Source organism: Notamacropus eugenii, chromosome 5, assembly GCF_028372415.1.
Source record: "Notamacropus eugenii isolate mMacEug1 chromosome 5, mMacEug1.pri_v2, whole genome shotgun sequence".
NCBI classification, from domain to species: Eukaryota; Metazoa; Chordata; class Mammalia; order Diprotodontia; family Macropodidae; genus Notamacropus; species Notamacropus eugenii.
Genome location: NC_092876.1, coordinates 236,492,614 through 236,614,509, shown reverse-complemented (window position 1 = coordinate 236,614,509; position 121,896 = coordinate 236,492,614). Strand labels below are relative to the sequence as shown.

Genomic DNA, 121,896 nt, shown 5'->3' with positions numbered 1-121,896 from the left:
CTTAATTTTCTGCTTTACCTAATCTTTTCCCCCTGGAAGAATGAATACAAGAGAGTGAAAAGACATGAGACAAAAAGGCAGCTAAGGCCTAGTTATCTCCACTTTTATGCTCCCAGACAAGGTTTCCTCCTACAAAACGAAATAAAGAAAAGAACACAAGTTAATAGAGGCGGGCAGGGCAAGTATAGGGTTTAGAAGCACAACAGATGCTGGGACTGCAGATACTCAGCTGAAATTAATTTAATAAGGCTAAAGTAACTTTTTCCCCCAAAAACTTCCCCCAAAATCAATTGTCAGAATTCACTGGTTAGTCACAGTCTTACAAACAACACACTTGTGTTACATAAAGTGCTTTGGCAGAATAAATACACTGAAATCGAGCAGAAGAGCAACATGCAAATCTTTAAAAAGCTTCTTGCTATGGGGCAGGTGGTGCATGCCTATGGTGGGTCACTTGAGCTCAAGAGCCCCGAGCTACAGGAGGCTTAAAGCTAATCAGGTGTTTACACTGTCTACACCAACATGGGGGGCCCTGGGAAGGGCAGGTAAAGATGGGACAAGCTGCCAAAGGGAGGAGGGGATCAGTCTTCCACACCAAGCCACAATGGGAGTAAGATGGCCACTGCACTTCCAGCCTTGGAGAGATAGGGAGACCTAGTCCCAAAAAAAAGAAAAAGTTTCTTCTTCTGGTAATTTCTTCCTAAGTCTCAGATGACTCTCTGTTTTAAAAAATAGTCTGCATCCCCAAAGAACAGTCTGTTTTGTTATTGTAATTAAAAGACATTTTAGGATGCTGTATAGTAACTATTATATATGAATCTGTATTTCACTGTATACATTTTATGCTTTCATACAGCATTAGAAAATCAGCTTGAAAGTCATAATTACTTTGGCAGTGACATAATACTTTAATCTGCTATTTTCAAGTAACATTTAACTGTTCTATGAAATGAATATATCAGTTAAAATTCATGTAAACCTTATTTTCTTCTTCAATATCCCAGAAAAATAATGGCTTGATGGTTTTACTATAATAGTCAAAATTAAATTTCAATTACCTGAATATAACCAAAGAATAATAAAGTCTACTGAATTCAGATTTACCAGATTTAATAAAGTTTGGACTGCCTTTGAGGAAGACCTCTGAACATGGTATGTTCAAAGAAAGCCAACATTTGACTCATAAATTTTCATTTCATTTTTCACACATTGAGAAAAAAGGTTAACAGTTCGGTTCACATCAAGACCCTTATTCTGGAGAACCAATTCCATCTCTTTGAGCATCTCTTTCTCCAGTATCCTCATTCTTTCCAGCATTTTTTTGCCTGTTTCCTAAAAGAATAATTTTCAAATAAAATATTAATACAGTACAATATTTCAAAAGATAAATAAATGCATTTATTCTAGCCTCTCACCTATCAACCTGTTCATGCAATATTCATTTTAATTTCTAAATAATTTTCATGCGGCTCTCTAACTCCCATCATTTGAAGGCAGAAATGATTAAGAAAAAAAACAAAACATTTTAAATTACTACCATTCAGACTTACAGAAAAAAAAAAACAAAAATAGCTCTGGAGGGAAATCTAGGATAGATTTTTAAGTTTATACATCTTTACCAATGTTGGGGAAAAGAAAGGAAAGAAAATTTCTTAACACAGTCCTTGAAAATGTCCATGGCTTCCCATTTCTGAAACCAGTTAAGTAAAATTTTCTAAAATTAATACAAAATGTTTTTCTTGGTAGAATATACTTAATGAGAAATTGGTGTTCAGACATTATAGAGCATTTAGGACTGCTCTTGTGCTCTTATTCTATTCTGCACAACAGCTAACTCTATAATACTTAGTATTTGATTTTGTGTTATATTCCCCCCTTGCCAGTGATATCAAGGACATGTCTTAATTATCTTTGTATGTCACTAAGGGCCCAGCATACTGAATTCCATGTCTAAGGTGCTTAAAAATAGTTGACAAATGCATAATGAGTGAATGAAAGAAATATACAAGGAAGAAACTAATTTTCAAATTCTCCAACTGGAAGTAACCTAATTAGGAATAAAGCCCAACACCATTACTGCGTACTTCAAAAAAGTAACCTGCCCCAAATCCCACAGCCAGTAAATGCCAAAGCTGAGGTTAGGCCCCATACATGCATCTTTTCCATATACCACATTGCTGTTCTATAATTAACACACACTACTTGTAGCCTGAAGTAGTAATAATTTTTAAAATATTCATACTTTTTAAAGGCATTTCAACACTTGACAAAAAAAGAACATATTAGTCAGTGAACTCTTTTAAAGTCTACCAAGACTACCCTTGGAGTAGGACTCCTATACCTTTCAATACTTCCAGTGAATGAATATGAATTATATATAAAATGGATCACCTTCCAATGATATAATTCTAATTTTTGCCTCACATATTAAGGTTGTTTCAGTAAATTCCCATTCCATTTCTTAAATACTTCAGACTTCTTCTGGGGTACTGAACCCAGCTCTGGGTACCACATTTTGAAGAGGATACCAAAAAGCTAGAAAGTATCCACAGTGGGCCTTGAACTCATGCCAAGTGAGAATCAAATTAAGGAATGGGCTGTTTAACCTGGAGAAGAGAAGACTTCAGTGAAAGATGACAGCTGCCAAACCTTCTGCTTGATTCCAGAAAGTAGAACTTGAAGCAATGCATGGGAAAATTCTTAACACTGAGAGCTATCTAAACGTAGCTGAAACGCCTTGGTGGTTTTCTCCTCAAGCAGAGGCTGAGTGACCACCTGTTAGGTGTTTTATAGAGTGAATTCTGCTCTGAGTACAGGTTAGTCTAAATGGATCTGAAGTCCTATCCAACTCTGAAATAATGTGATTCTAGAAAGACGTTTTCAAAATTGAATTAAAATGGGAGAAAGGGGAACTAGTGATAAAGAAAAATAGGTAGAGTCAACACATAACTACGAATCAACTTTTCTGACCGAAACTGGTTTCTGAATTGTTTTCCCCACCTAACTCACCAACCTGTTTTCACAAGATCTCAAGATTCTGAAGGGGATCTCAAAAACGATCTAGTCTAACTTGTATCTGAGTGAGAATCCTATCTACAGTGTACCTACCAGTCATAGAGTTTTTGTTTAAAGCCTCATGAGGGACCTATCACCTCATGCAGCATCTCATTTCCTTTAGGAGAGGGTTAGTTATGGTAAGAAGCTTTTCCTAATGTCAAGCCCCAATTTGCTTCTCTGCAACTTCTCTATACAATGAGTCTTTTATGTGCTTTAGGAGAGCAATCGTAACCCCATAAGTCTTCTTTTCTCCAGGCTAAACATTTTCATTTCCTCCCACCAATCCTTTTACAGCATACTATTAAGGCCCTTTATCATCTTGGTTGCCTTTCACTGGATACCTTAAAGCTAAGCAATGTCCTTCTAAAATGTGCTGCCCTAACTAAATGAAAAACTTCAGATGCCCTCGGAGCAGGGCATAGTACAGAGGAACTTTTATCTACCTACTCCTGGACACTATCTCTCTCTCATGAGACTTTGAGACTAATGAAGGCTTTTTGGTTGTTGTATCACACTGTTAAAATCCTTATTAAGCCTAACTTTAAAGCATTAAAGTCTCTTTCAGACAAACTGTTATCCAGCCATCCTTCTTGCAACTTATATTTGTGAAGTGGATTTCTGAACCCAAGTATAAGAGACTGTGCAGCCCAATTCTTATCACCACTGTTTTCTAATTAAAAAATAAATGCTACGTCAGAAAGAAACATAAAGAACATGCTAGAATGTTTATATGTTCAGAAAAAGAAAATAAATGTCACATTGGAATGCTAATTGATCCTGCCCAGTATTACCTTTTACTATGACAACAAGGGATACTACACTAGATAACAGACTGAACCATCTGCCCTTCAAGGACTTTAAGAGGCATATCCTAAAAAATGTTTACTGAATAATAGAATATCACAAATATCCCATTTTCCTCAAAGATGTATTAGAAAAATGAATATCTGGGATTTCACCAAAGTTTTTCTTTCAAGAAGTTGAAACTCAAATTGGTGACTAGAGATTAAACTCAGATTAATTGATTCTTGATGACCCTGAAATAGATCATAAGCTCCATTAAGACAGATCCTTTGCCTTATATAAATTTTGCATCCCATCATGACCACACATGACCTATCACAGGTTTTGAATATAGTAGATATTTAATAAATGTTTATTAAATTAAACTGAATTTTCATACCTCATCAGCCTCTATTATTGCCAATGCCTGTTCATGTTTGAGATAAAGAGAATGCCTTCTGTCAGGTTTACTTTGAAAACGTGGCTTCTTTTTAACTGGATCTTCATGTCCAAATGTTGGTGAGTTAGTTTCTAGTAACTGAGTTATATTTGGTACAAAAATGAATGGCTTAAAAACAGATCTAGAGGCAAAAAAGGATGAAGTCTTTATTACTATAGGGGCAATCAAGATGTAGAGAATATTTAACATACTCATTTTCTTCTATTACTCCCTCTAGGAAAAGTTTTCATTAATGAAGTTATGTTTAGATTATATAACTGAAATATATTAAAAGGTATTAATTAACATTCTCTTCTTATAGAAACAAAGCATTCACTACTGGTAATTATATATTCACAGAGGTGAGACACTAAATATTTACAAGAAAATATATCCAGTATTTTGAACCTTTTTAAAAATTAGTTATCTCATTAAAATTAGAATATTAATTTAACTAAAATGTTAAGATTTTTTTCCCTACCCACTAATTACCCATCTCTGACTTCACCTTTCAGGATTAGGGGTTCCTGTAAAGAAATGAATACAGGGAAGGCTGGGATCTGTAGGGAGAATAGAAACCATGCTGCCAGTAGTCTGAAATTCTCCCTCCATGTTAATGCCACTTTCTTTATCTCGGAGAATTTCCATCATTGTTTCAGAAGTCATATTTCCTATTGAAAAATTTGAAAATCAAATTAGCTATGCAACTATGTTAACAAGTACTAACTCCAATTAATTTACAGACCCATATAAGACTCTTTTTTCCCAAGTCCTCCTATCAGAATAGAAGCTACAACAAAAATGTATTAGAATTAGGTCTGTAATTAACTCCAATCACACCCTCTAACACTTTTGCATGAGAATGCCCTCTTACGTATAAGATGTTTTCTCTGCTCGTAACGAATAATATGAAATATTGGTTCTAGCATAAATACTACCTAAGATACTAACAAAATATAAGCCGTGTTATCAAATCAACTACATTAAACTCATCAGGCTTATCACCAGTTAGGAATAAGTTTAAGAGAACATTAGCTACATAAGTTATTATAGCTAAGACAGAACTCCCAAAGAAATAAAAAGCAAAAAGGGAACAATGCAAAAACATATGCAACCAATTCTATTTCCCACACAGACTAGGAAGAAAGTAATTTAAGTAACAATAATTTTAAGATTACTACTTAGTTATTTTCCAGGTGAAAACAGTTTAGAGACAGCTGAGAGTCAAGGACAGCTTTGGGAGGCTTCCACAGTTAGTGATCATGACATGGATGAAGATGCAATCAACAGACAAGTGATCAGACAGGTAGAGCTGGTAGAGAGCAGTGTCTTCAAATTCCCAAGAGAAAAGATGATCAATAGTGTCAAAGGCTGCAGAAAGGTCAAAAGGATTAGAACTGAGAAAAAGCCATTACATTTAGCAATTAAGAAATCATTGGTAACTTTGGGAAGAGTAGTTTGGGTTGAACAATGAGATCAGAAGCCAGACTGCAGAGCGAAAGAAAGGACAGGAAGTGGAGGCACCCAAAGGGGAAGACAGATATAGGATAACAGTTAGCAGGGATGAATGGATCGAGTGAGGGTTTCATGAGAATGGGAGAGAGAGACATGGTACATCCAGTAGACAGGAAGTGATTGAAAATGAATGAGAGAGTAGGGATGATAGAGGGGGCAACCTTCTGGAGAAGATGCATGGAGAGGAGTTTACCTTGGCAAAGAGAAGGGCTACTTTTTCATATGAACAAGTGAAGGAGGAGATAGTGGCAGAAGGCATCTGGGAGATGTGAGATGAGGAGGAGAGGAGAAGAGGGAGCTCCCACTGAATGGTCTCAATTTTTTCAGTGAAATATAAGGCAAAGTTCTCAGCAGAGAGGGTGAGGGTAGAAAAGAACTCTAGGAGGTTTAAAGAAGGAAGAAAAGGTCTGGAAAAGTCACTCTGATGAGTGGAATAGTGAATCAATTAGAGAGGTACAAAGGAATCCCACTGAGGGCCAGTTGGGATTATGTGACATAAACTTGTAGTGGCCCTACACAACACAGTTTCATGATTTTCTCCAGCTTTGTACAACAACGTGTATGCAGAGGCAAAGGCAGGAGATGGTGGCAGTAATCCAAGGCTGTGGATTGGCAGGGCAAGACATTCAACAGGATAAAGAGGTATGGGCTTCCAGTGAAGAGGACAGTATAAAGTTGAACTGGCTCATCAAGAAGTCAAAATGGGGAAGGAAAGAAAGTGTAGCCTGTGCAGGGGTGATGGCCTGGGAAAGAAGCGGGGTGGAGGGATAGGATGCCAGAGTAGGATGAAAAGCAAGGTTTGGAGTCATGAGGGAGAGCTACATGACAACAGATTACGATCAGATAAAAGAATTTCAGAGTTCATCAACATGAATGTGCAACACTTGTAGGTGGTGGCAAAATCAAGGGTATGGACAACCCTTGATGATGGAATAAAGACCAGGAGTCTCACATATTGAATACATTTTCTGAATAACTTCATTACAGCAATATTTGTCACTGTTTTTCCACTACAAAAATCTCTACTTTAAAATCTACATATATAACCAAATAAGTAAATTTAAAGAATTTGAAGTTCTTAAAATTTCTTCCTTTCTGTGCCACATTATTTTTCTTATATTTCACTAAACACGTACACAGTTAGCCATCAGTGACTTTAAAATGAAGAGAAATAGTTAATTGTTCTCCATAAATGACCCTATCAGAATTCAAATGATCTTTTTACTCAGTTTTGTAATAAACTGAAAACAAAAAGAAAAAAAAAGATAGGGCAGCTTCTAAAAGCAGCTCTTAATATTTTATTTTCAAAGAAAAAGGTCAAACAACTACCAAAACACCAAACAAAACCTATGAATCAGGAAGATAACAGGAACACCCAGTGTGATTTTAAAATGGTTAAGATCTAAATTCTTGAAAATAAGGATTTATAATGAAAACAGTGACAGAAACATAACACTGCTATAATACAGGTATTATGAAAATGTCTTCTCTATTCAAAACCTACAATTCTCGAAATGAGGGAAGGATTTACATGATCATAAGAGTAGGATAGCTATAAGTAATCCACTAGCAACCACTGAATAAGTACTAAGACTGTAGTGGTAGGGTTCAGTAAAATGAATAAAAAACACAGGGGTGCAATTTCGTTGCAATTTAAACTAGTTATTTCAAATGCATGAGTGAATGTATTTGCAATTTGGATATACATGCAGCACAGTTAATAGCTACCATGAAGGAACAGTTGAAGAGAGACATAGCAATGTTGGTCTATAGAAATCTAAAGAAAAGTTACGACTACAGGATAACTGAATGTTACTGTGAGAAAAAGGCCTTTCCTCTTTTGAGGATTCACAGTGAGCTAAACGGATTGCCCTTTCCACATAGAAAAAAAATTTAGGTCCCACCTTTTTCATTACAACTACCTATGAATTAAAAAGAAATTCACTTTCCAATTAATTTGTAATTAAACAATTTAATTTTAACATGTTACAAAGTAGATGGTGAATTCAAAGCCCTTTTCTTTCCTCCTCTAATTGCCCTAATAACTTAAGATCCTCTACATTTCCTCTTCTTTCACACTTCAACAATGACCTTTTTGTAATAGTATCTGATACTGTAATTTCTAAGCCAGAGAAGATTACTGTCATAAATAAGAATGCCCAGTCCCTTAACACATCAAGAATTCCAAGTGATTAGTCTATCCAAATTCCTAGAAACATATACAAACTCACAAAAACAAGTAATAAAAAAAAAAAAAATTGAAACCTTTCTAAACGTAATCCACATCTAATAGGTTAAAAAGAATATAACCTGAGAGTTGATTTTCTAATTAAAGTGTTGACATCATTTGAAAACATTTTCATTAACGAAAAATGTACAAATCTTACTCCAGTAAAACTGAAAACTAAATAGTCAATCTGTATTTTTTAGGCACCTGTTGATATTGTAGAAAAGCCCAAGTCATCAGTCCATCACTGGAGAGACCACTAACTTAATAAAGTGAAATAAAGGTGATCTCAGCTTATACTCACATATTTACAGGGGTCACAGAAACGGAAAAAAAGGGAAGACTAATCACTTCCCCAATAATGTCCTAAACTATTTTTTTCCCTTAATACCTCTTTCTTAATGTTACTAGAGCAACACCCCTATCTTCTTCCTTCAGATGTGACCATTTTTTCCCCAAAGAGATCTATTACTATTTCAGTAATAAATCCAGTGAGATAGAAATGAAACAATACTGAGGTACCAGATGTAGTAACTAAGAAATGCATTTTAAGACATTCTCTAAAAGTCCTACTCTTCAAATGGGAAAAAAAAATTAATGAATTTCATTTATGCAGCATATTTATAAAATAAGTTGTTCATAGAATGTTTCTGTGCTAAAGTCAAAAACATTTATTGATAACATTAGCAAAGATATAATATCTCTTTTCAAAACAGCAGAAAATATGAAAATATTGTAGAACATTAAAATATTCCATCATAAGGTTTTTTCTTTCATACTTAATACTAATTAACACATAAACACTAGTGAAGAAAATTATAGCCCTGAACTACCTCTTTTATGAAAAGCTGGATTTTGACTGACTTTCAGACTCAATTTATATTTCAGCCAGTGAAGCAACATGTTGGTCACAGAAAGCATGGTTTTGATTATCTAAACAAAACAGACTCATTCTGGTGAAACTGGCTTTTTTTAAAGAAAATATCTCCCATTTAGCAATCTGCTAAAGGTAATATTTCTGGAATAATTTTGGAGTTCAGTATATCAGAAATTATTACTGTATCAAAAGCAGTGATTAGCCTAGAGCATAATAATGAAGTTTTAATAAATTCCTTAAGAAGCATAAGACCTAATAATGACTGATTATTTTATCATTACTACTCAGGAATATATAAAAGCTTACAAATTTCTTTCAGATAGTACTATTTAAATAAAAAAGATTACCTTTGAATTTGTTTAGAAGCTTACAACCCTCATAGTATCTGCCTGATGAAGTAGTCCAGGTATTATTAGGATAGGCATACACAGCAGCAAAATTAAATTCCTTTTCCCCATCCCACCAGCCTTTGTCCTTAGCATATTCCCTCATTTTTGGGTGCTCTCGGTCAATCTTCGTTGCTATAGAGAGTTGATTGGAAATATTACGAACTCCTTCTGTTATCAAAGAGAAAGAACAAAAATTACATATAGCCAGATTGATCAACAAGCATTTATTAAGCAGCTACTACGTGCACTTTGCTAGGCACTGGGGATATAAAGATATAAAAGGAACGGTTCCTGTCCTCAAGGACTTTACACACTATATAGGGAGGAACAGCACATATATAAAAAAATATATAAAGTAAATACAAGAAATTTTCATTCAGAGGCACTAGCAGCTGGACATCATGAAAGAAAGGCCTCATGGTAGAAGGTGGCACAAGGTAACCAATGAGGAGATATCGTGCATTCCAGACAGGGGGAGACAACCTGTGCAAAGACACAGAGAAGGAGGGTGAGGTTCCTATGTGAGCAGCAGCAGGCAGGCCAGTCTTACTGGACCCAAGAGTGAATGAAGGGGAATAGTCAGGCTGTGAAGAGCATTCAATGCCAAACAGCAGTTTGTATTTGAACCTAGAGAGTTTTTGGAGCAGAGGAGCATGGTCAAGCTTATGCTTTAAGAATCTTGCATTGGCATCTGTGTAGAGGATGCACCAAAGAAAAGAGATACTTTACACAAGAAAGCCAATTAGGAGCTTCTGCAAGAGGTGATGAAGGCCTGAATAAATGTGTGCTACACTCAACTGAATTTTGTGAAATGTGTCTTAATTATGATTTACTTTTATTCACAAATATGTAGAGCCTGAAAAAAAATGTTCAAGTAGATAATTTAAAGAACAAAATCTTCTACTGAAACTGATTATTGGAAAGGACAGCAAAAATTTTACCTACAGAGATAAAAATGATAATGGCTAGCATTTATACAGCACTTTCAGGTTTGTAAAATGCTTTACATACATTACCTCACTTGATTCTCTATCCTATGATGTAGATGTTATTATTATTCCCATTTTCCTGATGAAGAAAATGAGATACAGAGAAATTAAGTGATTTGCCCAGGGTCACAGAGATAATAAGCATCTGAGGCAAGATTTGAACTCATCTTCGCTCCCAGTCCTGTGTTTTTTACCTCTGAGTCACCGAGCTGACTGACTTCCTAACTGTGACTCTGGGCAGGTCACTTTGGCCTCTCTGGCCTCATTTTCTTTATGTATAAAGTAAGGGGATCTGATGTGATGATCTCTAAGATCCTTTTAAAAATCTAAACCCATGATCCTAGACTCTTACAATGTAATGTTTCTACCACTAATTGCGGAACAGTTATAGATAGCACTGTACTGTTTTGTATTATTATTTAACTTTGTCCTGTGTGTTTGCCTTGTCTTCCCAGTGAGACTAAAAGCTCTTTGAGAGAAGCAACCATGTCTTATAGTTCTTTTCCATCATCCAGACAACCTGCTAAGCACACAGCAGAAATGTATTTAACTCAACATTCATCTATCAAGTTACATGGAATAAAACTAATGCAAAGCATTTTCAAAAACTTGAATTGGATTTTTTTAAAATAATGACTAGATTTTATATATTTTTTAAATTAATTAATTTATTTTTAGTTTTCAACATTCATTTTCACAAGATTTTGAGTTTCAAATTTTCTCCCTATCTCTCCCCTCTCCCCACCCCAAAACATCCCTTCTATCACACCCCTCCCTTCCCTTATCCCCATTGTTCTTGTAGGGCAAGATAGGTTTCTATATCTCATTACCTGTATTTCTTATTTCCCAGTTACATGCAAAAACAATTCTCAACATTCATTCCTAAATCTTTTGAGTTCCAACTTCTCTCCCTTCCCACCCATCCCCACTGAGACAGCAAGCAATTCAATATAGGCTATGTATATGTGTATGTGTGTGTACATATACATATATGTGTGTGTGTGTGTGTGTGTGTATATACATATGTATATGTGTGTGTGTGTATATATGTAGTTTTACAAAAGACTTCCATAATAATCATGCTGTAAGACTAACTATATTTCCCTCCATCCCATCCTGTCCCCCATTTATTCTATTCTCTCTTTTGACCTTGTCCCTCCCCAAAAGTGTTTACTCCCTCCTCTCATTTGCCCTCCCTTCTATCATCCCCCCCACACCCGACTTCTCCCCTTCTTTCTGGTACTGTAAGATAGATTTTCATACCAAATTGAGTGAGCATGTTATTCCCTCCTTAAGCCAAATGTGAAAAGAGTAACCTTCACTTTTTCCCTCTCACCTGCTCCCTTTTCTCCTCCATTGAAAAAACTTTTTCTTGCCTCTTTTATGAGAGATAATTTGCCCCATTCCATTTCTCCCTTTCTCCTCCCAATATATTTCTCTCTCGCCTCTTAATGTTATTTTTTTAGATATCATCCCTTCCAATTCACCTCACCCTGTACCCTCTGCGTGTGTGTGTGCGTGTGTGTGTGCATGTCTATAATTCCTCCAACTACCCAAATACTGACAGAAGTCTCAAGAGTTACAAATATTATCTTTCCAAGTAGGAATCTAAACAGTTCAGCTTTAGAAAGTCCCTTATGATTTCTCTTTGCTGTTCACCTTTTCATGCTTCTCTTCATTCTTGTGTTTGAAAGTCAGATTTTCTTTTCAGCTCTGGTCTTTTCATCAAGAATGCTTGAAAGTCCTCTATTTCACTGAATGACCATTTTTTCCCCTGAAGTATTATACTCAGTTTTGCTAGGTAGGTGATTCTTGGTTTTAATCCTAGTTCCTTTGACTTCTGGAATATCATATTCCAAGCCCTTTGATCCCTTAATGTAGAAGGTGCTAGATTTTGTGTTATCCTGATTGTATTCCCACAACACTCAAATTGTTTCTTTCTGGTAGCTTGCAATATTTTCTCCTTGACCTGGGAACTCTGGAATTTGGCTACAACATACCTAGGAGTTTTTCTCTTTGAATCTCTTTCAGGAGGTGATCGGTGGATTCTGATTCTAGAATATCAGGGCAGTTTTCATTGGTAATTTCATTAAAGATATTGTCTAGGGTCTTTCTTTCATCATGGCTTTCAGGTAGCCCCATAATTTTTAAATTGTCTCTCCTGAATCTATTTTCCAGGTCAGTTGTTTTTCCAATGAGATATTTCACACTATCTTCTATTTTTTCATTCTTTTGGTTTTGTTTTGTAATTTCTTGGTTTCTCACAAAATCATTAGCTTCCATCTGCTCCATTCTAATTTTTAAAGTGAGCTTTTGAACCTCCTTTTTCATTTGGCTAATTCTGCTTTTCAAAGCATTCTTCTCACTAGTTTTTTTGGACCTCTTTTGCCACTTAGGTTAGTCTATTTTTAAAGGTGTTATTGTCTTCAGCATTTTTTTGGGGGGTCTCCTTTAGGAAGCTGCTGACTCGCTTTTTATGATTTTACTGCATCACTCTCATTTGTCTTCTCAATTTTTCCTCCACCTCTCTTATTTCATTTTCAAAATTCTTTTTGAGCTATTCCATGCTCATTCCACTGCATATTTATTTTGGAGGTTTTGGACATAGAAGTCTTGAGTTTTATGGCTTCTTCAGATGGTATGCTTCGTTCTTCTTCATCCAAAAGAATGGAAGAAAATGCCTGTTCACCAAGAAAGTAACCTTCTATAGTCTTATTTATTTTTTCCCTTTTTTGGGCATTTTCCCAGATGGTTATTTGACTTCTGAGTCTTTAGTCAAGAGGAGGGTATACGCTAGGGGCTTGTAAGTTCTCAGCTCAACCACAAGCTTTTCTGCCCAGCATCTGTGAGTAGGGTTCCCTCTCCACAGCCACCTGCAACTCCACTGTGCCAGGCTAGCGCTCCTCCTCACCCCAGGGCCAGGGCCACCACTTGGGGCTGAGATCCACAGCAGATGCTTGATTTCCCCCAGGGTCTTTAGGCCAAGGGCTCCGAAAGGAGACACTGCCCCAGTGGCTTCTGCTGCCTGGGGCTAAGGCCAGATCCTGATTCCTTCTCACCCAGGTGAAAGAGCTTTCTCACTGACCTCTGAAGCTGTCTTTGGCATTTGTGGGTTGAGGAATCTGAGAATTGCAACTGTTGAAGCCTGCTCCAGTCCTGTCTGAGCCGTGCAGTGCTGCCAAGGCTGGGCTGTGCTCTGCTCTGAGTCAGGCTCAACAGACCCTTCCCGTCAACCCCTCAGGCTGCCCTGGGCTAGAAATCTCCTCCTTTCCTTAGTTTTGTGGCCTCTGCTGCTCCAGAATTTGTTCAGAGTCATTTTTCACATATATTTTATGGGCTTTGGATGTAGAGCTACAGCAGACCCATCCTTCTACTCTGCCATCTTGGCTCTGCCCCTTAGATTTTATATTTTAATGTACATATATAAAAGCCTTTCATCTAATCTGATTACCTAGGATGGTCAAATGCTCAAACAATTCCTCTCCAAGCCCATACTTCGGTATTTCAGCCCTGAGTGATAGATGGGAAGAACAATAAAATATAATAAACAAATAATGAAAAAGGGCTATTTACTAAAATAATGATATTTCACATTGGCCAAGTAAGGAGAAACAACCAGAGAGAATTCATTTCTCTGTCTTCTCCAAATCATCCTCATGTTACATTAGATTTATATCTTAGATAAATGAATACCTTTCAGCCCTGAGGAGTAATCTGGTAAAGTGTGAGAAACTAGGGATATTTAATGTATCATAAAATGAATTCAATAATATGTTGTCCATACCTTCTACTTTTTCTGCTGCCCAATATTGTCCTGCAGTCTCGAGAATCCATGCTTCATGCCTATCAGCTATCAGAAAACTATTGTGATAGCTAAATACCATACTCTCCGAACAATTTCCACCCTGTCCATATTTTTCTAGTAATTCAACAATGGTATTGACTGCTTTTTCAGCTGTATCAGCTCTTTCAAGTCCAAGCCTAAAATAAAATTTAATAAGTTCTTATAAAATATTTGCATTTTTAAAAGTGTTGTTTGTAAGATATCATATATTAATTTCAACATAAAATTCCTTTAAAAATAAAAACCATGCTGACAAGTATTCTTAAACTTATCCTCCATGACATTTGGAATTCCTAGCATTTCATCTTTCTGTTCTGTGGTATTTTAGCCAAAAAATTATGTTTTTACTCTCTAAGGGTAATATAACAAATATTGGAACATTTTAAAACAGGCTGGCATCACAATTTAAAAAATAAAATTAAGTTCTACAAAATGTGGTTTGTCTTCTTTCCTACAAACCCCACAAGTATATCTGATAACCTGACAAGGTCCATGCCAAGTAATGCCTCTTCTTCTTGTACTGCTTCTCTTCCCCATACAGCTTCATTACCAATGCAAACTCCATGTTCATTGGCTCCCATTTCTGCACCCCATAACCAAGATGGCCGACTCAATATAACAGCGTATGTTTCTGTTGCTTGTTCAATTTCTATATAGGTGCACTATAAATTCATAGTTGAAAAAAAAAGAATCTGTTAATAATTCGGTGAAAGTTGTAATTCAATAGTTTTACAGTCAAAACTATTATAAAAACTATAACAAAAAATACTGAACAGAGGTCAACAATAACTAAAATATTACTATATTCAAAACTGCCCTAAAAATGAACCAACGTACCAAATAAGAACAATTTAAAATACAGTATTCTTTTTAAATGAACCAATAAAAAAACAAGTTTGCAACATATAACCAAAAGGAAAAAACCTACAAAAAGCCTACAATTAAGCATACGTTCCATATAAAAACATGTAGCATGAAATGTTAAGGTTCCATAAATTACTCTACATATTATATCACATAAGATCACAATACTCATATTTATTACATCTCAATGGTTAGGAAATAACTAGTTACTGACATGGACATAAGTTTTGAATCAGCTATGTATATCGTCAAAGAATTGGCTTATCAGAGAAAAAATCAAATTCAATACCAAGAAGAAATTAAAATCAGAAGATATACCAACTAAACCAAAATGATTCAAATTTGTCCTATTTAAATAAACTACTGATAAAGAAAAAAATGATTTAAAAGGATGGGCACTATTTCCCAAGAAAGTTTAACTTATATAAACAAATTACCATAACAAGGAGACCAAAAGTGCCTCAAAACTGTCTCCTTGTATAAATATTTACTCTCCCTTTCAAAATGAAACAAGTGAGAGCCAAGGCAACAGCAACTTTAGAATATTAATTCATTTGTAAAATCTTAATGAAGAGGAAGGTAGAAGATTATAAGCCATATTGTCTCATAACACAGCAAAAAGCAGTAGAGATAAAAAACAAGCTTATGGAAAAATTGGTAAGAGACCCAATTAAATCAGATCACATCTTCAAGGATGAAAATGGAAGATAATAAACAAATGAACAACAGAAACGATCTGTTAATATCACTGTTAAAAACTATTTTTTCCCATTAAGGACAATACTGCCACAACATCTGGACATTATAATCCCTAATATGTTTTGTAAAATATTAGAAATGGCACTACAGAAAAGAAAGGCATGAATCAGGCTAGAATAAATATACACAGAGGAGATCTACATGAAGATGTTACAACTATGAGAAAGTTGAAAGACAAAGTCTCAAAATATCTGAAAGAAGAAGATACCAAAACATTGTGGGGGGAAAACCACAGATTTTACTACTAAAAAAAAAAGGCAAAAAACACCAAAAGAAAAAAAAGAGAAAACATCAATAACTATTAATTCATATGCCTACATTCCCATTGCTATATTTTTTTTTTTTACAAGAATAAACTATCAAGGGCACACTTAACCAAGGAATTAGAAGAGAACATTAGAAAGGCAGAACTAGAAAGAAGGCTTTCACAAATTGTTTCATATAGCAGCCCACATTTTATAGTTACTTGATTGACTTAAAGATTCAGAGAATATAAAATGTTACTTTGCTTAATGTTTATTGACTACCAAAAAAATGTGATTCAGTTCATTAAAATGATATCTCTTTCAACAACAGGTCTCTCATAGGTATGTAAAAATCATACAAGATTTCTTAAAAGATGCAACAGTATGCAATGAACTTTAGTTGATTACTCACTGATTATAATTATGAAAGAAGGCATGAAACTAACTAGTCATGGAGATTGTCCAGGGCTGAGTTGAAATGAAAGAGGTACTCTTTACAGGTCCTCTAGATGGGCCTATTTGGGGATGACATTATGCTGCTTGTATCAAATCTGTAACACTACTGTATCTCCTAAATAAAATCAATAATAACAAAGATTTTAGTCTAAATATCCACATAGGAAAAGCCAAGTGGAAAAAAGTAATCCTGCAGTCCAAACTATGACAGACAGAACTACAGCCATTATGTACTGACAATTATGTACAGACAGATATATAGTTGTTCCATCAGCATACATATACCTTCATCAGACAATGAACTGGGCCCAAAACTATATGGGAGGTGAGCAGGTTAGATTGTATTTTAAAAACTATATGTTGTTTTATTTATGTCAAGCTTCTCCCTGAAACAAAAGTCCATCTTTTTAATACCCATATTTTTTCTGGTGATGTCATATAAATACAAATCATATAGTACTGGTTTCCTAAGCTTTCAAACTGCGGGTCACTCAAAGGACAATGGAAAGACACATGGTAAGTATGAAAATGTTTTATTGCATCATATTATCAATAAAACACACAAAAGAAGTAGCTCTTCTACCTACCCCATTTGGTTTGCCATTGAAATAGGCTATCAGAGAGACAGATAACCAAAAAAGAGTAAGTCACTCAGAAAGCGCAAGGGATAATCAATGAATAGTCCATGTGGACTCAGTGGAACTCATACATTGTCAAGAGATCTCGAAAGAGGCTATAAAAGATAGTGGGCAACCTTTCAGGGAAGATTTACTAGACATGGACAGAACAATCTAGACCTTTGGAGGGGACACCCATATTGATGAGACAACAGATTCATTGAAACACTAAAGTATTTTTCAACTAATTCCATATGCGTAGATGCAATGAGAAGCACTGTACATTGTAATAATCCCCACATTTGGAAATAAAGAACCCCGGGCTCAAATAGTGGCTTGGGCACTTACTCTCTGTGTGACTTAGGGAGGTCATTTAACTTTTCTGGGTCTGTTTCCTCATCTGTAAAATGAGGGGGTTGGGTGAGAATGTCTCCACTAGATGACTTCTAAGGTCCCTTCTAGATCTATGATACTATGATAGTGCCATCATTAGGTCTATTTACCTTTCTTTGAAAAAGAAAAAGCAAGATTGGAAAAGCAAGATTATACTATAAAATTTTTCAATCCTTACCTTTCTTTACTCAATTCAATTTGACACACAATTTACTAAGTTCCTAATAGCTATAGAGCACTATGCTAGACACTATAGGAGATTAAAGAAAAATTTTTTTTAATGATCCTTGCCCTCATGTAGCTTATAATCTATAAAGAAAAAAGCAACATGTACATAAAAGCTATAATCCAAACAGAACATAAATTAATTTTCCAATTAAAAAAATGTTTTTGCTATTATGAAGTTGATAAACATCACCAAATATAAACATTCCCATAACAAAGAATAACCTATTGTCTATAAACTGTAAATCTCTGTTATAACTTCTATTTTTTAAAGGAACCTAATAAATTCAACAAGAATAAATGAATTTTTTGAAATTATTTTGCAAGGACAGAGACAGGAAAGGTCATATCTAGCTGGGTGAGCTCCAAGAAGACATCATGAAGAATACAGCATTTGGGCTTAAAGTATAGAAAAGACTTCAACAACTTGAGGAGGAGGGAGAACACTGTAAGAATACGGAACAATGGGGATGGAGGTAGGAAAATGCAAGACTTGGATAGGATAATGTGTATCCCAATTTGGCTAGAATAGAAAGTTTACATAGTAAAGAGTAATGTGAGACAAAGTTTGAAAAATAAGAACATAACAGATCATGGTAGGTCTTGAATGCAAAGATAAAGTGGATAGAGCACCAGATCTGGATTCAAGAAGACCTGAGTTCAAATATGACCTCACACACTTACTAACTGTGTGACCTTGGGCAAGTCACTTAACCCTGTTTGCCTCAGTTTACTCATCTGTAAAACGATCTAGGGAAGGAAATGGCAAACCAAATGGGGTCAAGAAGAGTCAAACACAACTGAAAATAACTAAACAACAATAAGATATAGACACTGAAGAATAGAATACAAACTCCCAGAGGGCAGCGACTATCTCATTTTCTGTCTTTGTATCCCTAATCTCTTGTGCAATACTTTGTAAAAAGAGAGTTACTGATAAAGACTTATTGAATTGATGTGAACAAAAAATTACAAAAGGCTATCTATTTTTATTGGAATTTTTCATACTCAATTTCCTGAATTTTTAACTTAACTATCCCCTGGAATAATATCTCACTCATAAAAAAGCTAATCACAGTTCTTAAAAATGGCATATTAAACAAAACATTTGACTTTACCTCAAGTTTTCTTCCAGGGCCATGAAATGCAGCAGGAAAATAAATTATCTCTTGCACTTCATCAAAAACTCTATCTGAATTTTTTCCAAAAATAACCCTATTGCCAATTGTTGCGGGAGGTAAGGCCACAAATGTGTCACAAGAAGTAAGTTCCATGTTTCTCCTTGAAAAAAAAATGCAAATAATTATTAAAGGAAGGAAAGTAATTTGGAAAATAAATCAATCAAGGACTTTTATTTGAGAATCAAGAGTTATTATTACTTTGTGTAAAGTTCAAAATTTCTGCAAATTTGAAGGGTGTGTGATTGTGTTAGTGTCCCATATGCAAATTGTGGCTATTCTATAACTTGAAGGAGCCTTTAAGGGTTTCTGTAGCCAAAAACTGAAGCTGCCCCGAAGTCAACCTGGAGAAAAGCCACTCTATACTTCAGCTGACCATCAGGTGACAGATCGGCAGTTTGCCTACACTTTAAATCTTTGTGGTCCAATAATAGTCTTTGGGAATTCACCTTCAATGCATCCCATAATCAGGCAGTGGGACAGAATTTTAGTGGAACATAAAAAGTACCTAAGAACTTTTAAATTTCATATACTGTATCACACCCTCTCCTGTGTGAATACTTCACTATGGAGACAGCTGTGGGCTCCCAAAGGCTATGCCAATGGAATAAAAGCTCCAAGGGTCCCACAAGTTTGAAAGACTTCACATACAAAGAGTGATGATAAGACTCCACAGTGGTGGTCCAAAAGTCAGCCTAGTTAAGTCTTGAAAAGTCAACCCCAAAGAACTCACAGGCTTCATGAAGGTCCTTTCCTATGGTGGGGAGCAAATAATTATATGCATTAGTGGAGGGAGTACCTATACTAATGAAGTATGACCTATGTGAATCAAAGAAAATAGGATAGGAGAGGCACCATTTTTATTTGTAACAATACTTTAAAATACATATATGTCCATCAAATATATGTGCATATATAAAACTTACAAATCTTAAGTAAATCTTATGTATTTGATTTGGAAAGTAATTTTGGATAGCAACACAAAGCAGACTAGATTTAAATTTTATACCAGAGTCATGTATCCCAATCAAAATAGATACCTGTAAAGTACTTTGCAGTAAATGCTAGCTATTATTATTATTATTATACAAGCAAATTCAAAAAATGTCAAAGTTTATGAAAATTCTAAATTATTGAAATTCTCTGTTGTCCAAAACTGTCCCTTGCATTTCAAACTGGATGTGTCATCAAATTCATCATATCCAAAAGAAAATTCATTATCTTTTTCCAAAAAAGTATGAATTTGGAAAATTTCTATCTCTTAACAGTCTTGTGGGTCTGGACTCCACATGTGAAACCAGAAGTTTAAGAAGTGCTGAAGGGGTCCAGACTGAAAAAAGTTTAATAAGTCCTTTAATTTCTGATTTTCCTTCTAGCAGCTATGTTATTTCTATAATTCATCATTACTTTCAAATATCCTGTATTTTCCTCACTTTGTAACCCTGTAAATGCCACAAAGGTAATGTGCATTTGATAAATAATAATCTACACCCAGAAGTCCCTAGCACACTGGGGGGACCTCCCGTAGCGAACCTAGGGGAAGACACTGACAAGTCCCACAGCGGCTGGGCAAGCAGATAGCTGCCGATGTGCAGATCCCCAAAACAGTGGGAATATCACACATCTATTTGAGTGGATTTCTAAAAGCCTGAACAAGGACCGTAAGGTTCGGGACTATGGCTGTAGAAAAAAGAACATGGGAAATTCTAGGCTCACCACCCGCGATGTGACGTTCAGGAAGCTCCTTTTCTAGACCTCAGCTGGAGCATTGTAAGAGTGATGTCCGAAGGCCTTTTTACCTCTAAATTCTGCGCATTTAGCTTTTCTCCTTCTCCCTTTATGATCCACCAACGCCCCTCTCTTAAACCTCACTCCTGCTCCCCACCTTGACTCTGGCCTAGGCGTTCTCACTCCTTCTACCTTCCGCACTCACGGATGACACCGCTTACTTCCCCCGTCACCTTCCCAGTCCTCGCCGTCCTTTTTCTTCATCCCCAACTCACTGACCTTACCTTCCACGGACACTACCACCATCACTTAGCACCCTCTACTCCCTGATAGTCCTATGATCCAAACGCCTCGCCCCATCAGACCCATGCCCCGTTTTCCTCCTCTCTCAATGGGTGCCTTCTTTGCGCCCCAACTCCTGCCTGGTGCCCGCAGACTGTTACATACTGATACTCCCTCGAATGCACTACTGTTCACTCCCTCAAGTCCTCATTTCCGAGGGCCGTCTTCCGCTCGACCTCTGCGACACATAGATGGTCACCCCTAGGTCGCCTGCCTCCTCCAATGCTCCTTCCCCGTGGATCGCATCCCTCCCCTTTCGCTACGCCTTAGCACCCCGACGCCCGTTCTCCGCACTCTCCAGGGCCTCCAGCCCCCTCAGCATTCCCCCAAGCCCCCAGCCCTCCGATGTGCCCTACCCAGCTCTCCTCTTAAATCCCTCGCCCTGCCTTACAGCCTCAAACCTCGCACAACCCCGACTCTACGCGCCTCCCCACCATCTTCATCCTCATCCTTTCATCCTCACTCCGCCCCACAGCAGGCAGGTCAGGATTCCCACGGACCGGAGCCAGGCAGGGCCCTCGGAGGCGCGCTTCCGCCCACGCTGCCCGGGCACCGTGCCACCCGGGTCAGGCACTGAACAATGAGTAAGCGCCGCTGTGCCCGGAGGGCACAAACCAGCCACGAGCGGCCGAGGAAGGGCCGGAGCGAGCACCCGTGGGGCAGAGCAGCCCTAGCCCCCGGGCAAGGAAGATCTGCGGGGCCCGCCGTCCGACCCGAGAACGAGTCTTACCGGCTACCGAGGAGATTGCGGAAGGGTTCTAAATGTCTGGCGACCACGAGGAAAGGGAAGGGGGGTAGGGGAAGGAGACGCAAGCACTTAGTATGCACCTACAGCGTTCCAGTCCTACCTCCAGTTAAGTCTCCCAACCTTAAGGGGGGGGCGCTATTACTATCAGCATTTGACGGACAACAGACCGAGGTGAAGGGACTCGCCCGAGGTCACACCGCTAGAGCGTGGCCGAGGCTGAATCTGAACTCAGTTCTTCTAGACTAGAGGCCCACGACAGGACGCTGTCCTCAAGGTTACCCTCCGCCCTCGCTTTGGGGGCCGGGAGGATCCCTCCCTCAGCCCCGCCCCTCACCTGGGCCAGGGGGCGCACCCGCGGCTGTGACGAGGGGCTGGGGCGCCACAAACTCCGACGGGGAGCGACGGCGGGTGGAGAAAGAGCTTGTGGGGTGTCAGTTACCGAGCTCCGTAGGGCGGAAGCCGTGCCCTCTGACCCCGGAAGTCACCTCGGTGCGCCGGAGCAGTTCCGGTTCGGTAGTGGAAGGTTGTTGACGTTGGGGGCTGCTCCGTGTCCGAGTCGGGCTCCAACATGGGGAAATCATTCGCCAACTTCATGTGCAAGAAGGACTTCCATCCGGCGTCCAAGTCCAACATCAAGAAAGTAAGAGGGCCGGTGCAGGGGAAGGGCCGCGGGGTGGGCCGGCCGAGGGCGCCCCGCGATGCCGCACGTCGGGGTGGCCATCCCCGGGGGCCCGTACATCCAGGGGATGCTTTTCTCCTCCCTGTGATCAGGACCCTCCCTTCAGAGTGGTTAGTGACAGCCCAGGATGTCAGGAAGGATCCTGAGCTACTCACATGGAATGGAAGGGGTGGGATCCGCGGGGCTTGGCGGGTGGTGAGGCGTGTAGGAGGAGGCAGGTGGTCGGTGCCGACCGGGATCCGGGCCCGGATGATGGGGAGGCTTGTTAGGGCCTCCCAGTCTTGGCCGGAAGGGGAGCGGTATTGAGTGATTATAGGACGTAATAGGGCCTGTTGGGATACCTTTTTATTTCCTTTTATTTTTATTACTAATGCTTGATGCTTTTATGATTTCTTTATTATTTAGGGGAGTTGTTATTCATCATGCGCTTATTTGTTTGTTTACTGGCTATTGAGGGCTGCCTCTCCGATTTAGGAGTTTGCTTGAATGGCAGAAGCCTTTTCCCTCGGAATGTTAACATGAACTAAAGGGCCTCCGACATTCCCGAGATTGGAAGCCTGGAGAGAGCTGAGAAATTTGACTTTATGTACTCAGGGAAGGGTCCCACCCCGCGCTGACTCTGTGACCACTCTCTGTTACGCGGCTGTACATGTGGCGCTGTAAGAATCAGTCGTGTGAGGCATAGCTCTGAGGTGCAGTCCACCTTTGTTTAGAGGCACGTTGAAGTGAAGGGGTGCGGGGACCCCCAAGTAGCGACAGGTAGGGCCTGCCCGAATGGATTCTTTCAGCCAAAGAAAGCTAAGGTTTATGAGAACACCTATAAAAAGGGGAGCGTGAGTCTAAAAATCCGATGTATTGGCTAGACTCTCTCCGGGTATGTGAGGCTTGTATTGACCAGCGGGCCAGATTGGATCAGAGCGCCGTAATGGAAGCAAGGTGGATTTTATGTACATCAAGACTGTGGGAGGGATGTAGGGTGACCAGGTAGTCTGGGGTGACTAGAGGTCTAACACCTGGACCAGGAGAATTCTGGGCTCTGTACAGGATCAAGGATGGGAAGTAGTTGGGGTTGGGGTTGGAGTTAACAGACATTGAAGAGCTAGGCCAGGTTAGGGTTAACCGAGAATTGGGAGATCGGGCATCCACAATGAAAGGCCAGTTGGGAGGATTGTAGCCTCAGGGGAACACCAGAGACTTGATGTAGTAGGAAAATTCTTGGGGGTTTCCAGAGTCTGTACCCCATCAGGTAGACCCCTAACTTGTTCTTGTGGTGTCTGTGGGAGGGGGGGAGGGGGGAGAATTCTCAAGAGATTGCCTCCAATTCTTCACAGGTGTTTGATCAGAATTTATTCCACTATCTCTCTGATGCAATTGAAAATTACATAAACTTTGTTAGAATCCTAATCAGCGTTCAGAGTTATTTTTCTCATCTCTGGACCTAAGCTAAAATCTAATGAAGACCTAGATTTAACCTTTTGGATCTCTGAATGGTGATAATGTCATTCTTTGCCGGTAGTTACCCATCATTAGAACTCAGTGGAAATATTTTTCCCAAAATCTGGGCTTTGAGTGTTCCAGACTTGTGATTTTATTGCCAAAGGAAACTCCTGGTGAGGAAATTTCCTCAACCAAGATCAGAATCTCCTTGTCAACTTAAAAAAATCTTAGAGAACTGCCTGGGACCACGAAAAGGTTAAGTGGTTTCCCCTGGGTCAAAGCCGTTTTCTGTCTGTGACCTGTACCTGAACCTATGTCTTTGTGACTGGAGCCAGCCTTTTATCCATTACGAAAAGTTTCCTGTTATGACACACAAATCTGTTGTAGAATAAGGAGTTTTTTTTTCCCATTATTCCAAAAGATTGATAATTTCATCAGTGTGGATGCTCCCCCCCAGCAGGGGGGATCACAGCCCGTCTCTGTCTTGGAATGAGTTTATGAAGTACTGAAGAAAAGCAGTAGGACTTCTAATATGTCACTATTGCATATTTTATAATAAGTAGAACTGAGTTCAGTTTATGCAGTTATTAAACGCCTTCTCTGTATAAAGCAGCATGCTAGATTGAATAATGCTACCACACTTCATTACTCACTATGTTTTCCCTCTACCAAAAAATATTTACTCTTTGGTAGCCAGCTCTGGTAAGATCTTCTCCAGATTTTGAAAGGCTCATTCTCAAACAAATAAATAGTTCATTGCCAGGGGCATACTCTTTCTGCTGTTATAGAACCTGCCAGAGTCTGCACTCACTTGGAGTAATCTTCTGGGGCTGCAATGGGAAGAGACATCTGGTTATGTCTTTATTTGAGGAAACTGATATAAATAATAGAATTTAATTTTTTTTTTTTTTGGTAAAAACAGAACTTTAAATACTAAGTTTAATGTTTTACTTTATTAATAAGGTATGGATGGCTGAACAGAAAATATCATATGATAAGAAGAAACAAGAAGAATTAATGCAACAATACCTTAAGGAACAAGAATCATATGATAATAGGTGAGAAATGGCATGATGTCTCTTCTTTAAGTTAGCAAAGAGCTAAAGTGCTTAAGTAACAGAAGTCACCTGCCAATCCACTGTATGTACAGCTTGTGAGAGATCTGTTCTTTTGGAGTCAGGAACCTACTAACTCTATTCAAGCAGTATTGTAAACCATAATCCCAATGCATTCAGCATCTTGACTCATTCAGAACTTGGAATTAGGAAAATATTGCTGTGTTCCAGAAAATATTTTCTGAATGGTCCAGTAATTCTTTTTGAACAAATCATTTCTAGACAATCTTTACACTAAGAATGAATGTTTTTGATCTTGTGGAGTTATTACACAACAGTGCTCAAATCATAATTTGTCTTTAGAACTGTAATTTTTAAATGTTTTACAATTGTATCTTTCCTGTTATAACTTCTCAGTTTTACCTAATTATCCATATTAGACAGTGTGAGAGAAGTGTGGTGTAGTAACAGAAAGCTATTTCAGAATCTGGATGATGTGGGTTTAGGTCCTATCTCAGACATATACTTGCTCTCTTGCTTTAGGAAAGTCCCTTAACCCCAGGCAAGTAAGTCCATAAGTTGCAGAACTGTTGCTTATCTGAATGGGTAGGAGTTTCCTTGCTGCTGAGTACTCTTTACTGGAGGGGGTGAGAAATCTGCTGCCTCGAGGCCAGATGTGGCCCTCTAGATTCTCAGGGTCTGTGACTGATTCCAGACTTCACAGAATAAATCCCCAGCGACCTAGAGGGCCACATCTGACTTCCAAGAGTGAAGGTTCCCCACCCCTGCTGTACACATATGAAATCAATGCAGGCTCATACCCCAAAACAACCAAAAAACCCAGTCCTATAATGGGCATTGGTGGGTGGGTGGAGGGTGTGTGTGTGTGTGTGTGTGTGTGTGTGTGTGTGTGTGTGTGTGTGTGTGATATATATGACTGTTACAAAAACTCTGTGAGATAGGTACTACAGGTTTATCATCCCCATTTTACAGATGAGAATCTGAGGCTCTGAGAGGCTTAGTGGCTTATCTGTGTTCACTCAACTAGTAAGTATCAGAGGCGGGATTCAACTTAGGTCTTGAGTGACTCTTAAGTCCAGTGCTCTTTACACTATACCAGGCTAATGTATAAAAATTATTTTACATACACTTCAAGCCAGACTAACAGCCTCTTTACATGGCATACATTGACATATGCATGTAGGGTAGACTCTAGGCCAATAAGGAACCATTCTTTACCAGTTTCACTCAGTTTTAGATTATTTTCCACATTGAATAAAGGTGTACATTGTGAATAACATATAAACGGTAAAGTGGATAGTTTTGCTATGAGTGCCTATACTCTGTTAGGACATTTTCTTCATGGAACTTTTTGGATCCCTAGGTTTCCACAGAACACAATTTGAAAAACACAGATTTAGACCACAGCTTAAATTTTTTCCTCATCTTTGTAGCATAGCTGATGTGGATGAAGTCCACCAAGCTCTTTAACTTGACAGTTAGGTCTCAAAGTTTTTTAATACCATTATTTTGGCTTTAACTCTTAAAACTGTTGCTCATTTTTAACTGAATAGAGATACTAAAAAAATATTTTGTATCAATATCTACTGGTTTTGCTTTTAGGGAGAATTATTCTTTAGAATGTATTGTTCTTGTATAATTTTCAGACCTATGTCTTCTTTCACTTAGGTTACTTATGGGTGATGAACGTGTAAAGAATGGCCTTAATTTTATGTATGAGGCCCCACCAGGAGCTAAAAAAGGTAAAAAGCATGGTTGCTTTATTTTTGAAAAGTCTTTGGAAGGGGAGGGGTCCAACTAATCATTGAGGAGTGTTATAACAAGTATTAAGGAAAATTGCTTTTTTAAATAGTAATGCACTTCTTTGAAGATAAATAACTAATAGATAAGTGAAGATTTAAAAAAATATAAATATTTGTGTTGCCTAATAGTGCTTAATTTTGTCTTTCTTAAAAAAAAATTCAGTGTGAACACAGATTTAATATTTCCATTTTTGCAAATATCTTTATAACTGAATACAACCCATAAAGAAATTGGAAACATAATATTCCCATTTCAGTATGATGAATATGCTGAAAGTTTAAAACTGAGGAATTTAACATGCTTATCAATAGTCTTATTTTAAATTGCTTTCAATTCTTTATTGTTCCAAAACTTAACTCTGTGAGAGGAAGAAGCAAGGAAAAAAGAAATTGAGTTCTTTATGAATTGCAATATGATGCTGTTATAAATGACTATTTAGAGAATTAATATAGTATATAATTTATATTAATGTTCTTAAACCTGTCTTTTTCATGTGTTTGATATTCAATCAAGAAAACAAAGAGGTAAAATACTATTTTCTGTTTTTTCATTTACTTTAAAGTCAATAAAATGTGTCATTGATTGTAATACATATATTTTATGGAGATTTTTTAAAGAATCATATTTATATATTTAGCAAGAAGATGCAAAAGGAGAGACTGAATACAAATTTGAATGGCAGAAAGGTGCCCCACGAGAAAAGTAAGAGCTGTTACCTTTTCAAAATAAAATTTGTAAATGATAAAATTTATTTGTTATTTTCCCCTTTTTTTCTTTTTTTTGTTGCTCTTCCCTTCATTTAAAGAAAAAGGTGATTAAAAAAATGCTTTCATTGCAAGATCTGCTTGATCTTGGCAATTTTTTATTTAATATTACTTGCTTATTCTGTAAATTCTGAATTGACAGACTCAATACTAGGCATAACTATGACATGCTTTTTGAAAATTACGTCTCATTGAGAGTTGTTGCTTATTGTGGATTTTATAGTTCTTTGTTAGTTAAAATGAAATAATGTGATAACCTATGAATTATAAATCTTTTTCAGATTAACTGTAACTGATGACTGAATTCTTTCAAGGTTTTGTAATATGTACATTTTCTGTGCTTAATAGATACGCAAAGGATGACATGAATATCAGAGACCAGCCATTTGGTATTCAGGTAAAGGATGTCTATTTTATTTTGTCAGAATACTATTTATATTATAAATTGTTCTTTAATTATGCCATTCAGCAAAAGTGTACAGTATGATCAGTTTTACAGTGTTCACAGTGTTCTGTTAACATCAGATAACAAAAGAAAATTCAAAGGTTAAAAAAACAACATGAATACATTTTTAAAACATGGGTAAGACAGTTACATGTATGCAGTAGGTGCTGCTTCAAGCTTTTGGTCTCTTGAGAGTTGTGGAGATTTTTTGGTCAGGGTCTAGAAACAGGCTTGTCAAGTCTGGTTCACTAAGTCACCAGGATATCTAAGATTTTGTCATGTTTAATATTTTGAGTGCAGCCTTACTCAAAGCTACAGAAGTGTGCTTTGGTTTTTTGTTTATCTGTGCTCATGTTTTTCTGTCACAGTAACTAAAAGAAGTCTAGAGCTTCATTCATTATGGGGAACAAGAGGAGCCACACCTACACCAGCTCCAACTTGGACTCTGATCCCTGATATTTAAGAAAGGGGAAAGAATTAATACAACCTGTATAGAACCCTGGAAATAATCTGACAGTTGTGCTCCCTCCTTCTTTGAGACTTTCTCCAGAGTTCTTTCAGAGCCTTCTGTAGACATTCCATGAGCCTGTTTTGGCTCTTGATCTGAGTTTGAAAACTAATTTTTTAAAATATGAAAACTCTTGGCTCACAAACCATAGAGAAACAGGGAGCAAATCAGATTTGGCCTGTGGACCGTAGTCTTCCAGTCCCTGCCTTAAAATAGCATAATGTTTTTGTTTTTTTCCGTTGACTTGAGAACTAAAAAAATTAATCTGTCCTCTACTTGGGAGCTGATTTCTAGATCCAAAATGAGCCATTGCATATAATACAGAAAAGCTGTAAAGAATTTAATCTAGATAATTCAAGGCTGAGGGGGTAACTTAAGAATTGCCATATTAAAGAGGCAGTCATTCTATTACCACTTAAGATGGTAAAAGGAAATAGGCTGGGGGGGCGGAGCCAAGATGGCGGAGTAGAAAGACGCACATACACATAGCTCCGAACCCACAGAATGGCTAGAGGGGACCAACTCACGGTGAATTCTGCACCCAGAGGCCACGGAATATTGGAGCGAGGGAGATTTCTGTTATGGAGAGACCTGCAAACCTCTCGCGGGGGGTCCTTCGCGCTGTGGACTGGGCGCCGGGACTGGGAGCTGAGTGCAGCCCTGCAGCGGCCGCGACACCGTGAGGAAAAGATCCGAGCGGGCTACAGGGACGAGATCTCCAGCGGCCACGCGGATCCCTCCACCCACAGAGGGACCTGCAAACCTCTCGCAAAAGGTCCGTCGCGCTGCAGACGCGGAGCCCAGCCCAGACCTGCGGCGGCCGCGGCTCCAAGAGGTACAGATCCAAGCAGGCTTCAGGGACGGCATCTCCAGCGGCGGCACAAGCCCCTCCACCCACAGGTGACGGGGGTAGGTGAGAGAGTCTCTTTGGCGGGTCGAGAGGGGAGTAGGGTGCCCCCATGTCTCGGGCCCCCCCGGGAGATAAAAGCTGAGAGGCGGTTGCAGACAGGGGCTCCTCAAGCGGGCGGGAGCCTGGATCCATTGTGGAAGGTCTGTACATAAACCCCCTGAGGGAACTGAGCCTGAGAGGTGGCCCTGCCCCGACCTGACCATCTGAACTTAATTCTCACACTGAATAGCAGCCCTGCCCCCACCAAAAGCCCTAAGGCGGGAAGCAGCATTTGAATCCCAGTCCCCAAACGCTGGCTGGGAGGACCAGGAGGCGAGGTGGGTGTGAGGAGAATATTCAGAGGTCAAGTCACTGGCTGGGGAGAATGCCCAGAAAAGGGAAAAGAAATAAAACTATTGATGGCTACTTTCTTGGAGAACAGACATTTCCTCCCTTCCTTTCTGATGAGGAAGAACAATGCTTACCATCAGACAAAGACACAGAAATCAAGGATTCTGTGTCCCAGCCCACCCAATGGGCTTAGGCCATGGAAGAGCTCAAAAAGAATTTTGAAAATCAAGTTAGAGAGGTGGAGGAAAAACTGGGAAGAGAAATGAGAGGGATGAAAGAGAAGCATGAAAAGCAGATCAGCTCCCTGCTAAAGGAGAACCAAAAAAATGTTGAAGAAATTAACACCTTGAAAACTAGCCTAACTCAATTGACAAAAGAGGTTCAAAAAGCCAATGAGGAGAAGAATGCTTTCAAAAGCAGAATTAGCCAAATGGAAAAGGAGATTCAAAAGCTCACTGAAGAAAATAGTTCTTTCAAAACTAGAATGGCACAGATGGACGCTAAGGACTTTATGAGAAAGACAGATATCACAGAACATAGCGAGAAGATTGGAAAAATGGATGATAATGTGAAATATCTTATTGGAAAAATAACTGACCTGGAAAATAGATTCAGGAGAGACAATGTAAAAATTCTGGGACTACCTGAAAACCATGATCAAAAGAAGAGCCTAGACATCATCTTCCATGAAATTATCAAGGAAAACTGCCCTGAGATTCTAGAACCAGAGGGCAAAATAAATATTCAAGGAATCCACAGAACACCGCATGAAAGAGATCCAAAAAGAGAAACTCCTAGGAACATTGTGGCCAAATTCCGGAATTCCCAGGTGAAAGAGAAAATATTGCAAGCAGCTAGAAAGAAACAATTCAAGTATTGTGGAAATACAATCAGGATAACACAAGATCTAGCACCCTCTACATTAAGGGATCGAAGGGAATGGAATAGGATATTCCAGAAGTCAAAGGAACTAGGACTAAAACCAAGAATCACCTACCCAGCAAAACTGAGTATAATACTTCAGGAGAAAAAATGGTCTTTCAATGAAATGGAGGATTTTCAGGTTTTCTTGATGAAAAGACCAGAGCTGAAAAGAAAATTTGACTTTCAAACACAAGAATGAAGAGAACCATGAAAAGGTGAACAGCAAAGAGAAGTCATAAGGGACTTACTAAAGTTGAACTGTTTACATTCCTACATGGAAAGACAATATTTGTAACTCTTGAAACATTTCAATATATGGGTACTGGGTGGAAATACACACACACACATGCACACACGCACACATACATAGAGACAGAGTGCACAGAGTGAATTGAAGAGGATGGGATCATATCTCAAAAAAAAAAATGAAATCAAGCAGTGAGAGAGAAATATTGGGAGGAGAAAGGGAGAAATTGAATGGGGCAAATTATCTCTCATAAAAGAGGCAAGCAAAAGACTTATTAGTGGAGGGATAAAGAGGGGAGGCGAGAGAAAATCATGAGGTCTACTCTCATCACGTTCCACTAAAGGAAAGAACAAAATGCACACTCATTTTGATAGGAAAACCTATCTCACAATACAGGAGAGTGGGGGACAAGGGCACAAGCAGGGTGGGGGGGAGGATAGAGGGGAGGGCATGGGGAGGAGAATGCAATCCGAGGTCAACACTCATGGGGAGGGAAAGGATCATAAGAGAATAGAAGTAATGGGGGACAGGATAGGATGGAGGGAAATATAGTTAGTCCTATACAATACAACTAGTATGGAAATCATTTGCAAAACTACACAGATTTGGCCTATATTGAATTGCTTGTCCTCCAAAGGGAAGGGGTGGAGAGGGTGGGATCTAAAGAAGTTGGAACTCAAAGTATTAGGATCAACTGTAATGTTCTTACCACTAGGAAATAAGAAATACAGGTTAAGGGGTAAAGAAAGCTATCTGGCCCTACAGGACAAAAGAGAAGACGGAGACAAGGGCAGAGAGGGAAGATAGAAGAGAGAGCAGATTGGTCACAGGGGCAGTTAGAATGCTTGGGTTTGGGGGGGAGGGGATAAAAGGGGAGAAAATTTGTAACCCAAAACTTTGTGAAAATAAATGTTAAAAGTTAAATAAAAAAAAAAAAGAAAAGGAAATAGGCTTAAATTTCACCTTTAGAAATTTAGGCTAGATCACAGAATTTCCTTACGTTTAAAGTTGTTGATCACTGGATTGGAGTTGCTAAAGGAGGGTATAACATCTCTTTTCCTGGAAATCTTTTGAAAAAGATTAAAATATGTCATTTCAAAATAATTTAAATTCAGTGCTTCTTAGGAATAAATGAGTTAAGATATCAAGAAAATCTGCAAAATATCCAATAATCATAACAATACTTTTGGTTCCTTAGGTTCGGAATGTGAGGTGCATTAAATGTCACAAATGGGGTCACGTCAACACTGATAGAGAGTGTCCTTTGTTTGGTCTTTCTGGAATCAATGCAAGTTCAGTTTCCAGTGATGGCTCAGGTAGGCAATGGACAAAGATTTATTTTACTTTTTTTATTTGGGTTCCCCTCCAGAGCACAGGAAAAGAAGATAAAATATTTTTTTTTGGTTGCCTTGCTGTATTTGGATTGGTTTATCATTTGTCCAAGAATAAAATTAAGGCTGTATCAGAAATGTTTTGTCAAAACTGTTTATCAGATATCATTTGATAAAATTAAATTTTATTTCTCTGGACCAAGAATCATTGACCATTGTTCTAATCCTTAAGCACACTTACAACATTGTTAGGTTTATTTAAAATGGGGGGAAGGGAGAGGCACACACCCAAGAGATTGAAATAGTTGTTTTTCATGTTCTGACTCTTTCCTGAAGGTAGGTGGAAATGAGAGCCATTATGGCAGGTAGGTTGGTGAAGTGGATAGAATACTAAAACTGAGATCAGGAAAACTAGAGCTCAAATTCTACCCCAGACACTTAGTAGTTGTGTGACCCTGTAACCTTAAAGTGCTATCTAAGTGCTAGCTATTCTTATTACAATCTTTTATCCCTTTTACTGCTGTGTATGTAAAACTGTCATATTAAATTGGAGAGGGGGACACACAGTGGGCATTTAATAAATGCTTGTTGATTGAAACATAATTTACTTTCAGAGCTAGTCTCTGCAGCCTATCCAGAATAGTCTGAATTACATTTAGGTTGTTCAGAGTCAGGTTAGAATTGGGCAATCACCAAAAAATTATTTCTGTTCAGTCGAGACACAATCTAAAAGTATCACTAGATTTTGTTTTGCCTTCTCCCCTTCCTCCCAAGCATAATGCTTGTCTTTTTATTAAATTTAATTTTCTGTGCTTTGGTATATTTTACCAAAAAAAGTGTTAAAACTGGGAACACTTGACCTGAGTACGTCTGTGTCTTACTAGCAGTGAGAGGCAGCAGCACACATAAGGTTGTGAATGTAGAGCTAAAAGGGATATTAGAAGTCATCTAGCCTACCTCTTTTCATTTTACAGAGCCCAGAAAAGTTACATAACACTGTCATGGTCACACAGAGAGACAGAATGTAAACTCAAGGCATTCTGATGCTGGCTTCACAAGCTGCCCTAGCTGAGGACTAAACTATGTTCTGGACCTGAGGCTCAGAACAGAAGTTCAGGGCCAGGATGCAGTTCCATCCCCCAAATTAAGCCAAAACACAGATAATGCCAATCTAGCCTGTATAGGGGGCCCTCTCTCTAGAGTTCCTTACTCTTTAAGCAAGACAGATTCAACCTGAGGGGCACAGAATGCTTGTTTCTGACATGAGGGATTTGAATTTAAAATGTTAGTCCTTCAGGATCAGGTTTGGTACAGTCCATAGGAGTAGAAATTGAATTCCTAATTTTCTAGTGACCTTTATGCTCCTCATGTAGTAGAAGAGCAGTAGAGAGCGTTGGTCTTTTGGTGTAGATGTTCCTTCCATGAGACTGACCACAGTCCTTCCTGCCTTTAAGTCTGGATATTTGGCTTCAGATCTTGTCTCAAAGCACTTACTTTAGCTGTATTTCCATGGACAAGTCATCTAACTTCTCTGTGCCTTGGTTTCCTCATTTGTAAATTGGAGATAATTCACGTAGTGCTTACTTACAAGTGCTGTGAGGACCAACCAAATGAGATGATGTATATGGAATATTTTATAAACTTGAAAGAACTATGTAAAATGAGCTATTTCTGTTACATCATTGCTCCTTCTCTAATTTTTAAATATTTCAAACCATTGTAATTTGGTTAGTTATCTTCCTCTACCTACCTTCCAATTTTGAGGAAGAAACAAATTTTGTATTTTTTCCTTTTCTCCCCCATAATTTCCCCTGTATTGGACCAATATAGAAGAGGCATTGAGTCCTCTGAAAGTGTGGTAAGATAAGTAAATGACTTTTTTCTGTAATTTAAAAAACGTTTTCAGCCACTCTTCATTTCATGTGTTTTTGTGTGCCTTCTAAAGCTTTACCATCAATCAGAAGATCAGAGTTAAATCTTGAAGCAACCTCGGAGGTCATTCAGTCCAACTCTATAATTTTACTGAGGAGGGAGTCAAGGCTCAGGAGAGCTGAGTAACTCACTCTCACCCAATAGTGTCAGAGATGTCCTCTGACTCCAGGGCCATTCTGCTTTTTACTGTCTTATGCTCACAGAGATACACCTACTTCCTCCTGTAAAATGTTCTCTGCTTCTGACAGGATGAACGAAAGGCACTCTCAAGATTGTTGGTAGACTTTTGAAGTAGAGATGCGTCCTTCATTGAGGTAGATATTTAGATCAATGTCACCAGTAGCTACTGTAGCCAGAATTGAAAGTTCTCCCCCAGAAGAGCCTCTGAAGGCTTAGTAAGAACAGTTGAAGATATATGAATGTTGGTTAAGGGCTCTGTCTCTTACTTTCAGTAAAAAAAATTTCAGTAGAGTTATTTCAGTTTCTCTTCGCAAACGTTCACAGGTATCCTGTTGCCAATCAGAAACAATCTTACTCTTAGATTATTTTTAAAGAAAAAAATTTCCTTTTTAGAATGGTGAGAAGAAGCTCAAGTAAATATGATAATCCTCTCTATTTAACAAGGACCTGCTGATAGGATTTAACTGTGAGGAACAGTAGAAATAGGTAATGTGTTTATTCATCTTTCACTTTTCTCTAAGAGTGAAGAAAATTCTCTGCAAGGTCTCCCAAATTTATATGCTTCTGTTCCATATCCTCATGGGCCTTTCTATAAACTGAGAGAACAAGAGACTCTGTCTTTTGCAGAGTGTCAAAACTCTGATGAGTTAGTCCTTAATTTAAAATTTTTAATTTTCAAAAAATATAACTCCTTATTATGATGACAAAGTTTTTTTTTTATGTTTTGTGAAGTATTTTTATATGTATAATGTCATTTTTTACTCTTAACCCTGGTAAAAGTACTCACCTGGTACATAGCTAATGCTTTTAGAACAGTCAGAAGAAAATAGAACTTTGGCATACAAGACTAAAACGTGAAACAGTAATGACTAAGAAACTTACTTTAGGACAGTCCAGTAAGTATAATCTCTTCTAACTGGTTCTTAGTAAGATTTTTCAAATGCCCATTTAAAATTTCTTCTGCATTTTATGAGACAACGGCTGATGATAATGATGGTAGTAATAGCTGGCATTTAAATAACACTCTAAGGTTTGTACTGTATACATGTTAACTCATTTGATCCTAACAACCTTTGAGGTAGGTGATAGTGTTCCCATTTTATAATTGAAGAAACTGAGGAACAGAGAGGTCAAGTGACTTGGCCAGTATCACATAGCTAAGGAGCATTTGAGGCAGAATTTGAATCCAAGTTTTCCTGACTCTAAGGTCATTCCATCCCCCACACTACCTAGCCAGTTGTCATTTTGGTCTAATATTATCCAAAATTTTATCTGATAAAAATTAGAAGAAATGCCCTTGATTGATCATCTTGATCAGATGGCCTCAGTAGGTCACATTTGTGTTTAATGCATCCCCAAAATAGGGGGTCAGTCCCAGTTATATTCCATAAAAACAATTAGTTGCCTTTCAGAAAAATCAGCACAAGTGACCATGTTATTTGCCATATCACTCAGTTCATTTGGGGTTCTGGAAAAATCTTCAAATAGCCCTGTGTCTGTCTCACAAAATGAAAAGAAATAGAAGAAAAACAGTAATTCCTTAATAATATACTGTGATTTTTATCATTGTTGTATTATAAATTCTTTGAGAGCAGAAACATCTTTATTAACCTCCACCATACACACACACACCTTTTAGTAGAGTGAGTAGAATTAGAGCTCAGTAAGTATTTGTTGAATGAATTAATGAATAACAAAAAAGGTTTACCTCATGTCCCAGTCTTAGCACAGATGCACAATGTATGATGATGTCATCATTACTATATTTTTAGTGATTCTAAATTTGGACTGTATAAGGCTCTTTTTAGATTATGCCACTAAATAAAGCTTAATGTCTGAACTCAGCCTTAACTTTATCTTGTGATTAAAAGCTTATGAAAGAAAAATGAGCAAATGCTCTGGATTTATTCTTTAGCTAGCAATTAAAGTTGGTAAATCCTTCTGCCTTAAGGTAGATGAACTATTGTTAAATTGTTAAGATTTAAAAAAAAAAAAACAAAAGCCCGGTGTCCTGTTGTATATGCTGGAAAGATGATTTCGCTAGGTGAGCCTTGTATCTGAAACAAATTTCTTAGTTAAATTTTAGTACTTTTGCTGAATCTTTCACTTTAAATTGTGTTTAGAGACTATGCATTTGACAAACTACATATCGTCAGTCAAGTATTAAACTCTACACATAACCTGCTATAAAGTTGACGGTATTTGAAACAAGTATGCTGAGTTACGTATTATAGACTTTTTTGATTATAGTAAAAGGGTTAGAGTAGTTGGAGATAATTTCATGGAAAGGGGGGGCAGATGATTTTGGACTTGATGTGATAAGACAATAAAAAGCCAATAATAGGTTGATAAGCAGGTGAGTGACATGGGAGAAGTGGTATTTTCTCAGACATTGAACAACCTGATGCTGTTCATGAGATCATACGTTTTCCTTAGAACATTTGTCCAAATTCTGAATAACTAGAGCCAGCTAGAGAATTAGGTCTGTTTATTTGTTGTGGTCTAGTAGATAACTTTCAGAGGAGGATAAAGCAGGTTTCTTTGCCTTTCTTCTTTATATAGAAAGATATTAAGAAAGCATAGGCCCATTCCCAAACTATCCTTTAAGAGTAGTAAGCTGTAGGTACTACACCAAGTGGGTATATGTGCACAAATATATGGGAGAGAGTGGAAGAAACTCATGGGTGAAATTATGGGACTGTTGATTAAAGTATGTTACCTAATGGCTGCTGTGCTGGAGAACTGACAGAATGTTGGTTTAAGGAGTTCCAGAATATAGCGAGGGCAAACTCATTGAAATACTATAGAATTACCAGTGACTTAAATACACACAATATATCTGTAAATTCATGATTAAGCACTTTTTTAATTTAATTGAACAGAGTAGGTAGCAACCACCAGTTCATGTTTATGTTTAAAGTTTAAAAGGCAGCAACTTATGTAGCCTATCCTCTTTTTTAAAAATATCTTATCACATAAAAACTGCCAGGGACCAGACTTCCATTTCTTATTCAACTCAAGTGTCTGTCCCTGAAAGGGGCAAGAAGGCAAGTATTGTAGGAAAATGTGGCTGTTTTTCTTCGATGTCACCCTTAAAAGTTAGAGACACATTATAAACATCCTTATTTTTCTTAGTAACCTGTTATAAATGTTATATCTGTAAATGTGTCTAAGCCTTTTCTCAGTCTCTTTATGTTTTCAGTATGTGCCACTTTTTTTAGTGGTAATGTAATGAGCTTCCAAAATACTACCCACTGTGTAAAGTACTTAAAATTTTTGTTTTCAATTTACCTCTATCAAAGTTCCAGGGGCAACGGGTTCAATTTAATTTATTCTGGACTCTGATGAAGGAAGCTGTGTTCCATTTACAAACTGTTCTAATTTTATAGGCTTTGATTTTATTCCCTCTTGGTCTTCTCCATCTTTCCAGATTAAAGAAGCCTAATTTTTAGCCTATAGAACAGCTATCTTGATCACTTCAAATGCCCTACTAAATCTTCTTAGTTCCATCCTCTCTTTGGTCATTCACAAATTTAGTTTCATTGTTGGTCCTTACCCTTGAAGAACTATTATACTTTGGGTTACCTGACACTTAACTTATTCTGAGCTTAAGATGTTCCAAGAATACCCTAAAGTGGGAGGGATCACACAAAGAATCAGATAGGGCTGAATGGAATGCAGAGTCTAGAATCTGAGTATTCCCTAACTTGCTTCTCAAGTACATTTTCCATTTCTTCATGAAAATATCAAGCAAATATACCTACAATTATTAAACTTTATGCTTTATTCTATATGCCATTTATGTCTGTTCCACCATAGGGTGCTAGTTGATGATTCATAATTACTTTGCAAAAGAAACTTACAAATCCAGAATGAAAGAAATAGATTGTGGATTTATATGCTTTTTCAAAAGATCTGTGTTTTTGTTATTAGGTTCTTCTTCCAGTCATGCACATAAAAGACACTTTGGTACCTTACACCATCTTGAGGAGTCACTGTGGCTGAAATAAGCTATTGTTTTGTAGCCACCCTTCTGGTGAGCAATCCCTCGAAACTGAACTGGTCAGCTCCCGAGACGAGGGGCATGGTCCAGGCTCTGTGCTCAGAACCTGTACAGCTTAGTTATTTAAAAACCCAGAGTGATTCTGGTGAACTTTAGTGAAAGAAGAAGTGCTTACTATAAAATGTAACAAATCTCACAATAGAAAAGGCATTCACAAAATGCATTTTTATCTACTCTAAGCTTGAGTTTAATGCTTGATTGTGTTTCCTTTACCTTGCATTTAAATTCTTAGCTCTTTGCAATGCAGATTCAGAAAATTAGAAGAGATATCAGACTGTATCCTTGAATGGATGTTAGCTCAAATACTGGCAATAATACAAAGTAAATGATCCAAATTTAAATGAATAGTCAGTAAATTGTTAAAAAAAGTTCTTAGGGGATTTGAACTTGCTTGCATTCAGTGTTGTCAATTTATATAATATTCCCTTGAGAGGAAGATTAGACTAAGACTGGTCTTGAAATCAGGAAGACCTGCCATCACATCATGCCTTCAACATATACTAACACTGTGATGGGGGCAAGTCACATAATTTTTCAGTGACCCGGGCAGCACTCTGTTATCTGGAGCTCTAGGGGGGGAGTTCTTTACAATGTTGAAATCATAAGTCTTAACCCCCCAAAAGAGTCCCTTATCATTCAGCACTTTTATACTTTTCAGAGCAATTTCATATGCATTATCTCTACAGAAATAAATAACAAATAGTTATCAGAGAAATAGCACCAAAATTCTTCAGAAGAAAGGTATTTTACAAAAAGCAAGATATACATCATCAAGATTCTTGAAAAGGATGCAGCCATCCTTTTCTATTCTACTTTGTATGTGAAATGCTTCTTTTTTGGTCCTATGTGCAGAATTTTTCAAAGTTTAGAGAAATATACTTTATGAATCCAAATTATACACTTAAACTAAGACATTTTGTGGTGTTAATTTACTTTAATTGCATTTTGTATATAAAGCTACATATATGACACAGAGTTTGCCTTAATTATGAATCATAAATACCAATGGGAGAACATGTCATGACATGACTTTTTTAATTTATAGGGTTAGAGTTTAGGTTATTTTATTATTATTTAGAGTATTAGGTTAAAATCCATTGAAATAACTTTGTTTTTTGTTATAGAAATATGGTCTTGATACCTAAATCAAGGAGAGACAAAACAGAAGAAGATTACTATAGACCAGTATCTGTACTAAACATCATCTCAAAATATTGAAATATTAGAACTGGGAGTATTTAGCCTAGGGAGGAGAAGACTGGGGGAGGGGTGCTGTGATAGCTCTCTTCAAATATCTGAAGGGCCTGTGTAAGAAGGGTTATACTTGTATCATTTGGTCTCAGAGGGCAAAAGGATGATCAGTGGGTGAAAATTGCAAAGAGGCAATGTCAGGAAAAATTTTTTAGTAGTTAGAGTACTCCAGAAGTGGAATGAACTGCCTAAAGAATTGGTAGGTTTCCCCTTCTTGGAGACCTTCAAGCAGATATGTTAGAATAAGGATTCCTTTGATATGTGGGTTGGACTACATGACCTTTCACCTCTCAGATTATGTGATTGCCAGCTTATTTTTCTTGTTGTAACGAAAAGACACAAATGGGGAAGAGTTGGAAATGTAGAATTTGGAAGAATTAGAAATGTAAGTTACTATAAGACATGCACATACTGCCTGTATATATGAAAAAAGCATGGTCAAAATAGCTAAAAAGTTGGTCATTTCTAAGAGTTGGAGAACTACTAGTGATATTTTTAACAGTATTTTAAGCATTTAATCTCTCTAAGACATGTCCTCATTATGACCCAGTCATCTGGTAAAAAAAAGTTTTTTAAGTTGTGATTAAATTTTGTCTGTGGTAATCTTCAAACAGTATTTTTAAATTGCAAGCCAGTAAACAAATTGTAATTTATAAATGGAGTGGAATGCTATTGTACTGTAAGAAATGACAAATATGAGGAATTCAGAAGAGTGTGGAAAGATTTATACAAACAGTCACATGGAAAAGCAAAATGAGAGAGCTGTGTAATATGCACTCAGTCACACATAATGACCATAATAACGTAAATAAACAGGTCACTGAAAGACAGCCGAATTCAGATCACCGGGTGAGTAGCTGATGAAATGCACCTTCCTCTTCTCAGAGACGTTGGAGTTTTGCATGCAGAATGTTGTATACATTGCCAGTTACAGCCACTGTGCTACATGGTTGGTTTTACTTAGCTGTTTTTCTTTGTTCAGTTGAGAGAGCAAGAGAGAGATTGGGAAATGACTGGGATGTAAAAACAAAAGGCATCATTAAAACTTTTTTAAAAATCAATAAAATTATAAACCAACAGTTTTCCTCCAAACTAGAAGAAATTTTCATTTGAAATTCATAAGAAACACATTTGAACACTGGAAGTTCTGTTGGTTGGTTGGTTGGGACTTTTTTGTATGAAAACAAGTATGCGTAGAGAGCTTTAAAAAATGTTGTTTTACTTCTTTAGACAACTAAGAGTATGACAGCGTTATAGACTACAACAACAACTAATAGTATTGTCATAGAAACTTATCTTTAACTTTCACCATCTGATTTCTTAGAGCAATTCAGTGGAGGCAGATACACTTAACTGTAGAATGTCAATCATTACATTGCATTTAGTACCACACAGTTGTAGACCTGGAATCAGAAGGCCTGGGTTTGAATCCCAGCTCTGTCACTTCCTGGATGTGTGATATTGGACAAGTCACTTACTAAGGTAACAGATTTAGAGCTACATTATCTAGGTCATTTTCCCTCATTTAAAAAATGAAGACCTGTAAAGGATCTTGGTGATGTGGTTCTAAGCCCAACACTTTGTTAAATATAAACTACCTTATGGGATTCTAACTCTTTATAAATCTTTAAAACACTACATAAACGTGAGCTCTGGTGAACATGCTTCTTTGTAAATATGGATATAAATGGACAATTGTCTTTAAAATCTCTTCTTCATATGCTTAATATCATGAATTTAGGTCTTTAATTCATTTGTGAATTTAGGTAGTTTCAGTCTTTATGGCTAAGTAGATGCTCCATTGAATTGCCCACCTTTAAGGCTGGCCTGAACAACTTAGCTTTAACCTTTAGAAATACTTGTCTGATGATAATAGAAACTCTAAGAGCTTCTCAGAAACAAAATCAAAGCTATACTGTATCAAACAGGAAAGCAAGTAATAACAATCCTGTATTCAGAGTTTGAATGCCAAGAAAAATAAACTGACCAATTTCCTAATCCACTTGCTGATTTGAGCTAAAAAATACAGTCTTTTCATTTTAAAAAAATCACCTATTGAATAATGCCTCACCAGTGAATAGAGATTATTTTTGCAATAAGGCAATTTCAGTGGATGTGGTTATCATGGGATAATCACACCCCTGGGGTACAGCCTTGTGTCTGTAATCTCCCAGGAGTGTAATTATTTCATGATAACCGCACCCCCTGGTGTTGCATTATTTCTATTATGAAATTCTTAGTTTAGTATATAAAGTAACTTACTTTGATCACTTAAAACTGTAAGGTAGTGTTAGAATGTTCCAGCTGTGAGGTTTACAGAGACCAACTATAAGATTTACTACTCCTTTACAAAGTTAAATTAGGCAATCAAAATGCTTCTTTGTACTAAGCTGGTTTAGAATATGTTTTCCACTGATAAGATCTTAACTTTCCGTTTTCATCATCAAGATAACAGCAGAAATTATATATGAAATGTGTAAGTTTCAGCAATAAATTGAATCCACATAAAATGTTTATATTAAAATATACTTCATTAAATGACCACTAAGACTGCCTTATGACTGTGTACACTACAGCTCTTATTTTCCCCCATAACTGTTGGCTTCTCTTATTTATATTCTTATTGTTCATAGCAGCTTAACTGTTTTTTATTTTTAAATCTATTGTTCTCAGTACAGCAGTTCCTTTTAATAATTATTCCCTTTTAATTTTACTGTTTAAATACAGCTGAAATTTGTTTTTCCTTTTGGTACATTTTTCTAATATACCAAAAAGCTCTAAATAGGTTAATCTCATAAACTATGCACTTTTCTTGAGAGCATAGGACATGAATATAGCTATCCTACTTTAAATGACAGTTGAATTCCACTCAAGTTGACCAGTTACTGAAGCTTACTTTTTCTTTGGAAGTTAGTGATATCTCACCCTTCCATGTGCAATTACTTTATTAAGTATGTGGTGCAGGGTGGAAGGAAAGCAGGATTTGGCACCACAGAAGCTGAGTTCAAATCCTGACTGAGCTGCCTGTATGACTTGAGGTGTCACTTAAATTCCCTGAGTCGAAGTTTCTTTATATGTAAAATAAGAGGATTGGACTGGATGACCTCTAGGTCTTAAAGTCTATAATGAGAGGGGTAGTGGGGGAGGGACAAAACAAAGCAAATTGCCCTGATGAGACACACAGTACAAAGAATGTTGGATTTGGAGCCAGCAGGCTTGGATTTGAATTCTGGTTCACTGTTTAGTATGTGCTCTTAGGCAGCACTCAACTTCTCTGGGCCTTAATTCCTTTATTGATAAAGTGAGAGAGGGCTGACAAGGTGATCTCTGACACCCCCCTCTAGCTCTCAATCATCTATGGCCTGTGAACTCTATTTCTGTGGTTATGGGAGTACTAATAAGGTATACACGTCTAGTTACTCTAGACCACTAATTTAGCGCCACCATTCAATCCTTCCAGAAAAGTAAGACTGCATGTCCATTAATACTGCCCACCTAAACCAGGTCATTATTTTCCTCCATTTAATACTTACTTACCATGTGACCCCAAGCAAATGATGTCTCTGAGCCTTCATTTTTCTCATCTTTAAAAGTTGGCATCATTGACTTGACAGTATTGTTGTGAAGAAACTTTTGTAAACCTTAAAGCATTGTATAAATGTGAGTTATTAATATTGTTTTCCCTCTTTTCTACCAACCCAGCATTTACCCCCAAAATACAGTACTATTATAGTATGCTTCCCCAAGTGATTGTAAACTCCTCAGGGGTGATGACCATTTTTCATTTGTCTTTCTTCCACCCTACCCTTAGGCTAGCACAGTGCTTTATTCATAGTGCACTTAAAAGTGCTTGTTTAATTGGATTAGATTATCAAGAAAAACCAACCACACACTACTGGGTCACTTGCTGGCTAGATCATGTTGTTACGAAAGTGAGATTAAAAAAAATACAATACTTGTATACTTCAGGAATTCATTATTTCATTCGTGTGGGTATCACCTCCACTGATAGATGTTATAGAGTAAGCTATTATCAAAAAAATGAATCACTTGATGAACAGCTTTCTGGTGCTGTCTCAGATGATAGATAAGCAGTTTGTTGTTTGACCCATATTTTAAAAAAAAAACTTTATTGGTTGGTGGGCCCTCCCAAAGTTGTGCTTCACTGGTAAAGCCTTCCACAACCCAGGTTCGCCTGTGTGCTACAGTGAGCACTAACAGAGTAAAACTTGAAACTCCTAGAATTTCATTAATTTGAATCTCATGGGCAAATATATTGAATTCATTTGCTTGATTTTAGTTTGAGTTTGAAATTCCAGACTCAAGTTGCCATATATTACAATGCCTATGTAATTTTAAAATAATACCACAAAATGTTTTTATAAGATTCAGATGTCCATTGAATTACACAGAATTGACTGTAGTTTAAATTTTAATAATGTATAAAGAGTATCTTAATGTCAACCATGGATACTAAACAAGATGTTGGTTTTGTTGTCTGTAGCTAGCATTTGGTGAGATTTTCACATTTTGATATTCAAGGTATCTGAAAATGTTGAAACAATCACATTCTGTTTGGAGAGGAGTGTTACAGATTTGGGGCATCATTCTAAAAGTAGTCCTTTTTCTGGATGGAATAGGTTCATATTTAGCAAATTGTTAGTGAAGAAGGGTTTACTCCACTGATGAAGAATTGTGTATGGAATTTTCCATTGAATGAACCCCGTTGCTTCTGGGGGAGATGATTGGCCAAGAAATTTTACAGACTTTATCTGGTCGTAAGTTTTAATAGGCATAGACAGACATCTTGAAAAGTGCCTTAGCAACCCTCTATGCTCACAGAGGCTCTGGTGTAGGCAGAGAAGCAACTCTGAAAATTCTACCTCACTCTGCCATAGAGTTATCTAATGGTCACTCTCTCAAGAGTTGGAAATCTTACTGGGATAGCTACTAAGACAGATCAAAATCTGACAGAATTTCATAATAGAAATATTCTTTATGCAAACCAACTAAGCAGCAGAAAGATGATTCTGAAAACTAATAAAGAAATGAATGCATGATTTGTCTTTAGCTGAAACAAATTGAGGATGATACAGTTTCTATCTCTTGTCTTCATTTTCCTGTGTAGTCGACCAGTCAGAGAACCAGCTGTATTTTTTGTCTTTAAGGAAGTTTAATGGAAAATGAATTAGTGTACACAGAGAAAACTATATAAAAAACTGTTAAATCAGAGAGAGTACAAAGTCAAACTAGTAATGCCACAATGCTCCAAAGGTCTGAACACTAGTTATGATGATTAATACTTTGTAAAATCTTTGACCATTTTACTTTAAGCCATTACCAGTAATTAAATCATTTGAAACTTTTTAAACATTATCATAATTCAGCATGATTAGATTTGTTATTAAAGTGGTTGTAACATGAAATTCCATTGTGATCTACTATTTTATTGTAGTACTATTATATCAGAGTTAATCTCAACTCTGTTTTAAAGAAATTTGGGGGGTAGTAGAAGCTACATATTTAATAATCTCAGAAGGATATCGTGTACACCCACCCATGATATAAGCCTTCAAATTATTCTCTCATATTTTTTGTGTAACCTGTTTTGTATATCCTGTTAAAATCATACTACCTACTCAGAATCTGCTGGCTCCATATCAAGAGTAAGCTTGTGACTTAAGTGGAAGAAGAATAACTTAGTACAACTAGCGAGCTAATTGACTTTCATCGAAATCACCTGTGAATTTTGAAGAACACTATTCCTTTTGCTCTGTAAAGCAGCTTAAGTTTTTACTATTCATAATCTAACTGGCATTCATTTAATACTTTATAGAGAGATAGCTCTACATGCACGCATGCGCACGCATGCACACACACACACACACACACACACACACACACACGGCACAAGATACTGGATAGAGTGCTAAACTTGAAGTCAGAAAGACTCAAATTGACGTTCTTATTCTCTCTCTGACACTAGCCGGGACCGTAGGCGTACCTCTTATCTCTTCTGAGCTTCTAGCAACTATCTGATGGGTCTTGGGTGCCGTGTATATATTTGTTTTTAAGATAAGCTCTATTTGAAGTCTTCTTTTAGTTTGCTAGGACATACCAGAACTCTTGGATTCTGCTTTAATGAAGTGATCACACATTCCTAGCCCTGGGCTAGGTAAAGAAAAGTTCTCTCTGGCTTCGAGGAATCTAATCTAAATTATAGGGTAGATCCAATCATCAAGGCCACAAACTTACCGCTTTGAACCACATTAACAACAACAAAGTAGCATGACATAAATACTATATTTGTTACTGTTAGGACTGCAAAGAAAAATCATTTGGCATATCCCAGACAGTGTAGAGAGAATGAAAACAGTTAAGAGGAAAGGGTTGGCGCAGAACTGTAAATCTGAGAGAGTTTTCCAGACAGTGCCTAACCACCTAAAATAAGTTCAAAGCTAGAAGACAGAAACAATATATAGATGTATATACCCACGCCTCTGATGTAAAACAAGTGCTGCAGAGCTCATCGTTTTGTCTCTGTCCTCTCCTAGCAGGTGGTGGTCAATTCTGTTGATTTTTTTTTTTCTCCATCATAAAGCATTAACACTGGAATTGATTTAGAAGATAATTTAGTACAGTTAATTCATTTTTAAAATGATATAGCTAAGGACCTGAGAAAATGAGTGGCTTTCCAAAGATCATACAGCTAGTTGGTAATTGGGACTAAAACCTAAGTCTTCAGAGTACAAAAACAAAACACCTTATATTGCTGGGAAAATGCTGACTGCCAACTACTTTACTGAATGTTTTAGTTGGATGTTTGCTGTCACCTCAAATTCAGCATATCTCAGAGTAAACTTATAACCTCTCCCAGCTTCCCTGGCTTACCAGTGATACCCTAATTCTTCCCATCACATAGGTAAAAAATGTCAGAGATTCTTTGATTCATCCCTGAAGTCCAATGACACTGGCCTCTGTGCTGTTGTTCTCACATGACACTCCCATCTCCTGACCTGATTGCATTTTCAGTGACTCTTCCTCATGATTGGGACTCTGTCCTTCATCCTCTCCACCTCCTGAATTTCCTGATTTCATTCAAGTCACTGCTAAAATCCCACCTTCTACAAGAAGTCTTTTTTGATTCCTTTTAGAAAGCTAAGATTTTAATTGTATCTTGTTCCCATAGTTCTCTCCAGTATTCCTTTCCCTACCCTTCCCAGAAACCCATCTCAAATAACATATAGTTATTTTTAAAGACAAAAAGAAGGGAAAAAAAATCAACATAACTGATCAAAAAAGTCTGGAAATATGTGCAATGTACAACATTTGTTGATCTCCCACCTCTGCAAAGGGGTGGAGTTGGAGAGTCTTCTCACATCTCTTCTTTCAAGTGAAGCTTGCTCTCTGTAATTTTGTAATATTCTCTTTTGTGTGTGTGTTTCTGTTTACATTGTTGTAGTCTCGCATTTTGTACTCTTGGCTGTGTTTACTTCATTCTTTATCAGTTCGTGTAGATCTTTCCATGCTTCCCTGTATTGATCATATTCTTCATTTCTTACAATGAAGTAATGCCTTTATGTTGATATACCCAAAATTTGGCCGTTTTCTGATCATACTTTCACAAAAAGTACTGCTATAAACATTTTGTTGTATATAGGGATCCTGATTCCTTTGAAGGGTAAGGCCTTCCCTTTTCTGTTGTCTCCAGTTTGCCCTGTAGATTTCTTTTTTGTATACAGTTGTTAACATGTTGTCTCCCCCATTAGACTGTGAACTAACTGCTTGAGAGCAGGGATTGTTTTTTTACCTTCTTTGTATCCCTAGCATTTAGTAGCACAGTGCCTGACACTTGTAAGTTATTAATAAATGCTCATTAACTTACTCAGTGATACAGCTCCTTTATAACATAATGTTCTTCTTTCCAAATGTCTTTGAAATTTATCCCTTCCTTGTGATAATTCCAGTGCCATCACACAGATTCAGACTAAAGTCAATAAGGAGGTATTAAATACCTACTCTGTGCCAGGAACTGTGCTGGGCGCCTGAGTAAAAACTAAGAATGAAACAGTCACTATTCTAATGCAGCTTACAGCCTAAATAGGAAGACACACATGAATATGAGGTTAATACAAATATGTACAAAGTAGTTAAATGCAGATTAATTTTAGAGGGAAGGCACTAACTATTGGAGAAATATTAAGAACTGTTGGGAAAAGAACTTGAAGTTTGAAGATACTTGAACTGCTTCTTGAAGGAAGAGATGGAGTTAAAGAGGAAATAAATTCCTGGCATATTCCTTCTGTCAATTACTTCTCAAGTTCACCCAGCCAGTATGTGGCAGAGGCAATACCTGAACTCATTTCTTAGTGACTCCCAGGCTGGCACATAATCCATAATGCTGCACTACCTTTCAAACCCTAGTTTGTCTACATTCAGTTCAGTAGTAGAATTTTAGTAAGCACCACCAATTTTAGATTGGAGAACAAAATGGCAAACCACTCCAGTATGCCAAGAAAACCCCAAGTGGGGTCATGAAGAGTCAGACACAACTGAACAACAATAAAAAGTAGATACAAATATGAATAAGACATGGTCCTTAACCTCAAAAAACCTTTCATCTTAGCTTTTTAAAGTCTAGTGATCTAACAGTAATCTAACAAGGGGCTGATTAATATATGTCATAAATTGCTTCCTTTCCATGTCAGTACCTTTTTTACATGTGTTGTCTTGTATCTTTTCACAAGGACACTACATAACTGATACATTCAGTTTGTGACACTATTCCATACTTTTCTTCCCTATTTGTGTGTAGTAAATCTCTGTCCATCCTATTTGCAAGGGGGCAGAAAGTAGTTGTCTCTAAGTGCACTTGTAACTATTAAATTTAATTCTGTTTTGAGGGACCAATTTGCCATTTTGTCAGTTATCTAGCCTTAACTTAAGCACAGCTGATCCCATCTCTACAGTTCCACTCACACTTTAACTGTTTTCCTTTGTCACAGGAGAGAGTTCCATTGTAGATAGATTATATTGGGAAATGACTAATATAATATATATCATCAATGAGGACATAGAAATAAAATAGAATAGGAATGGAAGGAATAAATAAAATTTTTAAAAATTGAGTGATATTGAATGAATAAGACAATGAAATGTAATTCACTCACCTCTGACTACAGAGGCTCCTTAAGATGGACAATAATAAAATCATCAGAGCTTTTCTAGCATATGTTGATGTTAACAATTATAACATGGCAGTTTTGTCCGGGAATAGAGTTTCACATTTCCTTGCCTTTTGTGTATCTTTCAGAAGACATTTAAAGATAAATTAAATGTTGGATTTCTTCTTAACATTGAATGTTTTAATAACGATTAAATTGACTTTCTTCCCTATGAACTCAGATAAGGACAATAAGAGGCCCTGTTGTTCTCAGCATCCATGAAGATGAACTGGCAATGTGTCAGGAAAATTCCCAGGATGAAAGAGTTTTTATTACAGTCTAGTACAATTGGTTCTTGCATAACTCTTAGAAAATCATACATAAAACATTTTCATTTATATAAATAAAAATCACCCACACACTCTATTAATAACCAGTTCACTTTTTATTTGGGAGTTATGTTGCTTGTTCTTACTGTGAAATTTTTAAAAGAACTATTCACTTAGGCTTTCTTAAAAGCAAAAATTCTGTGATCACGTTAGGGAATGAATATGACTCCTAACAATTCCTCCTAGTCATAAATCCCATTCCTGAGCTTCTACACATAAGTGACACACCTAAAACATCCTTTTACAAGTCAGTGACAGGGATGGCATGCAAACTCAATAATGTGTCATATCAGATTTTATTTTTAGTAATGTTAAGGTCTTTGAAGGATTTTTGTAACAAACAAAATTTTTTTAAACCTATAACTTTGTACATGTCAACTCTACTGAACAAATGGACAGATATAGGTCCTTGAGTAACTGAAAATTTAAATCATCTGTTTCCTTATTCTGTTCCATCAGCTTGCAGTAGGTTTGTGCTCAATGTCAGTGGTGGCCTATTTAAAAGAACTACCAGCTTGCAAATGTTACTCATAGTATCAGGGATGGAGGAAGGATTTCCTCACAGGCAGTCAGCAACAATACAGCACCCTTCCTCCTACCAGTCAGCAGCTCCATCTTCCCAAGTCAGCATCACAAAGACAGGGGAGAAGAAATGGTCAGCTGGAAGGTCTTTTTAGTTTAAATAATGAAACAGATATTTGACCTTGAGAAGAGTAGGTGTACTTCTTCCTAGTAGTGAAATCAAGAAAAGTAGACTAGAGCCTTCACTGCAGAAAATCTCTATGTGACAGAGGAGCCAAGATGGTGGAGTAGAAAGATACACATATGCTAGCTCCTAACCCACAGCCCATAAAATACCTGTAAAGAACTCCCAACAAATTCTGGATCAGCAGAAGCCACAGAACAGTGGAGTGGAGGAGATATCTGTTCCAGAGAGACCTGAAAAACTGACACGAAAGATCTGTCGCACACCAGACCTGGAGCAGAGCCCAGCCCTGCCTTGACCGCGCGGCACTGAGAGGAGCAGATCCGAGCAGGCTTCAGGGGCAGAATCTCCAGCAGCAGCTCAGGTCCCTCCACCCACAGGCACCAGAGGTCAGTGAGAGGGTCTTTTCAGCTTGCCAGGAGGGGAGTGGAGTGTCTCCATAACTCAGGCCCCCTGTGGAGGCAGCAGCCAACGCAGCAGCTGACGCAGCAGCAGACAGGAGCTCCCAAAGCAGTCAGGAACTTGGATCCATTGTTAAAGGTCTCCACATAAACCCCCTGAGGGAACTGAACCCCGTGTGGTGGCCCTGTGCCCACCTGAGCACCTGAACTTAATCTCACACTGAATAGCAGCCCCGCCCCCTCCGAAAGCCCTGAGGCTAGGAAGCAGCATTTGAATCTCAGCCCCCAAGCACTAGCTGGGTGGATCTGGAGGCGAGGTGGGGTGGAGAGGAAACTCAGAAGTCAAGTCACTGGATGGGAAAATGCCCAGAAAAGGGAAAAAAAATAAGACCATAGAACGTTACTTTCTTGGTGAACAGATAATCTCCTCCCATCCTTTCTGATGAGGAAGAACAATGCTTACCATCAGGGAAAGACATAAAAGTCAAGGCTTCTGTATCCCAAACATCCAAAATAAATATTCAGTGGGCTCAGGCCATGGAAGAGCTCAAAAAGGATTTTGAAAATCAAGTTAGAGAGGTGGAGGAAAAACTGGGAAGAGAAATGAGAGAGATGCAAGAAAAGCATGAAAAGCAGATCAGCACCTTGCTAAAGGAGACCCAAAAAAATGCTGAAGAAAATAACACCTTGAAAAATAGGTTAACTCAATTGGCAAAAGAGGTTCAAAAAGCCAATGAGGAGAAGAATGCTTTCAAAAGCAGAATTAGCCAAATGGAAAAGGAGGTTCAAAAGCTCACTGAAGAAAATAGTTCTTTCAAAATGAGAATGGGACAGATGGAGGCTAATGACTTTATAAGAAACCAAGAAATCACAACACAAAACCAAAAGAATGAAAAAATGGAAGATAATGTGAAATATCTCATTGGAAAAACAACAGACCTGGAAAATAGATCCAGGAGAGACAATTTAAAAATTATGGGACTACCTGAAAGCCATGATCAAAAAAAGAGCCTAGACATCATCTTTCATGAAATTATCAAGGAAAACTGCCCTGAGATTCTAGAACCAGAGGGCAAAATAAGTATTCAGAGAATCCACCAATCACCACCTGAAAGAGACCCAAAAAGAGAAACTCCTAGGAACGTTGTAGCCAAATTCCAGAGTTCTCTGGTCCAGGAGAAAATATTGCAAGCAGCTAGAAAGAAACAATTCAAGTATTGTGGAAATACAATCAGGATAACACAAGATCTAGCAGCTTCTACATTAAGGGATAGAAGGGAATGGAATAGGATATTCCAGAAGTCAAAGGAACTAGGACTAAAACCAAGAATCACCTACCCAGCAAAACTGAGTATACTGCTTCAGGGGAAAAAATGGTCTTTCAATGAAATACAGGACTTTCAAGCATTCTTAATGAAAAGACCAGAGCTGAAAAGAAAATTTGACTTTCAAACACAAGAATGAAGAGAAGCATGAAAAGGTAAACAGCAAAGAGAAGTCATAAGGGACTTACTAAAGTTGAACTGTTTACATTCCTACATGGAAAGACAATATTTGTAACTCTTGAAACTTTCCAGTATCTGGGTAGTTGGTGGGATTACACACACACACACACAGAGCACAGAGTGAATTGAAGAGGATGGGATCATATCTTAAAAAAATGAAATTAAGCAATGAGAGAGAAATACGTTAGGAGGAGAAAGGGAAAAATGGAATGGGGCAAATTATCTCTCATAAAAGAGGCAAGCAAAAGACTTTTTTAGTGGAGGGAAAAAGAGGAGGTGAGAGAAAAACATGAAGTTTATTCTCATCACATTTGACTAAAGGAAGGAATAAAATGCACACTCATTTTGGTATGAAAGCCTATCTTACAATATAGGAAAGTGGGGGAGAAGGGGATAAGCAGGGTGGGGGGGGATGATGGAAGGGAGTGGGCAGTGGGAGGAGGGAGCAATTTGAAGTCAACACTCCTGGGGAGGGGCAGGATCAAAAGAGAGAATAGAAGCAATGGTGGTCAGGATAGGATGGAGGGAAATATAGTTAGTCTTACACAACACGACTATTATGGAAGTCATTTGCAAAACTACACAGATATGGCCTATATTGAATTGCTTGCCTTCCCAAAGGGAATGGGTGGGGAAGGAGGGATGAAGAGAAGTTGGAACTCAAAGTGTTAGGAACAACTGTCGAGTAATGTTCTTGCCACTAGGAAATAAGAAATACAGGTAATGGGGTATAGAAAGTTATCTGGCCCTACAGGACAAAAGAGAAGATGGGGACAAGGGAAGGGAGGGATGATAGAAGAGAGGACAGATTGGTGATAGGGGCAATTAGAATGCTCAGTGTTTTGGGGTGGGGGGAGGGGACAAATGGGGAGAAAATTTGGAACCCAAAATTTTGTGAAAATGAATGTTAAAAGTTAAATAAATTAAAAAAAAAATCTCTGCATATCGTAATAATTATAATAATTGTAGCTCACATTTAAATGATGCTTTCCTTACAAAGTTACAAGGTAACTGAGGCCCAGAAAGATAAAGCAGTTTGCCCACACTTAACACTGTTCTCTGTCAGTCACGTGTACTGTGTAGCACTTGGAATTTTATAGACTATTATGCATCTTATGACCAAAAGTTTTTCTAAATCTTGTGAAATATTTCTTTTGTGGTAGAATTTCATTTATTTTACGTGAAGGGTTTGTACTTTGGAGCAAGAATTTATAATGTGGAAATCATTTATGATCAAATTTACATTTTGCTACTGAATATATTTAATTGAGAGACACCCAGCATGGTGGATGAAGAGCTGGCTTTAAGGCAGGTAAACTTGGGTTCAAGTCCTGCCCCTGAAACATGCTAGCTTTATGGACTCTAGGCATGTGATTCAATCTCTTGAATACCCTAGGCAAGCCTCTAAGAAGGTATTGCAGACTATCGCTGATCTACACTGGAAAATGGAATTTTCTTGCTAAGCATTCCATATACAGGTGAAATTACACATCTGGAAAAAAAATTATCTGTCAGTGACCATTCCTCTGTTTTGTCCTTTTTCATGGTTAGTTTAACCTGGAGTCTGTGAACTCGTTTTGTTTTTATTAATTTAATAACTGTGTCAGTACGATTGGTGTCCTTTGTAATTTTCAGGATTTTATTTTATACACTTCAGCTGTTATTCTTAGAAAGTGTCTTTGGTTTTGCTGGACTGCCAGAGGGGTCATTAACACAAACCTCTACTCTTGTTCTTTATATAATAGAGTTTGAATTTCAAGTGCTACCTAATTCTGCTTCTGATTACAAATTACAACAAATTTAAACAAAAGTCAGATCACATCAACATTCTTAGAGTAATTTGCACATTGAATATATAGGTTATTTATTGATTTAGCTTTCTGAGTATGCCATGTGTGTGATCTAGAATACTGAGACTAAACCCATAGCTGGTACTGTGTTCCACAGTAGCCTGCTAGGGTTGATCTCCCGGCTGGGAACTTGTTAAGTTCCCACCAGGTTGCTTTCTGTAATGGCCCAGTGGGATCAGCAGGAAAGTGAACTCGGTGAAATTGTTCTCAAAAGTGATCCAACAATAGATCCCTCGATAGGAGTTCAAGCCAATTAAAGTATCCGGAGAGCAAGTAAGTGTTCTCACTAGGGGCTTTTTCTGCAAACTCCAGTTGCCTCTAGAGTGATTCTACCAAGTTCCATCTGGAAGCAAGACAGATGCCTGTCAGTTATCTTTATCTATGAACTATGTAAGCAGCTTAGATAACAGAAAAACAGTCACACCAGCTGCACTGTCTAAGAAGGCTAAGGCCTTTCCATTTGAGTTGTAAGAAGTGCATGGAATTAGGAGATGTGTGCAAAGGTGACAAATGATTTCACCAGCACCAGAACTTTAAATATGGTCAATGCAGGAATTTGTTTTGCTTCCCAATGAATATTTGCTATAAGGTTTTGCTTTTACTTTTTCAATAGGAGTTTGAGAAGTTCAAAGAGAAAACATTTTTGTTAATTGAAAAAACAAATTTAATGTAACTACTGCATGAAAAACAACCATTTCTGTTTCCAAGCTAGAGGCAGTTTTCATCTGTATTTGTCTTAATCTGTTTTGTATCCTAGATTGTAGATTATAAGGAGCAGAGATTGTTTTTCAGTTAATGTGTAACCACATTTTGACATGCTAGTAAGTGTTTCATAAATATAATTTAACCCGTATTCCAGTCTTCAAACAGAACATTTGATGGTGCTAGTGACATAGTATCTTTTAAGAATTCATGTTTGTTTACATCTCTTTTCTTGTTCAGAAATAAGCATGATATAGTGGAAAGCCTATTAGACTTCGTGTTAAGGAGGCCTTATTTCCAGTCCCATCTGATGCTGTTGTATTCATGGTCAAGTCACTAATCTGTTTGATCCTCAGTTTTCTGATTTGTAAGGGGGATCTTACAGGGTTATAATAAGCAAAGAACTTTAAAAACAAAATGCTTATATATAAATGACACCATTTTCTTTGGAAAATTGTGAAGAAAATATCATTAACCAATTCACAGCAGCTTTTCTACTACTGCTACTTGCTAAATAGAAAATCATCATTGGTTCTACTAGTAGATTACAGTTACACATGGAGTATAGAAATGAGGTCTTACTAGAAATAGTAGAGTCTCTCCAAGAAATCCCAGGGACATAGATATCATGTCGAGTAAAAATTGTTAAATGAACACAAGTGATTGTATTTTTCCTGTAATTCATATGTATGGGAACAAAGCTAAATATTGTCGCATTCTTTTCTCTTCCCTTTCTTCATGATCCTGATTCTTCGTTGCTTTTGTCACCTGCCATTGGTCAGACCTTTTGTTTGGGTGATAGAATTTTGAATATTGATGGAGCTTTTTGTTTTGCTTTTAGCAGAACCCTTTATGTTACAGTGGACTAAACTATAATGTTTAAGGCTGTTCAAGAGAAGTATTCATGTATAATTTTATCACAGATGCTCTTCTCTGAGCAAAGAATTTTTTTTAACTGCTTAAGGCAGTTAATGAGACCCACAAGGAACAGTTTTGTAGAAGTGGGTTATAACCACTATTGTGGTGGTAAAAGAAAAAAAGTTATTTTATATGTGTGTTAAAAATTATTTATAATATATCCAAAACAATATCAGAATCATTTTATTCCATTCCAGTTCTAACCCATTTTATTCAATTCATTATTATCAAAATTATATCTCATTTTGTGTTTATTATCTTAAGTGTACCAAAAGCCACAATGAAGGTCTCAAATAGCCCATGCTTCCCATTCTTGATTCTGCCAAAAAAGTTTAGTTGGGATGATAAAGAAGTATCAATTTTAAGGGGAAAAAGTGGGATCAAAGGGTTTTTGTATTAGAAGGGTCTTTAGAGACCATGTATTCCAAATCCTTCATTTTGCAGATGAGGGAACTGAGGCCTAGGGAAGTTAAGCGTTGGTCTGAGTCAAGATTAAAATTCAGGTTTTTGAACTCCAAATTCTTTCCCCAGATGATGTTTATTGACATTTGTCTAAATTGTAGCTAGATCATACTAATAATTAATCTAACAAGTTTTTTAAAAGCACTTTCACTTCCTTGGAGTAGTTATGAGTATTGCAATAAAGTTGATGTGAAAACCATGTTTTCTAAAACATGTTATAAAAATTACTCATCTTTTGATGAAAACTGATGAAATTAATACCCTCTCATCATAATGGAAATGTTCTTTGGTCCTGTATAAGTAATAGTTCACTGAGTGGTTTTTTGAGCTGAATTCCTAATATATTAACTTGCTCGATTCATCTGTTGTTTAATGAAGTTGTTGACAAGTAAATGTGATTTTGCAATTTTTAGTACAGAAATTTTCTGCTTTGTAAATTATACTCTTCAATATGAAGTACAGATAGCCACCTAAATGAAAGCATCATAGAATGTTTAAATCCGTTAAAAATGAATGCATACAGTGAGAATAGCAATAAAAATTCTGTTTTTATTTAGGAATTTATCATTTTTGGTTCCTAACTATTAGACTCTATATAAACACATTGGATTAGTTGAAATAATTTAAAATAATTACTAATACTTAAATTTCATGAGTAGGAAAAAATAATATTGTTAGCAACCCAGAAATCCCTATATTAAAAAGACTCTCTCCTCAATAAATAATTAGGATGAAGTGTAAATGTTTGTTACTGTATTTAATAGGTATTAATTTTGTTACTTTTTCCAGTAGATTAGGTATCATTATCTTTATTTAGTACCACCACCACCCCCCAGTAAACTCCCCTGTCTTTCCAACAAGTCAACTCTAAATTATTCACAGTAACAGAGTTAGTAAAATCTTTACCTCCGTTGTGTGATAATTACACCTGGTTCCAACTTGACCACAAAAACATTTTCCAAGAGAAACAACCAAGGGTCAAAGTAGACAAATTCTAATTTCATTACCTTTCTTTTCCCCATAATCACCCTCTTGTGAACATGGCAAAAGAAGTCAGATGTCTTTAACATATACTGCTTTTGCATTCAGAACTGGATCCATGAAGATTCTCAGGCCAAAAATGTTTTTAACAAGTTTCAAATGTCCACATTTTATTACTGTTTGCTTTCAAAACACAACAGAGTAGATAAGGGATGAGGAAAATAAATGAGGAAAGGAAGGAGGTATACTCTCATTTCCTGGGAGATCGGATGTAGGGAGCAAGAGGACATACTCAGAAATCTGTTCAGGATTGTTCAAGATTGGTATGTTTTCCTCTTTTTTTCCTGGCCCATTCTTGCCATTACTACTTATGCCATACTTACATGACCAGAAAAAAATCTTGGATTGAGTTTCTGCTCATGTTAAAATGGCAATTTCAGCAGTAAACAGGAGCCACCCCCACTCTCAATCCCCCCTCCAACAACAACAAAGATTTATGTTCCTTTATCCTACCTCAAGTTCCTTTTCCCCAAACCCACACTCACAATTAACAATTTCTAGGTCTAGGTATACTATATATGTAATATTTGGTTATTTGACTTAATTTTGTTTTATATCAGTATCCACATAAGGAGAAATTATTTTTGTGCCTTTAAAATACCCATTTTTAATTGACTTTTTGTAGAAAGTGACCACTGGAAATTTGATTATGATCTTTTCCTCATCCTTCTTAGGTTTCAAAATCTCAAATCCAGCAATAACAAAATGTATTTTTTCAATACGACAAAGTTACATAAGAAGAGAATCCCCTTGCACGTAAAGAAAAATGCAATTATTTTCTATTCTGAATCTCCAGACTGCTGTTTTAGAAAATCATATCTGATTATTTGCTCAGCAGAAGATTATTGAGTTGATTTAGCTGTGATTTTACTTAACAAAGCTTCAACTGCATTCCTACTGTGGAGTCCAAAAAAGGTAGAGAGATATAAATGATACATTCAAACTGTGATTTTTGTGAACAGGGCCATCAATGCACCCCTCGGAGCTAATAGCGGAGATGAGAAACAGTGGGTTTGCACTAAAACGAAATGTACTGGGGAGAAACTTGACCGCAAATGATCCATCACAGGTAATGATCTTTTTATCAGTAAGCTGAAAATGTCTATAAATCTAAATGTGATTGCTTGTGAATTGCTACTTAATGTTTTCCAATATGCATGTCCATAGGAAAGCAAGAGAAAGCAGTGGAAAATGTCTAAGATCTATTGTAGTTTTGCTTCTTTACCAAGATGGCAAATAAGAACTTATTTTTAAACCTCTCTTTTAATAAATGAAACCTCCTCCGGTTAGTGTAAATGGACCATCCACTGGCACCACTGGTTAGGGTTCTGAGTGTGCTTTGATGCTACCTCGATCATAAGGAATCTGGATGACTGAAACCAGTAGGGGAAAGAAAGAAGTATGTTAAAGCAACCCCCCTCCAAAAAAATTACAATACAGTATTTTAAACTGTTATTTATTGACTTAATCTTTTTTAAGTTGTCCACATATGGAAACACAATGCTTCTGAGCTTTGAGAGGGATTGTACAAATTAAGAAGGCAGCTAGCTCATGGAATGTAAGACTGTATTCTATTGAAAATTTGAAACCAAAAATTGGAGTAGCTTTAAGGTTCCTTTAAAGGCCATGATCTTATTCATTATGTAAATTTCTTAAATTCGAAATAAATCTCAAAGGTTTGACTTGATTCAGCCTGAGGGAAGAAGGTGGGGAGGAAAGCTATGATATGTGATGATTTGTAGCTCTGGCATCCCGCCTTAAAACACCCTGATGCTGGCTCAGATGTTCATCTCTGCCCCAGTTCATCATATCCCCCTTGGGTGTTTTTTCCACCGCTCACCTACAAGTATTTGTCAGGCAATTTTATAACTTGTTAGGAAATTTAGCATTTTATATCATTCTCTTGTTGGTACAGGAATATGTCGCAAGTGAGGGTGAAGAAGACCCAGAAGTTGAATTCTTAAAATCACTATCAACTAAACAAAAACAGAAACTACTCAGGTAATTATACCAAAGTATATACTTGATGACTTGAGCTATAATTTTCTTTATGTTGAATTTTAATGTACATATTTAACTACATGTGAGCCAAAGGATTTACAGGAGATACTTTGTACTCCAATTCTCCTCATCACATTAATTGGTTTTTAAAGTACAACTAGAGTGATGAAATTTATTAAGAAAGAAATGTGAATGTACTATTTTATATTTATTTTTTAATACTATAAATTTATGGGAGGGGGGGTTCCAGTATATTTAAGATATATATTTATAGATTGGGCTTTTCAGAAGAAATTTTAAATTTCTTTGTTTCTAATTTCCCTTAGAAAACATTTCCAATTTCTAAAATTTTTGATATTTTTATTTTAATTTTTTTGTCACTTGAATTAAGCGAGTTTTGGGTTTCTAATGGATATTTAAGTTTTCTATATCTGTATATCAATGTACCCCTGAAACCAAGAAAATTCTTCTAGAGTACCAACAGAGGGAGCTTATATTTCATAGGCACCACAGAAGTGTTAGAAATTTTTAGAGACTAATAAATTTGACTTTCCATTTTATGGAGACAGAGGCTAGTGAAAACATAGATAATTTAGAGTATGATCAGATGTATCTAATAATAGTAAACAGTCTAGAAAATTAAATTCCAAATTACTTGGTAATAGAACTAACATGTATCTTTATTTAGAAAAATATAGAAATTTTTTTTAAAGTGGCATCCTACATTAATCAAAAAGGTATCAATTTTAAAAGAAAGGTAAATCCACTGAGATTCAGGTTGCCTTTTTTAATTTAAAAAATATTAAGTAATATTTTCATCATCCTTTAAAATAGCTGTACATGTATAATATTTAACTTTTTAGCCTAAATATCCCTACATCTCCAAGTTCCGAGGCATCCCATGTAGTGTTGTTTTATATACCCATTAGACTAGGCTTTCTTTAGCTTGGAATGACCATTTTAACATCTTGTAGTGTCAAATTCTGACTCAGTACTATGGGCAAAAGAGAAAAAAAAAATAAAGTGAAATTAAAGAATTGACCTGAATTTGATTGGTTTAGATACATTGTAGGTTTCAAATAATTTTATAGTTTGAAACATTGTTCTTTAGTTTTTTAAAAATTAACTCTGCATGAGAAAGGTGTGTGTGTGTGTGTGTGTGTGTGTGTGTGTGTGTGTGTGTGTGTGTGTGAAGATTTAGGTTATTTGAACAGGTACATGAGCTGTATAATGCCTAACATTCTTTCCCCTTCTAAATTTATTTAGAGGCCCCCAAGCTATTTTTGCCACTTGACCCCATCCCCTTAGGAAAGAATAAGTATTGCAGAAATGGGAAGTAATATTGAATTTAAATAATTTAAAAGAACAATTTCTCATTTAATAAAATACAAAAATCGTTACAGTCAGGATCAACACCTCTTTTTAAAAAAAAAAATCATTGTACAGTCTTGAGCCACTGAACTGAAATCAGGGAGCTATATTTAGCATACTGATTACTCTTTTATCTCCAAATAAAGGAAATTGGATCGCCTTGAGAAGAAAAAGAAGAAAAAGAAAAAAGATAGAAAGAAGCAGCAGCTGCAAAAGAAGAAAAGCAGAAGTAAACACAGAAAACATAAGAAGTCCTCCTCCTCTAGTTCTACCACCTCTTCCTCTTCATCTTCGTCTTCCTCCTCCTCCTCTACCTCCTCCTCCTCCTCCTCCACCTCCTCCTCCTCCTCCTCCAGTGAAACTTCAGAAAGCAGCAGTGAGAGTGACGGCAAAGAGAGAAAAACACGAAAGAAGATGACTTCTAAGAAGAAAAAAGCCAAGTCTTCAGAATGTGACAGCAGTGACTCTGAAGGAAAGGGGGGAAAGTCAGGGAAGGCCAAACTTGATGAAGAGCCCTCCAGTTGTCACAGTCACAAGGAAAAGGCAAAGGAGAAGTCGAGGTTTTCAAAGCAAGAGAGTTTTGGGGAGAATCACAAATGGAGCCACTATGGTTCTGAAAGAAAGTCCAAAAGGCAGACTCACAGCCCAGGCAAGAGAGAATCTGAGGGCAAGAAGAGAAATAGTGAGAGCCAGAGCCGGGAAGACAGGGACCACAGAAGCTCCAGCAGAAGTCACAGCTGTTCCAGGCCAAGACAGACAAGAAAGAGACCAGGCCGGAGCCCCAGCCAAGAGCACAGCAGAAAGGAGTCCCGAAACTCCAGCACATACATATATAGAAGTGAAAAGAAACACAGAGAGGACTCCAGGGATGAGTGTGGTAGGGCGACACACAGACAGCGAAGCAGGAGTGGAGACCGAATAAAGAGAGAGAGAGAGTATCTGTGACAGGTACCTGAAAATGGAAATAGCTCCACTCTTTTATTGACTACCTTCCCCAAGGGCTAAATTATGTACTATTGTCTTTCTAATAAAAAGCTCTATTTTCATTTTCCACTCCTGTAAACTGTCATTTCCCTGCACAAAACTCCATCAGTACCATGAGAATGAATCTTGTGAATATTTGTAAGTAACCTATTTTTTGTCTGTAGAAATATTTTCTTTTGGTGTTTTTTGTTTTCCTATGCTAAATGAACACTCATATAACTTTGTAAATGACATTTTCTTTGTTTTGAAATATCTTTTTTAAAAAAAAGCAACAGTTCATTGAATGGGTATAATTTAATTTGAATTTCTTGTTGTTTTTAAGGTTTAGATTTACCTTGAGCAAAGCATAATCTTTGTAAAATCCTCTTTAGAATGGTTAAACACTAGAATAATATTTCCAACTCCTTCTGGGGTAAGGGATGGCCTGAATATAATATTTTGGACAATACTTGAGGATTTTTTTTTATTCTTAAACTTCTACCTTAGAGGGCAGTTTTCATGAGCTAAATAATGGTTTTAAAAGTTCTGCAGAAATGTATAACATGTTTTGGCCTCCTGCAGTGTATAATGGGGTGAGGACTATTTTAACATCATGAACCCCTGTTGGTCTTTGTCACTGTGGAGTCAAGTTATTGTTCGATAATTTTTCAAGACATGAAAAGAATACTGTTTGTGGCGTTAACTGTTTCCAGGTATTTCATTCTAGGCAGTAGGATATTAACTTGGATGCCTTTTTTCTGTTGGCATGCAGCTGTTAAGCTTTTATTTTTCTAAAGGCTTAAATTTTCACTTCATGTCATAAAGATGAATCATTTTAATAAATTCTATTATTTTTTAGAAGTAGTGAGAAACGTTGCTTTTTGATGTTGTATCTGATTTCAGAGGAACAAGGTACTAAAATCAAACACTTTGTGTTTCAGAACACACTTAAATTCAAATGTGGGGGGAAAATAAAATAAAGGATAGTCAAAGAAATATTTTAGTATGAATTGCAGAAGAGACATGCCAGAACCAAGTACCTACAAGACTTGATAGGTATACAAGTATTTTTATCATGTTTTCACATTTTGAGGGTATGTTTAAATTGAGTTGTGTAGATTTTGAGGTTCTTACCTACCCCCAACAAAAAAGGAAAAGCAATTGAGTGCCTTCAGATACTTGAAACAAATATTATTGTATCAGGTTTTCCCTTTAATTACTTTCCTTAGATTTTAAAGCTCAGTAAGACCATGATGAATCGCTAAATTGAAGCATTACAGGTAAAGCCATGTTATGTATTCCCACACCTGAGAAATCTATTAAAAAAATCTTAATTCTATTACATTTAATTGCCATCATACTGAGTTTTTTCTCTTTCTCATGCCTCTTTGGTAATAATTGTGTAATTTGTTAAAACAGGGCACTATTAACACCTGAAAGAGTTTCTTGGCTAAAGTAGTTTAATAGAGGTCTTTGAATGAAAAATAAACCAGTCTACAGCAGTTCTCAACTATCCTTTAGCCTCTTGACACTTGTCTTTCTGTAAACCAGTGGTCTAAACACTGAAGAGGCAAAGGCCGCTTTTGTGCTTAGGAAGCACAATAATTTAGCTTATTTTCTTGATGTTTTAAGAGTCAGTGTAAAGTGCAAACAAAAGGCAAGATATAACTTGTCTGGCTATAAGAAAGACTGCTACCAGACAAAACCTTCCTTGTACACACAGTATATAGGTATAGGGGCTTAGAATTTTCAATGCAGTTTTTGGTATGAAGCACCTAAGGTGACTTTGGGTAAAGATCAGAGTAGGACTTGGATGGCTTTCATCTCAACTTGATACACTTAAAAATCAAAAGGAAAGGTATCACACACACACACACACACACACACACACACACACACACACCCTACCTACTTTGTTTTACATGCCTTAATGTAAATAAGGAAAATGGCTTCAAAGTAAATGGGAACGTAAATTACAGGAGAACATAAGGAAATGAACTAACTAGATAATTCTGCAAGGTCTTTTTCTCTGGTATCGCTTTCCTTTTCCAGTTTTCTAATGAAGGATTTGGGAGAGAGCTGAAACCATTCATAAAATAGATTCTCTACGTTCTCCGATGCCAAAGAAGCGCTATATGGTTTTAATGGACCTCAGCTCAAAAACTTAAAATATCTTCTACTGTGACATTGCCTTAGAAATGGCTGAACATGTATCCATTTTGTTTAAGTATGAGTGTTCCATCCTCATTTTTTCCTGCAACATATTAACAACAAATCTGGGGATTAGTTGCTAGCAATCTTCGTGACAGGCTTTCCATTTCCTGTTTGTTTGTCTTTGGAAAGGGTTAGGTACATACCTTCTTATGGTTCTGACTAATTCACTAGTACCTGGTGATAGTGGATTTGGCTTAATTTAACATGAGCAAATTAATTCCTGTAGGAGGTGCTGTTGATTTACAAATGGCTAGGAAAGAATAGATTTCTGTGGTGAGACTTGATTGTCGCAATATCTGTGTATGGGAATATGCCCTTAGGCAGAATTGCATTTAGTAAATCTGTGCCAAGACGGACAGATGTAGCACATCATTTAGCAGCCGGTTGGATTACCTTGCAACGTTAAATGCAGATTTTTTTGTTTTTAAGGTGACAAGTTGATCCCACCTGAGAAAATCTCTTCTCTGGAAAGCTTTGGAAAACTTTTATTGTTGCTTTTCCAGAGAACCCATACTGGTAGTAAATCAGATCAGTCTTATGTTCTTCAAGCCTGATGTTTCCAATTTTAATCATTGAACATTTAGTATAACTTACTGTTGACCTGCAGGTGTCTAAAAAAATCTACCTGGGCCACAGGACTATCTATCTGTATCATCCAATGACCCCTTAGTCCCAACACTGTCAGAGAATGCTAAGCAATGCATTTTGCCAGTCCCTGGGCTCCATTACTTTCTGCAACCTGCTGTCTAGACCTCAGAGAGAACTTTGCCTTAGCTAAATGATCCCTTGCATTTAATCCTATTGAGAGAAATGAAGTTTGTCCTTATCACCAATTAAAAGCCCTGAGGAAAGTTTTTTTTTTTTAAATTCAAGAGATAGTTCAGCATTTTCAATCTTTCAGTGCATCTCAAGCAAGAAAAGAAGTGACAACAGGGATTGGTAAGACTGGGCCCTAATGTGTAAATCTTAACACTGACAGATGAAGGGAGCTCATCTTTGCAAAGTCCCAGAAGAGAACTTACTCTCTCATTCAGAGACTGAAGAGCCTAAAGGAATGTAGCCTTGACTCCTCTCCTTTTGCTTCTTTACACAGAATCATGCCTCACCTCCAGAATTAGGAGGGGGAAACATAGGTGAGAGAAAGGAGCTGATGAGAGCGAACGGAAAGGGAATTAGCTACAGTGTAAATTGAAATCCTCCATTCCCCGTGGAGAGAATCAAAAGAAGTTGATCTTGCTCTCACAAGGGCCCAAAGCAGTTGATGATGAGAAAGATGCATTACATTGTAAGGAGCAGACAGACTCAGAGGAGATGAGAGTCCAGGGCTCTTAGCTGCTGCCTACATGCTGTGGTTTCATCTGCCTTAGGACTAGCCAAGTGGCATTTTTTCCCAGTGACTAGACCCAAGGGCAAACAGTGAGTGCCTGCCTGACTTGGGGGGTAAGTCCCAGTGAGGAATCAGAGGCTGGAATCACTGGACTTAGGTTACTTCTAGGGACTTAGAGGCTTAGACAGAGGGCAGCTGGTCACCCCCTAGGTGTCCTTGTGCTTTCCTTTCCCAGGAACCTCAAGCAAAATGCAGAGCACACCAAACTCAAACTAAAGTGTATAGGGGAAGAGGAGAGCGGCTATTTAACAAACAAGATTTCAAATCCTGGCCAGAAAAGTCCAAGGTAAAAGAGCCCCTGGTTTGCTCCTTCCCTCACTTTACAGCATTTTCCTTGGGTTGGCCTCTCCTCTCGCTCAAATAGAAGAAAATCCCTCCACCCCATCCCCCTTTTTCAGAAACACTGGACAAACTTTGGGGAGCCATTGCATGACTGTAGCTACTAAAGCTGAGGTTCTCCTTAAATGAATCTTCTTCCCTGCCTGGCAGGTTCACAGCAGTCCACATTTGTCTTTCTGATTTTCTCCCTCTCCACCATAGTTTATGGTGAGGGGACAGAACCTGAAGAACACAATCCTGGTCCCCACCCAGACCCCCACTCTGTTTAGGAGCAGGGGCAAATAGAAGAGGAAGCTAGTGAATATATCACTCAGCCTCTCCTTCCTGCTTTCAAGGCCTTCAATGCTGACTCTACAGGTGAATCAGTCACATTTTTTTAGCTTCAGTTTCTGTTTCTCTTTTTTCTTCTATCCCGGGCAATAATAAAATGCCCGAAAAATCTCATGGAGACTTGATAGTCACTATGTCAGTGATCATTAAGGAGGAAAGAGGATAGAGAGGGAGGCTGAAGGGGGAGTGGAATCAATTTATAGCTTTATCATAAGCAAAAAACAATTCTCAAGAGGAGGATTCAAAATGAAGAGAGGGCTTTCAGCAAAGTGAAAGGGTCCCTGAGAGCCAGGTGACCCTGAGAAGTCACATCATCAAGGACGCTCCCAGATATTTCACCTAAAGTGGATATGTACACACAACGTATATACAGACATGTATTTGAATATATTTGCCTCCTATGTATTTCTGTAAACTTCCTAGTCTGGAGGGAATGGGGGGGGGGGGGGGTAAATAACACTGAATGGTTAAAATTATGGAGAAGGGATAATAACTGATTACTAATTTGAAAGTAAATAAACAGGTGACTTTTTCAGATCAAATTCCTCCTTGGATCGTTACAATAAATATCTCTGAAGGAAGCTCTCTATTTATGTTGTCATTGATTAATTCTTCACTACCTCATTTGATTTCGATTTAGAACGATTTGATTCTAATTTAATTAGCATGTAATTTGGATGTACATAATTACTGTAATTATGACATTCAGGTAAGGCAGCTTTAGGCTGAAAGGCAATTTCAAATTTTCTAGCAACCTACTTTGTACTGGGAAATGGACAAGGACTTTGCGCCCTGGTACCCAAGTAGTAATTAGCACATCTTTGAAATAGGCAGTGCAGTGGGGTTTGTGTTAAAACAGCAAATACAAATCCAGCCGAATTACCCACTGCAAAGGTGGCTAGCGTATTCCCCCGGAAACGCTCCATTTTACTCAGTGCCAGTTCGTGGGAGACTCTCCTTGGAGCGGGCGCTGAGGCTGCAGAGTCCTGCTCGCCGCTGGGCTGCCAACAGCTCCGCCGCAGGAGCGCGCTTGGGGTGGGCATGTAGGTTGCTGCTTTTAAAATAAAAATAAACTAAGGCGGGTGGGGGAGGGGAGCTGTCGGAGAAGGAGAGGGTACTGGAGGAGAGAACAATCCACACAGTGGAAAGGAAATTATCAAACCGCCCCCGACTGCTATCCGATTTTAGAATTTGATTTAAAAGGGAAAAGGTGGGGGCGAAAAGGGGTCTGTTTGCGCTGCAAGAGAGCTTTGATCCTCAGGGAGGACCTGTGGGCGAGGGGCTTAGGAACTTCTCACCTCCCCCTTCCTCCATTTCCGACACACAGACACGCAGACACACAGACACACACGCTGCAGCCTCCCAGTCATTCCCAGCAGTCTGGATCTTCAGTCTCAAGCAGGGGTAGGGACCATAGGTGTGTCAACTGCAGGGAGGGTAGGGAGATGGCGAATGTGAAAGACAACTACCCCTACCTCCCCATCCCTGTGCCCTCTCTCCCCACTCTTCCTCCGAGGACTACGTAAATCTTCTAGTCTAGGGGTTGACTTGGGGGCTTTTCCCTTGTTCTGGTTTCATCAACTTGGTTTCCCATTCGTCATGGAAACTTTTGGCCGACGTCACCCGCCACAGAGGACAGGTTTCCCAAACCAACCAGAGATTCTTACCAGCACCAAAGAAGGGACCACGGACCTTGGGCTGGCCCGGTGGGTGGCCTGAATGCTGGCCTTCACGAAGCCTGCCAATCCGGGCCCAGCGTTCTAGAGCCAAGAGTTCTAGAACAGCGAAGTTCCATGTTCAAAAGGCACGTTCAGCAGCAGCAATTCCGAGTCTGCGATCAGGCTGGCGTTGATTTTTCGTTTTACTTTGATTCTGAGTTGGCACGCTTCAGGAGCCATGCCGTTTTCTCGCTCTCCAGCCGTGCTAGCCAGGGCAGTAACGCGGTGCGCACTGTTCTCAGTAACACCTCTCTATCATCCCTCGTCTCCTCTTTCCCTCCGGAACACCAAACCTCGGTCTTTCTCCCCGAACTCCCTAGCTCTCCAGCGCTTGGCCCATTCTCTTTCCTGCCAGGTTTCGCCGGGACGAGACAAGCGCTGCCATGCCTATCCTAGAGCTCGAGATGGCGCCAGAGAGCCACAATTCCCAACACCCTCTCCAAGGAATCAAGAGCTGCTGTCAAACATAAAAGCAAATCAGAGTTTTCAGTTTTTTTAATGTGTTAAGAATGTTATTCCTTAAGAAAATTTGTAGCTAAATTATTCTCACTTAAAATAAACACTTAGTATACCAATTACACAAATGGGCGGGATTTATGTAAGATTTACTTCATCTGCATTTTTGTAGTGGAAGAGAGCCTTGGTGAATACAGATAATAGATGCAAATAAGATTAGAGTTAAAATAAATAAAGTTTTCATCTGAATAGAAGAAAATCATTTTTACATGACTTTTAACGATTTAACGAAAAGTCCACACAAGCATTCAGGTGCACGAATCTAATCTCAAAATAATAATCTTTTAAAGGAAATGTGTAATTCTCAATCCTCTCCCTCCCACCCCCCAGCCCCCTCCACTCATCAGGTAGGAAAGCTGCCGAGGGAAAAAGAACAGGGACAACAGCAGAGGAAAATAGAACTCCTAGTGGATCAGAAGCTTAGACCACGAGCTCTGCCGGGGCAGAAGTCAGCCCCCGAAGCCTTGCTCCAAACCTGTTTGGATTGGGGCTGGGAGGTGACAGGGATGGGCGAAAACTTAGCCGAGCTCCTGGCACTGAAGGTGAAACTCGCAAAACAGAGAGCATCTGACATGGCACCGAATAAAGCGAAATTAAATTTTCAAAACGTGGGGCCAATCGCGCTTTCTAAACCAGCCTCGCTGGACTAACTCCCCGGGCCAAGAAAGGACACTTCGATTCTCTCAGCTTTGTCCTGGGCTCCCTCTCGCCCTGAGGGACGCCGAGGCCCATCTTCCCGAGCCGAACCAGGAGAGCCCCGGATTGCGGCAGCTTCTCCATTTAGCAGTCTCCCTAAGGAAATGTTATAGTTTCGAGAGGAAAATTAAGGAGTTTTTATATGATCGGTTTTCTTTTCTTTCCTCACGCATCCCCAGACCTTTCCTCCAAAACTTATCATCATTCACAGATCCCTTTCCAAGCACTTGGGTAAAAAACGTTCCGAACCCAAATCCATTCACCCTTATGGGTTTATCTACTGATGTCCCACCACGTCTTGGGAGTGAGGGATTTGGGTTTTATTGGGAGAGGTGTTGCCTTGGGGGAGGGGGTGCCTTTTTCTTTGTTGTTGTTGGGGGTTTTTTAACGGAGAAGGAAGGGAATGTGTTCCCCCACCACCACCGCCTTCTCTCTTTTCTTTTCAGGTTACACGCTCTCTATTTTTCTCGCTGAAGGAACAGGCTCTGCAGCCCCTCAGCGGTTTCCCCATCTCGGTTTCTGGGGAGTCTGCAGATGATGGACGTTTTTTGACCTGCAGGGGCAAAAGCAACGCAAAAAGGTCCTTGATCACTGAGCTGAGAAGTGTAGCCCTAGCCGGAGAGAAATCGGACCTGGATGGTCAGGTCCTTTGATCTGTTTTTATTATACATGGGAAACAAAGCTGACTTCTGCCCAACACCCAGGGTGCATCGCATTCCTCTGAAAACCCAACAACATTAACAACCAGCTAGGAGGGGAAATCCCAGCCCAGCAGCCCCGGCGACCTCACTTGTTTATTTTACCCTGGCGCGACAGTGTCATGCTCTCCAAGCTCTACTCCGCTCCCATCCTCCCCCCACCAATTCTCATCCTTACACACACACACCCCCAAAAAAAGATGCACCTTCCACCAGCTTTTCCAGGTACCCACCCGCCTGCTCTGGATGGGAACACGGAGAGAAAACACCCAAGGGAAACTTCAGATCACAACAGCTCGAAGTGTCAGAAAATAGCCAAAAGAAAGAAGGAAAGATGCGGGGAAAGCAGTACGATGTAGGAAAGCTGTAGGAAAGGCAAGCAAGGGAAGGCGAGGGGGGTGCTGGGGCACAATGGTATCACGTTGCTAAATGACGCCAAAGCTGCGATGAATGCCCCTGAAAAAATGCTGCTGGCAGGATGGATCCCTTTCTGTCCCGCGTGCCTGGCGACCTGCACTGTACTTATCATCCTTAAGAGTCTGATTGATACTTGGCTGTGCTTTCCAGAGCGGTATTTTGAGGGAGGATGTTTGGTTAAAAATTAACAACGGGTTATGGGGGATTTTTTTTTTTAAGATTCAAAATCCTCATTCGAGTTTATATGACCGGCAGTAATAAAACAGAATTTCCGTGGGGGGCTGGCTTAGCTTGCGGTTTGCTATTGTGTAGGGAACGCTTAGAAATATTTTTATTCTTTGAACACGGACTTTATTTTCTAAATTAACATTTTTTGAATTGCGAAATTATCTCATTTAACCATTTTCTTTTGCTTTTCTCCCTTCTCTCTTTTAAACTGTGACTGTTAAGTTGGTGGTCAGAAGACAAAGGGAGTGAAAATAATTTTCATTTCAATAATTGCCTTCTGGTCAATTTAACTGTGCCTTATTTTGAAAGAGACTGTCTAAATGAGATTCCTGTCCCAAATGTGTTCCCAGGCCTTATCCCAGCCTTTAATTATTCCTGAGTTTTTTTTCTTCAGAATAAGACGCTGCGCTGAGTAATCACAAAGAAGTCCGAGAGCATCCTTGAACCTTTTCAATAGCAGAGCCACTGATATTCAAATAACCTGCGAGGGCCATTTGACTGCATGGGGACATAAGCATTTCCAATTCACTATTTGCATAGATCAACTGTCTTTGAAAAGGGAAGGAGCAGTTGTCTTCCATAACATTAAAAAGCCTAGTTATCAAATCAAGTGCTTAGTTTGGGGGCTTTTAAAACGTTTACACTTTATCTCAGGTTGCCCTTTACCGTTTGACATGCAAATTTGGTGCAGTTAATTTAGACAATTAAAAAGATCTTCAAGGGAGCTTTGTCACGGAGAATATTCCGAGTTTTCCCCGTGGACCAGCTGAGATAAAGTTGGCCAGAACAAATGATGTCTAGGAGATTAATTAGATATTTGATAAGACATGAATCCCTAATAAGGGAATACAAGGCACAGGGGGCTGCTGTGTGCTCTAAGTCAAAATTAATAACATTTAACAAGATTTTCATTTAGGCATGAAATGTCTTTTCCGGAGTATGACTAGCGATTTATCCCCCTGAGATCACCTCGCAATCTACGCAGCCTTGGGAGGCGAAAGACATTTTTGTAATGTTTTATTTTTTTTTTTTACTCGCTTAAAAAACAAACAAAAAAAACCCCCACAGTTTTACTATGACCTAGGAGTGTTCCCTCCAACTGGATGAGTTTTCATATTTAAAAAATGCAAACTGCCTCTCTTTTAACAGATCTCCAGGAATTTAAAAATATTACCTTTTGAAAGAGTTCGCATTAAGAAGGGGCAGCTAACATTTTTGAGAAACTAATTTAGCTACTGAAATATAGACTATATTGCCTTTTCAGACATTTCTATATAATATGGTTTGTTTTTTAATGAGCCAGATATGCCCTAAATCGACTACGGCAGTCATTGATGGGATTTTCTCTCCCATACCAGGGGGAAAAAAAAGTCTACCCATGGAAGGGTTGTTTGGGGAGAGGGAGGGAGGAGAAACAGGGAAAAGGAAGTGTATTGTTCAGAGTCCTTTAATAATAGCAAAAGGAAAATATTACGATGCCAAGATTTTCTTCATACAGATAAACGCATTTAATTTCTTTAGATGACCTTAACTTACGTGTTTGTGAGTGAAATGATAACTCAACATTTTAAATATCTTTACATATATACTGACTTCCACAAAGTGCATCAGAAAATTAAAAAAAAAAACCTCCCTGAATTTCAGGAATTCACAAAAAAAAAAACCCTATTTGAATAAACATTTACAAGAAAATAAAAGAGAACACAATCTTTTGAACCCTATTTATACAGATGTTATGAAATACAGAGAAATTGTCTTTAGACTTCCAGTTTAATTTCTCACCTTAAGCCTCTTTTTTGACGCTTCCTTTTTAAAAAGTCTCATTGTAAATAGTATCATCAAGCAGGACTTGGAGTATTTTATAGATAATATAATCCACACAAAGGGTCTGTTTTTATAGGTCCCATTTGTTTTCAAATGTTCTGACAGTCTCTGCTGGGTGGTGGGTTTTGTTTGTTTTTTTGAGATGGGAAAAAGAGGTGGGTTGAGGGAGGGAGGTTGGGCTGAGATAGAGGAGGGAGAGTTTGTGTATTGCTCTTCACTCAAGAAGTTTGTATAGCGGGGGTGTGTGTGCATGTGCGTGTGTATGTTTTTCTGTGTCTCTGTGTGCTAAAAAACCTGTTTTGAATTTTTCAGGGCTGTTACTAGCTGCTGTCCCGGGACCAAGCGTGGTGTTCCAGTCTCCGCTGCAGTCCAGAAGGGAGAGATTCGCCCAGAGCGGGGCGGGTCCCACCTCCCGCTCCCAGCTCGGGCGCTGGAGCTCCCCAGAGGCTCCGGCTCCGGCTCCGGCTCCAAAGGCGGGGCGCAGAGGAGGACTAGGGAGACGGGAGGGAGCCTCTCTCGCGCTCGCTCGTGCTCTCCGCACCTCTCGCTCCCGGTCGCTCTGTGTCTGTCTCTCTCGCTCGCTCTGTCTGTCTCTCTCGCTCTCGCTCTCCTCGCTCTCCCCACCTCTAGGAGTCGTTGGGCCCCGAAGCGGCTTCCTTGGCTCCCGCTGAAGCGGCCGCCGCCGCCGCCGCCGCCGCCCGGGCCGCGCTCACCCCGGGGTCGTGAAGGATGAGGTCCGGGGACTCGGAGCGGGGCGTCTCCAGGTTGCTGGCGTCCGTGTCACTGTCGCTGCCCTTTTTGCCCCCGCCGCCCCCGTTGTGCGTTTTAATGTGTTTGCTCAGGTGGTCGCTGCGCATGAAGCGCTTGTTGCACACCGGGCAGGCGAAGCGCTTCTCGCCCGTGTGAGTCCGCAGGTGCCGCTGCAGCTCGTCCGAGCGCGTGAACCTCTTGCCGCAGAAAAGCCAGTTGCAGACGAAGGGCCGCTCGCCCGTGTGCCAGCGCAGGTGCGCCTTCAGGTGCGACGTCTTGCCGTACACCTTGCCGCAGCCGGGGATGTGGCAGCTGTGCAAGCCCTTGCGCCGCAGGCTCGCCCCGGCGGGCCCCAGCCGCTCCGCCTCCTGGCAGTTGGGGCAATCGCAGGTGGCCCGGCCCGAGTAGCGGCGGGCAGAGCGCGCCGAGCTCCCCCCGGCGGCGGCGGCCGCGGCGCCTGTGATCATGGCGCTGGCGGCGGCCGCCACGGCGGCGCTGGAGTCCGTGTAGGAAGGCAGCACCGGCTTGAAGCCCTCCTGGGTCAGCAGGTGCTGGCTGGTGGAGAGCAGGTGCGAGGCGGCGGCGGCCGAGGAGCCGAGGCCGGTGGAGCTGAAGGCCGAGTGCGTGAGCGAGCTGAAGTCGGGGTTGTAAGTGCCCAGCTGCGAGTGCAGCGAGGCCTGGGGGGCGCCCGAGTGCAGCGAGCTCTGGAGCCCCCCCGCCGGGTTCTGCACCTCCAGCCACGAGCCCGGGTTGGTGTGCACGTCCCACCACGAGGAGGCCGCCCCGTTGGTCACCTCGCCGGCCGCCAGGGTGGAGTGGAAGCCGGACTTGTACCAGGACTCGTAGGGGTGCGCCATGCCCACGCGGGGGTACAAGCTGTCCGCCGCCGACGTGTGCACTTTGGAGATGAAGGCCGACTGGCCCCCGGCCTCCTGCGGGGACACTCCGGCCGCCGCCGCCGCCGCCGCCGCCGAGTTGGAGAAGAGGCCTCCGTAGTCGCTGCTGAAGGCGGACGACGTGGGCGACGTGGAAGCCAAGCAGAAAGCGCTGTTGGCGGCGCCCGAGCCGCCGGCCAGTCCGCTGGAACCTCGGCTGCTGGTGGCCACCGCGAAGCCCGAGAGGCTGGAGCCGAGGTTGCAGCTGGAGGTGGAGCGCTTCCAGGGGTGGAAGCCCCCCTTGGCGAAGGCGCTGGACTCCGGCAGCGTCGTCAGGGGGCTGGTGTTGCCGATCTTGTTGCAGGTCGCGGCCAGCATGGCCAAGGGGGTCGTTCCAAATCTTGGCTCTTCCTAGATGGGGTGGGGTAGGGGGAGTATAGAGCGGGATAGAGGGAGGAGAAGGGGAGGAGGAGAGGGTGGGGGAGGGAGAGGGCGGGAGGAGGTGGGGGGAAAGACACAAAAGTGCACCCGTGAGCAGCCTCATCACCCCCGTGCTAGACAGTCAAGGAGGGGGGGCGGCCCCCCATTTCACACCTCCTCCCAACCCCCTCCCATAACACTCCACTTGGCTTCCGCACACCCCCTTCTTTGCACACCCAGAGGGCAGCCAGCGCACCAGGCTAGGGCAGAGGAAATCAAAAGGAATGCTCTCTGGGATCCAAAAAGTTGTTCTTCTTTGGGGAGGTTAACAAATAAAAGATGCATCCATTTATCCAGCGACACTCGCAGCAGCAACTCCTACCCAGAAATGGGGCGCGGGTTTGCTTCACTTTTTAGCCTGTCGTGTGCAGAACCAGACCCCTTTTTACAGAATCGACCCAAATCGCCTTTTAGGGATAGCGGGAGAAGGTAAATAAAACAATAATAAATAGAAGGGGTGGGAAAGCGGTAGGATCAACAGCGGCACAGAGACCAAACCGAATGCTAATCGCTGAATTAGCCATTAACTCCCAAATCTTCCTGTAATTTTGATCTCTTTTAATTTTAAAATTTTCCCTTTTACAAAACAAAAAACAAAAAAACAACCCGATTCTGAATGCAACAATAATCCGAGGTGAAACGACATACGGCGACGGATTCCAAAGTCACAGAGAGGTTGGGCAAACCGGGATAAAAGCACAAACGTAAACGTTTGTTTACGCGACTAAACAGACTTCCATACAAATAAAGCTGCTTTCTGGAAACCCCACGGTAGCGTAATTGCAACATTTCCCAAAGTGGGGGGAAGGGAACGAGGGGGAGGGGAAAATAAGGCACGAGAAAGAACGAACCCCCCCCCTTTAAACCAAATCAAAGGGAGCTTGCACACAAATTGTTTTATTGCAAAGGCGTTTCCAGAGCTCCCCAAACTTGAACAGAATCTGCTCAGAAAATGCAGCAAGAGTCTTTAAAGAACCAGAAACTGCATTACAGCAGCAACAGTTTCTCAAGCGAAAACCGTCCCCGAGAATCTATAACAAAAAAAATGTCCCAATATAGATCTGCGCCTCGGACTTACCCCAAGTATAGACGTAGCCATAGCACGTCCCGTAGCTGAGTGCTGGGGCCGAATCGGGGGCTCTGCCAGTCGCGGCGGAGAGGAGGAGAGTTTGCTCAGTTCCCTCCTTCTCTCCCCGCTTTACACCGCTTGCACTAAGTATACTCCTGGCTGCTGTGGGCAAAACTCAGCCTAAGTGTGGGGAGCGCCTGCTTTGAAGTACCGCTGGTTAGGACTCTCGCCCAATGAGGGCGCAGAGAGAGCAGACAGGAGTTGCCCCGTAGCCAATCAGACACTCCGAGGTGCCAGAACCAGGGCTCCGGGCGCGTGCCACTCAAAGGCAGAAGGGGAGGGGGGGGGGCAAAGCAACGCTTTGGACTGAAGAAATTATACTGCAATTAAAATTTTAAAAACACGCACAACAACAACCTAGGTTTAAATAACACTAAGATTGTGACACAAAACAGCAAAACCCAAGAAATGCAAAGTTAGAGGTGACTCTTCACTCACCACTTGTGGGAAAATGGGGTGGGATGGAGGAGGGGGGAGGAGGCACCAACCAGGGCAGGAAGAAAATGGGAAAATGTCAGTTGTTCAGTTTGCGTTTCCTGACTTTTTTCCAGTCTATGTGATAATTTTATCATTTTAAATCCCCCCCTCTTTCTCTCCTCCACTCACTTTTTACGGATTGCTGTATTACTGTCTGTGAATCTATTTACCAAGTCACTTACTACTCCTATATCTAATTTCTATATGCTCTGTTGTCCTGGAAAGAGGTACACTGGGTAGCAAAGCAGAACAGAAAAGACAGAATCTTATTTAAGAGTCCTCAGTTCTCTTTACAGCGGTAAAGAGTAAAAAAAAATATACACTAACCCAAGCGAGACCTGAGCATTATTTACCCAACAGTTTAAAAATGTCTCCCTAAATTGACACGTTAGTCTATCAGGCCTTTACCTTAGTTCCCAAGACCCACTTTGCCCTAAAAACAACACCCTCAGAAAAAGCTTCACTGAGTCTTTTGAAAAGTTTCTTTCAGCTCTTTATATACCAGACAGTTATCAAATTTGATCAAACAGTAGGAGGTACTGATTATTTTCCAGATTCCATTTTGGAGAGATGGGAGAAGAGGGAGATAGGAAAAAGTATCTCTCAACATACCTTATCTTAAATTATTTTTATTTGTTGTGGCGACTTCCAAACTCTACGTGAGAATTGCTGTCTTCTCCCCCTCACCTCTCCTAACCTATTTTGTCCGAAGGGAAGTTTTTGTTGTCGTTTATTTGCTCATTTCCCCGAGTTAAGGTTTAAGTGTTTGAGTGCAGCCTGGCATCTGGTTTTCATGCCACAACTCTAACATCTCACCATTTGTGAAGCCTCCTAGCTGATGGCGGAGAGGCTGCTTGCTCCTGTCTCACAGCGCAGCAGCGCGAGGGCGCCGTTGTTAGCCTCATCTTTGCCCACCCTCGGCTGTGGCCTGTCTGTACTGTGTACACTCTGCACTCCCCAGCAAACCCCAGACACTTTACCTGCTCTCTGCCATCGCTGAAACAGATATAAGTCCAAGTCGTGAGTCCTGGGTGCATTGCAAACTAGTTTCTGTTATTTGTAATTTTCAGAAGCTTCTCGCGTTCCTTCGTTACTTCACCCCACTAGTGGGTGGGCAGATAGATAGGCAAGTTTAGATATTGAGTTTGGATGTAGTTATTTCTGTGGGGACATTTACAAATGCTCATATCGTTATGTTTCTTCCTTTTGGTGTCGCTCCCTTCTTTCTGATCTCCAGGACAGCAAGCTGCCCACAATTTTTGAACCAGATATACGAATACATGCATACATTCAGGATACTAGCTTAAAATCCATTCTTTGTCCCCCAACTTTCCAGTCTAAGTCATCTTCAGGTACCCAACCCAAACTTGATGTACAAAAAATGTAGAGGGGGAGGGAGAAAGGAGGGAGAAGAAGAGAGAGAGAGAGAAAATTTGTGTCCCCAGTGTTCTTTTGCCGTTGCTGAATTTCTTTAGTTTAAAAGTGCGACCATCATAATATTATGCTTTGCCTTGAGACTGATCCAATCTGTAGTCAGTGTAGCCCAGTGGGCAAGAATATTCCTGTAGGTAGGTCTCTTTATAATCTTCAATAAACTACTTTGGCAAGGAGTGTTTTTAAGGGTGAGAGAGGATAAAGGAAAATTATATTCTATTTCAAAACGCCCTCCCAAATAGGGACGGGAGGAGGGGAGGAGAGAGACAGAGAGACAGAGAGACAGAGAGAGAGAGAGAGAGAGAGAGCCCTGAGCCCAGCTTTAGCAGTAGCTTGCTTACCCAGGGGAGCTGTAGTGATAATCGGGTAGAGGCGTTTGAAGAGCTCCCCTGGGGGTGGGGGTGGAGGGAGCCAAACAGCCCGGACAAGCCAGAGAGCCCGGTAGGGGCACCGGGGAGTCATTCCCCAACAGGTGACTGTTTCCCATAGGGGGAGGGCTGGCACTCCTGTTTATTTAGAGACTCGGCGTTGATTTACTAATAGAGGTGATTGTTAAGTGGCAGCGAGGCGTTTCAGACCCACCCCGGAGCAGCCCAGGGAGGAGAAATGGCGAAGGTTTCCCCCCACCACCATCCACCCACTACCCCCCTCCTCTCTCCTTAAGGAAACCTGACAAAGTAATAAATATGAGGATCCGAAAAGCCACTTAGCGCCGGTGACATTTTAAAGTCAACCATTTAAAACAGTTCACGCCAGCACCTCATACTCTTGGTTCCCTCGTTCCTTTCCTTCCTTCCTCTCCTCCCCCTCCCCCCATTCCCGTTTCATGTTTTCAAACGTATTTCCAGCTGTCAGCATCTATCTATACGGGCACATAGTTATTTCTACAGATATCCACGTCCTGATCACAATAAAAGTTAGTGAAATCTCCCTACCTAAAGAAGACAGCTCTCCATGTTCCATATACCGCTGCCACTTAAGAGGGGTGGGGGTTAGTCGGAAATCTTTAGGGGGAGGTCCAGCCTTTTTTTCCCCTTTCCTCTGACAGATTTTTTCATACTCTAAAAATCTAGTTTTTAAACAAAGATCAATGTGTTATGCTAAAGTGTTGAGCTGACTGTTAAAACATTTGGGGAAATAATGACAATGTAACAAAGGCCTGGTTTGGAGTGAATCATCACCCTTTTAAAAGTTAAAGCAATTTTCAGGAGAATAGCTTTCAGCAAACGCTTTACATTATTCAAAACGGCCAAATAATGCTCTATTATAGCGCCTGAATGCTGCCAGTCAGCCCATAAGTGCAATTTGTGCAAAGGCTCGGTGCCTTATCTCCACTTCTTTATAAAGAGGTGAATATAAAACAATTTCTTCCAAACCCAGACAGAGAGCACGAAAATTGCTTCCCTTTCTGCAATCAGGGCAATTTAACTGGAGTGCAATTAGCACTATTAAATGTCGATTCTGCATAAACAAATCTGACTAAGAAGCGAAAGTGGGGTGAGAACCTCATATACACTGAAACTGATTTTTTAAAATTATGTATCCGGGTCCTTTACAATTGATCCGTGACGTTTTCTCCTTGGAATATATTTACATTGTAAATACACTATCGTTCGATACACTTTTTTTTATTTGTTAAAAAGAAACACCCAACAACTCAATGAGAATCCTAATAAAGAAGAATGGGGTAATTAAAGGGAGCAGTTCACTTCCTTTGAACAAATATTGTTTCCCCCATCTTGCCTCTCCATTGAGCTTTGATCTGAGCCAGTGCTAAAGTTGCAGTGTTTAGAAGGCAAAGCTGAGGAACAATTCCTTCATTAGAGCTGATTGGAAGGATCCGGGGTTCGTGAGCCACGGATGAAATGATTCTCCCTCGCGTTCAAGGAAGCAAGCTTCTGAGAGAGAAGCGCTAAATAGGTTCTGAATAAATCGATATAATAGCTGGTTAAATGTAAGGTGGCAGCACAATTTCCTAGAAATCTCAGAAAGTCGCAGACTTTACCCACGGATGTTACAGGGATGCGATGGGATGACATGGAATGGGACAGAGTTGGGTGGGGATGGGGGGGGGGGAAGTAAGAGGATCCAGGAAGGGAGGAGGGAGGAGGGAGGTACAGACCTTTTCCCGTTCAGCTGCGGTCAGATCTTCTGCCACACGGAATGGATGTGCGGGGGAGACCTGCAAAATCACCTTTCTGACAATTCATCGCACCCTGCCATGTTTTTTTAAGCTACCTTGGCTCCCTTTCTGAGTCCTTCTCCCAGTTTTGCTCTTTTCATGTACATTTCTTATACTCCAGCAATGATTTTCGGGTAAACAAGATGTGGGAGTTGGGGAGATAAATGATATAACTTTAGTTAAGAGTGGGCTTTCCTTCTATACTTATCAAAGACTGGTTATGAAAAGGGGAACAAGGAGACGATGTTAAAATACAGATCTTGGTGCCTGTTGAGTCCAGAGAGTTCTCCTCTTCTCCCAACTGCTCCCCCCTTCCCCAGTAGAGTTTTTAATTTGTGGGCAAAGATGTAGTCACGCTTTTGATTAGAAGAGACTCTTTAATAGTTGATAATAATACTAGTATTAATAAAAGAGAGAGGGGGGGAGTTAGCACTGTGATCAAATGGATCAAGGAAATTAATTGAAAAAAATTATGGAACTCTCCCACAATTTCCAAGAGGCTTTCATTTCATATTTGTTACATAACGCCCTCTTACTGTCCCCCTCTCTGTCAATGAAAGGAACAGGAAGGATCAATTGACGAGTGGATTTTAATCTTTCTCTGGTCTTGAAGGTGCCACTGTTATTTAGAGGTTACAGGGAGATGCAGATTTCCCTTCATGTGTGAGGAGGAGGAGGAGGAGGAGGAGGAGGAGGAGGAGGAGGAGGAGGAGGAGGAGGAGGAGGAGGAGGAGGAGGCTGCTGGAGGAATTGAAAAGCCCTCGTCTATTAAATGCTTTCCAAAGGTTTGCCTACATAACTAATTTTCCACCTCGAAATGTATTTGGACCATCCATATATTTTAAGCCTTCCTTGTTCTGTTGATCTGAGCCAAAAACACATGAACAATTAAAGGAAAGACTGGTGTGTCAAAGGAAGGAAGGTGACTGTAGACTGTATGATGATTTTAATTACTGCAATTATTGGAAGATTATTCAACAAGCATCATAGATTTGTTTACTGCATTAGGAGGAAACTATGGGGAGCGTTTTGCTGAGAATTTTACCCTCTCACTTCACATTCCCCACTAGCACGTTCAGGTAGGTATAAAGGAGTCATGACAGGTTTAGACCGAAGCAGGTTTGAAACTCAAATCAATGGGAGAATTCATCTTCAGGCCCCCTCTGCTAAAATGGATACATTTTCAAGTAGGGAGTTGCATAATTAAACTCCACTGGAACTATCTTTAGAGAGACTGAAGCTTCCTTTTCATAGAAATCCTGCGAGATGGTGAAAGAAAGCTCTGATGACTTTAGCAATTAACGAGCATTTCCAAGCGAGAGCCCATGCTTGTTAGTTTTCCGCTTTCTTCACGTGTAAGCTAACATCCCGAAGGCATCATAGATGGAGGCTTTCGTAACTTCTCTCCTTCCACCCTCCCTCTTCCTCTGGGTCCTTGGAAAAGCCATAGAAGTTAGTCGTGAGAGGAAGTGTATTGGCACCCACTCTGTACCTGAGGAAAAAAGGCAGGCTTTTTTCTTTCTCTTAACCTTTGATTTTTTTCCACTGCGCACTACTCCCGAGACTACCTTGCTTATTTTTTCTTTCCTTTTCTTTTTTAATAAACAAGATACTTAACAAAATCCGATGGTAGGTGTGCGGATCTGTGACTAAAGAAATTCGAACTTGGTGCAGATATAGACATGAGTGAATGTTAACAGGAGAGGTGGTTGATGTGGCCAAGTGCTTTTTGGTCCACGATGACCAATAAATCCTAGCACAGGTTTTGCTCATTAATGAATTACTGATTTGGAAGAGAGAGGGAAAAAATTCTATGAATCTCCCCAGTGCAAGCTACCCCACAAGTCACCTCCCTCCTGTCTCCTCCCCCTCCCCCTTCCCGAACGGGTGCGAGGACTGGGAAGCGAAAGAAGGGGTGCCTCTCATTGTCCTCCTTATAATTATTGGATCTCGAGCTTAAGGTGAATTTCTGCTCAGATCATGAACCATTTCACGTTCAAATGCAAGCTTGCAGTACTTTGCTAGTGGCAATTAGGAGCCTATTACAAGCCATTAGATTGATCAATGTACCTTAAACAATGTGAATGATTTATGCGGCCAAGAAGAAGAAAAAAGGAAGGGGGAGTAAGGCGCGAGGGGGTGGGGGGGGGGGGGGAAATAAGAGACCTCCAAACCCTTTGCCTTTACTGCGCTACTCCAGAACCCAGCCTAGCCTGGAGACTATCCATCTTTTTTGAACAGAAGAGATTTATTTAGAAAACGTAACACGCCAAAACAGGCCGGCTTTGGTTGTATGGTAGGTGTGGGAGATCCCCAGCCTCTTTGCCTTTCTCCCTCTCCCTTTCCTTGCGAATAGTTCCCTTCCCCCCAAGAGTAGTATTTAAAAGGACCCAGAAAGGCCATACACTTGGAACACACCTTATACCTGAAGAGAAGAAACAGACTCCAGAGGACTTTAGAGTCCTAAAGCTGTTCCATACCCCAGCCCTCTCCACACACACACACCCCCATCTGTACTGCATCTGAAAAAGACCGGGTGGGGGGCGAGGGCGGGGAGACGGTGCTGGGACTTACGTATTTGTTTAACGAAGTGCAAGGGAAGCTTTGTTGCCTTTTAATTACCACAGGAATACAAAAACCATTAGTCCTTGAAGTTTCAGACTGGGCTGGAAGAGCTGCGACCCAGCTCCCGAAGTGCCAGATGACTTGGGGGATGGGAAGGGAGGGGAATCCGACCCACATAACTTCTCGCTATGGCTAAATATTTCAGCTCAACTATATAGCGAAGGAGAAATTACAACAGAACTGAGGCGATCAAAGGAAGCCAAATCCATCCCTTTCCCCTCCACCCCGGTCGCCTCCTCCCACCCTGGGGCCGTGAATCTGTTTGCAGTTGTCTCCTTTTCAATAGACACACATTGATCTTCTCACGACAAGGAAATTCCTTCCAGTTTTTCGAGAGCCTGCAAGGAGAGGACAGACACACTTCACACTTGCCAGAGAAAGAGAGAGTTCCCATTGGTTCTCCCCATTCTCTCTCTCCTCTCCCCCCCCCACCCCGCCATCTGAAAAGAAAAGAGGTGGAGGGATTCTGGGGTGGGGGTGGGGAGGAATTGAGGAATACTCCCAACTCAAAACTTCCCTTTTATTTTTCTTTCCACGTTCCTCCTCCAATTCCTCTTCCTTCTGTCTTTTTGCTTTCCCTCCTTTCAGTATCTTCTGCTTCCTTGTTTCTCCCTCTTCTTCCATCACCTTTCTCTTTTTTTCCTCCTCTTCCTCCTTCCTTTGGTTTCCTCCTTTCTCCCTCTCCTTTATTCTCTTTTTTCACCCAAACTTGGAGCTACCTAACCTCATCTCCTGCAACCCCTCCTTCTTTCCTTTTCCCTCGTTCATTGAAGTGCCTGGGCATGCGCTCTGGGGTTCCCAGTGGCCCTACAGGCGGGAAAGGGCTTCGTCCTGGCTTGTTCATAGACTTACAAAACTAATCCTTGTGTTTGTATCCAAATGTAGAGTAGGAAGTATTCTAGACTGAAAATCCAGGGCATCCAGAAGAAGAGAAGCAATCTGCAATATTCATCTTTCCAGCCTTGCTGCCTCTGCCCAGTTCTAGACCTAGCCTCTCCAGCCTCCCTGACTCCTCCCTGTAGGGGCTTCTCCATCTGCTCGTCTAGAATGAATCCCCTTACTCCTCATTTCTGCAGGCTGAAATTCTTCTCATCCTTCAAGGCTCAAATTAGACATAACCTCTTCCAAGAAGCCTCCTCTTATTCTCCTCACATACAAAAGTTGTCTCTCCAGCCCTAAATTTCTCACATAATACCTTGTCTACATACCTTATAACACTCTTGTTTGTATTGTAGTTAGTATACAGGAGCCTCCAACCCCAATTATATTTTATAATAAAGTTCCTTGAGGGGAGAAATTGTGTTGCTTGTCATCCCTAAAGCTAGAAGGATGCCTTGTACATAGTATGGAACCAGTATGTAGCTTGTGAGGCTTTGCCCAAGGGTACCAACATAGAAGAAATCATCACTCCTGGAAGAAAATAATGCTTTGTGATGGTACAACCCCTTCTCTGGGGGCACTCAGCTTTCCTGTTACTGTAGTTCCCAGGGATAAGAGGGGGACTTTCTTCCCAAGGCTTATAGCATATGGTATTCAGTGATCCCAGTAGCTTGTCCACCTTGGACCCCCAACCCACTCCCCAGCCTGACTTTCTTGCTGCTAGGTACATTGCCTACATTATCCTCTAAAGTCTCATTTCTTCATTCATGTGCTCTTCTAATACCTTATCTCAGAAAGTAGGTTACCACAGACTCGGATTTGGGAGGAAACCCAAAGGCTACCTAGTACACCCCACACCTGAACAAGAAATCCCTCTACAATATAACCTACAAATGTTATCTAGCCTTTAAGTCAAGTAGAACTGTAACAAACTATTTTTGCATCTATGTGGAGCACAAACCAAGACCAAAGGGCCATCACTATGGGGAAGGATTTGTTGGGGTGGAGGTGGAAGAGTAAGGATAAAGAAGAGGGAGTTAACTTAGGCTGTTCCAAATAGGTAGAAGATTAAGGATATCTGGTGGGTTCCTAGTTTAATTAATTAGTCTTAATTATCCTTTAATTGATTAATCAACTAATTATTACTAAATAAGCACTGAGCTCTGATGCTGAAAGATAGCTTTCAGCACTATACATATTTAGCACCCTAGAGCAAAGCCTCAGTTGACCTGTGCTAGTTATAGCTTTGGCTTGAAGATCAGTGAGGAGGAACTTTAAGAGACTCAGTTTTTAACATCTCTAACTACTAGGAGATTTTTCCTTACCTCAAGCCTGATTTCCACACACAGCTCCTCGTTTTGCCTTCTGAGACCAAGCAGAACAAGTCTAAACAAATGAACCTAAGGATAGTCCTTCAAATACTTGAAAATAGCCATCATCCTGTTTCTACCTCTTATTAACTGCGTAACTGCTACAAGTTACTAGTTAACTCCTGTGTGATTTTACAAGTCACTTTAACTTGTGCCACGGTAGAAAGACACTGGATTTTGGAGTCCTAGTAAATTGAGGCACCTAGCCCATTGTTTTTGTCAGGAGCTATCTTATTCCACCCCTGCTGATTGTATTGTTCTCTTATGTGGAAGAGTCTTGAATTTGGAGTCAGAAAACACAAGTCTATGTGTGAATCTACTACTTCTCATCTGTATGCCCTTTTGAAAGTCATTTAATCTCACTGGGCCTCAGTTACCTCATCTGTAAAATAAAAGATTGGACTACATGATCACCCTATATCCCTATTAAAAGCAGACCAAGATTCACCTTCCTTCCCCCATCCAAACTCTTGGATTTCCCTACGACCACATTTCTCCCCTTTATACAATCCTGACACATTTCTGATCTTTCTTCTGACTTAGTCCCACTTCTCATTTTATCCATGTAAAGTGTAAGCCCCTTGAAGGCAGGGACTATTTCATTTTTGCCTTTGTTTCCCCCAATGATTAGCTCAGGCAAAGGATAAGTGCTTAACTGCGTTCAGGGCTGGGGTAGGAAATTTGTTTTGTTCTCAGGGTCTTTATATGAGTTCAAATAGTCTAGTAAAGAAGGTCCCTTTTAAGATTCTCCAATCAACCCAGCGTCTTACAAACTTAGGCCCAACCTTGTGGAGTCTGGTTTTTCTGGATGCTTCCAGTGATAAATTAGAGATGAAATCAAGTTTTCAATGTTCTCAGCCTTCTCACTTCTAACCCACTTCATTTTCCTAGAATAGTGTGGGATTAGTGAATCCCAATAATGCCTTACACACAAGCACTTGGATGCAAGTAATGAGGCCAAGATGGACATTGCCCTTCACTGTTTCCCTTCAGAGAGAGCCTGATGAAAAAGGGATTCAGATGAGAGCCAGCCAGATACCATGCTTTGTTCTTCCTTAGAAAGCCTATAACCCACTGCATACAAAAAACACACACACAATTATACGCACACATACATCTACACATATATGTTCATTCATACACGATAAGAGGGAGAGACTTACAGAGATACATTTACACACTTGTATAGAGAAGATAGCTCACTAACCCAGGGTGCAAACACTCGTGCCTTCTGACAACATACATCTCCCATTCCCATTCTAACTAGTTATTAGTCTCTTTCTTTCTAAAGGGTGGAGTAAACCCAGACTCTCTCTGTGGAGCTTTCTACTTCCTGCAGAAGGCCTGCCTGAGGTAAAGGAGAATGACAATCCCAGACAATTCTTTCAGAAGCCCTCACCAGTGCTCCCTCCCGGTGTCTCTGGCCCCCTCCCTCCTCGTCTTCCTCCCTCGCTGCTCCCGTGTCACTTACAGCCTCTGCTGCCGCTGTGCTCAGTTGTCAAAGCCCCCAGCCAATGCTCCTCTCTCCGCGAAGGCTGCTGCCACGGGCTCCTCGGTTACATCTGGCATGCATTGCCCTTTAATTGTCAATCCCATTATTGTGATCAAGTGAACTTTTACTAATCTCCACATTTATTGTTTAGGTAAATAGATGCTGCGTTTAATCAATACGTGGGGCCACACCAATAGCAGCGCCAAGTAACTTAAGTCAACTGTAAAGAGTTCAATGTGTGTATAATTAGAGAGGACGAGGCATATTCTCTGTGACTGAATTCGCTCTTTTTTTTTCATTGCAAAAAGAGAAACGGGGCTTTGGGCGGGAGTGAAATCCCCATTCTCGAAAGACGTCAAGGACCTCCAGGGAAAATAGATGGGCTTTGGCGTCTCAGGCCGGCTTGCCCAACCAAACGCTCTTTGCAGAAGGGCAGCCAACAGCCCAGGATTGTATCCAGGCTGGCCCTGGAAAAGACAAGCTGGGTGATTCAAAGATCAGCCCCCGAGCCCCCGGCCTCCCTCCCCTTCCCGACTCTCCACCAGCGCTACATCTTGGCCCCCGCCTGCTTCTCCCTCCTCCTTCCTCCCTCCTATCTTAGAAGGTGGGACCAATGTGGCTTTCAGTCCGGGTTTAAGCCCTAGGAGAGCATCGGGGAAGTGCAAGGAGTCAGAGAATGTTGATCAGATACGGGTTCAAACATATTTTTACAACTTTTTGTACACTCTCTCTTTTTTCGTAACCCTCGGAAAACTCCAGTGGAGAAGTCAATCTTTTCCACGGGTTTCTCGGGGGCATTTGCAGGACAGGATTCCTCTCTTTGCCTTCTTTTATTGTTTTCCAATTCCAATTCTAACACTACTGGACATTTGCAAAAGCGGATTTCAATGAGGCCGAGAAGGGAGTGAATCGGGCTCCTGCGAAGTAGATGAGCCTACCCTGGAGCGAAAGAGAGAATTAGGTGGCTTTGCCTCCTTTAGCAATCCCCTAGCTAAGTGGTCTTTGGTTTGGGGGCCCGCTGGGGCACAGAGTTTCCCTTTGGGAAACGCTTAATAGAGGAATTTCCCATTCAGCTCCGGAAGGACTGGTCGTTTTCTACCCTGCTCTGGCACGCCCAGGGAGGGGTTCAGAACCCAGGGCATCTCCTGTTTGTAGCTCTGAACTTCTCAATGTCGTGTGTGTGTGTGTGTGCGTGTGTGCATATGTAGATGTTCGTATACATATATATAGGTAAACGTTTGTGTGCACACATCCTTCTTTCCCTCCCCGTCACCCTCCCTCTCCATCTATCTGCCCAGGGTACTTCTCCAACTCCAGCCCCGCCTTTCCCCTCCCAGAGCTGTCCTATGTAAACAGCCAATAACAAGGTTGTAATCCGACACCCGTGTGGTTAATCCATCCCGCTTTCAATCATCAGGATTCTAAAGTAAGCTCCCTTTTCAAGTTTAGGGTGTCAGCTCAACCTCTGTACTAAATTAGAGTTTGAACTTGAATCAAGGCCTATGGTGCTGGGTAGCGACTAACTGGTTTTCTTTTTCTTTCCTTTTTTTTCTCTTTTGGCAATTAAACTCTAGCAGTTCTCATATAAACTCTCTCCTCTTTCTCTTTCTCCTTCCTTTTCCTTTCCTCAGAATATCAAAAAAACATTTTTTTTTTTAGAACAGGGAAATGAAACACAAATGTCTGTGAAATTCCAAAAATCTATTTCTCTCTACCCTTTAACCCCCAGGTTTTCATTCTTACTCAATATTCAAGACAGTTAAGTTCTCACTACTGCATCTCCAAGGCTGAGATGGGCAAACTCTCTAAGACATTTTCTGTTCCACAGGGCTGGCTAAACGTAATCCATCTGGTATATGAGGAGCTGTCATTTTTTGTTTTGAGAAATAAAGCAGAGACAAGAAAGACAAAATTTTTTCCACTCTAGGCCATTCTCCGGTCCTTGGAAAGGTCTCTTTCCAAAGGTCAGACAATGCATCATCGAATAATTCCAGGTGTATCACTTCCTCCTACTGTGTCTCATCCAGTAGAAACTAAAAGCAAGACCAAAAACTCAGGCCCCAGACTGTTTTAAGGTGTGAGTAGGAAATCCAGGGTGGGAGTAGTGAACTTCAGTTGGTTGAGAATGAATTCAAAGCTTTGGCACTACTAGGATTCAGAAAAGTTTCATAGAAAAATTTACTGATCCAATTGACAATCTCAATAATTAGCCTACCACTATGCCTACCCTTTTCCTGGAGAGCCATATTGGATCTTTTCTCTTTTTTTCTTTTCTGTCTTTTAATTGAGGCAAGTAATGGTAAGCTAGCCTCTGGCAAGATGAACTTAAATGCATCCCAAGGACACATGTGGCCCTCTAGGTCCTCAAACTTGGCCCTTTGACTAAATCCAAACTTCATAGAACAAATCTCCTTAATACAAGGATTTATTCTGTGAAATTTGGGCTCAGTCAAAAGGAAGAGCCCAAGGACCTACCTAGAAGGCCATATGTGGCTTAGAGGACAAAGGTTCCCCACCCCTGGACTAGATATTTACCAAGTACCCATAGAAAACATCTGTGTTCTCACCACCATCTAACCTCTGTTTGCACCATTCTATGTGCAAATATACCTTTCCTCTGATCACAATCATTTCTATTTGACACTTACTAGTTAGATGGCCATGGAAAATCAACATACTCAGTTTCCTCACCTGTAAAATGGTGACATAATGTATGTAGCACCTGCTTTGCTGGGTTGTGGTGAGCAGCTCATATAAACTAATACATCTAAGTTTTCTCTATGTGGGAACCCATTTAGGGTTTTCTTGACTAAGATACTGGAGTGATTTTCCATTTCCTTCTCCTGCTCATTTAACAGATAAAGAACTGAGGCAAACAGGATTAAGTGATTTATACTTATAGCTAGTAAGTGTCTGAGGATGGATTTGAACTCAGGAAGAGGTCCAGGGCTTTATACACTTCACCACCTAGCTGCTTTGTAAATATTAAGGTAGATAGAAATGTCAATTATTAGTATTATTTCCAACAAGCAGTTAACCAAGACACTCCTCCTCCCCGCACACAAAGAATATGGAAATGCTTGAGGGGGGAAATCAGTCCCTATATTTTCTTTCCCTTTCCTCTCTTTCTCCCCCTTCTTCCTTCTGCTCTCCCCTTTCCCCAGCCTTAGAAGTAGAACTAGGTAAAGAGAACACATCTCTTTAGAGTAGTTACTTTAAAATACCAGTCAAATTAACAACTTGGTAGTTTGATATGTGATATCTGGCTTTTGTTACAGGAGTTTTGAAACCACAGTTGCCGTAGCAACTGAATACATTTTTCTTTAAAATTTTTTAGCTGTCTGGAGGGGGGAGAAAAAAAAAAAAACTTCTTGCCAGAATTCTCCCATAATAGCCTCCATTAACTGCAGTGACTTCTATTGGTGAGGCCAGCACTGATGTCTCCTGCTGTCACCAGTCACTCACAGATCTAGCGGATGTTTTGTTTGATAAGGCCAATCTGAGCTTTATAAAACATTTATTTTTTCACCTCCAAGGAGCAAATACCAGTAAGGATGGGATTTAGCCCTGCTCGCTGGATACCAGACAAGGGGCTCGCCCTGCTGGCAGTGCTTCTGATTGAGAAGAAAAGCTAAAACAAATCTAAGGGTCCTGTTCGTAAAAAAGGCGGAGGGTGTGGGTGGTGGAGGGGTAGGGGGGTTAGGTCCTTTCCCAGAAGATTCTCAGGCGTTTGAGAGGAAGGGGGAAAGGTGGAGTGAGTTAAACATCTAGACAAGCCAATAGCTTAGCATGGAACCTTTCTGGGAAGCCCCTGATAAATGTGGAGCTACAAAAGAGGGTGATGAGAAGACATCAAGAAAAAGGGGATGCAGAGAGTTAAGGCAGTGAAAACTGTTGACTTTTTAGCAAAAAAAAAATGATGCTGGTAACTTAAAGGTGGGGAGAGAGGAGGAAAGGCTGGGATGTCCAGAAGTAAAAACTTCACAAAAAGTGGTGTAAGTTAAAACTTCACAGCACCACACATATCCCTTGGGGACTTAGGAACTATGTTCTTTAGTTTCAGAAGACAATAAATGGGGACCATAACCATGCCTCTAATGGCTGGTCACACAAACACTGGGTTCTCTCTCCTTTTTGTTGATTAGAAAAAAGCAAAAAACAAATACCCACATAATTTCTCTTGAATAGAAGTAAGAAATGACTTCAGGGACTGAAGCAAGTCAAATTTTGGGGGGGAAATCAGACAGAAAAAAAAAGTAGCATAAGGTAACTTTTCAATTATACTTCCTTACCCAAGTTTTTAAAAAGCACCTCATTTTGTTGTTTTGGGAAACCTGCTGAAAATAATACAGTTTGAGATGTCAAGCCCTCTTTTGCAATATAATGGCATAATAAAAAATTCTGAGATTATGTTAAGAGCTTTCAAGGTCTTGTTTTAGATTCTTATATGTAAAGTTAAAACTAAGAAAAAAATAAGCATTCCATTTAACAATCTATTATAAGGAATTCACCTGTTTAGCTGAAATCTGTCCTTGGAATTTTTTACACCCTGGGGAAAGGAAGAAACTTTTGTTTTTAGGGAAAGAATGAAAACTACTCTAAAGAGGTAGCAATATCACCAGTCCTAAAAAAAAAAAAACAAAACCAGATAGGATATGTGAATGATACATGGACACATGGATACATGGACACGGACATGTTTTATGGCAATTGTTCAACTCCTAGGGCCACTAAAACACACTTTCAAGGACTGTCAGTATTTCTCCACTGACCATCAAGGGAATCAGCAAACAAGGAGGGCCTTCACATCTTTCCTTTTGACTCCTACCAGAAACCAAAGACCAGGGATAGGACTAAGGCTCTAGAAGAAAAAAAAAGAGGAGAGCTGTATTCATTCCCACACTCCTCATTCATAAAGAACTAGGCTTTGAAAGGTACCATACTTTCTTTTCCAGTACTGGACTCCTGGCTATAATGAGGTGAACTATAGCCCAGATGAGTGATATCTAAGCTCTAAGTTCTGACCATAATCATTAGATAGATGGAAGGATGAATAGATAGGTAGGAATGTAGGGACTGGACCTGTAATTTCATGAATTCCCTGTTATAGGGGACTACTCGGTGAGGAAATTCCCTCTACCGATGCAGGTTGGTACCTTTGCAACTCATGGTTTTGGAATTTTCTAGAGAATTAAGAGGTTACAGATATATCTCTACATATACACATATATAGTTATGCATGTATAAATACATATATATGTTCTTATATGCATATGATAGAATACATATATACTATATTATAGCTTATAATTTATATGTATATTATGTGTTTTATAAAATTTATATCATATAACTATGATATAATATGTCATATTATATTACATATACTGCCTCTACTGGGGCTACCAATTTCCATTCTTCCCCCAACTCAGATTTTAGCTTATTGAAATTATTACTATTTCCAATTCAAAAAATAGACCATGAGGGGGCAGCCAGTACACACTGAGTAGAGCACTGTCACTGGAGTCAGGAGGATCTGAATTCAAATGCAGACACAACACACTTACTAGCTGTGTGACCTTGGGCAAGTTAACTGCCTTGCCTTCTCTCCTCCAATATATATGTGTATACATACATACATACATACATACATACATACATACATACATATATACACACACACACAAGGCAGGATATATCTATATATATGTACATATATATATGTGTGTGCATGTGTGTATACATCTATCTATAGATATATATATGTATATACCATGAGTCCACTCCTAAAATAGTGTTTTCTAATTCTCACCTTTAATAATCAAGTCATTAGTCACAACAAACTCAAAGTAAAGGCATTTACTAAGTCAGCATAACAAAACCAGTAGCTATAAACACCGCCCCCCCCCCCATAAGCCTGGGGCACATTCTCCCATAAGCACAGAGAGAAGCTTCATGAGAAGAGGGAACTCATACATTATAGTACCATGTATGCTGTTGGTGAGGCACGCATGCGTGTGTCACCTAGCCCTGAAGGAACTTTGAGCATGCTCAGTTGCCTAGCATGGAGCCCACTGCAATCCCATCAGGTGGTCCTCTAGGACCACCTACCTCCTTTGATTGGCCACCTGCTTCTTGGAAGCTGATAAGACTGAGCTGAGCGATCTTTCTTACTTTTTTTATTCCTACCTTTCTTTCTGCTGTGCCCACTGGGGAAGCAATGAAATGAACTGGTGAGTAGGGCAGGGATTGTGCCCTCCTCTGTCTTTCTTTTACCTTTTACCCCCAGCTCCTAGAAATGGAGGAGAGTACTTATTTCTATTCTGTGTTTTTTGTCCTCAGTTTCAGGTGCCTGAGGTGATCCTTACAAGACTGGAGTTTAAGTCATGGTGACCTTGGAGCCAGGATTGCAGGTGGGGTGGTGCAGCAGGCAGGCTGGTATGGAAGCCCTCAGTAGCCAGGGTGCCTAGGACTCGAGCTCCACAGGGAGGAAAAAGGTCAGACTTGGGCTGGGATTGTGCTCTATGAGAACCAAGCTAAGCTATGAACCTAATCCCCTTTCCCTCCCCAGAGAGGTACAGGAAGAGGAGGGGAATGATGTCTCCCATGTGTTGGGGAGTAGTATACTTGTGTATCTATTATTATACCTTCTGAGTAAGTATCTCTGTAAAAGCTCCAGTGTTACAAAGGGAAGGAATAAGCATCTTTATAGTATCTGCTATATGACAGGCACTGTACTAAGCACTTTTACAAACATTATCTCATTTGATTATTATAATAACCTTTTGAGGTAGGTGCTATTATCATCCTCAACTTAGAGCTGGGAAAACAGGCAGCGTGCCCAAGGTACCTCAAGCCTGCAGCTCTGAAGAACCTTGACTCCTTTCTCTTCTTGAGGCAGCCTCAGGCTTCAGCAAATTCCATGGCCTTTGTGTCTCGGAATCCAGGATCCTAACTGCAAAAGCTAATTCTCTGAAACCGTAATTGACTCGTTCTCTTCAGCCTGGGGGTAGGTCCATTAGAGTCACCTCTTTCTGACTCACCTCTAATGACAAATTGGCTCCATTGCAAGACTTGTGCTCCTGAGTTTTGAGTATATTTGGGTGGTAATGGGATGGGAAGTGTGTTATTCTTAACCTTCTTATGGAGTGATCCCTTCTCCAAAGCTGAGTTCTTCCTTCATGGGTATCTCCCTTCTCTGTTGCCAGAGATCCCTCTACCCTTACTACAACCAGGACTGGCAAGTTCACTTTTTAAAAGGCCATTCAAGGTCTGATTGATCTTTAGACAACCAATGACAAGCTATTCCTCTAATTCTATTAAGGAAGAACTTTTTTATACTTCATGAAGGGGTAACAACACACATTTTTTAACATATTAACACCTTTAACATATTAGCACCTTATTGTATCTGTTACTTTCTCCTATAATTTCATCAATGAGGCTGTGAAGAGGAAATAAATCAGTTTGGAATAAATTGGCCAACTCCCCCCTAGACCCGCAATGTAGTCAATATAACAAATTCCCAGTGAAGAACTTCATCCACCAATGCATAGTGTTACCTCCTATACAACGAACTATCATGCAGCCAGGGGCACTGATGAGTTAAGGAGATTCTACCAGGTCACACAGTCAGGATGTCACATCTTCCTAAACTCTAAGGTCATCTCTCAATCCATCTCCCATCTCCATGTATTTGCACAGATTGTTCCCCATGCCTAGAATATTTTCCTTCCTTACTTCTGCTTCTTGAAATCATTACCTGTCTTCAAGGCTCAGCTCAGCTACCTCCTCCTACAAACAACCTTTTCTGATGTATCCAGTTGTTCTTTTCTTCTCCTTGGAATTACTTTGTATTGAACTTTATATGAAAGTTAAGTGTGTGGGTGTTTGTCTATCTAAATACATAGCTTCATAATTCTTCAGTGATTTGTATAAATTTGGTCAACCTTTGCAGAAAGTAGGAGAAAGACCATGTCTCAACTGCCAGCAGCCTAGCTGGGGGTAGAGGGATGGGGCAGGGAGAAGGGAAAGAGGCAATTGGGATCCAGAACTGCATAGACTTAGTCGTTACTCCTATTTGAAAGAAGGATATTGGGTAAAAAATATATCTGAAAGTTCTCAAGTATTTCTAGTCTAGGGGTACAGTTTTTACAGATTCAAAAGGAAAGTTACTTCCCAGATTACTTTGAGAGAAGGTAGATTTTTCTATCAGCTTAGCCCCTTCCCAGCAAAAACTGGTTACGCAAAAGGCTACTGCAAATAGTGAATAAACACATTTATCCAAGTAAGGGAACAAACAGAAATCAGAGAATTTCTACAGATTAGAATATATCAAGGAATCAATAGGGTAAATGAGCTTCCCACCTGGGATCTAGATAAAATCTCAGCTCAAACCAGAAGAGAGAATGATCTCATTCAGGAAAGTCCACATTCTCAACAGTCTCTTGAATTACAAATCCTGAAAGTCAAGGAAAAGTCAAGGAAAAAAAAAAGAGCTATCTGTCTATAGCTCACACCATTCAAAACTTCAGAATCCTCCCTCTCTCTACTGCCTCCCCAGAGGCCCTCTCAACATATGTCTTGATCAAAACTGAAATAAGTCCCTTTCATTAGACAGAAGGCACAGTGCTCAGTATTCTCTTGTATGTTTCAGGGCGTTGCTCAAGGGAAATATTTAATATATGCATATGTCTATATGTGATATATGTGTGTGATATCTGGAAATAATGTATAACTATATAAGCACACAAATACATATTTACTTCTTTGTGTACATTTTTAATTCCCACCTCCCCTAGGAGAATTAAGTTCCTTTTCTTTAATAAGTATTTGGTATCCAAGATATATAAACAATAAATTTATAATAAACTAACAGCCATTCCCCAACAGATAAGTGGTCAAAGGATTTGAACAGATAGTTGTCAAAAAAAGAATTACCAAGTATTTAGAACCCCTTGAAAGAATGCTACAAATCATTAATAAGAGAAACGAAATGAAATAAAACTTAAGATTTTCCTTAGAGTTTGCAAAATGGAAAAAAAAATGGCTATATTGAATTTTAGAGGAGTTGTGCAATGATAGGTACACTAACGTGGTCACACACACACACACACACACACACACACACACACACTAACTACAACAAGGTAAATGGAAAGAATAACCACACACCAAAGACCCAAGGGAAGAGAGACACTCCCAACCCACCCCCTTCATGGAGGTGGGAAGCCCATAGGTGTTATACATTGCACAGGTTTTCAGACTCTTTCAATGTTATGCTTTTTAATATTTCAGACTTTTTCAGCTATGGTGATTTTTTTTCCTCTATAAAAATTATTATTTGTATACAAGATGGCTCTCTGGGATGAGATGGAAGAGGAATACCTGGCATGACCACGATGTAAGAAACAGAAGTCATCAGTAAACACTTATAAAACTGAAGCTCCTTTGTCAGAGACTATTCCATTTTTTTCTTTTCTATCCCTGGCACACAAGTACATACCTTGTAAAAGCTTACCCATAATAGACATTTAATACATGCTTGCTGAATGGAAATAATGTTTGCACCAGCTGGCTCTATTGCTCACTTCCCCGCTAATTTTAATGTCAAAAACCTCTAAGACCTAGACCTGGAGTGAGAGAAAAGACATTTTGTCTTTTCACTGATTGTAGGAAGCTCAAAGGCAAAATTGAGAAGCAAGGAACTGGTGAAAACACCTCCAAAGTAGGTTCACCCTAAAGTATAAGTTAAGTCCTTTTTATATCCTCCTTTCTCCAGTTCCTTTTGGTCTTTTGGTGGTGGTGGTCATTTCAGTTGTGTCTGACTCTTCTTGACCCTATTTGGGGTTTTCCTGGCAGAGATACTAAAGTGGTTTGCCATTTCCTTCTCCAGCTCATTTTACAGATGTGGAAACTGAGGCAAGCCAGGTTAGGTAACTTGCCCAGGGTCACACAGATAGTAAGTATCTGAGGCAAGATTTGAACTCAGGTCTTCCTGACTCCAGGCCTGGACTTCCATCCTCTGTGCTACCTAGGTATCGACAATAATGACAGATTGATTTGGACTAGGGTGGTAGTAGTCTGAGTTGCAAGGATAAAACAGTGGCAAGAGATATTGTGGAGGTAGAATCAATGGAACTTGGAACTAGGTTACGGGGGGAGAGGAGTAAGGGAGAAGGCAGAGTACTAGATGATTCTCAGATTTTGAACCTGAGTTGATTGGTCATGCCACAGGTGTGCTGGTAAATGTTTAAAACCAGCTCTCAGAAAAAAAAATAAGTCCATGAGATTAAACTAAGTTTAGCACAATTATTAACATTTTTTCATTGCTTTCTTAAGTAGACAATCAACAAAATGATAAACCAAGCCTTGATTTGTAGTATTTGCCAATTTCCAAGTTGTAAATGCTTATATTGAAATTGTACAGATCTGATCTTGTGGTAGGGACTGGTTCTGGCAGACCCCTTGGGTGGTACCATTAGTAGAAAAGGAAAGCTAAACTACCTCATAAATTCTGTTGTTTGTATTAGAACCTGAAAGTGTTGTTTTCACTTTTCCTTTCCCTCCCAAGTATTAATCTGTTTGAAGACTCTCAGAGCCAAATTCTATGTAACAGAAAGGAAAGCCTCAAACCCGGAAACAACCAAAATATCTAACAATAAGACAATGGTTAACTAAACATTGTTACATTAATTTAATGGAATACTTTAATGAAATCAGGACAGGCTAATATGAGGAACGCAAGGCAATCTGGAAAGATCTTTACAAAAAATGCCAAATGAAACACGCAAGACCAGAACTGTAGAGTACACTTGAACTCTGATGATGTAAGAGGTCAAGTGAATAAGAATAAATGGACGGAGTCCTGATAATTGTTAAGAGGGAATAGTGACTAAGCAATTATGATGATACTTTATGCAGTGAAATGAATTTAAATGTAAATGGAACAATTTTAATTGTTCTTGTTGCTTATAATTAAACATTCAAATTTTAAAACCTAAGAATTGGAGAATAATAGTTAACATTTTTCTAGCGTTTTAAAAATTTTGAAAAATGATTTACACATCCACTTATTTGAGACAAAAAACCCTGTGAAATCAATGCTAACATTATCCCCATTGTACAGATGAGGAAGCGAACACTGAAAGATTTTAAATGACTTGCCCAGAATCATACATCTAATAAGTGCCTAAGATGGGTTTTATGCTGTGGCCTTCCAGACTCTAAATCCTATGCTTGTCCCATTAATCACCTAGCTTCCAGGATGGGAAGCATGAGATTTTTCAGCGAAGATGATGAGTGTTTTTTTTTTTTTCTGGTTGTTGGTTTTTGTTTTGGGATATGTTGAATTTGAAATGATGGAGGAACATAGTGATGGTGATGCCCAAGGCAGTTGGAGAAATACAACTAGACATTAGGACTCCAGATGACTCCAGGTGAATGTAACAAACCAAAATCTCCTGCTCACTGACCATTGAGTATATAATCTTTTTAAATTTTTAAAGAGTAAAAGTCATGATCTGAAAATCAGGAGACCTGCATATCAGTCTAGTTTTATCACTGACTAGTGGTGGGACGGTGTACAAATCACCATTTTTCTGCAGCTCAGTTCTTTCTTTTTGCACTTTTGAAAGATGTTTTGAGGGTGAATGAGGTTCTTTATAGTAGCTTCTTTTCTAATGCACAGACAGGTCTGACCATAACCATCCTGTGTGCAAGAAGCATTAGGGGTTCTCTATTGCACCTCAGATAAAATGTAAATGCCTCATTTGGCCCTCACAATATGATCCCAGGCTTCCTTCCTAGGATGGTTACTCCCCTTCCCACATACTATGTTCCAGAGAAACTGATCTACCCGCTCTTCCCCTGAAATGCTACTTCACTTCTGGTTTCTGGGTCTTTGCAAAGCCATGCCTCTTGCCTGGAATGGTTTCTCAATTCTCCCTCTTGGAAACTTCACAGCTCAGTGCAAGTACCGTCCCTTGCTTACCTTTCATTCTCTTCAATCCCATTACTTTGTACCTATTTTGTATCTATCTTATATCTTATCTGTGAACTCATCTGTCATATTTATCCCTCCCTGTACTCAATAGAGTACCTGGAACATAGTAGATGCTTAATAAATGTTTGTTGATTTATTAGAAGATCTTGATAAAATTAGGTGTGGGTCCTACTTTTTTATATTTTTATTTATTTTATTTTTAATTTATGAGATAAAACAAACATTTCCATAACATAGTAGAATAGAAAAAATGATTGCATATGAAACTGCAAATCTATTATATACAACTTGCTATTTCTTTTAAATATATAGGGAAGTTATCATGTACATTTTTTCCTTTTTTTCCCTTCCAGTACTCTCCCTGCCCTGCCCTAAAGATGGCTACCATTAGATACAAATACGTGTATATATATGTATATATGTATGTAAAATCATTCTATACATATTTCTATTTATCAGTTCTTTTTTTGGATGCAGATAGCACTTTCCTGTATGTTCTTTGCAGTTAATTTGGGTATTTAAGATAGTCAAAATAACTTATTCTTTCAAATTGTTTCTTAAAACAACATTGTTATTACTATCTACAATGTTCTCTTGGTCCTGCTCATTTCACTCTTCATTATTTTATGCAAGCCTTTCCATGTTTTTCTAAGATCATTGAGCTCATCATTTCTTATAGCACAGTAGTATTCCAGCACAATCATATACCATAACTTGTTCAGCCATTCCCCAATTGACAGGCATCATCCCCATTTATAGCAGCTATCCTTGTGGTGGCAAATAAATGAGTATTACTTTTAAAGGGGGTATAGAGTGCATAGAGTGCTGGGCTTGGAGTTAAGAAAACCTGAATTCCAATCTAGCCTGGGACACTTACTAGCTATGTGACTCTGGGCAAGTTACTTAACCTTGTTTGCCTTGGTTTCCTCATCTGTAAAATGAGCTGGAAAAGGCTCCAGTATTTTTGCCAAAAACAAACAAACAAATAAAATGAGGTCAACAAGATTGAACAGCAACATTGCTTTTTAAAAAGTCTTGATTTTTTTTCAGTGAGTGAAAATAAAATAAAAATAAAACCTTTGTTACAAATATTTAGAACCAAGCAAAAAGAAATTCTAATACTAGTGTAGGTATACATAGACAAGTGAAAGGGAACTTTCCATAACTAGAGAATCTAGAGCTGCCTGAGCACATTATTTCGTGGTCTACATGCTTTAAAAAAAAAAAAAAAGCAGGGGAAATTCTTTCATGAAAGCTTATGGTGAAAAAAAAACCCAGTTTCTTACATACTCCTCATGTCTTCTTTGCTAGGAAGTGCTTTCCAGGATTTTACTGAAAGGACGAAACTTTAGAAGGATGTTTTGATTCACATTTTGGTTGCACACACACAATTTAGTTAATGCATTACAGGTCTTTAAACTTCTCCTCAGCTGATAGACAACAGTAAGTCCCGAATTACAGTATCTGCAGGAGTTTCCTTTTGACTCAGAACACTGCTGGGAGGGGGTTGATCCAATACCTTTTGATCATTCACATTTCTTTAAAATAAAAAGTGAAAGTCCTCAGACTGCTTCAATTGAGAATGATTGGTAATAGTAACGAAAATGTTCAGTCTCTCCATTGTTCGATTTTTTAAAATTTGTTTCTACTGGATTACTTAATCCAAGGGTTTGGAGTATTGGCAATCAGCCTGAAGCTTCAAATGGCACCCTAATACTTTGTCACGGCGTTTTTTTTTTTTTAAATGTGCACATGAAAAAAGGCTGAGGAAATGTATGAATGTTTGGTTAACAAATTAAAAACCTATGTTCGAGTGCTTTAATACCCTGGTCCTATTTCACTATGTCATCAGGGGTTGATTTACCAGCTGTAAAATTACATCAGAAACCTTTTAAATGTAGAACTGTTGACAATATTTGAACTTCTGTACATAGACTGTGATCTTTTGATAATGATTACATCAAATGTGACAGTTAGCTTACTGTAATTCCCTAAAATGGTTCCTGAAATCACTAATGCATTCTTTGGGGATCTGAGCAGTGTCAAGTGGCTGGACTTGATTTGAACAGATAATCCATGTTGCTCTTTCAACATTTCCTCTCCACTCCCCTTGCAAACTTGATGCACAAAAGGTTGTATTCTTGGATTAAATAACATTTATTTGAGTAGCACCTCAACAAACATTGGGGAAAGTCAATTTCTACAGTCTGGAGTAGAGTGAAACATGAGGGTAAGAAATCTGGAAAGCTAAAGGGCTACCAATTCTAAAATTAATAGTAAGGCCTGATTAAGGGATTAATAAAGCGGCACTCAATTATCTGTGATAGTGAATGGAAGCACTAAGAGTGTGGATTAAAATAATACATGTCCTAGTCTGTGGGGAGATCGTAGTGGATAAGAATCCCTTGGAAGGTAGGGGGAGCAGAGGTCCTGGGATACTGATGGTTGTGTTGGGAGTGATAGGGTTAGACTGTCTGCATAATGGGTACATAGGGAGTCAGGATTTAACTGTACAATATTTAGGCAATATCAGAATGAAGATAAATGTAAACTCCCTGAGGTCAGGGATTGTCTCAGTTTTGTCTCAGCATTGCCAATGCCTAGACAGCATCATCACAACAACAGTAAACACTTAGATAGTAACTTAAGGTTTTCAAAGTGCTTTACAAATGTCACCCTATGACATTTGCCTTCTCAATGGTGGGGGAGAACCTGGAGGAAAAGAGAAAAGTGGAACTCAAAATTCTTAAAAATGAATGTTAAAGTATAATTATATAGAATTTTTTAAATATCCTATTTGATCCTTATAACAACCCTGGGAGGTAGGTACTGTCATCCCTCGCATTTTACAGAGGAGGGATCTGAGACTGAGGGAGGTTCAATGAATTATCCAGGGTCACACAGCTAAGGAAGGTTCTAAGGCTTCCTGACTCCCAGTTCAGTACTCTATCCTATAAGTAAGAAAGACCTCAGTTCAAAACCTGCCTCTGACTCTTACCGGCTATATGTCCTTTGTCCAGTCGTTTCCCCTCTGTAAGTCTCAGGCAGCCCATCAAGATTATAAACTAGACAAGCTGAAATCTACCCCATTGGAGGGAATTCTCATACTGTTGAAATCACAGGTATTGACATATCTACGTTCCCTCAGTTTGCCTCAGACAGAGGCAACAATAAATAAATGTGTATTCAAGTAAAATAAAGTAACATTAATATAGACCTAAATAATTCTAAGACCATAGAGTTGGAAAGGATCTAAGGAATCTTCTGGTCCAATCCATTCATTTTATACTTGAGGAAATGGAGACAGACAGGTTAAGCAAATTGTCCAAGGTGACACAGATTTGTAGAACTTTCTGATTCATAGTCCTATATCCTTCTAGGCTGGACATTTTAGTTTAGTAGGAGAGTTTGTATACTTGATCCTCAGAATTAATTATTTATTTCCGAAGAATGAATAGATTATGCCCAGAAAGTATTTTATTCTCTCTTGGTCTCTATAGGACAAAAAAAGATTATCTCACAATTAAAAGTCAAATCAAGTCCTGTGACAGCTCCAAAGGAAAGTCCACAATCTCTGGTTCTATTGCAATTTGTTCTGTTACAAATTCATTTTTAAAAGTTCACTGGGGATCAGAATTCTTTTTGTTTTTATCAAAGTTGTCAATAAGATGGTATTACTTAAGGCCTGGATTCAGATTTCTAGAAGAAGGAAGGGCTACTTAGAATCCTTTCTTGGTCTTGCCTAATAATGATTTTTTTTAAAGTGCCTGTTAAGGGCACAGGGTCTTGTGCATAATAGTTAATTGATGAATATTTGTTGAATAAAATTGTTGGCAAGTAAATGAATGCTGTCAAAAATCTTCAGGACAAAATTCAATTGGTGATACTTTACTTAATGATGTCATAAATGCACCAGCCTCTAAAGGAGATCGGGCTGTTTTTCACTAATTCATTCAATAAGCATTTACTTATTTTATTTATTTTTAATTAAATTATTTTATTTGTTTTCAGTGTTCTACAATCACTTCCATATATCTTAGATTTTTTTCCCCTCTCAGCCCTCCTTCCTCCCTCCCTCCCCACTCCCTCCCTGAGACAATTTTGTATAGGTTCTCCACATATATTCCTAGTAAATACCACCTTAGTTGTGTTACATAGAAGAATTAAAATGAATGAGAGAAATCATAAAACAAAACACAATACAAAAGAAAATGTTCTGCTTCATTCTGCCATGGAATTCCATAATTCTTTCCCTGGATGTGGAAGGCATTTTGCCTCGAGTCCATTGGGGAATTTTTTAAGTCTTTGCATTGCAATGAAGTACTAAGTCTACCAGAAAAATTCCTCGTACACTGTGGTTGTTGCTGTGTACAAAGTTCTCCTGGTTCTGCTCCTCTCACTCAGCATCAGTTCATATAAGTCTTTCCAAGCCTCTCTGAAGTCTTCCTGTTCATCATTTCTTACAGAACATTACTATTCCATTACATTCATATGCCACAATTTATTCAGCCATTCCCCAATTAATGGACATCCCCTTGATTTCCAGTTTTGGCCACCACAAAGAGAGCTGCTATAAATATTTTTGCACATGTGGGACCTTTTCCCATTTCTTTGATCTCTTTGGGATACAGTCCTAGAAGCAATAATGCTGGGTCAAAGGGTTCAATAAGCATTTATTATGAGCCTACTATGTGCCAAACACTGTACTAGGCAATGTGGGTACAAAGACAAAAATAAAATAGAACTTGCTTTCAAGGAGATTACAGTTTACTGGATGAAAATAGCATGTGCTCAGATAATGAATTACAAATATGAGGTAAGATCAGGAAATTGTTGTTCAGTCATTTTTCAGTCATGTGTGACTCTTTGTGACCCCATTTGGGATTTTCCTTGGCAAAGATCCTGGAGTAGTTGACATTTTCTTCTCCAGCTCATTTTACAGATGAGAAAACTGAGGCAAACAGGGTTCAGTGGTCACACAACCAGTAAGAGTCTGAGGCCAAATTTGAAATAAGGAAGGTGAGTCTTCCTGACTCCAGGCCCAGCACATTATCCACTGTGTGCCAGCTAGCTGCCCATGATGAAGAGAAGCCCTCATCAGTTTGGTGAGCAGCCCAATGAGTTTCATGATAATACAGAGCAAAGACTTTTACCAGAAATCGATGTCTCCTATGTAGCAAGATGTATGCCTTAACCCCTTGCCAAAAGGACATAAGGAACTTCTTTGCTTGGTTCCAGTGGCTGAGGCTTCCTCTTGATTGCTGAGACATAGGAGGATAGACCAGCAGTTTTATTTTTTAAAATAAAATTTTACTGATGATTTTTTTTTACATCACCATAAGTTCCTCAGTATCCCTCCCCATCCTCGCAGAAAGCCATCCCGTACAATGATAACATTTTTTAAAGACAAGGAAAATAATCAGCCTAACTGATCGCACACTGCATAAATCTGATAATATGCAGTACCAGGCAACATCTGTGGGCCTCTGCAAAGGGTGAGCTGGGAGTGTCTTTTCCTGTTCCTTCTTTCAAGCCATGCTTGTTCTTTATAATTTTGTGAGATTCACTTTTGATTTTTTCATGTGTGTGATCCCTTTCCATTTATATTGTTGTTATTGTGTATGGTTTTTCTCGGCTCTGCTTAGCATCACTCAGCGTCAGTTCATATAGATATTTCCATGTTTCTCTGAATTTATCACACTTATCATTTCTTACAGCATAGTCATATTCCATTACATTCGTGTACCACAATTTGCTTCGCTATCCTCTAGTCAGCAAGGCATCTGCTTTGTTTCCAACTCCTTGCTATCACTAAAAGAGCTGATGTAAATGTTTTGGTTCATATGGGTCCTTTCTTTTTGTCATTGGCCTCTTTGGGGCATAAGTCTGGTTATGAAATCTCTGGGTCAAAGGATATGGACATTTTAATCACTTTATTTGAATGATTCCAAATTGTTTTTCAAATGGTTGTAATGATCTGAAGTTTCACTAATACACTAGCATGTCTATCTTCCCACAACCCCTCCAACATTGACCATTCCTGTCTTCTATTATTTTTAATAATTTTCAGGGTTTAAGGTGAAACCAGTGTTCTTTTACATTGCATTTCTCTTGTTAGTTATTTGGAACATTCTTTGGGTCATTGATACTTTAGAGTAAAAGGTCTTAACCGGAGGTCCATGAATTTGTTTTAAAAAATATTTTTTTGTTATATTTTAAAATAATTGCTTTTCTTGTAATCCTATGCTTATATGTTTAAATGTTTAAAAACACTATTCTGAGAAGGATTCTGTGGTACAGAAAAGATTGGAGAAATCACCTTCCCTGTGGACTATAAGAATGATCTGTGAATGAGTACCAGCTTTTTTTAAAGCCATCTCTTTCCTTTTTTGGCTTTCTTCCTTGGACTTCCAGGCTGGAGTGGAAGAAAAAGGACTAGTGTGGAGCAAAAGACTTTCTTGAATTCCAGGGGTACAAAATGGGCGTGTGCTCTGCTTTCCTAGAAAAGACTGAGACAAATTCTTGGACTTCTAGTTTCTGTTCGCTCTTTTTTTTTTTTTTTTTTAAGGTGAGTAGGCCTTTCTATTTACTTCTCTGAGCATCTCAGAGCTAATAATCCTGAGAATGGATGCTTCAAATCTTGGATGTTACCTCGAGGCTATCCTGAGTTCAGTGTAATGGCTCCCTCTCCCTTTCTCCCTTCTCCTCCCCTCCCCCAGCATACAAGACCATGAGGAAACTGGAAGTGTGAATCCAGCCATGCAAGACTTACATCAAGAACTTTCTCATTTGCTGTGGAGGCAGAATAGCTAATGAAATGGACTGGCATATCTGGTAGAAAAAGAGGCTTCTGGCTAGTGACCCTCTTAGATGGTGCCCTCCACATGATAAGGGGTGATTTAGTGAGGAATGGAAAAGGAAGACTCTTCTCTACCCTCTCTACCATAATGGCAATACAGAGTGCTACTATGTGGAGCAAGGGATGAACTCGCCAGGCCCCTCTCTGCCTTTCCTTGTCTTTCAATGGTTCCTTCCTTTAGTATTGACTTGTGAGCACTGGAAGGTCTTGAAGGAAGCGTCTTCTCCAGCACCCATGCAGTAAGGCAGAGGGTGCCTAAACAGTGGCAAACATGGCCTGGCACCTAGGGAAGAGTCAGCATCCGCCAGAGGTCTCAGAAAAGAGCAAGTCCAGCAATCTGATCAGCAAGTGAGTTACCAAATTCTGTTTAAATTGCTCTGTCCATGCCTGCTGTGATTCTCTTACGTTTATCATTATTTTCTCTATGGGTATAAACAACCTTTCCTTCACCCAACTCATATTGTACATTAGCTGTCTCTTTCATTTCCCTTTTTTGGGGGGGAAATCTTGGACTAGAGTCAAAGTAGGGGTAATGGACCAATGACCATGAGATTAGGGAGTCTACTTCTCCTACGGAGAAAAGGAATGTGTCTCCAGTGTTGAATCCAGGACAAACCATAATGGTTAAGTCTAGGGCAAGTATGGGGAACCTGTGGCGTCTTGGCCACATGTAGCCTTCTAGGTCCTTGAGTGTGACCTTTTGACTGAATCCAAGTTTTACAGAAGAAATCCTTTTATTAAGGAGATTTGTTCTGTGAAGTTTAGATTCAGTCAGAGGGCTATACTTGAGGATCTAGAGGGCCACATGTGGCCATGAGGTCGAAGGTTCCCCACCCCTGGACTAGGATCTAGGTAAAGTTGCCAGCCCTTGGCCCTCACTGGTGCAAATTGGCAACACTGAGGACTCAGCCAAGTAGTTGACTCCAACCTTATATTCTAGATAAGAGGTTTGAGAATTTCTTTTTTTGAGTTTGAGAATTCTTTAGCTCAAGATCCAGGCACCAGCTTCCCAGCCAGAGATGATTTCCCTAATAGCGGAGCACATTAAAGCTGGAGGAACAGAGCTATGCTGCCATGAGAGGCCCAGAGACCAGGGCTCTTGCCACCCCTCCATGACATCGCCATGAGCTGTTCCAAAAGTGCAGGTTTGAGGTAAATGGGGGGTATTTGGTCAGTGGAAAGTATGTTTACCTTCTTGGGGAATCTAATAAGTATAATGGGCAATTTGAGTGATTTTTGTTTCCTGGATTTGTTCTTATACACCTATACATCCTTTACATCTTATGAAGTTTCTATGGTGAAGTTGATCCCATGTCTGATTGCTGTGTTGCACATTAAGTATTTCTGTGGGAATTGGGGACCCTGTTACCCACATATCAGGAAACCTTAGACACATCATTCCTAAGCTCTGTTTTAGAGATTTCCCTGAAGCTTTATTTGGGGTTGGGATCAGAGTCAGAGAGAGAGCTCAGTACTTTTTGGATCAGGGCCCAGTGTCAAACCTTACTCAGATGGGGCTCTGGGACGTGGGTGACATCTTTGGATCCCAAATATGTGAGGGGTTCCCAAAGGGAATTAACCACTTGGGATTTGTTGGAAAGTGACTCCCTTCTTCCCAAACAAAAAAAGATATCTACCCATTTGTTTACTACCCACTCCACTTTTAAAAACTGAACAACTTTTCCTTAAATGTAGAAGGGCTTTGAGAGTCTCATGCTTAGGTAGACAACAGCTTCCATCAGCACTCGGTGAAATTCCATTCCCTAGGTCTATTCACATCAAGTCAGAAGCAAGCCATGAAAGACTCATATGCTTAACTTCTGAAGCAAGAAGTGAAGATGTCCATCCCTCTTCACTCTCTCTCTTGTGGCATCAGGTTTCTCAAAGAAGGCAAGGTTTGTTCTTCATACAAAATCATCTTTTGTAGAGGGTTAATTTAGGATTCTGCGCATGTAGAGCTCCCAAGGCATGACAAAAGAATAAAACGTCTTGCCCAAAAGCTATGGAATTTTTCTGTCCCTTCCATATGTGCTCAATTCCAAGTCTCAATGTTTCTTAAATCTCAGATGTTGGAATCGTGAAAAGAATCCTGGCTTTGGGAAAGAACAAGACGCTAAAAATTCATTATACATTGTTCTAGATATGTTGTTCTTTACCTGAAAAGCACTTATGTTGTCCACTGGCAGCCCACATGATGATATTGAGTCTAGGATAGTTATTATTTATTGACTGTGCATCAAAATAAAAATGATCTCCAAAAGAATATTCAATTGAGACAAATGATAAGGCATTCAAATGGATTGTGAGGGGATGAAAATTTAATTTAATTAAGGTTTGTGATGCAGAATAATATTGATAATGACTACAATAATGTAAGTGAAAAGTACAGTTATCCCTTCAGCTATGAGGGGATTAAGGGCTCTGTATCCCTGCAATCTGGAAAATCCGTGTGAATTGTTTTGGACCTCCTTTTCTACCAGAGAAGAAGTCTGAATTATTATAGTATTAAAAGATAAAATACATTGATATAATACCATACGATACATACATTTTGTGCATTTCTGAGTTCCTAAATTTCTGTGTCCCTTTCATATGTGGTCTGTGATTTTGACAAAACTCCCATTTACTTTCTTATGTGGACCTGTGATATATTGAAGCCCACAATATGGAAAGGATAACTGGATAATAAAAGACACTCCAAATCAGATTACATGCAATGACAAAAACTGTAACTAGGGTAGAGCAATCTGGGATTTTACTTGAGGCTCCTATATCTATCTGCTTAGGTCTGGGTACCTGCTTTCTTCCTGGGAGGGGAAAGGGCATGTTTCCTCCTAGGAATGAGTTTTTTCCAAAAGATATACCTTTCCTCCCTGTGGGCCAGAGACATTAATCCTGAGATCTCAGCTTTCTCCACTGGCCATAGCCCCCTGGCCTGTTGGCTAGCATCTTTTTCCTGGGGTCCATTTTTTTCCCTACATTCCTTGAAGATGTGGATTGGATTCTCTGGCAGGTGAATTGCTGCCTCTGCAGGTACAACTAGATCACCTTCTACATGAATGTAACCCATCAGCTGTCCTCTTATACTGTCCTCTGCTGCACCCTTTAACCCGCCCCCACCCCCCAACGCTGCTATTTTTTTGCACTGGACAAATCAATCTCTTGTCATGGTTGTGGAAGTGAACTATCGTGGTTCCAGAAGATTAGCAATGAAATTAATCCACTCTCCTCCTCTCAGGAGAGAGGAGGTAGCATACGGTTTGGGAATTTGTCAGATGCTTTTACCAGGTCACCTGGTTTTACTTAACTATCTTTCTTTGTTATTCAGAAGGGGTCTATATGGGGGTGGGAGGTATTAGGAAGTGACTAGAGTATGGAATTTAAAATCATCACAGCATTTAAAAATAGAAAAAAAAACCTTGGGAAAATTGTAAAGTGTTCAATATGCTTTATCACCTGGTTTTACTTAACAGTCTTCGTTACACAGAAGGGGTCTATGTGGGATGGGAGGGATTAGGAAGTGGCTGGAAAGGAAGCACCTACTTATGCCAGGTACTGTGCTAAGCGTTTTTCAATTATTATTTCATTTGATCCTCATAATAACCCTGGGATGTATGTGTTATTGTTATCCCAATTTTACAGTTGAAGAGATTGAGGTAAACAGAGGTTAAGTGACTTGCCTAGGGTCACACAGCCAGAAAGTGTCTGAGAGTGGATTTGAACTCAGGTCTCAGAGACCTGGCAAGTCATTTAATCTCTGATTGCCTTACAAAATGGATCCACCAAAGAAGGAAATGGAAAACTGTTCCAGTATCTTTGCCAAGAAAACCCCAAAGGAGATCAAACAACTGAACAAAACAACTGAACAAAATCAAATTTAGGGACTCCAGGTCCAGCCCTAGCACCCTACACACAGCACCACCTAGCGGCCCAGGGTATAAAAATAAAATCATTCAGCATTTTAAAAAAGGAAAAAAATTGGATTTTTTCCCTCCAAATATTCACCATCCTTTAATTATAAAGTAAAAGACAAACAAACCACAAACAATACCATTTGAAAACAGGTTTAGAATGAGAAAAGAAAGATATTTCCCCAAAATTGTTTTATTATTTATTTTCACACATTACTGTGGAAGTCCTGACTTACATCAGTCCTTGGGCCTTGCTCTGTTATACCAGGTAAGGAAGTGCTTCTAGATGGTCCTGAATTGGTCCCTCTTAAAAAGCAATTTGGTCTGTGGTTACACAATGCCAAACAGGGGCTACACAGTGCCAAACAATTTATATTACCATCTTTTGCTCTGAATTGAGTGGTTATTTTAGCTTTGTGGAGAAGTGACCTTAGAGACAATGCCTTCTCAAAAAATTAAGTGGGTGCGATTTAGAGGTTAAGGCATCAGATCTAAAAAAAAGGAAAATCAAGAGTTCTCAGCACAAAAATACAAATGTTTACAGAAAGAACAAATTATTTTCTGGAGGGTTGTGTTTTTCATTTGTTTGTTTATTTGTTGGTTTGTTTTTAGCCATAAAACCAATAGAAAGTCATCTGGGTGCAAATGGCTTTGGACATGGTTTGAAGATACCTTCACTTTAACACCTCTGGGAGAAGAAAAGCGCCCAGAATTGAAACAATCAATCAACAAACATTTATTAAGGGCTAAATATGTGAGGAGCACTGTGCTAAGTGCTGAGCTTACAAAAAAAGGCAAGTACAATAACTGCCCTCAAGGAACTTAACATTCTACTGAGGGAAACAACATGTAAAATAACTAGGTATGTAAATAACTACAGGACATATGTAGAGTAGATGGAAGACACTAGCCACTGGGGGACCTGGGAAGACCTCCTGCAGAAAGGGGCATTTGAGCTGAGACCTGGAGGAATACAGGAAAGCTAAGAAGCAGAAGGGAAGGGAGAGAGCCCTCCAAGAATGGAAAACCACCAGTGCAAAGGCAAGGAGAGGGGAGATGGAGGGTTCTAATTGGAGGAACTGTCAGGAGAACAGTCTAGCTGGATCATGGAGAACTGGGGACTTGGTTGTAGGGAAAGAAGACTGAAGAGATAGAGCAGAGCCATGTCATGAAGGGCTTTAAATGACAAATAGAGGATTTTCTATTTGATCCTAGGGATAATGGCTAGCCACTGGAGTTAACTGAGTAGGGAGGTGACTGGAGCTGTGTGACTATAGAGAAGGTGACATGTGGAAGAATCATTGTGAAGGTAGAAACAACAAATTCTAGCAACAGTTTGAATGGATATGTGGTATGAGTGAAAGTGGAGAATTGAGGATGATGCAGAAATTTCAAGTCTAGGTGACTGGGGTATGGTAGTACTCTTAATAGTAATAAGGAAACTCAGAAGAGGGTTTGAGGGGCAAGGTAAAGAGTTGTGTTTTGGACATGTTGGATTTATGATGCATATACTGCCCCTCCCCACCCCATACTCTGCAATTCAGTGACACTAAGTGCATTACTGCTTCTCAGACAAGACACTCTGTCTCCTGAGTCCAGGTATTTTCACTGGCTATCTGCCATGTCTGAAATGCTCTTCCTCCTCATCACCACCTCCTGGCTGCCCCGGTTTCCTTCAAATCGTAGCTAAAACTTTACTGTCTATAGAAAATCTCTTCTGATTCCCCTTTAATTCTAGTGCCTTCTCTCTGTTAATTATTTTCAGTTTATCCTGTATAAAGCCTGTCTGTGCATGGTTGTTTGTGTATTGGCTCCCATCCCCCATTATGTGTGAGCTCCTTGAGAGCAGGGACTATTTTTTGCCCTTTTTTGTATCCCCAGTGCTTAGCACAGTACTAGGCACATAGTAGGTGCTTAATAAATGTTTTTTGACTCATTGATTGGTACTGTAGTTCAGGAGAGAAGCTAGTGATGGATATATAGGGAATCATTCAAAAAAAATTTAACCCATGGGAGCTGATGAGATCACCAAGTGAAATAAGATAGAAAGAAAAGAGAAGAAAGCCTCAAACAGAGGGCTAATTTCTGATCCTAGGTAACTTTATGGGAATTCTCATAGAGTTCTGACTAATAGAAAGAATTCCTTTAGACTCTGGTATATGGTTTTTATTTAAACAAACAACATGCTGATAGTAGTCTATTTTGTTGACTTCAATAAAATGGTTTTTTAAAATCCTCCACTAAATATGAGAAAGGGTAGAAATATTATACCATAAAGACTCTGTAACTAACCTCTCAAGGAAATGAAAGCATGCCAGTTCTGGATTTCAGACTATAAAAACCCTAGATGGAAAAAAGGGGCTGATAGGAATTTCACTTCTTTATAAAACATATGTTAAATATATAGATATAGAATTGCAAGGAATCTTAATAGTAATTTAGTGCAACACTTCATTCAACATGTGAGGAAACTGAGACCCAGAGAGGTTAAGTGATTTGACCATGGTTTAAAGCATGGCAAAATCCAGATTTGAACCTCGGTCTTCTGACTCCAAATCTATCATTATTTCCATTTCACTCGGTTGTGTTCTACTGTGTTTGTTGTCAAATAATATATCACGTTTTATATTACAGCTATTAGGTGAGACATACAGTACACATAATATATTATTTCCACTTTACAGGTGAAGAAACCAAGAACCAGATAGGTTAGATGCCTTGTCCACAATCACATAGCTAGGAAGGATCAGAACTGGTATTTGAATCCAGGTGTCCTGCCTCTAAATCCATTGCTCAGTAACAACCAGCTACCAGAGGAAGACTAACAGTAGAAGTGCCCAGTAATTTATGCCAGTGGTGTTAAACTCCAATAGAAAAGGGAGTCACTTGAATCATACATAAGAATCCCCTTTTCCCTTGGAACTGAAGCTGTGTTCCCAGGGCTAAAGGTCAATCACAGCTCTGATACATTCTGAATCACACAGAGCCCGTTGAGGGAGGAACTGGCCTAAGGAGGAGCTTGCTGAGGGGGAGGCTTGCTTGGAGGAAGGCTTTCACACCTTTTAATACTAAGCTAATTAGACACTGAATCACAAGGGATGTGATGCCTTCTGGCTCTGAGCCTATTAGCTGAAAGTATCTCTCTGCCTCTGTCTCTGTCTCTGCCTCTGTCTCTGTCTCTGTCTCTGTCTCTCTCTCTCTTTCTCTCTCTCTCTCTTTCTCTCTCTCTCTTTCTCTCTCTCCATATATATATAGATATATATATATACACACATCTACAGATATATATATATATATATACATATATACACACATATACATATATATTCTGAGGTTGGTAAGTATTTTGCTTTGGGGGCTCACTCATGAGAAGGACATTTTGATTTCCTGGATGGGACTTTGAGTAGCCTTTTGTTAAGACACTTCTCTGCCCCCCCCTCCCCCACTACTCAGATGTTGGTGTTCTTCTGATCTGGTGGTATATGTAGGTGGTTAAGTGGCTGTGTTACTTTGTTCAGACAGTTGTAGCTCTTTTGTTGAATCTCTATGCTAATTTCTCTGCTTATGTTTTCTATGCTCACTTCTTCCTACTTATCTGTAATTAAAGTAAGATTGTTGACCCCTTTGAAGCTGCTTTCCTTTAGAAAAGCAGAACAAAGAACCTGTGTTAGCCCACTGTTCTGGGTGTGCTAGGGTGCTTGCTAATACAACCTGCTGGCACATATTTACTTAGAAAACCATATATTAACATTATCTCTGTTCCATTGTATTTTCATTTACACTTTAATCTGATTCAGGTTGCACTAAGGTTTGTTGCAAGCTACTGTACATGGCTCTCAAGCAGTGTCAAGTGTCAAGAAGTGTCAAGTTTGACACTTCTGATTTACAACATACGGTAGATCAGGTATAGAAACATGACTTAGACCTTTGTGGGCTAATCCACATGGTAACAGCAATGAAGTAATTTTAAGATTCTAACTTGTGAGTGTAAGTACGAATCATAGACTTGGAAGGGATGGGATATCCTAATGGCAATGAAAGGCTGTACCTTGGTCAAAAAGAGTTGATCTGCTAGAAAGTGTTTTTTTGCACATGTGATTGGGATGGGGGCAAGATGTGGAGGGAGGGAGAAGGAGGATTGGTATCACATTCTGTACCTCTACAGAAATCTACAAACCTGGGCAGCTAGGTTGTGCAGTAAATAGAACACTGGACCTAGAAGCAGGGAGACATTTCCCTGAATTCAAATCTGGTCTCAGACACTTACTAGCTGTGTGGCCCTAGGCAAGTCACTTAACCCTGTTTGCCTCAGTTTCCTCCTCTGTAAAAATGAGCTGGAGAGAGAAATAGCAAACCACTACAATATCTTTGCTAAGAAAACCCCAAATGGGGTAAGGAAGAATTGAATACAACTGAAATGTCTGAACACCAACCACAAACCTAGAGAGAGAAGCTCAGTGGAGAACACTTGAGTGAGTATCAAAGGTGAAAGAACAGAAACTGAAATTCTCTCATTGTGAGAGTACTCTGCAAACTGCCTAGCCAGAGGGAGGAATGGATGATGAATATGTTTCAAATAACAAACCTACCACAAAGGAAGACTATAGTAGTGAATTAGGTACATCTGTTAAACATTTTTTTTTTTTTTGCTAAAATCAAAACATAAAATAAATCTTCAATTTGCTTTGCTGACAATTTAGTCTTTCAGAGGCTAGACGAAAGAATCAGGGGAACTTTGATTCTGGATCTCATTCTGATTAATAAGAAGGAACTGGTTGATAATTTGAAAATGACAGGAACTTTGGGAGAAAGTCATCTTGCTGGATCATATTTGTGAGAGAGAAGTAATGAATCCAAGACTATCCTGATGTGTACTCTAGACTTTAGCAGAATGGATCTCAGAAAGTCCAGAGAGATGTTAGTTCTGATGCTCTTTCCTGAGATTCTCAAAGAGAAGTTGGTTTAAGAAGGATTGGGGACTTTCAAAAACAAAATTCTAAATGTTCAATAGCAAACAGATCTTATGAGAAAAACATGAGGACAGCATTTAAAGAAACCAACATGACTATGTAAGGGGTTTTTTTTTCATTGTATTCAGATTTTAAAAGGGCATAAACAAAAGAGAGAAATGAGGCCATATAAATGAGAATGATTACAAAGGAGTGACACAGACCTATAACTATAGCGTCTGAAACAATCAAGAGCAGTCCGGTTTGTGAAAAAATACTATGAGTAATAACAAAGGGTCTTTTTTAAGCCACGTGGTGAAAGACGAATAAAGAAGAATTAAGATCATTGCTTAAGGAGGTATGGGATGATACTAACATGACAGAGAAAGCTGAACTATTCAATTTCAATTTGGCTTCTATTTCCTCCGTCAAGGAAAATTATCTTCAGGGCAAAAATAATAGAACAAAGCAGTTAAGTTGGAATTGAAAACCAAGATAAAAGAGAAGTTAATAATAAAGCACCTAATTCTTCTAAAATAATTTCTTAAAAAAGTTTTTTAGCATTTTTATTTAAAATTTTGAGTTCCAAATTCCATCCTTCCCTCCCCCTTCCCTGAGATGGTAAGCAATAAGATACAGATTATACATGTGCAATTATTTAAAACATGTCCACATTAGACATTTTGTACAAGAAGACTAAAATAAAAGAAAAAAGGAAAGAAAGAAAGTGAAAAATAGCATTTTTCTGTCCATATTCAAAAAATATCAGTTCTTTCTCTGGAGGCAGATAGTATGCTTCATCATTAATTCTTTGGGATTGTTTTGGATCATTGAATTGCTGACAATAGCTAAGTCATTCACAGTTCTTCATCGAACAATATTGCTGTTACTAAAAAAAAAAAATTTGCCATTACGGCATACAATGTTCTCCTGGTTCTGTTTACTTCACTGTGCATCAGTTCATGTAAGTCTTTCCAAGTTTTTCTGAAATCATCCTGCTTGTCATTTCTTATTGCACAATAATATTCCATTGTAATCATGTTTAGCCATTCCCCAATTAATGGGCATCCCTTCAATTTCCAATTCCTATCTATCACAAAAAGAGCTATGATAATTTTTATTTTTACAAACAGGTCCTTTTCCCCTTTTTTTTGCATGTCTTTGAGACATAGATCTAGCAATGGTATTGCTTTATCAAAGGGTATGCACATTTTCATAGCCCTTTGGGCATAGTTTCAAATTGCTCTCCAAAATGGTTGGATTAGTTCACAGAACTAATATAGATAGCTTTGATTTCTTTGCCTGAAAACTGTTTGTTCATATCCTTAAATCCTTATATTATGTACCACTAAAATCATTTCAAGTTACATGACTTGGACACATTGCATCATAAGGCACTTTAAAAAATTTGCTCTTGATATAGATAAATCACTCTTTCTCTTTGAGGGATCATGGACAACAGAAGTGTTACAAAATTAGAAACAGACAACTTATGCAGTTATCACAGTAGGCTCCAAATGGATATATTGACTCAGATAAAAAGTCATCATAAACAAATTAGAGGAATAGAAAGAAAGAAACCTTTCACAACTAAGGAGAAGAGGAAAATTCTTGATTAAAATAGGGTTAGAGAAATCAAAGGGGACAAAATGAACAATTTTAACTACATACAATTGAAAAGTTTTTGGCCAAAAAAAACCCATCACAGTGAGAATTATAAAAGAAGTAACTGAGGGAAAAAATCTTTACAGCAAATTTCTCTGGTAAAGTCCTAATATCTAAGATAAAGAGAAAATAAACACATATATTAAAAAAAAAATTCTCCCAACAATAAATAGTAAAAGAATATGAGCAGGTAGTTCTTGAAAGAAAAAAATGCAAACTAACAACAATTACATGAAGAAATATTCCAGATCACTAATTAATTATATAGATAGAATGCCTGCCAATGTACCAACAACAAGAAATTTGGAGAGATAACTATTAAGATATAGAGTTAGTTTCCGAAACAATCTTGCCAGATTGATCAAGGGAATGATGTAGTTTACTGAGATTTTATCAGTGCATTTGATAAAATGTCTTGTACTATTCTTATGGGAAAGATGGAGAGATGCGGACTAAATGTTAAATGGATTTGGAACTTGTTGAAAAGCTAGATCAAAAGACTTTTCATTGGTGGTTCAATATCAGCTTGGTAGAAGGTTTACAGTAGTGTCCCCAACAGATCTGTGCTTGGCCCTATGCTCTCTGACATGTTTTCTCAGTAATTTGGATAAAGGTATAGATGATATCAAGTTTGCCGATGACACAAAGCTGGAAGAAATAGCTATTACAGTGGATGACAGTCAGGATCCAAAAAGCTCTTAAGAGGTTAGCATATTGGGCTGAATAAAAGAAGATAAAATTCAACAAGGGGAAAAAATGATTAGTTTTACAAATACAAGATTGGGGGCAGAAAGAAGTTTAGAGAACAGTTTGTCCGAAAAAAAATAGGACTTTTTCTGGTTCTGTTTACTTGGTACTAGTTCATAAGTCTTCCTATGTTTCTTTGTATTCCTCATAATCATCACTTCTTACAACAAAGTAATGTTCCAATAAAATTCTACTTATTTGGGCTACATGCTAGAACCAGATTAAAATGTAATTGGGAAATACTTAACAAGATAAAGAAAATAAAATAGAAAAATAAATAAATAAAATTTATAAATAAATAAATGTTTTTCTAAGGCAATATGCAGCCCTCCTTATTTGTGGTTTAATGCCCCCATTTCTACTTGAGTTTGACACAACTGCTTTGCACAACTTCTCCTGTTATTCATTTTTTTGGTGTAATAATGAAGTCTGCTTACCCCCACCATACACACTTCTCCATTGTTCTGTAGGTGATATCAAACCAAGTATTAGTTTTATTTATAATTTCTATAGGTGTTTTGGGTGAGTCTATTTGTCCATATCTTCTCTAATTTTTAATATTGCCTTTTTTGTGCTTAATTTAGTTGGTGTTAATTTTTTTAAAATACATACTCAGTTCACCTATCCTCACATTTTCTATTTTGTTAATGCATGTATTTTATCACTAAAGAAAAAATATTAACCACCTCACACCCATCAAATTGGCTAATATAACATAAAAAGAAAATGATAAATGTTTTAGAGGATGTGGGAAAATTGGGACACTAATGCACTATTGGTGGAGTTGTGAACTGATCCAACTATTCTGGAGAGCAATTTGGAACTATGTCCAAAGGACAATCAAACTGTACATACCCATTTATCTGGCAATACCACTACTAGGTCTATATCCCAAAGAAATCATAAAAATGGGAAAAGTACCTACATTTACAAAAATATTTATTGCATCTCTTTTTGTGGTGGTCAGGAATTAGAAGGGATACCCATCAATTGGGGGATGGCTGAACAAGTTGTGGTATATGAATGTAATGGAATGCTATTGTGTTATAAGAAATGAAAAGGGGATGGATTTCAGAAAAACCTGGACTTACATGAACTATGAAAATTCATGAAGTGAGCAGAGCTAGAAGAACATTGTACACAGTAACAGCAACATTGTGTATTGATCAACTATGAATGACTTAGCTATTGTCAATAATACAATGATCCAGGACAATTCTAAAGGATTCATGATGGAAAATGCTATCCACATTCAGAAAAAGAATTGATGGAGTCTGAATGTGGGTCAAAGCATACTATTTTTGCTTTATTTTTTCATGATGTTTTTCTTTTGGTCTGTTTCTTCTTTTACAACATGACTAATATGGAAATATGTTTTACATGATTGCAAATATATAACCTATGTCAAATTACTGTCTTAGGGAGAAGGGAGGGCACATAGGGAGGAAGAAAATTTGGAACTCAAAAACACTTTTAGATTAATGTTAAAAATTGTCTTCACATGTAATTGGGAAAAACAAAATACTATTAAATAAATTTTTAAAAAAGAAAAGACATTAACACCTACTCTGCCATTGGACCCTAAGGATTATTGGACTTTTCCATCTGACTTGCAGATAAAACCTTCCATGCATGCTGTCTCCCCCATTAGAAATGAGCTCCTTGAGAAGAGGGATTGACTTTCTTTTCTATTTGTATCCCCAGTACTTAGCACAGTGCTATGCACATAATATGTACTTAATAAAGGTTCTTTCATGCATTTATTCATATACAAAAAAGAAATTTTATAAAGGATGAGATAAAGATGAAATGAATTTAAAAAATATTTTTATTTCTTTATTAGTGGCATAAAAACTTTGCTCTCACTAAACATACTATTATGATCACATTGTTATATTTAGTACATATAATGCTAGTATTTAAGACAGAATAGGTTTGAATATGCTTTATTATTTAAAAACCTCTGTCTATGCCCTGATGGATAGAGCAGACTTGTACTTACAAATTGTCAGTAATTGATTATTATTTTCTGATCAATATAGTCAGCCAAACAGTGAGTTTCTTTTCTTTCTTTCTTCTTTTTAAAGGTACTTTTCTAATAAATTATGCACAATACAACAATCAAGTAACAGGCCATGACATTCAGTGGACACAGCATTTTAGCAGGAGTCAAAAATGAATTGTCTTTGGTTTCAATTAAGCCAAAAGTTTTCAATATAAAGTTATTTCTCTTCCTTTATGTGGTTTTCCCTGGCGGATAGTATGATACCTTAATTTCCTATCCATATTTGGAGATTTTAATTGTACTGTTGAATGAGTATGAGGAATAGCCAGAAGACCCTTTTGGCTGGATGACAGAATGCCAGAAAGGGAGTAATATAAAATAAGACTGGAAGGGCAGGTTGGAACCAGGTTAGGAAGGGCTTTAAACACCAAACAGTTTATACTTGATCCAAGGGATTTATTTTAGATGGATTTGTACTTTAAGAAAAAATCACTTTGGCAAGTGAGTGGAGGTTAGAATTGAGTGGGGGAGAAATTTTAAGCAGGGGGAACAATTAGGAGACTCCAGTTGCTAAATGGTCAAAGAATATATGCCAGAAGTTTTCAGATGGAGACATAAAAACAATTTATAATCACGTGGAAAAAATGCTGTAAATCATTGATTACAGAAATGTGAATTAAAATAATCATGAGATATCATTTTACATCTGTCAGATTGGCTAAAATGACTGAAGGGGAAAGTGACAAATGTTGAAGGGGAGGTGGAAAAATTGGGAATTTAATTCACTGTTGGTGGATCTGTGAACTAATCCAACTATTTTGGAGAGCAGTGTGGAATTATGCCCAAAGAGTTATTAATCTGCCTTTGATCCACCAATACCGCTACTAGGTCTGCTTCCTAAGATGATTGTAGAAAAAGAAAAAGTACCTATATGTTCTAAACTATTTATAGCATCTTTTCTCATGGTGGCAAAGAACTGGAAATTGCAGGGATGTCTGTCAATTAAGGAATGGCTGAACAAAGTGTGTATATGAGCGTAATGGAATACTACTGTGCTGTAAGAAAAGATGAGCTTGTTGATTTTAGAAAAACATGGATAGACTTACAGGAAATAATGAAGACTGAAGGCTAGCAGAACCAAGAAAACATTGTACACACTAACAGCAATCTTGTTTTAAGAACAGCTTTGGGCATCTAAGTCATTTTGACTATTATAAATACCCAAATTAACCTCAAAGGACCTTTGAAGGAAGACACTATCTATATCCAGAGAAAGAACTAATAAATTGAAGTATGTGTAGAAAGATTTTACATACACTCATGCACATATGTATTTGTGTCTAATGGTAGTCATGGCGGGGAAGAGAAGGAATAAAAATAAATTTGCATAGTAACTATTATATATTTAAAAGTAATAGCAAGTTGTACATAATAGATTTGCAATTTTGTGTGCAATCATCTTTTTAAAAATTCTACTATATTACAAAAATGCTTTATTTCATAAATTAAAAATAAAAAAGATGGAGGCCATGGGGCAATGAGGAGCTGACTTGGGCAGTAGGATATGCTGGGATGAATGGGAGGGGGACTTGGAGTGGGGTGTGAGTTTTACAATGGTATCTTTGCAACTTCTGCTATCAGTACCTGGCAAAGAAAGGGGGCAGTGCAAGAGGAGACAGAGAGGGAGAGTGACATGGAATAATGAGTGAAGAGTAGGTTTTGTTGTGTTAGAGACAAGCCCCAGGATTGGTTATTGAGGGAAATGTGGAATAAGACTCTTCTTTGTATCTTCCTAGTAGCAGATCACGTATTTCTGGGGATCCTGGTATGGAGTGACCTTCAAAGTAAGGCCCCCAACTCCCAGGGTGCTGTGGCATAATCCTAAGGAGTTAGTAATCAACCAGCGAGAAGGGGCGGGGTGGGTTGGAGTGGGGTGGGAAGATGAGCTATATCTCACTCTCCCACAACAATCCACTTATTTCCAGCAAAACCATAACTAACCTTCTCACTCAATGCTCACTCCCTTTATCCCCTCCCATTGCTGTGTAAGTTTCCACCAGGTGTTGGTCACTCAAGGCACATCTCTGGTCACCCACAATGCCAGTTTTGCTCTCCCCTCACCCCCAGCATACCACCATTTCCTATCTAGATCATCTCCAGGCTGGAACAGAGGGTCCTGAGGTGCACTCTGTGCTTTGGGGTAGTGACTAGTAAGAGCCCCTCCCTGACAGTTTTTAGGTGGGTCAGAATGAGATGCACAGGAGGAGGCTTGGATGAGTTGTAGTCTCTACTGCAGATCTCACTGCAGTAGCTTTCTCTCTAAATCCACCTCTCTTCCAAACATCCGGGTTTTTGTTAGGGGTAGCATCATTCTTCCACTGACCCAAGTTTGCAACATTGTTCCCCCCCCCCCCCCCCGCCTCTTTGATTTTACTCACCCAGAATATCCAAGCAGTTGCTAAATGGTGTCATTTCTATCTCTCAGACTCATCTCCTTTCTTCATTCACATAGTCATGAACTTAGCATAGACCTTCACAACTCCCTTCGAAGGCTAATGCAGCATCCTCTTAATTGGTCTCCCTGACTCAAGTCTTTCCCTGGACTAGTTCATCCTTCACACAAATGCTGGAGTGATTTTCCTAAAGTAAAGATCTGACCATATCTCTCTGCCCTTCCGCCATCTCCCACTCAATAAACTCTAGAGATTGCTAATTGACTCTAAGATAAAATATAAATTGACATTTAAAAACTGATATGCAATATATAATATAGCATAACAATAACATAACATGACATGACATAACATAACATAATATAAAAAATATATGACATGACATAACATAACATAACATAATCTGACATTTAAAGTTCTGACTCCAGTCTATCCTCCTGATCTCATTATATGTAATTCCCTCTTCTGCATTCTACGGTCCAGACAAATAGGCTTTTTTGTGGTTCCTCATATTTGTACCAAAACCGAATGAAAAAAATCTAAACATAAAAAAGAAATTAAAGTATGATTTTATAAGTAGAACTATGTGAAGAGGAATGGTTTTATATTGAAAACTTTCTGCTGAGCTCAAATTAGAGGGGTTTTTTTGCTTATTGTTTTTTCATAGTATATGATGAAAATCTATACTTGGAAATATAACTTCTGCTGATAAGCTGTCAGGTTCACTGACTGTTCCATCCTATTATTTGATTGTTGCATTGTACATCTCTGAATAAAAAAGCATTTAAAAAAAAAGAAATTCACCTGCTTGGCTAGCTACATTAAGAGAATTAATTGAATAATTAAATACTAAAGAAATAATTATTATGTATAAGTCCACCCTATCACCTAAGATATACCCAGGGATTTTGCTAAAATAATGAAGCCTAGTCGACCAATTTTATTATTAAAATATTTTTAGTGAGAGTCAAAAGGGTTTTTGTACCATTAATAAATAAAATAATAAAAATATTTTCAACTATTTCATCCTTTAAAACTGTTTTGTATGTGCTTTGTAACACATTATATTAGTAAGATAGTACATGCATGTACTTTCAACAGAAATGAATATACAAGTGTGGGAGTTAAAAAAAACCCCAAACCATAAAGTAATAGGGGTGTGCAATCAAAAGAGTTTGGAGACCTTGGCTTTAGACTGGAAGTAGTTGCCATCACCTCCAGGAGTTTGAAGTGTCCCGGGAGACATTTTATAAGCCTTAAAAGCCCAGTATAAATGGGAGCCAGCAGAATGTGTTTTCTTTCTGTCTAAAATCTCTGCTTCCTATTGAACCTTTCACTACGTTCCTGTTTCCTGAGGGGCTCCTCTAGTTCAGGGATCATTTGCACAGCTGATAAGACAGGTCTTGAGTTTAATGAATTTTATGTCTTTCAGTCCATTTCCCTAGTGAGTTTTGATGACTCATTCTCAGTTGACCTCTCCCCTCTGGGAAGAGACTTTTCTAAATCCTATCACTACAAGCTTACTGGAGTAAAAAATACCATATTCATATATGTTAATAATAACAAAGAATTTCCATCAGTGACAAGGGAAGGGCCATTCTGTGACAGTTCTCCATCTGCTTCCTTGAGGATCTTCCACTCTATGCAAACATCATTTGTCCCAAAGGCAGCCCTGACTTTCAGCTGCACAACCAAAATTATACTGCTCTGTTTATGGCATCTCAGTTAAGAGAGCAGGAATGGACAGGAATGTAACGTTGGGTGGGGAAGTGTTTCATGGGACTTCAAAGAAACAGAACAAACAAGGAAAGGCAATTGCTTTTCTGTGATTCCTTATGTCTGGTTCCTGATGCCAAAGCAAAGCTTATCTTATATCCAAGAATTATATGTGAATATGATGATGTTTTGCCCACATGAGAAAGAGGATGATTTCCATCAGTAATATTTGTGCATTAGCATTTCAAGATGAAGAATTTCATCTTCATGATTTTACTATGCAGAAGAACTGGAATAAAACTTTTGAAACATACATCATAACACCCAGAGTTATTGCTACAGGTTTATCCTCCTCACTCTAAAGACAATTTATTTTAATTAGCTTTTTTTATATCATGTCATTTTTTAATATATCCTGTCTCCCTCCAATGGACTTTCCCTCGAAACAAAGACAAACAACCAAACAAAACTCACCAATACAGCAATTGTCTGACATGGT

The 121,896-nt window shown here is 39.1% G+C and overlaps 3 protein-coding genes across 7 annotated transcripts; 1 reads left to right on the top strand and 2 right to left on the bottom strand.

The window, feature by feature from the left end:
• Positions 1–224: 224 nt before the first annotated feature.
• Positions 225–22,121, bottom strand: SCRN3 (secernin 3). 3 transcript variants are annotated; one of them, XM_072612360.1, is made up of 8 exons: positions 22,010–22,121; positions 18,798–18,960; positions 14,601–14,782; positions 14,061–14,257; positions 9,246–9,455; positions 4,788–4,950; positions 4,241–4,421; positions 225–1,332 (listed from the first exon to the last, which is right to left on the bottom strand). In XM_072612360.1, the coding sequence occupies exons 2-8, from the start codon at positions 18,951–18,953 to the stop codon at positions 1,159–1,161; spliced, it is 1,263 nt and encodes a 420-aa protein (XP_072468461.1). In that variant the 5' UTR covers positions 18,954–18,960; positions 22,010–22,121; the 3' UTR covers positions 225–1,158. The 3 variants fall into 3 exon arrangements, with proteins under 3 accessions (XP_072468461.1, XP_072468462.1, XP_072468463.1); XM_072612361.1 differs by having other exon boundaries at positions 21,776–22,016; XM_072612362.1 differs by lacking the exon at positions 22,010–22,121 and adding an exon at positions 20,574–21,048.
• A 17-nt stretch (positions 22,122–22,138) lies between these two features.
• CIRSR (corepressor of RBPJ and splicing regulator) lies at positions 22,139–61,889 on the top strand. 3 transcript variants are annotated; one of them, XM_072612359.1, is made up of 10 exons: positions 22,139–22,315; positions 24,755–24,849; positions 26,536–26,609; positions 27,184–27,194; positions 27,308–27,372; positions 27,783–27,831; positions 31,997–32,114; positions 57,656–57,762; positions 58,609–58,694; positions 60,212–61,889. In XM_072612359.1, the coding sequence occupies exons 1-10, from the start codon at positions 22,244–22,246 to the stop codon at positions 61,008–61,010; spliced, it is 1,476 nt and encodes a 491-aa protein (XP_072468460.1). In that variant the 5' UTR covers positions 22,139–22,243; the 3' UTR covers positions 61,011–61,889. The 3 variants fall into 3 exon arrangements, with proteins under 3 accessions (XP_072468460.1, XP_072468459.1, XP_072468458.1); XM_072612358.1 differs by lacking the exon at positions 27,184–27,194; XM_072612357.1 differs by lacking the exon at positions 27,184–27,194 and having other exon boundaries at positions 26,536–26,621.
• Positions 61,890–67,882: 5,993 nt separating this feature from the next.
• Positions 67,883–74,843, bottom strand: SP9 (Sp9 transcription factor). Its single transcript, XM_072612355.1, has 2 exons — positions 74,579–74,843; positions 67,883–73,431 (listed from the first exon to the last, which is right to left on the bottom strand). The coding sequence occupies exons 1-2, from the start codon at positions 74,597–74,599 to the stop codon at positions 72,022–72,024; spliced, it is 1,431 nt and encodes a 476-aa protein (XP_072468456.1). The 5' UTR covers positions 74,600–74,843; the 3' UTR covers positions 67,883–72,021.
• Positions 74,844–121,896: the final 47,053 nt, after the last annotated feature.

Excerpts from the sequence above, each read along its gene's own strand:
- SP9 (XM_072612355.1), bottom strand. The coding sequence starts at position 74,599 with ATGGCTACGTCTATACTTGGG. Across the intron at positions 73,432-74,578 it reads TGGCTACGTCTATACTTGGG|GAAGAGCCAAGATTTGGAAC; the intron begins GTAAGTCCGAGG and ends CACCCCATCTAG.
- CIRSR (XM_072612359.1), top strand. The coding sequence starts at position 22,244 with ATGGGGAAATCATTCGCCAACTTCATGTGCAAGAAGGACTTCCATCCG. Across the intron at positions 24,850-26,535 it reads CAAGAATCATATGATAATAG|GTTACTTATGGGTGATGAAC; the intron begins GTGAGAAATGGC and ends TCTTTCACTTAG. Across the intron at positions 32,115-57,655 it reads AGTTTCCAGTGATGGCTCAG|GGCCATCAATGCACCCCTCG; the intron begins GTAGGCAATGGA and ends TTTTGTGAACAG.
- SCRN3 (XM_072612360.1), bottom strand. The coding sequence starts at position 18,953 with ATGGAACTTACTTCTTGTGACACATTTGTGGCCTTACCTCCCGCAACA. Across the intron at positions 14,783-18,797 it reads GCCCTGGAAGAAAACTTGAG|TGCACCTATATAGAAATTGA; the intron begins GTAAAGTCAAAT and ends ATGAATTTATAG. Across the intron at positions 1,333-4,240 it reads CAATAATAGAGGCTGATGAG|GAAACAGGCAAAAAAATGCT; the intron begins GTATGAAAATTC and ends TTATTCTTTTAG.